At 40.2% G+C, this 144,179-nt stretch overlaps 2 protein-coding genes across 2 annotated transcripts; both read left to right on the top strand.

The window, feature by feature from the left end:
• Nucleotides 1–57,200: 57,200 nt before the first annotated feature.
• plch2a (phospholipase C, eta 2a) lies at nucleotides 57,201–123,282 on the top strand. The gene is made up of 22 exons (XM_084367073.1): nucleotides 57,201–57,497; nucleotides 71,184–71,330; nucleotides 75,896–76,141; nucleotides 76,655–76,782; nucleotides 82,841–83,011; nucleotides 85,435–85,528; nucleotides 87,190–87,393; nucleotides 87,717–87,837; nucleotides 92,361–92,532; nucleotides 95,827–95,934; nucleotides 98,605–98,760; nucleotides 99,400–99,498; nucleotides 100,871–100,971; nucleotides 101,325–101,413; nucleotides 101,882–102,064; nucleotides 102,148–102,255; nucleotides 104,894–105,018; nucleotides 106,194–106,278; nucleotides 107,959–108,105; nucleotides 110,503–110,582; nucleotides 115,099–115,474; nucleotides 120,474–123,282. The coding sequence occupies exons 1-22, from the start codon at nucleotides 57,305–57,307 to the stop codon at nucleotides 122,114–122,116; spliced, it is 4,776 nt and encodes a 1,591-aa protein (XP_084223199.1). The 5' UTR covers nucleotides 57,201–57,304; the 3' UTR covers nucleotides 122,117–123,282.
• Nucleotides 123,283–125,729: 2,447 nt separating this feature from the next.
• Nucleotides 125,730–139,453, top strand: LOC311265375 (putative glutamate receptor). The gene is made up of 10 exons (XM_084366978.1): nucleotides 125,730–125,848; nucleotides 126,003–126,078; nucleotides 129,845–129,876; nucleotides 131,889–132,068; nucleotides 133,373–133,596; nucleotides 134,326–134,423; nucleotides 135,996–136,213; nucleotides 136,377–136,596; nucleotides 137,088–137,338; nucleotides 138,952–139,453. Exons 2-10 carry the CDS (start codon nucleotides 126,015–126,017, stop codon nucleotides 139,048–139,050), a joined length of 1,386 nt encoding a protein of 461 aa, XP_084223104.1. The 5' UTR covers nucleotides 125,730–125,848; nucleotides 126,003–126,014; the 3' UTR covers nucleotides 139,051–139,453.
• Nucleotides 139,454–144,179: the final 4,726 nt, after the last annotated feature.

The raw sequence follows: 144,179 nt of genomic DNA, 5'->3' as shown, positions 1-144,179 counted from the left end.
CCAATACCATGAATTTAGTAAGAATATGTTTCTCATATTTTCAAGCTGGACACTTTATTTACAATTCTATTAACTTCTGCTGCCGGAGTAGGGCTGAAATTAAAAGCACACATCAGAGTGACTGAGCAGAGCCTAAACCAAGGCCAGAATTTGAAAATGTATGCATATATTCACAATATGATAATGATAAATAAAGAGTTTCCTGGCCCTTGGTACACTGTCTCCTGTGGGGAGGCTGATTTTGTTGAATTTTAATATTGGTAACCTCAGACTCAGTTTGAATATCATCTTCTATGACCAGAGCAGCAGAAACAGTCCTGCGTGCTGCCATAAACAGAGCCAGGGATTAGCCTTTAATTTCATTAACATAGAATCATTTTCTGTTGGACAAGAAAGGCTCTGTGCCTTAATGTCATGTTCCTCTTTATAAAGATAAATAAATACCTTTTGCTGCTGCTTCATATTCCAGTGTTGTATAAAGTCATTCCAGGGGTTGGCCTGCTGAATATCTTTTACATGTCTCAGCTGAGACTCCAAAAGCAGCCTGAGCATCAATAATGAAGACAATCAGTGACATCTGCTGCTCTGGTTCTATGTTTGAAGTGGTCCTAGAACACAGCCCATGGATACAACCCATCAGCTAAAGGCCAATCACTCCCTCTGACTCTGTCTGTATCAAAGCTTCACTACAGTTTGTTTGCTTCTGTAATGTTTTTAAAGGATTATATATTTCAACTACAAATTGTATCCTTTATAACGACTTTTTTCCAGAGCATGCAGTACTGTCTAAGATCACTGAATTTATGTTTCCAGTCCTCTGGGCAGCCACTATTTCACAACAGTATGAAAATCAACCTTCAGACTCTCGACACTTGGAAATTCACAGAGAAAATTCATTACAATGATCATGTCATTTTTTTTGTGCTGTGAGCTGGATATTGCATCTGTCATTCTGGTTATTGTTGAGTTATAGAATATGCTATTCAGTGTTGTTAGTCAATACATTTAAATAATAACATGCATCCTGCATAACAAGTTACTTTTTAATCGCAGTAATCTTGTAATGCTTCCCAACATTGGTCATAACATGTGAACTGTATTTCAGCCAGATGTTCTATCCAGAGGTTGCACATGTATTATTGCTAACTAGACTGCAGAGCCCTGCATGTGCAATACTGGCACTAGAGGGAAAGGGAAAGTGTCATAGTTTGAAGCTGAAGGCCACTGACAAAGCTGCTGAGCTGACAGTGAGAATGTGTTGGGTTGAGAGTGGTGATCATTCCTTAAAAGAGTACTTCACTTTCATCATTGCACTCCATTAACACTGTCAGAGTCACGGTGCACAATCTAAACAAATAAATCAAAATCGATGCAGCAGAGCCAAAGTTATTTTCTTCTAACTCGACACATTCTTGTGTTTACTTAATTTACATTGCAGTGAGCCTCAGCAAATGTGAAAACCTAGAGAAAGGTCAGCAGTAATGGAAAATATAGGAATGCTGTGGTCTTTTTGGTTTCACTTTGGATTAAGGTTTAAATCTATAAGCTCTGCCGTCAGCTGGGTTGACAAGAAAGTCACATCAGTGTTTTGTGAGATATTGGTTGTGAAAGTGATGAAAATGATTTATGGGGGAAGGAAATTTCTGAATTCATGAGATCATTCAATAGTGCTGACATGTTGTCCCTCAGCTTATGATAGATGGGCCAACCGTTTAATCAAGACTCTCCTGTCAATCCACTTCATCACTGATTGATCCTCTGACCAGACTTTATTGAGTGACACCACCTTTCAAGTAATTCCTTCTGTTGCACAGGAGAATTGACATGCACAGCCCAAATCTATACTGTGCAAAGAGAGAATGATGCATTTGTCAATGTCACAGTTTGTAGAGAAACCACAACAGCAGCCAAAATCGAAATGAGGAGAGGCTTCTTATGTCGACTGTAAGCAATCTCATTTCAGCAGGTCTTTGATGCTGACACAGGTACTGTGCTGTTATTAGCAGGAACAGGAGAATCTATTTAACGGTCCAATTGAAAGTGACACACTGACAATCTCATTTTAGCTCTTCATATCAACACAGACTGCTATTTGTAATTAGCAGTAAGGCTAGCTTAATTCAAAGTCATGGGAGGACTTAATTGAGTTTTAACACAACGATATAAAAGGGATTCACAAATGACTACTTATTAAACCCACAGTGGTGCAGAAAGACTTGCTTACCTCAGTCAGAATGTACATCAATTAAATCCATAGTCACTGGCACATAAAGTGTGATGTTTAAAACGTCAGTGTTTTTATATTAACAACTATGCAACACAAGATTGGATTATTACATTTCTGTATCAACAGTCTTCTGTTCGTTGTTAACATTGAACATCAGAAAGGGGAAAGGAAATTTTCAAGGTGTATCAGTTAGCATTGTATTGTCAGGTGTTTTAGTTATTGTACATGTCGTCCATGTTTCAAGGGCAAGCTGAATCTGTTAGACAGAGTTTAATAAAGTTTTATAAAGCTAATACTTTAGGGAGAGCTGAAAGAGTAATAATACTTCAGGGAGAGCTGAAAGAGTAAATGTTGAAGACCACGTACTGAACAATTACTGATGGCAAGGACAAAGAATTCAAGGCTCTGAGTAAACCTGTAGAGAGTCCTCATTTTGAACACATCACACAGTTTGAATAGAATCAGCTCGTACATGAAGAATACATTCCAACAAGAGCCCTGGAAGCATATTTTCAACATTTGTCATGGCCATGGAGGTGTAACTGTGTTTTCATGGTTTATATCAAAGGGTTTATCTGAGGGGACTGACAACACAGAGGTTTTAGAACTCTTCAAACTCTGCATTCTGATGACATAACTAGAGAAAGATAAATCGTTATGTCTGAAGGTTAATGATATAATCGACTTTAATTTGAGCTTTTGAAATTGGAAGTTTTGACAGGTTAACGGTCAGCAACTTGTACAGAAATGAATGTGAGGGCCAAAGCATAATGTTGTTGTTCATTAGCGAAGAATCACAAAGGTCTCTTTGCTGGTTCACTATTTTCACTAATGGGGCCTGTCTCCGAGCTTCTGATGCTGCTATCAACTTATGCACACAGCAGCAGAGAGCCAATTAGCAGAGCCCCTGTGTGGCTGCTGGAACAGAGGGCTTACAGTAACAAATGTAAATGTGCTCTGGCTTGTGTAAGATAAAATGATTTTCAGCATCAGTGCCCCCCTCACTTTGCCAAGGTGTGATAGATTAGTCATTAAAACAAAATATCATATCCTGGTGTAATAATAAGTACAACGGGTCTACTTAGTCTGAGTATTAGGGCACATGGACAGTGCTGGAGCAAATTAAAGGTTGACAAATGTGATATTTCAAAAGATGTCCTGAAGTCCCTGTGATAGAGGCAGCAGGCTCACATTATACAGTTGGCAGTGAAAATGAAAATGAAACTTCAGTCATTCAGCTCTTCTCTCTGTAGTACTCCTGCTGTCCATGGCAAGAGTGAAGAGTGGAACAAATTAACTTTGAGCCTGCAGAGATTTGTTTAATCACTTCAAAGCCCGGGACAAAAAGGCAGCATTGGGAGACAAGCGTCCTTTGTCCCCAGGAGATTTGAACACAGAATAACACAAGATCAGCTGATGGCCTCTGTGATGCTCTAAATATGAACTGACCTCGGAGCCATTTGACACCTCAGTAACATGAATAATGTGTGTTATTACTGCAACAGTTTGCATATGTTTACTGCTGAATTCTTAAGATGAAATTCTTACAGTGAATGAAACTGTTGTTTCAGGCTAAAAGTAAAAAAACATTTTTAATCCAAAACACATGATATATAGATAGCTAGCATTTTGAGAGTGAGACATGGTATGTAGTCACATGATTACACCTGAGCCAGTATCACTGACTGAAAAAACTGAGATGCAATTTTGTGCTCAGAAAAGCTTGTGAGTGATGTTAGATTAGTCAGATTAGTTTGTCACACATACTGTTCAAGTTTACCTACACTTGTAAAGAACATGTATATCACGGCAGTCCTGAGTTCCAATGATTTCTACAGCTCTCATGTTTCTGTGATGAATGAGTGGAACACAAACTACTTTGTCACAGAAACATTCATGAAGTTTGGTTCAGTAATGAATTTATTATAGTCTTCTGAAAATGTGACCAAATCTGCTGGATCATAAATATACATACAGTAATTCTAATATTTGGTTAAATGTCTCTTGGCCATTTTCACCTCAGCTGCTTTTGATATCCATCCACAAGCTTCTGGTCGTCCTCTGGCTGAATTTTAACCACTCCTCTTGACAGAACAGATGAAGTTCAACTAAATGTGTTGGCTTCCTGGCACAGACTTGTTTCTTCAGCACAGTCCACATGTTCTGATGGGTTCAAGTCAGGACTGTTTTTTTTGTGACAAAGTAGTTTGTGTTCCACTCTTTCATTCACAGAAAAACTGAGAGCTGTAGAAATCATTGGATCTCTGGAGACTGCCATGATATACATGTTATTTACAAGTGTATGTAAACTTTGGACCACAGCTTTATGCCTGGCCATCTTAAAAAAGGGACCCAGCACTGTTGTGTTTTTGTGGTTTTGGCTATAAGTTGCTGTAAGGAGTTGTTTTTTTCTTACCTGACATAGTCAGTTTGGAAAGCATCAGTATATGACGACCTAAGAATGGGACTCAAAAATAAATAATCTTTTTCAGAATTTCTTTAAAGGAACATTATGTAGTACTTCGTACTTTGTGCAATTTGGCACCCCCACCATTTCAGAGTGCAACACAAGTGTCATAAAAACATGAACATGAAATTAATTTTCAATTAATTAGTTCACGTTCATGCTGCCCAGAGGATGAACCCTTAAGATTTTAGACTTAAAAACCAACAAAAGTTAGGGAGAAAATACAGCACAATGTGAAGTGTTGTTCAGCGCTTTGTTAAGCGAGTGCTCAGTAGACTGGACGAGCACCATTTAGCATTCTGTGGAAATTGACTCATTTCAGGTTGATTTGTTGCCAAGCTGACACAAAGTGACTACTGAGTGACATCAGATGAAAGAGTTAACAGAGACAGAATGACAGACACATCACTGCTCTTCATGTAAGTAGTGAAAGCATTCACCAATGTCTACACTATTAACCAAAGATGTATGCACTTTTTCACTGCACACATCTTTTACCTCACATTCTGGAACATTATGTAAATCCCTTATCTGTTTACTCCAAAACAAAAAAGAGCTTTTATTTTCGATGGCTAAACAAATGAAGACTTCAAAAATATTCTGCTAATCCCCTTTGATGTTCACTGCAGCAGAGTGCATCATTATGTTTTGTTCCCTCATTATTTCTGAACTATTTCTAAAAGCCACAGCCTGAAAAGACATCTACACCCTGTCTCTGAATACTTCAAGTTTTTCAAGGTTCTGAATCCCTTTTACCTGACAAATAGGGGACAAAAGGAGCTGCAGTGCACTGTTCAGGCATCTGTGATGTCTCCATCTGAGAGCCTTGAGTTCCAATCCACAGCAATGAATGAATAAATCATGTAACACTTCCAGGAATCATATTGTGCACAAATATCACAATAACAGCATCCAGACTTATAAAATGATAAACACAGCATTATCCCTCACTGAGCTAAGTGTACAGAAATGAAGTTGTTCCAATATTTAACAGCACAGGGACAGGACAGATTTACATAAAGTGTTTAGTGGAATATTACGGCAGGATGAGGCAGTCAGTGAAAAGAGCCTAATTCAGTGAATGCATCGTGTTGAAAGAGACAACGTATAAAAGCATCCTGCTCTCTGTTATAGGATTGACGACTGAGCGCTGACTGTTGTGTGCTGTATTTTATCTTTATTATGGCTGGAAAAATATCTGCTCTTTTGTTTTCTGCACAACGTGATGTTGGTGCCTAGGTTCTGGTGTTTGTGGCATTTGCAAATGCCAGAGCTGCCGTAGTCAATACAGTTGTTGTTCACAGATTGTGTGATCCTCATTCTGTCACTTGCTGTCATCATGCTTCAGCCAGAGACAGTTTGGCAACATATAGCAAACACTGGGCCTTGTGCAGGAACCTTTATCATATCCTTTCCTTATCCTAAAGAAGAGAAGCTAGCTGCCTAACTACAACAACTTGTTGTAAATGGCTTATTTCTACTTTATTGGAAGGTGTATGTTCTTGAGATCTGATCATGAACATAATCAGCATCCCCATGTGGTCTAACAGGCTGGCTACATTGTCAGTCACTAGAATAAATATTGGCAATGCACTTTTCTGGAAGTTTACTTTTCTTTATGTTGCCACAGAATGTTTCCTTAGGTTCATTTTTTTAGTTTACATTGTTATGGGTCCCAAGGCAGGTACCACAGCAACAAAATACAAATCCATAAAATACAGATAAAGTTCAGCAGCAACGAAGACACAGAGCGCTCAGTTCCTCATCCAGACTGCATCTCTATTTATTTCACAATAGGACGCTGAGTACAAAACATTTCTTTGAGTGTCAGTCTCTGTTTCAGTCCTTACTAACTGCAGTATAAGTGCAATACATCCTGTTAATCTATCACATCCTACAAAATGTATTCACAGTTCCATTTCTGGTGTAAAAGCTACTTCCTTACAGTGTTCTTGCTGAAAGCAACCTTCTAGTACACTTAATTATCAGTACACAGGTGAATCAGGGCTGCTATAATGTAAATATATATATATAGTGCAAATCACAGCAAACTTTGACTGTATTTAGAGCTGCATCATATCTGCGATGATTCTGGATGTTCACACTTAAAATTAAACGTATGCTTGTAGAGTTGTATAAAACACTTCATATGTGAAACATTTTGGTTTTAACTGAATTCCACAGTAACATTTTGACTGTATATTTACAAAAAATAACATTTTCCACAGGCTCATTTCATAGCATTGAATGTTATTTTTATATAAAGCACTTAACAGAATTAACGTTTTTCTGTTAGCTATTACATCAGTGGGAGCCCCAATAACACTCTGCAACATAAATTGACATCAGCAACCTGCCTGCAAATCCACATTCAGGGCAAAATAACCCAAACATCTGTGATGCAGTGTGTGTACCTGCCCCAGGCCTTGGAGGACACCGTTTAGCCTTGCTTCCAATCTGGCCTGGTGGCCACTCACGGTTTTGCCGTCACTGCGGCCCAAAAAGCATTTTCCCTCAGTTCATTCTAGAACAACTGCAGAAACTTGCAGACAAAAACAACATACATAAAGCACCTGCAGCTGTCTAAGGGCACACTTACACTTGGTCCAGTTGCTTTGTACCGTGCAGAAGCACGATTGTCCCTCCTCCCCAGTCCCCCGCTGGCCTGCACTCACATTGCTCCAGCCCCAACCGGGTCTGAGCACTGTTACCTCTTGTACATACGTCATCACAGTGCAGCGCGGTCGCAGCACAATGGAGAACAACGCAGACAACATGACTTTAATGCTTTTTGTAGCTTATTTTGTGTGGTGTTGGCCAAAGATGGCCCTCTCACATTCCAGGATTTCTTGATTGTGCAAGGCGGTGTATGATTATACTTCATGTCCACGTTGTGCACCCGTGCTTGTGCTCGTGAATGGGCAACTGCATAGCTGCCAACTCTCACGCTTTCGCCGTGTGACACACGGTTGAGTGCGTGTGAAAACAGGCAAAACCGTGTGTCACACGGCGAAAGCGTGAGAGTTGGCAGCTATGCAGCTGTAACTGAAGCACACCTCTTCCAACCATGCCAGGGCCAAGGAAGTGTACCGTGCTTGAACACAGTACGGAGCGCTCACACTAGTCAAACACACTGGACTGATGGGGTCAAACATGCTTGGGCAGGTGAAACTGCCTCTTACTTTTAGAGTAAGCTCTTCTTTTTTTCTTGAGAAGATATTAAAGATATTTCTGATTGGTTACAGCAAACAGGAGCAGTTAGATGACAGGTTTGGTCCCACTTGATTAAAAATGTGTTTTGCTTGTTGTCACTTCGCTTGGATGTTGGAAAAACAATGTATGTTCAGAGTTTGAAACTAGAGGGCTATTTTCACATGCATCTACTGGGGGCTGAACTTTTCTCTTTGCTAACCTTTAATCACAGAGTCATAGCAGTAGTGGTGTATGTGTCCCACCTCAGCTCCACCCAGGCTTCCTCTTGCGCTAAATTTAGGTTTTCTTGCTCCAGTAACTGAAGAGCATAGCAGAGGATTCTCTTGATAGTTGTCACAGTTTCTGCCTCCATATTTTCCACAGTCTTGTTTCTCCCTCAAGTGATTCCCTGTAGACCAGGCAATAGAAAAGATCTATTTTTTGGCCTATATTGTGAACAGCCCTTTCAGTGCCAGCGATGCTTCATCAAGACCAAGTCAGATGGATAAAGAAATAACGAATCTCATGGAGTTCAGCCTAGTGCTCAGTTTATATTGTTAGAATTAAAAAAGAATAAAAGCTCCATGCGTCTCTGAAACACAGCTTCATATCTCCATCCTTTATCTGAGCAGTGGAAGGCCGTGCTGCTGCCGTCCCTTTGGGTCCGTGTGATTGCTCAGTGGTTCAGTAGCCTTGAGTAAGATTGGAGAGTATTAACCCTTGTGATTCATACAGCTGCAAGGATCCAATAGTCTTTGGGTACAAGCTGTACATAGCCAATTACTCTTGTCAAACACACTCTGCCAGGCTGTGAACATACTCTTAACATACCAACTTAACCAGTTTCTGTGTGCTGTAATTTAGCCCTGTTCTCTCTTGAGATCAGCTATTATGGTAGTCAGAATGGGGCCACTGTAAGGCCCAAATATCCGTTTGTGGATAAAATCTAATGTGATAATTGTCATGAAATGTACTGAGCACGTTTATCCTAAAGGAAGAATTTCTTTAGATGAAAGAAGGAGTTTACTGCACCTCAGCCGCTTCACATGGAGCTGGAGGTCTGTCCGGTGCTCTCAGAGCAGGTCACTCTATACTATCAAAAGAGAAAAGAATTTCTTTTTGACCTTCAAAATCTTTCCTGTAGTGCTGCTCTATCTGATATTGCCGTGTTGGAGTTGTTCTTCATATAGTCTGTTGACATTTGGAATCAACATCCGTCCTGAGTGATCCGATCACAAGTGAAAACAGCTTGTGTACAGGTGTGAATGCACCCAGACCCAGTGAGGACGCTTTGAGATTATTCAGACCACATTCAGAGGTGGTCCTGGCTGCATGTGACCACATTATTTCAGCAGTGTGTGTACATGTGTCCTGGGCAACACTGAAGGACCCCCTACTTAACTGACTTCCTCTGTGAAACAAGAAGAATAAGCCACAACAGGCAGAATATATCACACGCTGTCTGATTTCAATGTGGTTCACTGTAATAAATAGATAAATAAATTAATTAATTACTTGGTTAACTTTTGGTCTCTCACTGTATAGACAGGTAAAATAAGTATTGTCATGCTCTCAGAGCGATGGGCCCTCTCCATTTTACTGACCTTATGACTTTTCTAATTAGGCCAGGAACGGCAAAATCTGTGACTTTTCATTACTATTTCAGTTTTGCGGAAGGTAATGGATATTTCAGCCACTATGGTGACTGTCTTCTATTTTTTTTTCATTGTTTTATTTATACAACAACATTTTTCAGTAACTTCTAGCAGGCTTTAGCTTCTTTCCTTTGAAAATAGTTCAGAACACTGACGGATGGTCTATCAGACCAGAACTGGAAATCATTCTCTCTAGTTTCATTACAATGAGCAACACTTCACATGACACGTGATAAATTGATCCATTGTTATAGAACATATAGATTAGTGCAGCGTGAAATAAATGATCTGCTATTGAAGTGTTTAAATATTCCAAACACTTGGTGAGATTTATTTTGTGATTTATGTAGCCAGCTAATTTTCACCTTCACTCCGAGGCAACCCAGATGACAATAAGCCGTGACTGTTTAGTAGAGCAAAAGACATCAGTAGCTGAGGGTCAGCCATGTCCTGTTCTAAGCCTGAAGTGGAGCCACAGTAATGATGTCAGGAGGAGACATCATCTCTGCGTGTCTAATAGATTGTTCCTCTTCAAGGCTGCTGTGAACTGTGTCTCACTGAGTTTTCAACAATGCTAGACAAAGACTTATAGATGCAGAGAAAGGCGTCACTTTTATCTGCTTGAATGAAGTCATGCAGGCAGAACACATTGCACAAGACACAAATACTGCTTCACACATACAGCATATTGTATGAAATGCACCTTCATACTCAGACACACAGAGTACATAAAAACCTACTCCCTCTGACCATGTCAAAGAAATTCATGCCTTGATCCCTTTACAAAGCAGGTATCAATAGAGCAGTGTGTGGGCCTCAAGGACAGATTGGATTCTGAAGCTGGAGAACCTGAAGAGAATGCAGTCTGAATATTTTTCTCAGCTTTGAGTGACCTTTAGCTTTCCATGAACCATTAGCATTCAGCAGTGGGGACGCTGGTGGAGTGTGAAAGAAACTGAGTTCACTAAAACTCTTCAGCACGCTCCTCATCTATGCTGCAAATTAACTGCTTGAGGCAACATTAGGCATAACACACCTGAATCTCCATCCCAAATATGGACAAAAGTTGTGGAGTAGTTTGGATGAGGTATTCCAGTTTCTGGATCAATGCCTGAAGTGGAAAACATAAGTGCTGGGAGTCCTCTTATTCACAAGATGGCAAGTAGGTGGTCTGATCAATCTGCTCTTTTCTAATTAGGCAAGCACATAGAGCTGATCTTTATTATAACCTGGTGAATTTATGACAAATAGTATTTATGTGTTCCTGGATAAGCAGGACAGTGGTTCTTCTTCTTTGGTTCTTCGTCAACAATGAAGTTAAATCAAATCAAATCAAATAAAATTTTATTTGTATAGCCCAAATTCACAAATCACAGTTTGCCTCAGAGGGCTTTACAATCTGTACAGAGACGACACCCTCTGTCCTTCGACCCGCGTGCGTGTGCATGTGTCTTCTCATCCCTGAGGAATAAAATACATAAATACTCAACTACAAACAGCAGTGACACCATTTCCCATTTCTAATAGATTACCTGTTTCCTTTCTTGCAGATTCTTGCTGACAATAGAACAGGGGCGCAGTGCACTCTGTCCAGTTGGTTATTATGGAGGACTGAACCTGCCAAAATCAGAGATATCTAAATACAGTATATAAATGGCACAACAAATACAATTTACATTTAATGCACCAAAAATAAAATGGAAATAAATGTGACATTATTTTACATTTCAGCTTAAATTTGCCTCTCAACTTTCAACTACTCATTTACTTCCCATTAAATTTGACATTTTATTCAGAAAAAAAACTTTAATAAGAACTTTATTTATTCAGCCTGGATCTTCCCACTACTGTGAGTGGGGGAAAAGAAGAAAAGCGCAAGAGTGCTCTGTTTTCCCCTTTGTCTTATTCCTCAGTCTGGACAGTTGTGCTTATATGATGTATAAAGTTGTTTTGCAGGTTGGGCTGGGTCTGGGTTGTTGATTAGCACAGTTTTTAACAGGTTCGCCGGGACGGGTTGTGCTCTCATTATGGATCAGGTGGGTGCAGGTCATAAAAAACCTTGACCTGCACATCACCAGTAGCCAGTATTTAGCCAGTGTTTGACCATAATACAGTTGGGCTGCCATTCATAATTTTCACCTGGCTTCCCATTCATTATTATCAAACTCACATTTGAAACCAATGCTCCACAAACCATTAATCTTTGTAAGCAAAACAAGTTAGCAAGAACGCCGACTTTAGCAGATGAACCAAACATGCTACTCAATTTAACGCTGATCAATAAGATAGGAAGAAAGCAAAGTTGATGTATAAACCTCATAAAACTACCACAGTTACCAGCTAGCAGTAACATATATTCACATTTGAGGCATAATGTAACTTACATTATTTGGAGTTTCGATCACTTAAATTGTAATGTTATGTTATTGTGCTACAATATGTGATGTGTCTTCACCGTGTGCAGCCAATTAAAAATACTCTTGTCCATAAACTATTGTTAGCATTTGAATGTTTTTAGTGGAAAATTGGTCAACTGTTTTCCAGGTTTTCCAGGACACTTGGGAACCCTGTCTTTACTCATACACTCTTTTTCTCATAATACAACGTGATGTACACCATGTCACGTTTTTTCGCCCTAAGTTCAGGCATTTATTTTCTGGAGATACCATATACCCTTTGCCCTTCAGTATGAGTTTTAACACACTTGAATATTTTACAGTTAGTTGGGATACATTTGTTATGCAGGCAGCTGCAGTGAAGCTGGAATGTGACTGTGGAATCTGACACAAGTACCTGACATGGCCTTGCCGTTACAGGCTACAATTACTGAGCTGTTATTACTGAACAAAGCTCCACACTACCCTAAGGGCTGCTCCTTTTGTCCCCCTCCTTCTCTCTAATTGAATTTCCTGCAACATTGAGGATGCACTGCACAAACACTCTTCTACTGCTGTTACTGTCTTTCTTCCCACCTTCCTCGCAGACACACACACACACACACACACACACACACACACACACACACACACACACACACACACACACACACACACATCCATAAACACACTAATGGTGTCTACCATAATTAATAATTAGCAAGTGTCTGAAGCCCGTAGTGGAATCAGTGGCTAATCTGTTCCCATTGACTGCGCTGAGAAAGCAAATTAAGCAGCTAATGAGCACCATGACATCGTTCAAATGACTGTGATCAATCTCCACAGTACAGCAGGAGTCAGCACGCTGTCCACACACACACAGCTCTATGAAATGTCTCACAAACAGTTTTATATAGTATTTCTTCAAATAGCTGGTCACTGTAGTTTTCAGCGAACCTTACTCGGACAGGATGAAAAAAGTGTACTGCAGAAGGAAAGCTTTAGAAAGCCATAGAGAGGAACATTTAGAGAGTGTTTGTAGTACTGACAGGCCCAGTGCTGAACCACTCAAATGCATCACTTAGTATGTGACTCCAGGCTGAGCTATTATCATTAATAAGGGTGTGTGTGTGTGTGTGTGTGTGTGTGTGTGTGTGTAAGCTCAGAGGAGCAGTCCACCTCTTAAAGCAGCTAGGACAGCAGTAACTCATTCTGCTGACACACAGTGACTCCAACAAATATGAAAAAACACGTTAGGTTCCATAACAATAACTGCCAGTTCCTGTAAATGAGGATGTAGTACATCTGTGGGCAAGTTTGCTATTGATTGACAGTGCATGATTTAAACAGAGTCCTTATTTTCCCACTCAGCACAAGTTAAATCAATTTGAGATGCAATAGGAGTGAATTACCTGTGGCAGATATCAGCATTTAGAAGGCAGCTATCTGTGATATGCTCTCATTCTTGCTGTTGGAGCTCTATTATGACCTCCATTACAGTATTGAATGTTGGCACTGAAAAAGCAATCTAAGAAATCTTACATTATGAGCACATTGTAATAGTGTTAACTCGAAGCCCATGGCTTGCACTTGTCAGGCACACATCATGAATCTGATGTTTTAACAGGCTTGACAGGATCAAAAAAGGCTTGCAACCCAACTTTGACTTCAACACCAATGACACATGACTTCACTTGGACATTTTGACTCGGAGTTCTTAAATTCTCACCAAAGATTTAAAACACGGTTATAAAAAAGGGGGCAGCGAATCATGTACCTCAGCATGGGTAAATGATGTTGTTGGGACCCACAGATGAAGTCGTTCATTGTGGATTTCAAAATGGACTCTGAACTGAACTCAGTTCCCCAGAATTCCCCAGTCCTCACACCTAGGTGCAAAGACTGCCAAGAGACCCAGCTTTGAGCTCCTATTGGTCAGGGTGACAGTGCCTCCGGTGGCCGCTAAAAATACGCGCACACACACACACACACACACACACACACACACACACACACACACACACACACACACACACACACACACACACAAATTAATAGACTTGTTATGTCAGCTGGCAGTATCTGACATTTCATAGACCAGAAAATACAAACAAAACAAAGAGAAGAAGTCAGTTTTGGAGGTTGATCCTGCGTGTTTCAGGAGGTCAAGTCAGGTGTTTTTCAGAGCCTCACCAGGCTATTTTGATTATAAAAAAATGTAACATCTTTTCCCTGCATATACACTTGAATGTGAATTAGTAGTACCATGTCATTCTGAGTGTGCAGCTGAGAGCTAATGCCTGGGTATTACAAATCTCTAGCGTTTGGGCTAATGCTATAATTACATAGCAGGGACTGGAGCCTGTGAAAGTGGGTCTCTGGGCCATGTGAGCTTAATGACTTCAGAGAGCTTCCATCAGCCCACTGTAAGGCTTAGCACTCATGACATTTCCATGTCAAAGCTGACTGGCCTCGAGTTCTCAAATATCCATTCTTTCATCCAGATGCTCTCTCCAGGAGAGGAGTCTTTTCATTTTTAACTGTTTAGCTGCATCAGTTTTCCTAGTGGCTTTTACTAATTAAACCGGTAAATTATGTTTGACATGACTGACTGATTTTAGAATAAATCATTTCACCAGCTGCAGTACAGTGATCTGATCTATGCCATAGTTTTGGTTTTCTTATGCCCTCATCATGTGTGTCGCTGCACATCTAAACACACTTACAATTAATGTTAAAGACAGCAGTTGGCAATTGACCTTTTCATGTAAAGTCTATAAATAGCCGACATTACGGTGGCCCTGAGGGTCACCATTTCAGAAAACACATTTTCTGAAATGGTGCTGTGTTTTGTAAAATGTCTATTATGAATATTTCGAGGTCATGAATCAAACACATACCTGATGTCCTTGCTCCCTCCTATTTTCCTTCTGCCCATCCAAGACTCATCTCCATTCAACTGAGAGAAAATCAAAGTGACTTTCCAGTGTGCGCCTGCAGCTACATGAATATGCCTTTTTTACACACGGTAGGTGTATTATGAGAAAAATCACCTGCATTAGCATAATGTGTCAACAAGAATCTGTGTACAGAGGAAAAGATTAAATCAATGGTGTGTCTGAATTGTTCGACATATTGGTTATTCCTGTCTTCCTCTACGTGGAGGTCAGAGTCAGCTATGGGAGCACTAACGGACTGGAGCATAATCAGAGACTAAACACAGAACAGACTAAAGGTGTGCTCATTTAAAGTGCATTTAGTCTTTTCAGGTACACTTCATGGTGCAAACGCTGTAAGATGCCATTGTAAGTCCTAAAAGTAGGAAACATGAAGAAAATCCAAAACATCCTCCATTTTGTAAGAAAAGACGTGCAGCAACACTCTCCACTCCCCTGTGGCTGGTTGCTGGTCTTTGTCTTGCTCAAGGACACTTCAGGGGCTTTCATTAGAGTGTAAGAGTTATTTTTAGCAAAAAACTAAATAAATGAAAATAATAAGTTCATTTTGTACATAGATTATGTTAGAAGACAGAACGTTGGACCACTTCAAAGGCTTGGACATGAAAGGCTCCTGTATGAATTATCTATGCGACTATAAGAAAATATAAGCTATTTTCTATAAAAGTTAATGGTACAAGACTGCTAATTTAAAACAGAGAGATAGACCTCAACTCCCAAGGTGCATTGTAGTTACAAGCTGCCAATCACAGAGCTTAACATTTGCAGCTGGGAGTGAGCAAAAGCTATTTGCTAAATAAAACCTGACAGCCCCCGGCCTGATGAGGTGTATAATCCCTCCAGCAGTCTGGATCTGCCCTCGGGTCTGTCCAGTTTACACAGCCGAGGCCCCAAGAAACCATGGCATCGGCCAGGAGAGCCTACAGGATGCTCCAGTATCTGTATTCCTAAACCTGGGACCAATGTCTTTAGTAATGAACCCTACTGGGAGCTTTTGCCCCCCACCATGACAGCTCGCAGGATTGTTGACAAACCCCTCAACCACCATAAGGTTGTGATTCTCAGAGTGGAGAAACAAAGTTGAAATAATTCAAACGTATGGCTGTAGACTTTTTAAATTATTATTATTAATAATTTAATCCCACTTCCCAACTCAAATCCTGTCTTTTTGGCTCATGAGCTCAATGGTCTGACCACGTACTGTTCCACTGTAGGCTACGCTAGCTTGGGATTTGCACGTCATTGCATAACTTTGTTTTTGTTTTTTCAGGGTAAGCTCTTTGTTTAAACTATGTGATTATGTTTCTGTGTCTTATCTTACATTATCAAGCAAGTAGGACTTAGTTTTTCTTCAGTATCATTTGGTATGTCAGAACTGTGTCTGCTCTAGATACTAAATTATACTAGAGTGTATATATGCCTCTCTCACTGTGTGGTGCTTTCATTTTTATTCTGTACTTAACTCCCAAGATACTTTTTCATCCAAACAAACGCACACATTAGCATAACAGTGCCGAGCTATGCTCCAGTTTTAGAAGCTGCTACACACTGATGGCCTGGGATTTGAGCGCTGTTTGAGTTTCCAGTCTAGAGTCAGATGTCAGACAAACAGGAGACATCAGCTTGTGAGTCACCAGGCCTTTCTGGGACAGCGTCAGATCTGTCCCAGCAGAGAATACTATTTCATTATTTCCTGCAGAATTACCTTAACATAAAATCACATGCCTGATCAAGGTTAACTGCCACGCTCTGTTTGTGAGTGTAGTTGTGTATGTGTGACCAGGCTTACAGTTTCTGTCATGTAATGCAATGTTCCATATCAAGGCAGTGAGGCGAGATGCAAGTTTATACCAGAGGATGGACTCATTCATTCACTGAATATGTAGATTTTTAAAAGACAATTTGACATAAACATGTTTTATACATTATTTAGTCATGCTGGTAGCATGGCTCTGTCTGTCTGTCTGTCTGTCTGACTTTAGTCCAGACAGAAATGTCTCAACAACTGTTGGCTGATTGTCGAGGATTTTGGGACATTCAGGGCTAAAAAGCTGAGTGGAACTTAAAGAGGAGTTAATGATAATGATAAGATACGTCTGTCACTATGAGCGCCATCTCTCACCTCATACATTATCAGTTGATTGATAATGATTAGTGTAGCCTTGACGTTTATGGACAATTGTGTATTGTTGTTAATGTTAGAAAGCTGTGAGGCAGTCTGGCAGTAACTGTACAGTTTCAGGAGCTTTCCTTTAATTTCACTACTGTAGTTTTCTGACAGCCTCCAATGAGCCACAGACTTGATGGAAGCAGACTGTCCGTAGGAAAGATGGATAACGTGGCATTGAAGCAGTATGAAGGAAAGCACAGGCTGCTTTATGGCAGAATGTGTCAGCAGCTGCCTCATAGTGCTGCACGGATGTGTGCTTTGTCGACATATGAGTCTTTTCCGCATGGAGAACTATTGGATTAAAGAACGGCTCTTTAAGCAGGTTTCCTCTAGAGAAAATGGGTTAGAGAAGCAAGGCTGTTAGGCGGCTCTCCAAGGCGAGCCCAAAGCATGATGGGAGATAAAAAACTATCTACAATATTGAGTGAGGAAGAGGTATAGAGATAATACATACACATAGTGCTTTAAATACTCAACATATGAACTTCACCTTCACTGTAGTTGAATTTGAAATGTATCCAACTGAAAAATCCCACTTCCTCCCTTCAGACCTCACTTCAGAGCCACTCCTCCAAAACACATGAATGTGCACTGCCTGCCTACACCGACACACACTGCTCACTGGCCAGCTGGGAGATGTGTGTTAGCAGCTAGTTCATTTCGTTCAACAAGCTCTCTTAGCCTTTAGTGTAATAGATACATCAATAAACAACTCTGTTAAATGTTAAATCATATAAACACAAGTAAAATAGCCATCATGAACGTAACTCAGTCTGAAGAGGCTACCTGGTGCACAGTCACTCCACATTGCTGTAGGTATGTGCTTTGTGCTAACTGGGTTAGCCGCCGAATGAGTCTGTTGCTGTCGCAGCTGCTCTGTTCTGTGGCTCAGAATGAGCCCAGTGCATCAAACTACCTCATGTCTCACTCACAGGTCAGAAAACATAATCATAAAGAACGTACGCAGCGAACATGGCTATTGTTAATCCCACGACTCTTGGAGTTTGATACCCAACCGAGACCAGGCCGTTGTTCAGACAAATATTTAGAAAGGAAGTTCAGCTCAGGTCAGGCTCAGTCACGTCCAGAACAATGCCTTTTCACTGTAAACTACACTGTAGGTCTGTAATCAGGATACACATGCACACTGTAACCATGGTAGTAACTGCTTGACCTTAAACTTCCAATTTACTGCTAAACTGACAGCCTCACTGCTTTAATCTGCTGCTGTTGCATTCACCTTCACTCTCTGTCACTCGCTACACACACACCTTTTGTTATTGCCTCTTCATCAGGCTGCAAGAAATGCAACAATACTAACTCACAATATCACTGTGATCATTCATATTTAAAGACGCTACACTGATCACTGTCTCCTCTAGTCTCACTGGTGTTAACTGGCAGGTTTTTAGAACTTTGCAGACTGGAACTGAGTTGGGTTCAATTGAAACTGAACATCAGTCGAGTTCAGTGGGGCTCAGTCACTACTCTCTCTGGTAAGAAGAAAACTTTAGTGCTCACAGCTGTCAAGCTAGCATGTAAGTTTTGGGTGATTTTGGCTGCACTTTCTTTGCCTTCTTGTGCAACTAGCTTGTAAAAGCTTTAGCATTATGTCTGCCTAGCCTTGTGGAAGGGTCCAGTCATGCTCAGTGAGTGCAAATCAGAGTAAGTGCAGACAGGTCATAGACAAACTGGTAGCCTGTAAAATTATTGCATATGGGCTGGATTAAACAATTGGATGGGCTTATTAGAGGCCTGTGACCGCCACAGATACTGGATTTATTTTCTTTTTTGTGTCAGAGCATTTGATTTATTGATTGCTGTCTGGCTGTGACGACATTTTCAACAAATCAAACCAAAAATGCTTCTAGAATAACTCACCCTAGTTTTAACTCCCAATTAACATTTCATGCTTTCATAATAACTGAATCTAAGAATTAATAATACACATCAACATATTAAAGGTTTAACTCAGATGCCTTTTTAAGTGATGTCAACCCCTTTACATGAAACATCAGGGTTAATCAGCTTTGGACGTTGTGTTTTCAATTTTGACTTAAAAAAGCAAACAAATATATATATATATATATATATATATATATATATACACACACACACATACATATATATTGTTTTTAAAAAGTGAATTAAAAAATAGCTTGATCTACTTTTTTACCATGTTGATGCCTATGTAACTTTGATTTCTTTATTATTTATTATTATTATTTATTATTATTATATAATGGGTTTGAGCTTGTGCACAAAACACAGATGCTTGTAAAGAATAAATGCTTGAGATATTAAGATATTAAGTCTCAATTACAAAAAGTTTATCATGCAGTTAGGCATGGAACGTAAGGATATCACCCTTTCTATTAACAGTTGGAGGGAGATTTGCATTCACTAGAGGGTGCTGTGTCATGTTGAGAGAAGCTCTTGAGTTCAGAAGGCTGCCAAACACACTCACTTTCCATCAATTATCACCTATGATTTTAAATTTTAAAACTCATTTAGAGCAGTTTCCTTATTTTCTTGGCTCAGTGTTGTTCATCTGTGCAGTTTGAGTGATATCAGTAATCACTGTTGTAAAAAATACCCAAAAGTCAAACTTGATCAAAAGTAAAGATAGCATGTTAAATATTACCTTGATAAAAGTTACATTTTTGAGTATCTGATATTAAATGTACTTAAGTATGAGATTTTTTTTCTGACATTGAATGTACTTAAGTTTCAAATGTACAAATGAGAGCAGTTTAACATGTATTTATTTACATGTAAATGTAGTAAATGGAGTACAAAGCACTATATCTGTGTCCAAACTATAGTGGAGTGAAAGTATACAGTAGCAGAAAATGACACACTAAAAGCAGTCGGCTCTTGCATTTTTGCCAACAGTAATCGTGACCCTCTGCTAACTGAAGGTCATCGTGTCAAAATCTTTATTACCTTTTAGAACTGAAATAATTGGTTGATTAATCAGTTAGTCAATCCACAGAAGATGTTGGTTGGTTGGTTGGTCATCGCTTTGTCGCTGTGTGCATGTGAATCCTCTCAGCAACGTAATCTGCATTCTTCATCCACAGTAAGTTTTTCTATAAAGTCACTCAAAAAGCACAGCTCACGTTCAGGATCTTTTCACCTGAGATTCCATTGACATGATACAAGGTGAGCCGTGGAACAAGTGTCTGTTTGTCGGTGGTTTGTTGGTTGGTCGGTTTGTCAGCAGAATAACACAGAAAATGCTGAACGGATTTCCACAAAACTTGGATAAAGGAAGGATCACATCCCACAATAGACCCAATAACTTTCTTGGGCAGATCTTGATAAAGGAACGGATCCAGGAATTGAGCCATTTTTCAACATTTTCGTTAATTTCTCAGCGAATAATGCATGGAATTTATATTCTATATATTCTATTCTATATATTTATATTATATGTATTTAGGTGGCTGGTATCTATGAGTGAGTGCAATTGTATGCATATTCTAATAAAAATCCACTAATCCTCCAGAATATAATGGAGATAATGATTCCATCTGCATTATTTTGTTGTCCTAGTGGTTGACTGTTACAGATCTGGTGATCTTAAATTATGGTTCACCTGTTATAGGTGGTTTAAAATTTAATGTGAGTTTTAAAAGCGAGTTTGATATTGGATTCAGCTTGATTGAATTAAAAGGGACTGTTGGGCCTTGGTGGAGGTATGCACACACTGAGTGCCATTCTACTTCAACATAGACCAAATGATTCGTCGATCAAGCAGGCGATCTGCAGATTGATCGATAATGAAATTAAGGGCTAGCTGCAGCCTTGATTTCTTTAAAATTTCAGGTCATGTTATGCTTACATAGTGCATTTTCTTCAATGAACATGATGTACTCAAAATATAAGCAAAGTAATTCTTTGGTTTTGTGGAGGACCAAATGAAGGTCCAACTTCCCATGCTTTCCCTAAGGCCGTCTCACAGGATTACCCTGCTGTGGTAGTGCTCTTTATGGGTTCTTATTAAAATGAAATATACTGCATATTGTACCATAATTTGGCTGTTTTCATGGTTGCAGCAACACATCAGTTACCATCATTAATAAACAGTAAATTAATAGTTGATTAACTTTATTTAATAGTAATGTGACTGTTACCAAACAATGAAATGCCTTACTTCACTGTTTACTGTGAAATGCTTTATAAGCCATTTATTAAGCAATTGTTTAGTAAAGATCAGTCGTATCTTTACAATAAACAATTGTTTCACAAATGGTTTATAAAGCATTTCACAGTAAACAGTGAGATTATTATTAACTAAAGTTTAACTATAAATGTATCATTTATTAGTAATGGTTCTTATAAAGTGTTACCATGGTTGCTTGTCGTGATGTCATGTTGATTTGCATTCAAACTAAGGCTTGTCTCCACTTCCTTCACTGCCTGTTTCCACGCTGCTTGGAGCCTTCACTGCCCCCGTTTATTTCAAACTAACTGTTCTCATTGGCTACTGAATAAAGTCTGCATTGTCTACACACCACACATTAACTATGTACGTTGATTAATAGGCCATATCCACCCTGAGGATTTACCCATCCAGCCGGCTAACCATACAACTCTCTGCACTCTAATGAGTGATATTGCTCTAGTAATGACTTGACCAATTAGCTGTTGTGAGTCAGGTGGTGGCTATCACTGCTGATGATGCTGAGAAGAAAATAATGACCTCTCTCTCAGCAGAAGGTAAAACGAGATAATGGTTGTTCTCAAAACGGTCATCATTTGCTTTGCAAATTTTTATTTGCAAAGCATTGTGGTCCGGCTGTTTTACAACCTCCTGCTATTTACAGATGCTCCATTTGTCAACGTGTCAGTTCGCTCTGCTCGAGATGCATAACGCTGTAAATCACTGCTCAAATATCACCACCACCTTATGCCTACTTTACATTGCTAATACCGCTTCTTCAATGCAAAAGCGAAACAATGACTGCGTTAAGAGCTAAAAAGGGGCTGTGAATCAAATCTCTGTGATCACTGGGATGCCCCCTGTTTATCTCTGCCCAGCCAGGTTTAATCGAAGAGTGCCCCCATGTCCACAGACATGTACTTCTGGACAACTAAGGTGTGAATGTGTTTGTTTGTCTTCAACAATTGACTGGCAACCTGTCCTGTGTGTCTCCCGGTGAGCACTGCATCAGTGACTGTGTCCGGACATAGGACAGATGGGGCTAAAGAGAATGGTGTGTTAACAATACAAATGATTAATATCCACACACAAAATTTTAATGAAGTCTCTTTGAGCACCTTGTCCTGTTCATATTCTGCTTCAAAGACAGATGTCAGGACATTTTATATGTGGCAGCAAACACATTACACAATCAATCAGAAGCTTGCACTGAGTGAAACTGGGCTTCCAGGGTTTTAGGGTTGGCCAACCATACGAGAAACACCTTAAATAAATGTGTAGATATTAGCTAGCTTGGCAACATAAATCCATAATGCAACAATCTATTAAGATCAATTCTAAAGGGGCGTACACACCAAGAACAATAACTATAAATATGAATATAAATATCAAAATAGTGCTTTAAAAATTGTTCTAACTCACTTGGATGGCGGAGCCCACACCACAACAATAAAGAAGACAGTTGGGGACAATATTGTTGGGATCACTGTCAGAGCGATTTGATGAATGATAGAAACACTAACAGCCAATCAGAATACACCGGAAAATACAGGGCAATCAATCAGCTTGATTTTGGGGACATTTTCCTGTTACCAAATAATGTTGCAGGAGTGCTTAGAATATTGGCTGCCAACACTAGCCAACTTTATTCATGCACTGTAAGTTGGTTGATGGCATTTAGGACATACTTTTTTGATGGTCTATAGTAACTCAGTCTTGGTTATTAATACAACTTATCAAGCATTAGGCCGTAAATTAAAAACAAATTAGCGCTGATGTGGCCTCTGAAGTTTGTTTTGATTTCTTTAAAAACGATTCCCCTTACTCCTGTCATCTTTTCATTTAATTTTGTAAAATACATCCTACAGGGGGTTTACTTTTGTTTCTCTGTACAACATGCAGCACTAACAGGTCTTTAATATTCATTTTCCAAGCTGCTGTCACAGCTGGCGCATGTAGCGCATGCTTGGCGGAATGACAGAACGTTATCGTGGATGCTCACATCATTACAGTATCTTTATTGTTACACTGTAGCTATAGTGCTTGGTGTGGACACCCCTTGCCTCTACTACTTAATGTCTAGGGGTAATGTGTCCTGATTGTTGCTGGGATAGATGGGTAGGGTGAGGTCTTAGCGCTACATGTCCCTCCAAACAGAGGTTTTTCAGAGACTCTGTTGTCAAATGAAAGGGGATTTAGCCTTACGTTTTCTCTGTAGAAGCTGATCATTGCTTTAAGCAGATATCTACTGTTGTGACTTCTTACAGTACACATGTCTAGTCTTAACATGTGTCGTGACATGAACCCTTCTCTTTCCAAGTGATAATGAATGGCCTCTTTGATGGTCAATTTCATAATGACAGGATTCACCCTGGCAGAAATGCACCAATCAGTGGACACTGTTGAACTAGTTTCTGGTCACAGTTGTGACTGCCTAGTGTGCCTGTTTTCATCTGGCTGAATAATAGACAACAAACAGGAACACTGTGTAAAAACATAATCCCTTGGGCAATATGAGCAGTGAAAGCGCTGTACTGCACTTATCACTGCCACTTTCTAGACACTGACCAATCATGGTAGAGGAGGTGACAGCATCTCTCTCATCACTTCAAACTTTTGTTAACTACGAATAACAAAAATAAAAAAGATGTCTAACTCATGATGAAACAATGCATCAGACATCAGACACCTGCTCTCCCAGCTGTCACTTCCACAAACACTAACCTAAAGAGAGCAGTAGCCTACGGATTCATCATAAATAACCATTCAAGCTAATGTAAGCACCCAAATAGACATGCAGTTAGGGGCACAATGTGTTTAGCTAGCTGTCTAAACACATTAGAAAAAGCAAAATGCAGCTGTCAAATTTCTAGCACTGCATGCATGACATGCATTTGACAGTTTTGCTTATCAGCCAGTTATCAGGCCTCAATGGCCACACACACACACACACACACACACACACACACACACACACACACGCACACACGCAAACACTCACTCTAATGCTCACTTAAAGGGGGAGGAATGGTTTGTTCTCCAAAACCCTGAGGTCATTCTCTATCAAGACTGGTGACTGATGTTCCGGGCACTAACATGAGTGTGTGCTGACATGCACACATAAACAGATACATGTGGGTAGAAGCACAACTAATACATTGTACATTGTATTTTCAAACACTATCATCTTAGTATTTTAGTATAACATTTTTAAAAAAGGAAATTTTACATAAAATTGATCAGTAATAAACAAAGTAAATAAATAAATGACATATACCTGGGGTTCATTAAAGTTTCCATTAGGTCAAAATGAATGTACAAGTGTTTTAAAAACATATTTTATCTGACTACACCAATATCAGGCCCAACAATGGCACAACAAGTCAGTTTTTAATGGTACTTTAGAGTTTGTAGTTTCCTGGAAAACCATTAAAAGAAAGTGTTGTTGACTCATCCTGCCCAAGGGGGAACAGACTATACTAACTGTGCATCCAAAAAATACTCTTTAATTTTATAAAGCTGACATGGATGTGTAAAAAGAAGGAAGTCACCAGAATAGATTGTTTCTGGGTGCCAGACCTCAAGATTGCTGTACAATAACTATAACTTTGTTATTTCATTCACTGATTTGGTTGATAGTGGGTCATATTTTATGGAGAAAATATTGTCTGGTTTTCCCTCTGATGTCCTCTGATGTCCTCAACTGTGGACAGATAGCTTTACTTGTTGCTCAACTGCTAACTGCTGCTAACCAACTGCTTCCCAACAAATACCACAGATGACATCAAAGGCCAGTTACCTTAGCAAGATTTTTTATGGAGTTTCCTGATGGACAGATACCGGTAGCTTTGTTGGTAACTGCTAAATTACTTTTGTCCTTGTTGCTAACTGGACTATAAGTTCAGAGGCATATTTGTACCATGCACTGCCTTATCCAATGATGCCTCATCTCTTTTTGTGGAGCAGTTTATAGTCCTACAAGGGAGGAGTATAACAATGGATGGTGTAGTATATATACTGAATACTCCTGAATGAAAGTCCTGTACTTGTTTAACCAAACTGTTCATCCCTGCATCAGAAAAAACAACCATATAGGTCGACTGTAAAAGCAGCTCATTACAACTCAAGTAATTACACAGCACCAAATGAGGAAGTCGGGTGAAGTAGCATGAGTGCCAAAGTCGGTGTAGGGAGGAGGAAACCCTGAAAACTCAGCGGTTATTTAAACTGGCTAATGTAGTTAATTTTGAGTTAGTAATGTACATACAGTACATATATGACTTATGTTACATAAGTAGCAGAGTTATTTAAACTAAGATGACTAGTGTTTTCCTGAACCTAACCAAGTGACCAGAATGTGAGCAGAAGGTGTGATGAGGGTTTGGTTTGCATGTTGGTGGTAAACTGCATCGGCCATGTTGTTTTGGGAACAGTGGAATTTGTGGTTGTAGGAGTTAAAAGACGTATTCAGTCAGTTATGAGAATGTGTTGATTTTATCCTATCAGCCATTAAGGCAGAACGATTTTAGAATTGTTCTCTGATGGAATCTTTGGTTCTTGCATCAGAATTGCACAACATACTAATGCCACATGACACACAGCACCTCGGTTGTTGATGTGTGATGTCTCATTGCTCGTCAGTGCTTATATCTTTTACAGCACAAATTCAATCCCCTGACATCATTTCCTCAATGAAATAATTCATGTTTAAACCCTGTGACCCTCAATCCCACCCAGGATAGGCTGAAAAAATGCGCTTTTCCTTTTTCCATTTGCTTCAGCCACCTGCACACACACACACACACACACACACACACATACACACACACACACGTACAAATACGTTCACTAAGAAATAAAAGAGCGCAGCTGGCTCCTCCACTCATCCAGCTGAGGTTATTAACTTTCCCTCTGTCCTCCATCCACACTCATAGCATGTAAGAAACAGTTTGCTGAACATATCGAAGTCTTTTATAAAAAGATAGAGACATTTTCAGTCCTCGGAGCTGGGTCGCCATCCAAGAATATTTTTATGCAATTAATAAAGATTTAATGAAAATGGCAGATTTCACTGAAACATCCTCAGCATTGCCAAAATAATTTCACGCTTACTTAAGATGAATAAAGATAGAGGTTCAACACTGCTGAGAAAAACAAGAAAAGATTTCTTGGGCTGATCTAATTTAATATTTATAACATTAATATTTTTATGCCATTTCAAATCCACTTGATTTGAGTCTTAAAAGGAAACTTGGCCATTAGTGGTATTTTGAGTTTGTGTGGGGTTCACTGTTCAGTCAGTGAATATTCAGCTTGGTTTTATCTGTAAAACATGAACGGGTGAGCTTAAAAGGGATAGAAACAGACTCTCTGGTGTGGAGTGTTTGTGCTTTCAAAGGCTCTCTCAAATTTATAAGCAGGCTTCAAGGAATCACTGGCGGCAGCTTTTAGTTTTCCCACATCACTGGAAACCAGTGGCTGGCCACCAGGCTATTGATCGTTGTTCCTTCAGTCGTTGCAAGGCTTTTACAAGATCTCATGAGATAACCTGCTGCACTGCTAGATAATGGATTAGGTGGTACAGGCGACCTAGAAGTGATACAAAATGACATCAATGACAGCTCACAGGGTCACATTGACTGGTTCTCACCTTTCTTGTTCCTGCACATGAACATGTTTCCACAGCTTTCAAATAGCAGCGGTGGCCTGCTATTCAAACATGCTCTGTATTAAAGAAAAAAATAATCACCGAAGCTTTTGCACAAAATGTTACCTTCAGTTGATTTTCTTCATAAAGGAAATGTCTAGGTGGGCAGAGTGCAAAAACAAAACACTTACCAGTGCAGAAAATATACATAATTTACAAATATGCAAATGTCCATCAGCTGTGTGAATGTGCTGTTGCTCCATCCCTCATGAGCCTGCGAGGTAATAGAAAGATTTGATTTGATGGCGTGTTGCTCGTGTGTTCCAACCCTGTCTCCCTAACCCTATAAATTCATTAATATCCTTATAATATGCTTTGCTAAATATGTTTTTGGAGGAAATGTAACTTCTGCCCGAATTATGTCACTTTTATTCTCTAAATCAGGAATGAACTTTTATGATTTATCAAATCCGGAAGGGAATCTGACCTGGTGACAGGCATCAGGAATAACTACAAGGAGTGCCTTGTTTGCTTATGTATCTTAAATGGAGGCATCAGTATTAAAGACTGTGTAAAAACTGGTTTAATCATCCTTGTACATAAAAAAAACAAATTGTGACAGACATTCATGTTCCCCATAGGATGAGCCGCAATATTCCCTCATTTCTAATTTTGTACCATAATCATGTGACATTGCTGTTTGTCCAATTCTTTGGTTTATTATCCAATACAAAATAAAAAATGCCATTCTCAGCAGCCACAGTTCATTGTGGTTAGTGGTAATTAGCATATGTTAACACTGACATTACTTTCTACACATCAGCATATTACCATAGCTATTACTATATTAACATGCTGACATGCTAAGCCGCTAACGTGGTAGACTCTTAAACATGTTAAAGATTTATCGCACACCTTCGGTTGGAACCAATGGCCTTGCGGCTGAGAGCAACAGACAAGGTTGGATGGTGGACAGTGTTACATAATCACAAACTTACACATTGTTGTTCAGGTCTATGGGATCATTACAATAAAACTTGACTTAGATTTTAAAAGGTAACTCCACCAATTTTACACATTAACTGTTTTTATCAGTCTAGGACAGTACTACCCAAAGGAAATTGGTGTGTCAGAGATTGAAAGAAAAATTGTAAGATAACCTGCATAACACTCAGTAGATGTATTGTGTTCAGTTTGCACAGAGAACTCAAAACTGCATCTGAAGAAAACACACATGCTTTTAGTCCTTTTTAGAACATGGGTAGTGGTGCACTTCAACTTCTTTCTGTTAAAATGAGTGTTACAAAAAAAAAAAAAAAAACTTTTTTTCCTCTTGGTTTCAAGCATGAAATTACAACTCCCCTGGAACAAAAAAACAAAACATTTCACTTGGTTTCATAAATGTAAAAATAAATAAATAAATCATGTTTTCATAGATGGAAAAAAAAAATTAAGAAACTTTATCCCACCCAAACTTTTTTTCCCACCAGTTCTCAAGTCATAAACACAGGAGAGAAACAATTTCCATCGGACCTAAAAAATGAATCACCAGAAAAAAAGATTTCCTCACGTGCCCACTTTCCATATCAACACAATAATGCACATGCTATTAACTGGTAATAATTATAAAAAGTAGTATTACACATGATATTTAAAAAGTGATATTGCCCATAATATTGAGAAGTGATGTTGCACGTGTTGGAAAAAAAGTAATAGTGCACATAATATTGATATTAGTGTTGTCAGTGTCCTGTGTTTCAGCCGTCTTTCCTCCAGAAGGGGGCGGAGTTATACAGTTTGATGGCCACTGGTAGGTTCTGTAGTGGTCCTTGGTTGTCTCAGTCTACAGCTGAAGGTGCTCTGATACAACTCCAGGGTGGCATGCAGGGGGTGAGAGGCATTGTCCATAATACTGAGTAGTTTTCTCAGCATCCTGCTCACTGATACCTCTACTAAAGACTCCAGTTCCACTCCCAGAACAGAACCAGCTTTCCTGATGAGATTATGAGTCTGTTGGCATCAGCTACCTTCACTTGCTGCCCCAGCACACAATAGCCTAGAAGATGACTCTGGTCACCACCAAGAGATAAAACATCTGCAACATGGTTCTGCAAACATTGAAAGATATGAGTTGGCTCTGACCTTTCTAGTACACAGCATCAGTGTTTTTAATCCAGTCCAACTTATTGTCTATGTGGAAGCTCAGATACCAGTAATGATCAACAATGTGCACCTCAGTTCCCTTGATGCTGACCGGGTTCAGACGGGTCCTTTGCTTCTGAAAGTCCACCACCTCCACCTACTTCATCTTTGTGACATTGAGTTGCAGTTGGTTTTGGTTTTCCTCTTCTGATACAGTCCACAATGGCAGATTCATCTAAAAACTCCTGCAGCTGGCAGGACTGTGAGCAGCGTCTGAACTCTGAGGTGTAGAGTGTGAGCAGGAAGGGAGACCGAGCCGTCCCCGTGCCCCCATGCCCCGTGCTGGGGATGATATCTGACATCAATGGTCATGATTGTTCTGCAGCCTCACATACTGTACTGTGGCCAACATGTGAGGAAGTTGATAATCCAGGTCACTAGTGAAGCATCCACCTGCATGTCCAGTAGCTTAATGCTGACCATGGCAGGTTGTATTGTGTTAAATCCACTGGAAATGTAAAAAAAAAACAAAAAACACAACTCTCATAGTGCTGCCTGCCTCTTCATTCATTGATCAACACTAGACTTTGTGTACATTCAACATTCAATTCATATTTCTGTTAATTTCTGTTCGCCAGCCAATATGATATTTTATCTGTAGATTATATGATAAATGGTACAGTCTCCAGCCCCCAACTACAGCCCTTTAACATCCCTCAGGGCCCTAATGCCCAACCCCCACTACCATCACAAATACATGCATACACACTTAAAAGACCATTACAAAAGCCCTCAGAGGCTGCTCACATGCTCTTAGCTAACTTCTAGCTGTAGCAGAAAGCTAAGGCCCTGGTGCGAAACAGGTCCTGCTGCTATACTATACTGTGACTCATCGGACAGCTACTGTAGCATGCCCAAAGCTCATTGAAGCAGCAGGAGGTGTTGCACGCTAATGTACAAAGAAGACCCGGAAAGATAAATGAAGCTTGACTCGTAGAAGCACAGGTTCGGGTGCAGCTCCACCGGGTGCCGGATTATAAATTTGTTGAAGATGAAGAACAGCGTAGGGCCTTTGAAAAAACGTGTGCAAAAGAGTGAAGGTTTGTTGTTCCTGCCTCATGAAACATGCATGAGGTGAGACAATTCACAATGTGTATTATTCATGCAGTAGCTGAAAGTTGCTGAACATACTGTAAATTATGTTGTTTATTTGAGGGTAATGTACTGTGACTTTGAATAGCTTCAGTTCCTCTCTAGCAACCCCAGCAAAGATTACAAGGTGCACTCATACATGCGCTCACAATCTTTGGCATTAATGATCCCTGCCATCACATCTCCACTTCATTAGGCATCCACTGTATGTGCTGCCACCCATCTACTATATGGTTCAGCCATTATCGGTCTATGAAGATCAATACCAACAGAATTAGACTGAAGCTGCTGACAGCAGATATTGTGTACAAATACTTGCCTGAGTTTCCATCAGAAATGCTGTCTTGTTAAGACAGAAAAGCCTTTGAAATGAATGAAAATACTCTATTATAGATATCTTTGCTATTTTTATCTGTTCTTCCTAGCACTTAACCGAAGCTATATGATCCATTAATCTTTTAAAGTCAAGACACCACGATTTCACACAGGATGGAAATATACTGTACATCTGGCTCGAAATGTTCAACATAAATAACATTGTAACCATAAATAACCAATTAAATATCATTGTATGCATATTTTCATAAAATTCCATCTGGTATATTTCTAAATCTTAAAATGTGATCTTGAATAAGATTTAAGCTTAAAATACAGTATGTAATGATGTAACCAGTGGTGGTTCTTGGTCTGTGCTTTATGCTAACTGGGTTGCCTTCAAAAGAGTCCATCACTGCTCCTGTAGGTAGGTAGGTCTTTAGCTCAGTGCTAAATGCTGAATGATGAATGATGGGCTCAGTGACTTTTGTACTGTTGGGCATTGTTGTCATGGCTAACCATATCCAACTACCTCACTCGCATGTAGAAAACACAGAACATTATTATAATGAATGTAGACAGCAAACACGGCTATTGCCAGTAGTCATCGCTGTCAAGCTAGTTTGTTAGTATTTTGACATTTTAGCTGTACTTTCTATTCCTGTGTGACTAGCTCGCTAATAGCTTTAGCAATATATGATAGCCTGTCCAGTCTTTCCAGACGATTGGATGGGCTTTTTAGAGGCCTGCGACAGCAAACAGATACACAATATTTTTCTTTCATTTGTCAGTCCACAAAATATCCCTTGGAGGAGCTGCGCACTTAACCGAGCTGCGCACTTAACCGAAAAATTACCAAAACTGACAATATTGTATGTACCTGAAGAAAAACTGTGAATGCAAACTTCCCCATAAACCACTTTTTTGGGTGTAAAGAACCAGTTTCTCCTGCCTCTACAGCCTTCCAGTCCAGCTTAGGTAGGCTAACGATATCTTGACTCCAACTCTGTAGTTAACATACAGACATAACCTAAAAACATATCTCCCAAAATGTTGATGCATGATTTTTAGAAAAGATTCCAGTTATTGTTATACCAAGGTAATTATTTTGGGTTAGTTTTCCGACGATATCTCCAATCCGAACCTGTCCTCATTAGAAAAACGATCATGAAGGTCGAAAACGAAAGCAGCTTATTTCAACCCATATTTGTGTGACCTCTAGTGGCCGTAGTGATTATTACATCTGCAAAGGAGGAAGTGTGGTGAAGTAGTATAGAGTTAAAAGTTGGAAAATGGAGGAGGTTGGGGATGGAGGGCTGGCTTAAACAAGCACGTTCATTATGGAGAGCGCTGTTCGTGTCCAGTGTGAAACCGAAAGTCAATGGTGATTTCATCAATTTTCTGTGTTTATGGTCTGGTTAGGTTTTGGCACAAAAAACACTTGATTAGGGAATTATCATGTTTCTTTTAAACACAGTCTTGAACTGTGGTCACTGGTTTGGCGGCTTTCTCGTAAGTAACTCCACCATCATCCTGTCCACTGAAAGGAGATATGACATGTATCAAATGTTAGTATGGAACATATGACATATACAAATGTGAACGTATCAGTGGTTTGCAGAAACTGCCAACATTTTAAGCTGGTGACTGGATTCCTACAGTCAGACTCTCCTTGAAGTTTATAGAGCGTGAATGCCAGTCGAGTGCTACTTCACAAATGCAGGTATTAAAAAAAACAGAAAGATCAATATCCAGAAGAGCAGAAGAAGAAGTTCTATCAGCAGCTTAAGGCTGCTTTCTCTCCTGCTGGCCTCAGAGCCAAATCATTGTGAAGTTCCTCTCATTCCTTTCGTCTTTCTGTTATTTTATCCCCATCTGTCCCTCCCTACTTCTACCGACTGCTGGGACAAACCCATCCATGCCTGGCCGGTTCTCTCTCTCAGCAGCTCCATGTTGAATAAAACATGCGCGCCACACGCTGCTGCTCTTTGCTACTTGCAAATCACAGCCACCTTGCCTCTTTCGCGCCTCTCGCATCCCTCTATGGTCTCTGTCTCTTCACTCTCCTCCCTTTTATCTCAGCAGATGCATTTCAGGCCATTTCCTTTCTCTGCTTTCTCCTCCTGCTCCACCTCCTTTTCAGTTTTCCCTCCCCCATTTTTCTCTCTCTTCCTCCCATTTCTCCCTCCCTCCCTTCTCCATCTAATAGCGCTTATTCTCCCAGGTGATCGGCTTTGAACCAAGCGCTTCCCCCTCTCGTACGAGAGCCATGAGTGGTTGACTGCACTGAGCGCGCTCCCAAAGCTCTCCAGGCAACATCCCCCCTCCCACCAGTCTGTACAGTAGAGGCAGAAGAAGTATGCAAGACTACACTATTGTCTTTGCTGCTACCCGCCACACAAGCTCATAGACACAGAGAGGATGGGCTTCCTTGAATACAGAAAGCGAGGAGAGAGGGAAGACTGTACAACAGTGGTAGAGTAGAAAGAGGAAAGGATAGGTAAGTTCTCCCAGAAGCATTTTCTGTCACACCTCTGGTGATGACACCCACGGGGCGAGGCATCCCTGTGACAGTCGCAGCCCTCCAGATGGTAGTTTGGGTGAAGCCAGCCCCTCCATCTCTGTTTTAGCAGCACATGGAGCTCTGTCTCTTTTGGGAATACACCAATGGACGATTCCAGCAATATTCGCAGCCTGAGCCCAGAGAAAGGTAAGATAAGCAAGCAGTCCAGAATACACATTTTACTTGCATGCAGCTTTGAAGAAGTAGGCCAGCTCAAGATGAGGAGCTCCTCGTGCTCATCAGAGGTGAAAGAAGAGGAGTGATGGCAGACTATTTACTTGCCTCAGCCTACCAACTCCTCATCTCTCATGAAAACAAATGCAGCCTGTTAGTTTGACATCAGCTCTGTCTTTTGCTTATTTTCACTTGATCTCAGATTTTTGTCCGACCTCCATCACTGGCTACACATGCTCATATCCTGCAGATATTTGCAGGTGGCTAATGTGTGGACAGAAGCTTAAAGTTGTGGACTGCATGTCAGTCTTTGAATTAAATGACCCTTTGTTTTTGCATCTCGGGGCTTGATCTGTTAATTATCTCTCACTTTCCAAGCCATCACCAGCCCAACCCTGTTTGAAAGGTGGTCACCAGGGAGGCAGAGCGCTCCTGCCAAAGTACAGTTGCCAAAGTCCCGTTGTCTTATCGTCAGCCTCAACGACAGAGACGGAATCAGAGAGATGATTAGCAGAGATGGCGAGGAGGGAGGGAAAATAAAAGGAAAAGCAGACAAAATGAAGTCATCAGCCCATCAGGGCTTACCCCCCCCCCCCTTCTTTCCTGCATTCCCCCAAGCCCCAGTAACCATAGAGCAAGTCATTAGTGTAGGATCGCCCTGGCTCACAGGAGCAGCGCAGCCGGAGAAGCAGTGTGAAGCGTTATAATCAGTCCTTAACAAAACCTTACAATAGAGCTCTAATGCCTACACTATAGCACCACACTAGTTTTCATGTTCATGTTTTCTTCGGGAAACCCTGAACAGGAACTCTGAATTCATTTTTTATGGTTACTTTTGCAAGTTATAAAACCGCAGTTTTCTAAAGGATTGTTTTTCTTAATTGCCTCTCTTTGTAGTAGGTTTCATCGTCGCTGGTGGGGCCCTTAAAGGATAAGTTCACCCAAAAATTTAAATTCAGTCATTGTACTCACCCTCATGCTGATGGAACGTCAGGTGAAGTTTCGTGGCCCACAAAACATTTCTGGAGCTTCACAGTAAAACAGTGCTGCTGTTATTTTCAGTGTGTCAGTTATTTTCCCCCTTCTCATACTGATGCATAAATACTTTTGTCTTTTTATAGTAAGTGTTGCTGTTAATGATCAGTGGAGTAACTGAGACAGTATTTTTACATTAAGGAGCAGTTAGTGTGACCCTTTAACCCCGCCTGCCAGATTTTATGGGTCATTGACCAGCTCACCAGCTATTGATCACCTTCCTGCGAAAATTCACTTCTCAACTTCCCCCCATATCCTTAATAGACCCATCAGCTGATGCGAAACCCCCTTAGCAGAGTATGGTGCAATCTGTAAACTGTGTTACAGATCATAAAGAAGTCATTAAGTGTTATGTCGTACTGTCAGACCACATGAGAACGTGTGTTTGATGCATATGCTTTCACGCCATTCGTCATCAGGAGCTGTTCCCCCTGGTATGAATGTAATTTGACAGTCTCTTTAATAAGGCTCAGGTTGAAGGTTGAGGCTTCTTGACAGGGTTGATATGGACTTTTTTAGATGCATCAGAGGGTTGTAGCCAAACAGCCCTGGGGGCAGGAGTTGAATCACCTGCCACTGTTGAGGAAATCTGTTGCTGTTTGATATTAATGCTGCAGGTGAGTGAGTAAGAAAGTGTGTCAAGTGGGATATCAGTGGGAGCTAGCTGCATAATATTCTGAGTCATGTTTCAATAATCTGAGTGAGAGGCTGAGGGATGTTTGTTTCTCAAGGCCAACACCTGGCCTTGGTTGATATATAACTTTGATGCATGCTTTGCTGTCATTTGTCAAAAATTTGATTAAAGGTCTGTCTGTAAATCTTGTATCCAAAATGTAATTTTTATCTGAGGGCGGAGTTTAAACAAAGCTCAACTGACTGTATGAAATAAATTCAACTGATGCCTACAGTATATATTTTTTCATACTTTAAATTCTGGTGAACTGTAGATCAAAGGGTCTCAAGGAAAATCAATAGGTAAGATTCATTCCCTTCATAGTGAATTTCCACAGCATAAGTCATGAAAACCAACAGGTTTTTAGACACCTTTCACAAACCAAAGCATTCAGGGCAGAACCCAGATTCTGGGGAACATGAGTGGAAAGATTTTCATCTTTCATCTTACCATACATGTAGATTTTGGTACTGTATGGATACTAGGGATGTGTCCTATTTAATAGAATAGTTGTTAAATACTAAAAAAAAATGAATGACTCAAGGTGGTGTGTGTGCACATGTGAGCATAAGTGTGCATATTACCTGTCTGACAAAAAATGTCCCTCCCATTATTTTAAACCAGGCCCCTATATTTACATGTTTTGGTGTAAATGATTCACACTTACCAAACATTTTGGAGTCTGTCCAGAAGGTCGCCTGTGACACAGCTGCAATGGCTGCAATGTATTCCTTTTGGGCAACTTTGACTGTCAAAGTTACATCCACTAGAAGATGGGGAGAGGAAGAATTACCAGAAATAATTAATTTCCAAAGTCATGGCTGAATATTAGCTGAATTTACTATTTACTACATTTACTACCCAAAACTTGTACAGGGCCCAGGTTTACAGCAATTTCCATTTCAAACCAAAGCCCAATGCCCTTTGACAAGACTGTCCTCCCACAAAAAAATTAAAGAAAAGAAAAGAAAAAAAAAGGAGGAAAGAGCAAGATGTTGTCATGTATTCCATTTTAATAAGCAATTAAGTGTTTCTTCTTTTACAAATAATGACAATAGTTCCCAAACCTTAACAAAGTTCCTTCATAAGCCAAACCACAATCTTCACAAATGGCATAACCAGCTGCTTTCTGTGACTAGACCTAATCAAACTTTAACTATAATGATAGAAGGTCAGTAGTCACTGGAATTATTTTGTAATTTAATTTATTAATTTTTTTAGAAGGCACTGAAAAATGATGCTGTCATGCAACAACAACATTCAAAATAAACATTAAAAATGGCAGATATGAGTAGCTGAAGCATTGACATAAGGTATCTTGTTGCCTATATTGAAAGGACATAGATGGACATAAAGATCAATTATTGTCAATACTGAGAAAATAGTACAAAAAAAAAAAAAAAAGGCGTTATCCCAATCCCACACAGTCTGTCACTGTGCCCAGGGGTCGAGTTAAGTGGGAACCAATGTGAGCTGAGCTGCCATGAAAGAGGTAAAATCATACAACTATGGGGGTATCTACTACATCACCAACAACCACTTTTAATCACAAATAATGAATTTCTTAATGTTATGTTACATTAATGATATAAACACAAAAGCACAACTATGCACCATATTGTTCTGTGAATGACGGTGACAATGACCACGTTAGTCACCTCTGTCTGAGGTGTGGGCTGTCATACCTTTTATATTGAAACTAAATGAGGGTTGTTGTGGATCTACTTGATACAGTTGCTGTTTGTAAAAGTCATGGACTTGGACCACGTAATGAAGTGAAGTCACTAGTAATGGCAATATCCCAGGCTCCATTACAAATCGCAGGATTTTAAGAGTTGTCACATGAGGAGAAACTTAACAAACTTTGTGAAACGTCTGCAGCAAATTCTAAATCGTTGGTGCCTTATTGTAAATTTCTGCATTCAGTACGATACATTAAGATGTTTCTTTCCATGTAAAGCGTGTCAATTTGTCGTGGCATCACTGTAAAAGCCTGTTTTTCCTGTTTTAAGTGCTTCCTGTCTGCGTTCGTATCTAAAGTGCGTCTTACCTCCCAGCAGCTGTTTGAACACACTGTTTCCACTGATTACAACATTTACACCAGATTTATTAAAGAATAAAGTATACTGGCGGTTAACATGTCAAATTTTACAAATCCAGTAAACAGTAACTAATATAGGCTACTTCTTTGGAGAAAGTCACCAGACCCCTTTAAACAGGCTCAGTTTTGAGACTTGTTGTGTCAGGAGAAACTACATGAACTCTGTGAAACGCTGTTTACAACACATTCTTTACTATGTGTTCATTCTGCAAATGTTATACATGAAGATATTTCTTCCTTTGTGTATCAAACGTATCAGTTTCTTCCAGTGATGTAGGTGTGTATGGATCTTAAGGAGTCACAGGACACATGTCGAGACACATTTAAGGTCAGCTGTGAATTCACGGGCTTGAAGCTGTCCACTTATGATTGAATCACTCAGGACGGATGGTAAAACCAAACATGAACAGTCTCTCTCTCTCAGAACACACCTGTTCGGCTATTAGCCTGTTCATCTATCTCCTCCCTGGACATTAGTTAGGGTTAGGGCTAGTTATTTGAGAGACCCCCACAAAGCTCAGATTATAACTTGCACCCTGACTACACCAGTACAGTGTATCTCTGTCTCTGCAGTCATGCCTCACTTTAGCACTATGTGAGAAACAGAGAGTACAAATGGACCCAATTATATCTAACTCAAACATCTCCATTATCCCATGTTTTTATATAGAGGATAAAAGTATGTGCCCAGCACTGTCTGAGTCCTCTGTCCTTTCTCAGCAGATGACAGTAGGCTTTTAGTTTGGGTCACAATGAAAGCTCCAAATCATTGAAAAGAAAACTTTGTGCATCAGTCTAAATGCACCTTGATGAAATGTGAACTGGACAGCAGGGATACACAGTGTAGGATAGAAATCAGGTTTTACCTTCAGAAGATGTTTAAGTGGGCAGAAGTGATGAGTTGAATAAAAATGATCAAACCTAATAATGGTATTTGTATTCTTAATGCTACAGTATGTGGCAGTGTTATCTCCTCTGGGAGCCACAGTCTAGGAGCTTGTCTTGTTTGACAACAGACTTTTCAAATGACAACGATAAGTGACAGCTTCTTTTGTGATCACAAATAAATAGTAGTTATCATCTTTGCTGACTGTCATATCACAGGCACATCGTGCAGCATGTTATACCAAGGACAAAAGCCAACATGTATGTGGCATTGGGAATTGTTGGTGTTTCTTCATTCCAACCTGGGGCAGTTGTTTAGTTTTTTCTTCGCCGTTCTGTGGCAGAGATGCTTCTTAGCAGTAAACTATTGTTTTTCATGACACTCGAAAACTAGCTGTAAGAAAATGATGTCCCCATTCTTAAAGCTGCCTCCGAACCTGAATGGTTTTGTCTTTCTCCAACCAACAGAAACAATTGTCAATAAGCCCAATATTTAAATTGCTGAAACAATCTGATATATGGTCATGATTCACAGGTGTGGAACCAGGTTACTTAACTCTAGTACCACACTCATGACTTAGCATTTATGGCCATATTGTGGTTAGGCTGTATCGCGATACATCATGTTGTTTGTTTCCCCCCTTTTTCCCATTTTTTTTGAGTGGTTCCGATGGGAACTTCCGGGTCCATCAGTGTCACACTGCTCAACTGTAACCACTAACACGAGAGTTATAATAAATATTCATTAATAAATGTGCTTTGAGCTTCACAATGGCCTTCCAAAGTAAGGTCCATTGAAAAATGTTGTGTGTGAACTATTGGAAGATCCCTGTATGCATTTATTGATATTGTCCTTTCATTAAGAAAGGAAAGTGGTACAGGTCGTGTGGTTCATCTTGGGCAGGATCAATACCAGCAAATTACATTTTTACAGGATACGTAACAGTGGTTGTCAACGGGAAACCTTTGGCCTGAACTGATTCTAATTAAAAATGTTAATCAGAATGTAATTATGATGTTCTAATATTGTTAACATTGTTTTTTTTTTTTTCAAAGAAATTTCTGAACATAAAATGACAAAGATGAATTATGGAACAAAGTATTAGCCATCAACAGCTTCCATTAAGCACGACTGACACTGACATTCAAAATTCCATATTGGTTAATTGTAATGCGACCTGTTTGTGTGTGTAGTCATGCGTGTGTCATTGTATGTGCATCTATGTGTATACAGCATATTGCCTTTGTGAAAATGTCACATTGGATCTTGTGTCAGAAAGCAGAAGAGCCAGCGGGCAGCTCCCAACCAGAAGCAATGCAGTGTTGTATTGACCAACTTGTCTGTCAGTGTTACCTCTTGTTTTGCTCACTATAACATCTGAAAATGCAGCAATGCAATCCACACACCGGCTCTCTGCACTAAACATCAACCCAATGGGTTCTTAAAGACTGAAATTGATATTAAGGGATTTTTATGTCTCTGCACAAGTAATAGTCATGGCCGGAGGCATTACTTTTTGGGGTCTGTCCCATTCTTGTGATTCCAACATTGCATGAATGCCTGGAGGGAATTTAATTTAATTGAGTACAAGGATGGACTGAATAGATTTTGCTGGTCAAAGGTCAAAGGTCACTGAATTTTACAATGGTCAAACACTTGATGGAACTTAACAACAGTGGTCACAGTTGGACCATGGACTGGCAAAAAAAAATTTGCACAGCACAATTCTGCCAACCACCAATAGTTGAAACTTTACATTTTTTATGTTGCAATTTTTATGTTGCTTCATTTTTGCAATTTTGTGATAATGCTGTGCTTACTGTATGATGTGGTTAGGTTGAAGCAGAAAATGAAGTTGAAGTTGTCCTAATGGTGCAGCGGTGTAAATATTCTTGTCAATGTGCAATAGTGTCAATATTTTTTCGAGTTTTGTTTCTTATTTATATTGTTTCTACTACATTTTTACTCATATTTTCTATATTTTTGACTTATGTATTAGTGCTGTTTAAATTGATGCTCACGATTTTTGCTATCCGCTTTGCTGCTGTAATATTGCAAATTTCCCTGTTGTGCGACTAATAAAGGATTATCTTATCTTATCTTATCTTAAGGACTTCTTATAAATACCCAGTGGTTCCCCTCTTACAAATGTTGCTGCAGTCACTGGCTTGGCAGCCTTTTCGACACCTTCCCCTCGCCCTACTGATATGAAAGTCAGGACACAAACATGTTATGTGAACTTGATATGATATGTTTATGACATGTTTGTACAAATGTCAATATTGTACGAAGAACACATTTAAATGTGAGCGTATCAGTTGTTTGCAGAACGTTCACTGCCAACATTTCATCCTGGCTAACACAAAAATTCACGGAACAATGTGTTCTCTTTGTCATTCGAGTGACAGTTTCTTGTCACCTCCTACTTGCTTTGTCCTGTTAATCCGTCATCAGCTGAAATCAAGAGGGTTTGCACCCACAACTCGAAACTCATAACTTCACTAGCATGAATACAGGTGATTCCAGTGTGACATAGCTGAATAAGCTAGCAGACTGGTGTTTCATTAACAGCTATGTGAGAAGAATGTCCCAACAGAATATGAGGCATCTTTGCTGGCTCTGGGCACAACCCCACTGAAAGGGACGGTAACAAAGGCACGGCACAGAGCCATTATTAGAACTTGACCTTTCAGCGGGGACTTGTGACATGTCAGAATTAACATCAAGACAGTGTTCAGAGGCCTTGCTTCTCTTCAGTCTTTGATCAGAGATGTTGACCCAGAAAGGATCAGAGGAAAATCATCTACGAAGGAACAAGGATAGCTGAGGATTAGACAAGAGCTGCTGTTAATGTGTGGAAACACTGGAAGGATTACAGAATGGCAAACAGCCCTCGTTCAGGTGCCAGTTAAGTGCTTATTGGAGTGTTTGTGAACAGCATTTATTTTGAAAGAGAAAAAAGATAAGCGACCTAATCAGTGGTTTGTTCAAAGGCCTAAAATAAATTGAATTGCTTTTTGTAAACTGTGGATTCTGACTCCTGTCTGTCAGGAGCAAAGGTGAAACTGGTGTTATGCTGAACGTACTTACAGTGTTCTGCTCCCTCATGAGCTCCATCTCACTCTCAGTTAAGTGTTCAATGGGGATGATCGGAAGCAAACTGTTTTTATGGTTTGTCTAATGATATCATGATTGTGAAAGAACTACTGAACTTGTATCTGCTGCTCAGCAGCTTGCTACTGACTGCTGATCAACAGAGTATAGTAGTATAGAGTGATTAAAGTTCATACTTGTGACTTGACTGACAAGAGAAAGATTTAAAACATATTTAAAGCAGGATATTGTGAATTCAGATGCATTAAATAGAGCTCGTGTGAAAACCTGCAGCACACCTCTGACTGTTTCTGTTGCTACTGGGACATAACTGCTGTATTTTAAAACATAAAAGAGACCTGACTTTATCAACAGTGTGAGGAAATAACAGTGATGCAGAGATGTCTACTGAAGTTTACTGCTAACCTCTCCTGTCCCCGCCTGCTGTGTCTCCTCATCCCCAGTGTCATAGTCCCAGTCAGAGCTGCTGTAAATCACCTCCATACTGTATCCCCTGTCTTCAAGCTGACATCTGTCAGTCTCAGAGGCTGTGTTCAGTCAAAAATTGACCCAGCTTGTAAAGAGGAGGAGCAACACATGACACGTGAGCCATGATGTAGCCTGAAAATGATGCAGCTAGATCCTACGTACTGACAGTTAACAGAAACAAAACATTACATAGGTGCTCAGGTTAACACAACCAGTGATGGTTTCTGCTGACTTTGACCTCAAGCATTAGTTTAAACTTAAATTAAACAATTTCAGTGTCTTTAAGCCTTTTCTCCGCACACTGCCTCTGACGATGTTTGTAACATGTGATACCAGCAATTGCACCTTAACGCAGGGATTGGTCAGCTGTGTATGGAAATCCTCTCTTCTCTCTTCACACAACCATTTCCTTTACTTTGTATGCATGTGACTACGTTCTTTTGAAGAGACTGCTCGAATGTGTGGGCAGTTATAGCTATTTCTTAGAAAAGAACTACAGTACTTTGTTTCAAGTATACAGCCACAAGCTTGACCAAGTAGTTTAAAATGTTTTTGATAACCATGCAGGGTTTTCCACAACAGTGTTAACCTTTGAAAGAAAAGATGCACATTTCTGTTTTGTGTGAAGACACAAAGACATGTGTTGTCCAAACTATTATCAGGGGAAACCCTGTCATGACAACAAAGGTTCTTAAGGCCTTCACAATCTTTATCCTATTTTTAAAAATCCATGATCTTTCTCTAAACCCTGCCAAGTAGGTTTTTGCCTAACTAGACCTTATCCGTATATGGAGAAAACCTTCATATAAATCATCTTGTATCAGTGATTTGTTGAAGTTTTGGGAGGCACTGTGAGACCAGAAGATGCTTTTAAGGGTCGTTTTGGAATTCTATGCTAATTGTATATTAAATCCTGTAGTTTGGAAGACTTGTCCATTGAGGCATCTTTGTGAAATGTGGCTCCAGCTGACATGTGTTTCACCAGTCTTGCCACATACTACATAGACACGAAGGAGCATAACCACTCAAACAAGTGGAATCCAGTGCTTCTGATGAGATTAAATCTTTTTCTCAGATGAGAAATTTCCTCAAAATCCCTGAGGATTTTGAGGAAATTAGTTTTGAACCGCAGTCTTCTGTAATTTCTACTTAACCCTGTAGCTTTGCTCAGCTTTACAGCTGCTCCACTGCATGAAGCCTGTAAATGCTGATCAGCCACGCAGCAGGCACCAAAGGGAATGAGTAGAGTTCATTTTGAACGGGCAGCATATGGATGATGTAATTTGGAATGGAACTCTTCATCTGGAACATGTGACTTGAGTCTCTGCACCCTTCGGCTCTACATGTTATTGCAATATTGTGAGTTGATTATTTCCCCTGTGTTGTTCCATGCTGCAGGTGAATACATGTACAAAAAGCTAAAAATAAAATTTTCACTCATCCAGAAACACGTGTCGCGGTGTCAAAGCCTGGATGAACTGCTGCTGAACAGCTGTGAGTCTGATCATGTGATGAGGCTCTGCACAGGGGAGTTATCACCACTGGCTATTGGTTGTTATGCTAATAGATTTAATGAGCGTTGCACGGATGATGTGGGGGAGAGCACCTTACCTCTCTGATAAGGAGGCTTCATAAACGCAGCCCACACTCTCTTAATCTGGAGCACCGCTTCAGCACAAGAGGAATGAGAGATTCTTCATGGTTGACAGTCATGCGTGTGGGAAATGCTGTCTTGTGTTTCAAGGATGTCTGCAATTGTTCAAAATGTGTGTTTGTGTGTGAAGAGGGAGAGCACTGTAGTGTGCACACACAGTGTGAGTGAGTGTTTGCGGCTGAGAAAAGCAGTGGGCTTCAAGATTTAATCACTCTTCACAGAGCGATTCTCCAAATCAACTTCATGGGTTTTCTTTGTTTAGCTTTGGAGTCAATACAAGTTGTCGAGCACTAGTGGGAGTTCCTAACAATACCCATGATGCAAGATGCTGCATGCATTAGGGAAATGTGTGTATGCAGGACATCACTGTGATTGGAAAAAAAGGTGATTTTGTTTTTCAGTGTCTTTTAATAGATGCAGCTGCATCAGAGACAAAGAAGTGTCAACTAGTGGGTGTTATCATTTTTGATTTCTTCAGAATAAACACTTCCCGCCTCCACTTTTAAACATCACGAGGCTCCTATGAAAGATAATGTCAAAACATGTATTGCTGGTAAAGAAGTGCAAATTGATTGATGCATTGTAAACTGAAATTGCCAAGGCACGTCATTAGCCCTGTGATGAAAACTATCAGACCACAGGGACACTTCTCAGATGACTGACTGTTCCCAGCTCCTCAGGCACTCTTGTTCACTTTCCTAAAGTCATGACATTTCTCTCTGTAGGGGATGTGAATATGTAACAAGTGAAGCGAATAACATTAATCATCTCTTTAAAATTCAACGTCCTGCCGGGAAATCTTGGGTTATGACATTTGGGTTGATCTTTTTTCACATGTCGCACTCATCTAAACACCACAGCCGATGTATTTACATCCCCATGGCTACGGCTTTGCCTGATGGTAGTGGTCCCCTCAGCAGAAATCCAAGGAGGCCTCCCCTTACAACCCACAGGACTCAAAACAGCCACAATAACGTTTAATGTTGTGGCTGATTTGGGTCCTGTGGGTTGCGAGCGGGGGCATCCATGGATCTGACTTGTTCCAGAATGTTCAACCCAACCACCAGAATGATTGTTCCCAATGTACCCATCTGCAAAACACAAATATGTTGAAATTTCACATTTATTTATGTTGTAGCTTTACACTTTTTATTTACTTAGTTATTTTCAGTTTTATGTTGTAACATACTGTGCCTATAGTCTGGTTAGGTCTCTGCACGAACACACTTGGTTTCGGAAAAGATCATGTTTTTGTATTGAATACCTCCTTTGCTTGGCACAAACACAGCTGGAGATGTACTGAGGTAGCCTCCGTTATCACGCTTACAAATGTTGAAACACTGTGATCCCAATTGTCAAACAGTATCCAGTGGTTTCACATTTACAGATGTTGAACTGCAGTCTCGAACTGGCTTGGCTCCTTTGATGCCTAACTCCACCAGCAACCCACCTCCTGGTATGAAAGTCAGGTCATATACAAGCAATGTGATTTGACACATATTGTAGAAATGTCACCATGGTTTGTATGACGAGTACAAATGTGAACGCATCAATGGACAGCAGAAACATTTCCTGTCAACATTTTATTCTGGTGACTGAGCTGGGCATGTAACATGGATCCTTAATCTTGTATGGATCTGTAGAATTTGGAGGTCAGGTCAGAACCTCAAGCTCTTTGGCATGCTCCTGAATGGTCTTTGTTGTCTGTCAGGGCGCATTGTCCAGCTGGGGGAGCCATGGGGGGGCATACTTGGTCTGCAACAGAGTTTAGATGGATGCTACGCCTCAAATAACATCCACATGAATGCTAACCTCAGGTTTTCCAGAAGAACATTGCATTTTAGGAGATGATCAACGTTATTCACTTTACCTGTCAGTGGTTTTAATGTTTTGGCTGATCGGTGTATGCTGGGCTGCCCCTTGTTTCAGAACAAGCTGAAATAAACCTTTTAGACTGCGAAGGCTCTCTTGATTTTTAGAAGTTGTACTTTGTAGTATCTAAATGAGTGCCACATCCTGTCTCTTGATATCTGTAGACCTCTGTAGAACTATAGACTGTTAATTTGATGTTGGGACTGAGCCTAAAGCTAAAGCTAAAGGTGAGATACAAAGGTAAATTAAAAAGTTGACGAATATTATATGAATTCTGTAGACCCTTGTATCAGTATCTTCCTGGTTGAGCAGCAATACAAATCAGTTTTCAGCAGGATTCTACCAACGTGCTACAGCTGTAAGAGGAGACTGCTCCACTATGAAGGAAGTGTGTTTTGCTTTGTATTGTCTGCAGACATTGGAGGTTGTGTCAGCCGCTGAGGTTGTTTTGGCTCCCTGTTACTCTCTGACAGACGAATTACTCTTCAGTCCCTAGGTTTTACTGTTTGACAATGACAAATGTTGCTTCAACAAACCATCTCTTCAAGCTTCAATCTTGTTTTGCTCTTTTTACAAAAGAAAATATTAATAAGACAAACTTTATTGTGTCATTGCCTTCAGGCCAAATTCACCTGCATCACAGAAAATATTATCATCCAAACTCAGTCAGCGTTTTCTCTACTCAGTTTTTATGTGACAGCTATCCGTAGCTCTTAGTGAGTCAGGTGCTAATGGACCCATTATTAGTTCCAGCAGTTTAGCTTAACTCACAGCACAAAAATAGAGAAAGGCTTGCTGATCCCCTGCACTGAGGCTGACGTTTCCTCTGGCTTGCAATTGCAGTCCAAAGTCATGAACTAGTTATCATGGCATTTAGTTTTAACACTGGTTAACCTCAGTGTTAACCATGTGATATCATTATGATCATTATTATGTCCAAACATCAGAATTTAGACTCTAAGATGAGGTGTTATAACTGAGGTTGGCTTCTTGTTTCCCTTTGTACCACACCTGGCATACGTATGTTTGCCTTTATGGAACAAGCATACATTTTAGTTACATATACAGAAAAATATCATGAAATATATTAAAAATACATTTAAATATATGGAAGTAGTCCACATATATTTAACAATACACACCAATGTACTACAAAATATAATGAATGTACTTTTTGATGATACATCCATAATAATCATAATAATAGCCTGATGTATTGAAAAATCTAGTACTTCAAATATATTGTGTATATGTTACAATGTAATATGTTTTCGAAAATTAAGTCATATTTCTGACGATACAGAATATGTAAAACATCAATAATTGGTATATATTATTTATTTATTTTTGTTCAATTACACATTTTTTGCCATTGCAATATATTATATCTACATATATGGGAAATACATTTACGATGAGGGTGGTGGATAAACTACCAGCAAGATTCAGAAATTTGGTGACCTTTCAAACTTCCATTTTTTAAAAGAATGCAGTCAGGCTATACCATCGCTGTAATGTGGTCCGGCCAGTGTGATGCGTTCTGAATGCATTTACTTCTGGGATGAACATGCTGTACATTACTACCTAATAGGATATCCAGATACAGAGAGCATATTAAAGCAAGGTCTTTAGGTCTTTAGATCTTTAGATTGTGTGTGAAGGCCTTTGGATTATTATAGACCAAAAGAATCCTAATATGATCTTTTGATGGTGTCTTTAGGTTCTGAGATGACAGCCTAAGACCTGAGACATCAGTAGACCTACAGTTTAATCATTTGCTTCTTCATGCCTGGAAACACCCATAGCTCTTAAGGTGGTGTCTGTAGATGGTGATGATGATGATGGCTTAGTCATTTGTTGGCCTAAAGATGTCATATCTAGGTTTCCATGTCACATATTTTGCACTTGGACCATTGTTGCATGCCATCAGCTGTCTCTATATCTACTGTATACTAATTTAAATGCAAAAATGCAGAGAATTCAACCTATTCTCCTTCAATCCTTTATTTGTATCCAAAGATTGCATTTTTGTACTCAGAGATGACATGTTTTGGTCTTTAGATGATGTCTTTTGGGTCACTCCATGCCCACCCTTGATATCTACATATCAGTATTTATTGTGTAAACCTTAGATGATCATCAAATCGGCCCAGTGGATGTCATGCATTCAGGGAGCTAAACCCTGAGTGGCACACAGATGACATTTTTATCATCATGTTGCCTATGTGGTTTGTGGCAGTAACAATGATGCAAACTCCCTGGGTTCAATTTGGAGTCACAGTTTAGGTGAGTGAAAATTGGAAGCTGGTATGCAGGCCTTACAAAAAAACCCACTCTTGCTCTGCAAATTGTAGCCAAGACGCCATTTGTCAGGCTAAAAATATAAATGGAACTGTTATTTAGTCAATTTCTCCTTGGTGTGTCATTGTAATGCTAGTAATGAGACAGTGAACAGTAGAAGTGAACTGCCTCTGGGCATTAAGAGTGTTTTTTGTTTGAATTAAAGGATGAATGGAGCCTGAAGACACCAGAAAATGAACAATCTCTCCTTCTCTTTGAGAGCAACTTGGTGATTTATTCAGTGCATACGGACTACAGCTATAATTGGCCACTGGAACGAGTGCCGCTGAGTTCTCAGGGTAGATTTGATTTAAATACAGTGGTGACAGCTTTTGCAGTTGTGAGCTGGGAGGGAAAGCTCTGAAAATAAACGTCAGAGGGAGTCAAAACAAAAAGTGGATTGAAACTTCAAGGGGAAATCTGTGGAATTGCAGAGCTGTTTATGCCATTTCTACACTCTCTTCTTCTTCCTTGCCTGCTTGCTTCTTTCTCAGCTCTGTCCAGGAGCCTCTCTTTCTGAGAATGTGATCTCTGGTTTTACAGTCCCTCCCCCAGGGAATCTGATGGATCTTTTAAATCCTCTCCTCTTTGATAACCCTGCTGCTTTTAGGTTTACCACCTGCTGGATGCAGCTCTATTTTTTTTCACCTGTACAGGCACAATGCTCTTTTATTCCTCACAAATTCCTATGTGAAGCATTTTTATTGCTAAAATATTTAGTTGAAAAGCACCTGATAGATCCAGTTTCATTTGAAGTAGGTTCTCAAGAGTAGGGCTGCAACTGGTGATTATTATTTTCATGATTAAATGATAAAATGGATAAAGCAGTAAACAAGAATCATTTCAGCACTAATTAGGAGCCATAGTGCTGCTTACAGAAGATTCATGGAACTCGGACCGTTCACTCACCTTTTCTTCCATGCAAACTGTGTAGCATACTTACCATTTGTGTTAAATTAAGAGATACTTCTCAACATATCTTTTCAGGGGTCTTTACTGGTCCAATCCAGTCTCAATGAGATGATGTCATTCAAGCAACATTGTGTCAAAATTTGTATTTTGTGTGATTTCGCAGTTTCTAAGTGCAACAAAACTACTGAAAAAATACAAATTGCAGGTTTCCATGACAATTTTTCAGATGTAATGTAACATTACACGCTACAAACAAACTTAACTTAACTTAACAAAACTTATAAAACTTATATAACAACCTTATGGCTTGAAGTAAACATGCATGCTCAGGCATTTTTTGACATGCAGCAGTCAAAGTTTAGTTTTGCACACAACTTAGAACAGTAACAGCACACCAAGCTAACATAACCTGAAACAGAGACAGTAACACCTACACTGTAGCTATAACATGCTACCTGCTAAACCTGTAGAAATGGACTGACTTGTCTTATGATCAAAAACTAGCAACTTTGCTAACACAGCAATACATCATTTGCAGTATAGAGATGGTTGTGAACAACAGAACAGAAGCCATGAGGATTAAATGTCAATTGTAGGCATACACTCAGCAGCAACAGCATTTACCAAAAGGTTACCAGATTTCTGAAATAAAACTCGGGGGACATTACCACTTCGGCGGTCAATATATCATTAAAATAGTCAATGTTATTATCTATGAAACGAAAAACGAGAACAATTTTGGTTTCATGTATGACTTTTATTTTTTTTTCTCACTCTCCTCGCCTTCCTTTCCAGTACATAACAAGAAATAGTACAGTATATAGATAAATACTTTGGCAGATAGCCATGCTTGCCTCAGTTTTGTATTTTAGCTCAAAAACATTGTTTGAAATAATTAAATTGCAGGCTCTGTAATCAGATCTTTACCTTTAATCAACTTTCTCCTTCAGTCTTCTTCTCATCCAGTCTTCCTCCTTCTTCTCAGCTCTAAGATGTCTCTGGTGATGTTGTGGATGCATTTCTGGCAGTTTTCCCATAAAATGTTTTTTTCATAAGATAGCACAAGCAAATAGTAAGAATGACTGATAGTGATATGACTGTGCTGTAGTAAGCAACCCCCTTTGTTGGCCAAAACAAGCATAACGTCATTGAGATTTTAACCATAGGCTCTGCTACTTTTTTTCTGCCACACAAAATATTATTTAACTTTGCGGGACAGGACACCAAAAACGAGGACTGTCCACAGAAAACGCTCGTCCTAATTTACCAGATTGAGAAATCATTCATGCAGATGAGGTTACTGTGTGTTTATGTGAACATGAAAAGGTTTCAAGGGATACTGCTGAAGATAATCTTCCGAATCAACTCCACACTAACACTCACATTCACACACATGCTGCGATGGTTGTGGTGTTCCTGCAGAGCTAAGCAGCAGGGCTCAGCCTTCTCTGTGCCACCATGCCATCTGGCAGCTTCAGATGATTCGGTAACTCCACACCAGGGTCCTGCTTTTTCATCCAGCAGGGCCACGTTGTCACTGGGACACAGAAAGTGGCAACAGGCGAAGGACCCAAATGTAGACCATAGAGACAGCAGGATGATTTCTTTGGTTTAACAATAGAAAAGAGCTCACAGGCAGGTACAGGTAACAGGTGGGCAGGGAACCAAAGCAAATCCACAAAAGATCAAAGCAACAACAAACAAACACAGCACCTTGGATGAACTGACAGAGTATGAGTGAGAATGGACCGTTTAAGTAGGTCTGCAGTGACGAGGAAATGAACGGACAGAGAAAGACTGTGACACAAGTCAAACCAAATATATTACAATGACATGACTGGATAGTTAGCTAGCTTTGTCGTTAAACATATCATCAAAATATATTTGTCAACCGTATGCAAAGGTATTGACTATGAATCTTGCTAGCATGATGATTCCATGCTAATAGCTGAGCCAAAGTGTTCAATGAGCTGAGCGAACTGTATCTCCCGTTACAATGTCGTAGTCTTCACTTCACATTGTAGTGTGACGTATATCCTCTTTACTGAGCGCACATACTTTTACTTTCTAGTGCCAACTCTATGTTACAGTATATGTCTATAGTTATCTCAGTGTTTTTTCATTCATTACTTAACCAAAATACTTTTACACAGTTTACTTTGTATATATTGTTACTGTTCATTTTTATAATAGTGTTTTTAGCAATTTTGATCATTTTGGTAATAACATAGGTGTTTTTAACCAGGTTAGTCTTTCAGCTAGCCTAGCTGGCTTTCCAAAAAGTTCTGCATATACACATAATAGCAGAGAAAATCACCCTTCTCTATGATTTGTGATTTCAATCTTTCACTGCTTGCTTTCACAAGACAGTCTGGCAGCTCTTCCAAGCACCAAGTGTAAAAAGAGGCATTTTGACCTAACATTTGCATTGCGGCTAGCTTACATTGCTAACAGCTATCTATCCGACCTAAAGAATCAAAAATGTAAAAAAACAAAAAAAAAACAAAATGAACTGTGAAAATGAAGTATTATAAAACAACATTATGCAACATATTTTTTTTTACTAAAATAACAGCTTCAAAATCATTTTGATGATACTGTGTGTTGTAATAGGTTGAATGGTGTCCATGGTGACAATGGGATCCATAATACAAGTTTTCGATACATAACATTGTAATGATGTAATGAGTTTGTTTAAAGTTAGCACCTACGTTACGTCTCGGAACAAAGTTTCCATTACATAAGAACCTTGTGGGATTTTAGTGATTGTTCCAGGTATTAGTCAAACTCTGAGGTGCTGCCAGGCAAGTCATTGCTTTTGAAATACTGTTTATTTTCATCATCATGGTATAAGCAGGATAATATCATTCAAGGTGTCCGTTAATTAATGGACTCCATGTTGTCCATTAATTCCTGATAAAGGACACATAGTTGGGCATATCTGTTTTGTTTTTTTTCACTTAAATTAAACTAACCATGGCATACAGTCATCCGTAGCCATATGTTCAACATAAAAATATGTATTGACATATGTGATTTTAAAATGTTAATTCTTTATAATGACAATATTTATATGCATTACTTAACTTAGTCATGAACATTTTAAAGGAACTTGGGGCAGGATCAAGAAATAAGACTCAATAGTGACACGACGGCCGTTGTGGCTGTTAGGGTAACTGCAGCCATCAGCCAAGCGGGAGCGCATGAACTCTTCACAGCAGTGCAGCTGATGCCTTATCCCCTACACACACGAAGCAGCCGGGAAGCCGGCTCGCTGTGTGTAGCGACACACAAGCGCAGCGATTTACCGTTACGGTCTGAAAAGCACAGGCGAAAGCAAAGACGGCATATTGGGGGACAGAAATATCGTCTCTGATACGGGATTGCTGTGTGTAAGCGGCTAATGTTGCTACACAGACACAAACAAACCGTTAGCCTGTGGCTACAGCCAGCTGCTAACGTCACCTCCCGGATAACAGGTTGGGCTTTCGGTCCCATATATAAAGGGACGTATTTCTAACTATTCGGTTTCAGACTAAAGGACCGTGGAAAATGCGCAGTCTGTAACTATTCAGTGTTACACAGCGGTGGACTAATTTACATGTTTGCAGCTTACGCTACTTTGCACGTTAGTTCACTCTGAGTCCTTGATGATCTCATATGATTTTCAAATCAAGCTCTACACATGACCTGTAATGTTTTCTTACCTGGTTACTAGGAAATGAGCCATGTCAGCATCTGTTTTCAGTCCCAATTCCAGTTGAAGCTGCCTCCATGAGTCGAACGCGTATCCGATGTTTATTCGGGTGGCAGCCCGACTTTGGTCGTAATTTCGTTTCGACTCACGACATGCCGCTGATAAAACCTTTGTTTTCTTCTTAGTATGACTTTTTGGTGGACTTTGTGTGGTGGTGGGTCGTTTGCTGGCCGTCGCAGAATCCATTACTACCCAAACATTAGCTTGGGTCCACCGCGCTTGTCTTCTTCGCGTATCCAAGTCGAAAGCCATCGAGGACGCGCATTCAGCGTCATCTGACGTCACGTCCGCAGGACTGCGCGGGAAATTCGGACACCGAATTGCAGTACATTATGCAGCACACAGCCTGTTCAAGGCAATGGAGAGATACGTGGGGGGGCTCATTCTTTTTGGTTTTGACGCTTCATCACTCATTAGCATTAAAAACTTAAAATGCATGTTTATTTTTTCACAGATCCTGCCCCAAGTTCCTTTAAGAAACAATTATGATTATTAGAAAATGAAATTATATATTGGACAAATATGCACAAATGTAACACACATACTGTACGTATATACTGTATGTACATGGCTTAATTACCTTTGTTTTGACATAGACATACTGTATATACTACACTATATATGTAAATTATATATCAGCATATCACCATATATACACAATATATTAGATTGTTGTACAATAACATCCAGATAATAGTTTCTATTTTAAAACCTGCTTCTATTTTGAGCTTTTATAATTCCAAAAAGCTAGTGCCACCGACAGCAAAGCGAGGAATAAAATGAAGAGCCCTTTTGCTTTGTGGTGTTTGCTTGGCCGTCTCTTTTCTCACTCTTTCTCTCTCTATAAATAGATGGTAAATATGTTCGTTCCTTATTTGAATCTGGCAAAGAGGAGAAGAAATAAAGGTGGAGGCAGAGCTTCTCTCTTTTCTTGTTAAAGTGTGGGCAGCAGAAGAAGTGAAGAAGTGTCCCCTCTTGTTTTTGTATAATGCATGTTGGTTGGAAGAAGTCCCAATCCACAAAGAGGGAATGTGGGTGGAGTGTATACACACACACACACACACACACACACACACACACACACACACACACACACACACACACACACACACACACACACACACACACACAAACGCAAACACAAACACACACACACACTACAACTGTGTGAAATGCTGTGATGAACCAATGGAACTGCTGATCATTTGTAGTCCAAGTGAATATGATAGCTGGGACATTCTGGAGTGTGAATGTATGTGTGTGTTTTTAATTAACATGAAATGTGTCACTCTGAACTGTGAGGAAGTGTGGATGAAATGATGTGTTTTTATTTGTATTTTCAATGAAATAGTGCATCGATAACAACCTGGTGTCTTCAGTCTGAATGTTACACATAGTGTACAGACATGCAGACATATGGAACACTGAAAGTAAAAGCTAGCAAAACATTGCATCAGTTAGGTTGATTGAGATCAGCTTCAGTGCTCCTTGACATTGATGTATAAAGGGCAAAGAATTCTATTGGATGGAAAAACAGCATTTTTCTAAAACATATCTAACATAGGTGAGTTAGTTGGCTTTGTTGGTTGCGTTTTGATATTCTTTATTTTGTATGTTTTTCATTTTTGGTATTTTTCTCATAGGACGATCTCAGTTTGTTGGTTGGTTCAGCTGACCACCACACATTTTCATCTAGAGAGATATTTTAAAATCTACCAGCTATATTGGCATGAAATTGGTTCTGGTTCCCAGAGGATGAGTCATGATGACTCTGATCCCCCCCCAACCTCTCCTCTCACAGTCTTCTGCTGTTTATTACTGTCATAACTTTCATACTTGAGGGTGTAAAAAGTAGCCTCTTGGTGCTGCTAGCAGGGAAGAAGAGATTTATCACTATTAAAACTGCAGGATCGACCTCAAAACAGTATATTTACACTATCATTAAATCCAAAAGGAGAACACTTGCAAACGTTATTTGGCAAATTGTACTTTTTATTGTTGGATTGACTTGTCACCATTATAAGATGGTAAATGGTGGACAGTGTGCATGCCGTTTGAAGCAGATCCACACTCTGACTGCAGAAACCTTTCATGCAATGAACAGTAATAATGCTAAGTGCACAAGGGCATTATAAACTTAACAGACAGAGCAGTCTGGCCTTAATATGTCCTGTGCAGGGGTTGATGTAATATCCTGTTCCTGTTATTTATAAATGACAAGAGGGAGTTGATTGCTCTGTCTCTCTCTCTCTGTCTGTGTCACACACACTGTCTCTCTGTCTGTCTTCCTCTTTTTGCTCCAGGAACATTTGAGACTGACAATGTATTTGTTTTTTTCTTAGAGCTAAATCTCATCTGACTATTGGGTGCATCTTTCTCTGGGCAGGCTTTCACCTTGAAATGGCATCTCAGTACGAAAAGAGATTCTCACCTGGCTCCATCCTCATTATATCTATACAGTATTTTCTGAAGTTATCCCTCACAGCAACTGTCAAAAAAATGTGGATGTATGTCTGTGCCGTACCACTTAGGAATCAAAGTAGGGGTTCTGTGCCTCCCGCAAATGCTTTTCCACACTACATTTCATTATTTCTTCTCCCTGCTGGGTTTTATATGCAACTTTCCAGTCCACCAGGAGGGATTTCTTGAGTTATTTAGCCACCTGGATCACAAAATTAGACCAAATGAAAGAACAAAGCAGGTGAAAGCAGAGGTTTAATGTGAAGCACCATTAAGTGGATATACTGTACAGTACTCTCATATTTTAGTCCCTGGGGCTAGTTCATGAAAGCAGCATTTCCATCACTTGCAGAAAACAAACCATATTTTTCTCATCATAATATCATTTATAGTCTTGTCGCCTGTTAAAACTCCTATTTTGCTGCCCTGCACAGACATTTACATAAACCCAGTGTCTTAGTTATATGATAAGATAAGATGTTCCTTTATTCCTTGGGAGAAATTCACAGGTAACACCGCAGTGCAGAGGGAAATAAGTAGCAGCACAAGAGTAAGTCTCAAAAATAGATACATAGAGACAATAATAAGGAGATATTGGAAAGAATAAAATAAGAATTTGAATAAAAAATATAAGTTAAAAATAATAAGTTTTTTCAAAACCTAAAGAAGAATATAAGACAGACTGTGTCTTTCATATGTTTTTAAGTTGATACAAACAGAATTACACTTGGCACTGGAGACTCTGCTTTTCCACAGTGGCCCACCTCAATAATTTGCTCATGGCTCAAGGGGCTTTCACAAACCAAGCGGTTGCACTATATAGAACTGAAAGCAGCTTGTGGGGCAGAGTCTGGCAGCAAACAGGCTTGCTGGAGCATTTCAGTACCATGGCCAGTGCACCTCCACTAAGCCTTGAGCAGAAGCTCAAGCACAGCAGCGAGCAGGTTGCTTTCTGTAAGGGAATAGTAATAAAGCGACAAAATGCTGAGATCCCAGAATTCCTCACGGAGCATTCCCACTGCTTGTACAGTAATCAGACTTGTAGGTCACCCGTGTGTCCACTTTAATGGCCAAGTGCTTGGGCCCTCTCACCGACCACCTGACTCCAGAGGCAGTTATTACTATCACAAACAGACAACACAATGTGAGGAGACATTCACACTCTAAGATTAGCCACCAGGGCTTTGACCTACTTTCCACTGACCTGCTGTCATGAACGTTTTTATTGTCTCGAGGTCCAACACCAGTTCAACAGTTGTATCTTATATTATATGTATGTATTGTGCAGGTTCAAATAGTGTTGTGTAATAAATGTAATAAAAAAACAAAAAACAAATAAACTAAATAGCATTAGTGACAGTGTTAACTGTAAAAAAGAGAAGTCCTTGGAATGTTGAGATTATAGGTTGTAAATATTTCCATTTTAAAAATAAGGAAAAAGATCAAACACAGCAAAAGTGCCCTCTTGGATGCCCCTGGCAGGAAAAACGTGATAAAGTGTCTTCTAGGACCTCCATCCAGTGGACAAAATGTAATGGCCTCTTTAACTTTTTCCACCCTGCCCCTCAAACATGCTCAGTCTGCCACTGTTCTGAGGCCAGGGCTAAAAGCTGGCCTTTGGATCTCTTCAGCCACAAATTCATAACCAGGTTTAACTAAGCCCATACGATTCACACCACATTTCTGCTAGCTCTGGGTTAAATGCCTGTTGGTACAGGCAGCAAATGTTTATATTCTATAATGTGGTGTTACTACTCTGTTTACTTTAGCCGGTTTCAAACTTGCAACTTTTAACCCTGTGTTAAATCCATTTTCGGGGGATACCCCACAAACTCAGAGCTAACCCTGCTCCAGAGCAGAACCAGCAGCCCCCAGGCTAAAGTCAGGGTCGGCCCACTTTGTAATGTGCCAGGATTATGACAGTGTGCACCCTGTATTAGCCTGGGGCTACGAGGGTTCGCAGAATGCTTTTAGCCCTGGGATAAGTGCAGTATAAAAAGCCCTTTTGTGTGAGCTGTTAGATATACAGGGTGCATTACCAGAATTACATGACACGTCTGCTATGACAATTGAAGACACTGAGGTCTTTCTGGACAAAAGTAGCTTAAGCTCCAAAGCTCCTCCCAGAAAAACATGATAGGTATTTTAAAATGTACCAATGATATACAGTTCTTAAAGAACATATTTGTACAGTTATCTTAATAAATAAAATAATCCAAATCCAAATAAATGAACATTTTAATGCTTTTATGTTTTATCTGGAAGGGTAGGGCCGCATATCTTAAATCTTGACACTGGCCCTGGGACATGAACCTTAAGTGGGAATTTGTTTGAAAAATCGAACATGACAACATATCCCATGAGTCATAGCCACAGGTGTGCTGTCAATGTCTCCTGAGAGCTGTAGATCACGATTGTGAACAAAAAACGAAATGAAATGACAGGATTTTCAACTTTTTTACTAATATAGTATATCTGTTCGTCTATGTTTTAACAGCTGATCTTAGATGTGTTTGATAGTAGTGGTATTCAACATTTGAGTACGGCTTAATTTCGTAGTTGGCACATTTCCTATTTTCCAGTGTGTGCCCGAATGCAACACAGGTGTGTGCGCCTGCGTGAGCTACCTGAACAATGAGATGCGCAAACTGTTCCCTGTGAAGCGACTTACCTCCTGATTTATGGATATTTCTGAGCGAATTAGAACTCCAGTGTTGGAAGTGTTGTCTTGAATGCTGCCCTAACAGTCAATAGGAACATTCCCCCCTGAGGCGGACTTTCACCTGCTTTTCACTGTTTTTAATGAGACCCCTGAGAGTTGAGTTGTCATGCCGCAGGTTGCGGGTTTCCATGACTCAGCTCATCTTTGGTATCTCAGTGACAAGTCGTCGAAAATTCACATTTATGCCACCTGGTCAAAGGTGCTGAAACGACACAGTAAACCCAACGTACTGTTTGAAAACAGCGTTTCAAGATGTCTGCTTGGCAAACATGGGAAGAAGGCCAAGCCCCTGGGTCATGGTGAGTTGGCAACAGCTCATTGCTCTCTGTTCATCAAACTGTGTGTCCTGGTTCTGAATGATGTGCACATGCTGCTGCAAAGGTCCAAACACGTTTACGCCCGGTGTGTCCTGTCCTCTGCCTCTGTTCTACCAAACTCCTGTCAGGTGTGTGTTCCCCTGCTTACCTGCATGTTACATTACTCAGCTAACCCAGGGGTACTGACAGGGCAGCCAAGAAATTCGGCTCTGAAATTATCAGCCAAGCATTAGTTTCTTTTGAACGTTAGATTTTTGGAAGTGCTCCAAGCCAGCTGCTGCTGATCACTTGTAACTGTGGTGATGTGAGAGGAAGTTCAACTTAAAGGGGATAATATATGTGAGAGGATGAAAGACGTGGGGTTACTGTTGTATGTGCTGGCTCATATGGGGCAACCTCTGGTGCACTGAATGGAAATCAATGGCCACCACAGTTAGAGGGGAAATAAATGAATGAAGTTTGAATATGTGTGAGATGTAGAACAAAATGTGGATTACACATATTATGGAATGCAATTGCAGCTAAATTTAAAAAGCTCCACTGACAAATATTTTGCTCCCAAGGATACACTCCTTCATAGAGATATGGCCGACATAACGAAGCACGTCGTGACTTGTGGACAGGTGGGGTGAATTGAAAAGGGAAACTTTTATGGAGTCATCATTCAAACTAGTTCTAAATTTACCGTGGAGGCAAACTCCACACTGCTCCGCTCCGCTCCCCATCGCAGGACATGGTGGGCTGAGTGTGACTCTAGGACATCATTTCTAACTAACACCCAGTCACATTCCCTGCACTTTATCAGGAGAAATATTAGTGTTAACACCTGCGTCTACACCGTCAACACTTTTCTGATTTAATTATAATTATTCTCAGATAGGTTATGATTGGCCGATTAAATCGACTGGCAGATTAATCGGTTGGGTCCTAGAAACAACGACAACTCTCAGAACTGCGGGGGCTCCATATAGATGAAAATGAAAGTAATTGTCTTTTTGTCATAGATCATGCCTGCGTAAATGGAAAATGAGCATTCAAGTTGATTAATTGATCCATTTTATTGGCAGCCGGTAGCTTCCATTATAGGGTGAGTTATAGACTGCTGCAGGTGTATTGTTGTAGGCTAAGCTGTAAATTAGCATTCGCTTGGTTCCCTGGACAAAAAGTTCATGGTATTTTTCAGGTGCAGATTATTGCAGGAAATAAACTCTGTGGCAAACACACACTTAAGCATTGAACGTAAATGCAATAGCCACAAGTAAAAGGCTAACGTTAGGCACTACACCATACACACTATACTGTACACACTTTACTATGATGATAATATATCAAAACTTAAAGTTCTCTCAGGCTTGATCAATGTGTAAAAATTCTAACTCATTTCAGGGTTTTAGGACACTCTATAGTGTTTGATGAAAAAGTTACATGTTTTAGTCAGTGGGTAAAAAAAATCATAAAGAATCTGGATTCCTTTCTCCCACGATTCAGAATCGATCTATAATTCAAAATCATTTTTCTAAGTCTTAACAGCGAGGGCAATTTACAGCGCTCACACACTAGAGATATTTAGAAGTTCATTTTCAGATGAGGCAGCAGTTGGAAGCATTTCTTTTATTTAATGACTGGATGTGATTTGTGATTACTTATTATGCCGTCACAAGATGTTATGATGTAATGTTAATGGAGCGGAGCAGCGGTCAACAGTAACAAGCAGATCGTTTATCCTACTTTTCCAGTTGTGTTTCATATTTTGAATTTTGAATTGAGAGATTGCTTTGAATCCAATCGGACACGCAAGAATTGGAATTAAATTGAATCCTGAGATATCCAAAGATTGGCACCCCTACAGTGCTGTCCTACATTGGATTGGTCACACTCACTACAAGCAAATGCCTGTGATCTGAATGAAATGTAATGACATGTGTTGACCAGGTCACGTACAAGTTTGAACAAATATTTTGTACTCATTTTTCTGTCCAGTGGTGCGAATCTTATATAAGAGGCTTTCTCTATAAGCTCAGGAGGTGCTGAATATAGTTTGATGACATGAAAAAGGTAGAATTTTTAAACATTTCAGCTTATAGTTGGCTTCAGCTGTTCCTGTCCAACAATGTTAGTATTCTACCCGCCTCCTAAAACTCACTCAAGATTCAGTTTCTCTCTCCACCTGGCGTGAAGTTGGCTCACGTCTTCTTCAGGCTGCAGTCTCATTTCCCAGAGATGATACAGTTTCAGTAGAGCAGAAATCTCACTGATTGTGATCGTGCATGTGTTCGACTTTGCCTTTCTTTTTACATTTTAGTACTTCAGTGACTCATCTCTCTATCTCTCTCTTTGATACCTTAAACACACGCACGCACACATGCACGCACACACAGTAGTAAGATTTTTGAGTACTTATCTGGTGATACTGTTTAATACCTATCATGTGAATAAGCTGGGTTAAATCTGTCTGTGTTAAAGGTGTCCTGCTGAAGATAAGTTGCACTTCCCTACATATAGAGCATAAATCTACTTTATACTCAGTTTGTTGAGATGTTAAACCCTGAGAAGTACTTGCGCTGAAGGTTTGTAGTATTTAAGAATTTTACAGCCAGCCATAGTCATGAAGTGAAATACTTCAAATATGACGTATTCTTGTGTTTAACAAGCCCACAATGAAAATTACAGGTTTTCATTTTAAATGAAACACTGCTGTGCCACTTCTGAGCAGGGCTTTTGTGTCGGCTCATTGTCAGATTTTACCAGCTCTGTAAAACTGTTTTATTTTTAGTACCTAGCACCTGCTTGTCAAGCAGTGTGGCTGGTCAGAGATCCAGGTCCAGAGGTCTGACACAGCTCAACATGCTCAGACAGCTGCATTCCATTCTCAGGAGTCAGCCTGATATCTGTGTACTTCAGTCTATAGTCCTACATTGTTTTCTAGGTGGCATTGTGATGGATGTTTAACCATGCAGGGTAAATTCTTATGGAAGTATCAAAGGCTTATGAAAACTGGCATAGTTTAATATGGACATGCAGACACACATTAAATTACTGAGAACTGCTGTACACTGAAAGATAAAATGTAATTTCTAATCTACATTGATGAAAGTGCAGAGCCTCAGTAAGGCAACCATGCAGATGTAGTGAGTGCAGGGTAATTGATAAAAGGATTGTTTCATGTGGAGCTGGGCTGGGGCTGTGGAACGTGTGCACACAGGTGTGGGAATATCAGAACATAGTCTGTCCAGAGCCCCCAGAGGAAACACCTTCTGACCTCAAACAGTAATAATTCACTAATAATTCACATGAACTTCTTAATTGGTCCTGACACTTAAAAAGTAGCTAGATATTTTTTTAGACGTCTATTATGTTCTCCACTCCTTCCTCTGTCTTTTTCTGTGGGTCAATGTGTTTCACTCCACACATTTAGCAAATCTCCTAGACCAGGATTACTGCTTCCTAGGGATTTAGGATTTCTACCCGCCCAACACATGTTGCACAGTTACCGCTTGTGTGTTGTGCTTCCACGTCTTTTCTGCCTTCCATCGTTGCAGCCACAGCCGCTCTTTCATAAGAAGCCAGCCTTTTTTAGCGCTGCTGATGAATGGTAGCTGAGAGAAGAAATAAGGAAATGATGGCACAGCATGAAGACAAATTGAAGCTTTGAAGAAATACTACTGCATCTTTTTGGTCTTTGAGATGGAAGAATATTGAAGAGATGGCGGTGCAATAAGCAGTTTTGCTGGAGCAATAACATCCCAAGATTATTGACCAACTGTTGATATCATTCGGATATTGAGAGAATTTTTTCTGCTGGCTTTTTTTCTTCGGATTCTGCCCGAACCTCGGAAGGAATCTACCAGCAATTGATACCATTGATGATAGTTTTTAAAGAGGTGGACTAACAGAGGATACAGGACATTACCCAAAAGAAACATTTACTCAAAACTACTTGAGGTAAATGTTGTGTACCTAATTTACCCAAAGCTGTAATTGTAATTATTCTCAAATGACATTTTCATGGGAACATCCCCTGTGATTTTAGACAGCAACTTGTATCTATAATCTTAGATATTCACAATGAACACATCCAAGAAGAACAGCTTTTTCCCCATCGGCCCAGTGTCTTCAGCCCTGATGCGTTCCACTACTGCGGCTGCCACCGGAGACATGCCTGGACCTCCAGCTAAAGGGGCTTTCGCCTCAGAGGGGGAGAAGGAGAAACAGAAGGAGGTGGCTCTGTATAAGAGCCATCAGCTGGCCCCTGTGTCCGGTGTGCTGGAGGATTTCTTCTGGATAGGCAACAGCATAGTGGCCTTTTCCAAGTGGAGGCTTGGCTACATGGGTGAGCTTCGTCAGATACACTGAGTTCATTTAGCCTGGCTGAGTATCAAGATGTCAGCCTTTTGTAGATGTCTAAAAAAAACAATACCACATGTGGAATCAGTGTTAGTTGAAGCCATTGCATGCTGTGTCCAAACCTGTAATCCTTGCAGTCACAATACACACCAAATACGAGAATAAACCACACTTATTTGTGGGGTACTTTGTTGTCTTTTTGTGCAACTGGTCAGCAATGGAGACTTAGTTTACCTGACTGTCACTGTGTTTAAAGTGAGAAAAAAAAAAAAAAATTGTATTTAATTTTTTTGAAGGGACATGTAATCATCTTGATGGCTGTGTTCTTAATCTACAGTAGTTGTTTGATATTATTGATATAACATCAAATAGTTTTCACAATACTTAACACTTAGAAAAAAAAAAAGACACACAATTCTAAATTGAGGTTAATGTACCTTTTAATTGCCTGTGCTGATGACTCATTGATGACCATTCACTAATAGAACTTCTTCTGCCTTGATTTTTAATCTTTTAAAAGTCACAGATTTTTATTGGCCAAATGGTCATTTCTGACCACAAGTTGAAGAATCTGCACAGATCAAAAACTTTTTTTTTTTTCCATTCCACAAATGTCCCTGTTGCACAAGAAGCAACAGACAACAAAGCATTGAATTACCTGCTTGCTTTTGTGCAGATTTGTTGCACTCAATTCAGCCTAACATGAAACCAGATTTTGCTATTCTGAAGCAGTATATCTATGAAAGCTTACAGATGTAAGGCTGTAGCTGGATAGCAATGAAGGCAACCATCCCTGTGTGCATCTGTGTAGCAATCCAGACTCTCATCTCAGAACTGACCAGGAACTCCAGTTTCCCATGTATTTCCCTTCAGCGTCCTTTTTTTTCTTTTTGTTTAAACTGTAAGTGGAAATTATTGTTAAACAACTTCACCTCAATTCATGCTAGCCACAGTAAATTCTTATCTTTGAATTGTACCTCTAAAGATTGTTTTGTTTACTCTGAACACATCTTTATAGCCTGAATCAGGTAAAGTATCTAAGTAGTTTTCCTACGAGGTCACTTGTCTAAATCCAGTTAACACAGTGTTGCTCCACAATGGCTGTGTTGATGTGTTAATTGGCAACAGATGGTAGACTACAAGAGTTGGGTCAACCAATCAGTGTGCTTGATACACAGGTTTGTTGCTCGGTCTGCTCCTGTGCAACCAACAGTTACCCCTGACAACCTTCTTTGTATAGACATACAAAGATATGTAACTTTATCCTCAGAACACCATAATTATGTCTCAAAGTGTATAGCACTGAACTGTAAAAGAGAACTGGCCGGAATGTTACCCCTGTTGTTTTCAGTAAAACTCTAAATTATGGTGGGCATTGCAGGTCACAAGATGGATGACAACTTTAAATGGTAAATTAATAGTATATTAAACTTAAGTTGATAGCTATTCAACTGTTAACAAACAATGAAGCTTCATAAACCATTTATTTAGCAGTTGTAAAGGTTTATAAACAGTATTTGCATCTTCATAATGGCCATCCACATTGTGTATAAATGAACTACACTGGATTTATTAACCATTTACAAAGTGTTGTAAACATCAGCTGCAACTTTATGATTGCTTTTTAAATGGTTTGTAAAGCATTTTATTTGTTAGACAACAGTCAGATAACTATTAACCAAAGTTTAATTATCCATTACTTTTCCATTTATTCATGATATTCACCCAAACTTTATTTAGGAGTGCAGCCTGATCTTCATGTTGTGCCCCGACATTCCTGTCCTGCACTCAGTATGGGCTCACTTGAGCAGTCAGAGGTTCATGATCTTACTTTAGGGCATCTCAGCAGTACCTGTTGTGCGTGTTTAACCTTTACACTAACACCACGTCAGTCTTTGTTAGGTTTGTAGATCAGTGTCAGCAAAATTACCATCTGCACCATGGGATCACCTTTGTGTGTGTTTGCGTGCACATTCGTGTACATGTGCGTGTGTGGCTGCAACATATGGCACCCTCACAATCCCTTGGGGCTTAACCTGGTGTTCTGACTGTGGCTGACTCTGCCTGCTTGGCCCATATTGTGACTGTGGCAGCAGGACAGCAGCCACCAGGTCAGTCTGCCACCTCTCTGAGGTGACACCCTTAGATCAGACCTGGCTTCAGCCACAGCTGTGTTTGGGTGGAAAAGAGCTACCTTGCCTGTCCACTGTTTTCTGATCCATGCTTTAAGCCCATTACAGACCACGCAGTATATGGTATTACCACCAGCTGATTACACATCATTTTTTAAGGCTTTGAGGGACTGCAACAGCCAAAGATGGTGGTGCGTTCATTGGGGAAACCACAGATCTCTTTTTTCACCGACTATTCGAAGATGTTAATTAAACGTTAAGACTATATTTCACTGGGATTCGCAATACTGGCTTTGAACTGAGATATTTTAATGTGGTTACTTTTAGTTTGGCTCCAAGATGACAATACAGTCTTATTTGCGCATTATAAATGATAAAAGTTGTTTTAAAAGCAATAATTAATATAATGACATGGACAGGACATGTATGTGTTATCATTGTGTTATGTTTGTGATCATTGGGAAGCACCATCTGACGTGCAAGTATGAGCGCTTCTAAAAATAGTTGTAGCTTTTTTGACAGGTTCTTTAGTTGACAAATAACACTATTTGCCTGACACACCCTTAAGGCATTTATTATATACTGTACATGCACACATTGCACAGCAGAATTCATGACTGTAATGAAAAGGACACTGTTGCTATGTTTAGATAGAACTGGACACTGCATTACAGCCCAACGCTACCTGGGAGTGCTGATGTAGGTCACCCTTTTACACGTCAGGTTGGTCAGGAGATGGAGAAGCCTGAAATTTGCCAGTGTTGACTATAATTGATGTGGTTGAAAACAACTATATTCCTACTGAAACAGTGCAGTATTGACTCGTTTGTTGCAATAATATAAAATGGATTAAAACTTGGACTGAACAGGATCTTATCTTGCCACATTGGAAAAACTTTTCTCAAAGTGCCATAATATTTATTTGGTGAGACTTTTTAAAAAATTACTTCCAGCTAACATTTGAAGAGTAATTTTATCTAACTGAATTTTGTTGGAAGTGGACAAACCTTAACAAAACCTCAGTTGCCATGTACAGTAAATATAGAAAGCCAACATTTAAAAAAAATATATTTATTGAATGTAATCAGGGTTTTTAATAGGGATGTTTTTGTAGTAATAACTCCTGAGCAACTGAATGTTATTGTAGTTCTAAATTTCAAACATTTATAATTAACACTCAACATCTAATTAAAAAAACGTTTTAGTGTTCCTTTAGACTTTTTCTGAGGTTCCTTGTACACAATACAACATTTACAGGTGGAGAAAACAGGGTGGTGAGCACCATTGTTCAGTCTTGCTGAGGCTTTTTATGCGCTCTCATCGATCAAGCCTGCTGATAAGATTTGAGCTTTCAGCCGTTTGAACATGCGGTTAACATCCAGTGTTTCCTCCACAATGGGTGTCCTCTCCACATTGACACACACTTTAAATCTGATGTTGTAATCATGGCAAAGGGCCTTGGTTCCACTAGTAAAGAGTGTTCTGCCTTTCTGTGTGTGTTGTGCTCCACTTGTGTGTCTCTCTCCACCTCTACAAGGTGTTGTACGTCTTTCCTGCTCTTTTATCTTTGCTCTCTCAAAGACTGTCTGTTCACAAAAACTGCTGCACTTATTTCCATGAAACTTGGATGGAGGACGGGTCCCAGCCCAGAATAGATGCCATTAACTTTCAGATCTGGATAACAGGACAGATCCAGCAATTTTTTTCTCACTTTCTCAACATTGTGAGATTGTGAGGCAATTTTAGCATTTTCATTAATTTTCTTAGGGAATAATGCATGGACATTGATGGAAATATCTGACATATTTAGGTGCCTGGTATCTAAAAGGAAGAACAAAAAGGGACTGTTGGGCCTTGGCGGAGGTATGCACTCTACTGAGTGCCACTCTAGTTATTTGATATTATTGATGTAACATCAAATAGTTTTCACTGTACTTCACACACAGACATAAAAGACACAACATTCTAAATTGAGGTTAATGTACCTTATTGCTGTGTAGGTAATACAGGAAGAGTGTACTTCCTCTTGGAGCCTGAACACCAACTGTAAATACAAAGCCCCAAACCACTCAACTGTTGTTTAATTGATTTTGCCAGCCTTTATTATCCAACCTTAATCAGCCTTCCACAGGCTATGACTAACCTTTCCAATGGGCAGAAATAGGTTGCATGCAGTTCTTCCACAGCTCACTGCTTAATGGGTGCTGATTTGTGTATTTTGTTCTATATGTGGAGACTCTGGTACTGACATTTTTTTAAAATACTTTTCTTTTTTTACATTGATGTCATTGATTGGGTGATTGGCACCTACAGCCTCACATGACAGGTTGGACTTCAGCTTTGGCTTAAACCCACAAACCATGCTGCTCTTATGCGAGTACTCCTTCGTAACATACAGTAGGAAGACATTTCAAAGATTTAGTTGACTTCCCAAGGGCTGTCCCACACATAGCCAGCTACATCTCAAGAGCAAACACATTCTCCTTTTAGCCAACTGGCAGGAGAGTGTGAGCACAGCGTGGCCTCCTTCACTGCCTCCTCATCCATGAGTAGAATCTGTTCAAGACAACCACAAAACGATGTGTGCTCCATGCTGACCTAGTCTCTTTGGTTGCAGTTTGATTAGATTTGTCTCTCAGTGCAGTCTCTCAGATGAAATTAAATGTATATGTGCAACGTGACAACAGAGCAAAAAGGGATGTGTAACTACCTGGCTGTTTTCTTCTCAACTTATCCCCACTCAGTCTACAGAACCCACTATCACAACGTTCTAAATGTTATTTCACAGGTTTCTTGAAGACGTTTCACCTCTCATCCAAGAGGCTTCCCGAGTTCAGAACGATACAGCACTTAGAATTACCATGACCTGGATGACTGAGAACCTTCATCAACAATATCACAACAGTTTCCTTTTAATGTCAGGAAAGCAAACACACATAATTGGGTGACATCAGGGCACTGGATGCAGACAGTGATATCATCAGATGTAAATGATGGCCAAGAGACTGTGATGGCTGTTAGAGAGAGTGCAGCTTGACAGGAAGAGGAGGATGAGCCACTTAGATCGGTGTCAGGAGAAATATTTTAGCTGTGTGCCATCCTGATCCGGGAGCCTGCAGTCAGGATGCTCTCATTCCAACCAAGCTTTGACAGCAGCTCATTTCATGGATTACTGTCCGCTCTCCAGCTGAGAGAGTGCAGATCCTTAGCTCTGTTACAGCCACTGGGCATCAGGGACTGCAGTCAGCCAGCAGCTATACGGAAATAACTCTTCCCTTAAAATCAATAAAAAGCTGTTCCGCAGCCATGCTGCATTTATGTTGCATGAAAAGTCCGAGCTGTAAAATCATTAAGGGTCAATTGGTAATTGATAATATGTTCCTTTGTTCTTCAACAGTACACAAAATACCACTCACTAATAGCATTGGTAATTGGTTTGGTCAACTGTATGTTGTGTACAAAATTCAGTAAGTTATTATGCGACACATATTCAATATACAGTAATTAATGATGTTTTAGATTTGGTACATCAATATTATTTGCCCTACATGCCTAATGAGTGCTGGTTACATGTAGTGCTGGGTATTTTTTAAAATAACACAGTATTAGTGCTGACCCCATACCTGCAGTTTAAAAACTAAAGTTATAACTTTTTTGACAATTTATATAAAGCAATATAAACAAATGTTTTAACAGAAATGTTTATCTTTCCTAAATTAATTTTAGGGTTGGTAAGATTGGAGAAACCAACAAGATGCACCTACATTTTAGTATCCAAGGGAAAAAATCCCTCCTCCTTCCTCCAGGCCTCCTTCCAGAGCCACTCCTCTAGAGCACATGAACGTGACCGCTTGATTCGGCACACACCGACTGCCCTGTAGTTTCCGTTGGTCACCTGGGGGATATGTATTAGCGGCTAGTTTGCTACAGTCCACAAGCTCTCTTAGCTGTTTTAGATGAGTACATAAATAAACAATTCCGTTAAATGCCACAATCATATGAACACAACGAACATACCTCAGTCTGAAAAGGCTCACGGCGCAGCAGCTACTGCTCGCTGCTTTAGGTACGTGCTTTAACTGGGTTAGCTGTTGAATGAGTCTGTAGCTGCCACCGCTGCTCTGTTCTGTGGCTCAGTGTACTGTTAGCCAGGCGCAATGTAGTCATTGCTAACCATATCCAACTACCTTATGTCTCACACAGATGTAAGAAAACACCTAACATTACTGATGCATGTAAATGAACATGGCTTTTGTTAGTACTCACTGCTGTCAAACTAACATATGAGTAGCCTTGTGGAAGACTGTCCAGTCTTTTCATACGAGCCGAATGAAACGTTTACAGGCTTGTTAGAGGCCTGGATCAGCCATAGATACTGGATTTGTTCTTTTGGATTTTATTAGATCTTTTGATTGCTGTCAGAAAGTTTTTCTTCAAAACTTACCCCTAGTACAACCAACGATAGCTTCAGTGTTATTTAATGTTACAATTAAAGTTGTCTTAAGTTAAGCAGCTAGACAAGAACCTTGTCTGAATAAAATGATTTCTAAAATTGTCAATAGTACGTGATGTTCAGATTTTGTCTGAGGGGCCAGCCCCAGTTTCTGACTTTGACAACCCTTGTTTTAGGCAAATTCTGCAGAAATAATATGGTCCACAATGCGCACTGTGGGATCAATAGGCACCCTGTGATAAGAGGTGATCTGCGCTGTGGTGGCTGCAGTATTGATTCTTCCAAACAGCATGATTGTCCTTTGTGTGTGTGCTGGACCAGGAGAGTCAAAGGTCACGTCAGTTCCAGTCTACAACACAGGACTGTTCACTGGTTCAGCCACTTTGGTTTCCAGCTTATTCACTACATGAGTTTACATGTAAACACAAGACACTATTAGGACTCTTGAGATCATAAGATAATCAAACACTTACCAGATAGCCTTCTTAAAAATAAGTCATGCACCAATTTGCAGGCTTAATTGCCTTTGACTGTAACTTTAGCACTCATCATTATCTACTTTGCAGTTGCATCAATTACCTATTTAGTATTTATTGACCACATTATATCTTTAATTTATTTAGAAGTGATGTAGGCTGTGTTTCCTATTTTTTTTTCTGCATAACACTTTTGAAATGCCTTTTACAATTTTTCTCTACAAATGAACATGCCTTGCCAGGCAAAACTTTTACAGTAGTTGTGTAGTCATTTAGTAGTAATGCCTTAAACACAATGGTTGTTTTTACCAAAAATTCAAAGATGCTCTGATTATTCTTGTGAAAAAAATACTTTTCAGCCTAACGTTGTACTTGCAGTGGTGCACTCTGCTATCAAATTCCTGCTCTGGACCAAATGAGTAGAGGTTAGGAGCACAGGACTGAACTACATTAACAAGCCCCTGGGGGTAGACTCTCTGCAGTAAGACCACAAATCAATGCTCAATTAGAGCAATCCATCACTGCTGGTTAGCATTTTTTACTTGCACAGCAGATATTTTGGATGTCTGTTGCATTCAGGTCAAATGGGTCAAAATGTGATCCTGTAATCTGAAACTGTCGAGATTGGATGGCTGATGATATCTGTGTATTGTGAATTTTGTTGCTAATCAAACTCATCCAACATTAGTTGGCATGTACTCATTTTGTGCTGATATGTTGAGTCGGGTCACAAATAACACAATAACGGTGGATCTGTGAACACCAAAATTGCTTGCAACCCTCACTTTGGTTATTAATACTGTGTGATGTAGTTTTAATGACTCTACTTATAATTATTGTTACATTGGTCAGTGTGCAGAGATGAAAATGCAGAGTAAACATCACATTAAGTAAATGTGTTTGACATTGCATTTAATTTTTGTCAGTTTTTAATACCTCTTAACTTAACCTCTATTGACTGCTAGAGATTCTAGGGATTCTGCAGCAGGGTGAACAGACTGTGGCTGGGTGGGTGTTGTCTTTTAGTATCTCTGGGCTCTGTGCAGACATCTCACTTCACTGATGTCACTGATGCTCTGTAGATGGTACCAGTGATGTTCTGGTGGTTTTAATCACCCGCTGTAGAGCCGTCCTGTTCTGGGCCGTGATGAACCATGACAGTTTGTGATGTAACCAGTCAGGATGCTTTCTATTGCTCCTCTGTAAAAGTTGAATAGGCTCTGGAATTTAACCATCTTACAGTTTCTCAATTGATTTTCCTCCAAAAAAAGATAGGATGGGTACATGTGGTAGAATTTTGTTTTATCTTATCTTATCTTATCTTATCTTATCTTCTGACTATCTTTGACTGGCCGTCATTTGTTTGTGCTGCTTTATATGAAACACAATTAATTAAAAAGTTTCCATTAAGAACTGTTTTGAGGCTAAGTTGAACCACTTATCTGGTGAAAGTGTTGAGCAGCAGACTCATGCTGAATATTATGTCTGGCAGTGATCTGCTAACCTTATTCAAAAGCGTGAGCAGACTGAGTTGAGCTAATTTCCTGCTTGTTGCGGGGAAAAGTTTGATAGGATGTGGCAGACAACTGATAATTGATAATATGGCCACATAGGGTGTAACTGCAGCCCAGGGGCACATAATCTATAAAAAACAAATAATAGGAAGGTCACATAGAGGCTTTGCTGTTCTTTCACTGCCACCATTCAGAATTTTTGCTACCTCATTAGAGTCAGTCTTATTCTCTGAGTGTCATTCATTCCTAGAAGGTGAAGAATGATTTCCCCTTAAATTCAGGCCACAATACAAATCCTTATATCTTGCAAGGGCTTCTGGTTTTATTGATTATTCCTGATGTCGTTCTGGTTTAGTCTACAGTGTAGGTAGAGATCTTATTAAAGACTATTTGTGGAGAAATTGCCTCTTGCTGTCGTCTATCTTCTCTCATTTTCTCTTCCTCCCACAAGACAAGCAAAGCCCTGTCGTCAGTGACAGGCGTATCCAATGTGTTTACTTTGCATTGCTGTGTGTTGATGGGAATGAATTGGTAAATAACAGTTTTTTTGCGTGAGAGCCCAGATGGGATTTTGTAAAAATGCACAGATGCACGCGTGCATGCACGCTTTATAATCTCTTGACTAAAATTGTTTATGCACATTTTTGTCTGTCACACACTTATCTCAGTTGCAGTGCACACTCACTTTCTCTTTTGACAATGTTCCAACCTTGTTTTTTCTTCTGTCTGCCTTGTTTTCTTTCCTCCAGTGGAGAAATGTATGAGCTCCATGCAGATGGGGACCCAGATGGTGAAGCTCCGCGGTGGCTCCAAGGGTCTGGTGCGGTTCTTCTATCTGGATGAACACAAGTCCTGCATCCGCTGGAGGCCCTCGCGCAAGAATGAAAAGGCCAAGAGTGAGTCTCTCCTTCCTTCTTACAGTCACAAGGGAACAGCATCTCAGAGCTCAGAGCTCAATGTGTGCCATATTTTATGTGACAGGAAAGGGCTTTCACTCTGAATCTCCATATATCATCCTTCCAAGAAGCTCAGCCTAGTGGACCTTTAGTAATTCAGTTTGCTAGAAAGACACTGTTCTACAGGACTAGTGCATTTCATGTTAATGACCCTAACCAATACATCCACAATATGCAAATAATAGCTACTGCTGCTATATGAGGATGCTGTGGTTGGACATTACGAGGGGAGGCACTGTCCAAAACCAAGATGAATGCAAACACAACAGATGTTCCAGGGTTCCTGGCTCTCAGGTTCCACTACATTTTTTAAAATCATTTTGCTACCATGATGTGCCAGTGTCTACCTCCCAGCTGTCCTGTCCATTTGTTTACATTTGACAGGCTTTAAGCTCTGCTAGATTAAAATTTCCCTTATACATTCCCTCTGGGCTGGAAGTGTTTTTGTCAATTAGAAGAGGACATTTATTTTCACTGCACAGCAGCTACAACAAGCAAACAAAAGCGTTTCCTGCAGTGTTTTAGATTAAAAGAAGGCAGAGGGACTTCTTAGCAGTAGCTTCCAGTAAGGCTGGGCATCTCATGGGGGCTTAGGGGCTCAGTTTCCTGTTGCTCTCCCTCCTCTGTAGCCCGGGATTTAATAAGCTTCTTAAGTTGACTTAATTATTCATCAGCTTTAATCTGCCCAAACAGTGTCTTACACACACGTGCCACTGAATGAAAACGACACACACACTCCATCAGCAGATCAGTACAGTTAGAGCTTTGTTTTGAATTTACATTAGTTAATTTATGTTGGTCCAAAACACAGAAGTTATCCTAAATCTTAAACCTTTTACAGTTGGATGAGTGAAACAGACTACAAGCTAATGTCACACATCAGAGTGGGGGCAGTGCACACAGAGCACGGCTTCATTTTTCTTAATGCACCCTCCACACACATCTGATAGACTGAATGTAACAGACCACGTGATACACTGTCTTCTCCTAACTGTACACCGGTAACAGTTAGTCAGGACTGACAGTCATGCCTTCTATTTACTTTATAAATGCGTGTTGCCAGCTTTTAGTCACACTTCAACTCACAGTCTCACCTTGTGTGTGTCCCTGCACCCCCTTATTTAAAAGCTTGATAGTAGAGTCCCACTGATACTTGATTTTTGAGACTGATGCCGATATCAGGGTGAAAAAATCTGCTATCCATATATTGGCTGATATACAAACATTTTTTGTAATGATCTTTCAAATTACAGCGGCAGGATATTTTACAGTTTAACAATAAACTTTATTGTCTTAGATGACATCAGTGCCCTGAAAGTAGACTTCACTGGGGATTTACTAATTATAAATCATCCCAAGTGTCTTTTTCTGCATTAGTGTATGTTCCGTAGGTGTAAAATGCAACATGATTGTTGCATGGAGGCATACGACTGTGAGGCAGTAATTCCAGTTTTCTTCTATTTTCATCCCACTTCAAAAGTCTGCCTCAGATTCACTGAACAAATAGACAAATAGGAAACACGGTGACTGTAGTCTGATCTGGCAGCAGATTCAGTGACACTGTGTGGTGTTCCAAAGCTGAGCACCCACTGGGTCAGACTGATCCACAGGAAACACTGCAAGCTTGTGGTCTGCTCACACACTGACCGCTTGTCCTGTATATCTGGCAGCAGATTTGCCCTCTCTGGCAAGAGATATGTGTATTTTCGACCAATACAACCAGCCAAAGGCTGTTTAAAAACATAGTCCGGGTACTTATTTTTAAATTTAAAAAATTATTTTGTGGTCATATTTAGTCAACTTCATCCTTTCAGTCAATTTTGCTAGATGAAAAATAAAATCCAGCTGGTTTAAGTATAGAATAACTAAACTAAATTGACCTCAAAATATTAGTGTTTCTGATATGAAACAAAGAAGATATTCCATCCAGACATGAAACATATTTCATATTTCATAATACTATCATATAAATAGATAAATCAAACTCAAAAATTTGGCTATCAAGAGACAGCCAACATTCCACCCCAACTGCCTCACTTCGTGGACTTTGTCTCTTTACCAAGGCACTTGAATTCCTCCTTCGGTGTCATAATAATTACTACAGACACTAGAGGACACTGCCCAACAACAAACATAAATATGGGTTGTATTAAGCTGGCTTCACCGTCGACTAAGATGGCCAGTATTCTTATGAGGATGAGCTCCATAATACATGCCAGGTCTGGAAACCCTTTGAACAGCAGTTTGCTCCTGCTGATCACTAACAGCACCAAGAAATCAACCGATTTTCATCACAATTGGCTCAAAAGCTCATCAAAGGATGTGTTCAGATCCTTAAGTAAAACTTGAAAAAATGTAAGAAGACTCTATTACAATATCAAAGTCCTGCTTTCAAAAATACATTTGTATTGTAAGCAAAATGTATTTTAAGTACCAAAAGTTATAGTACTGCTTGTAATATGGTGTTGCTGTAATTACATGGAGGTCATGTCCTCTCTATCTTCTCTGGGATTTGAGGTTGTAAGCACCCTGGGGGGAGTTTATTTTCTACAATTAGAAATGTCAGCATGATGTGTATGTACTAGGCCGATTCCAGTTGTCGTATGTTCCGTATATGTACAATTGACTAGTTTGAGATCAGTTAACATGACAAATCCTGAATCGGACTTTTCCAGTGTTGGAAATGAAAGTTACAGAAATACTGAACTCAGAAGTTTAGTATCAGCGAAAAAGATTTCTAAGTGGAAATTTTGACATTGAAGGTCAGAAGGTCAACAAAACCACCAACAGGCATCAGTCCCTGAGGAAGGACCAACTCAGTCTCAACTGTGGCTGCAAGCAACTCATCAAATATTCCAGACAGCCGTAGTAGTGGTGATCCTTATCTATCACATAACAGGTGTATACTTTTGCATAATTTACAAGTGCTGCAGTCAGGAACAGCACATGTGCCCATACATGATCTCCAGCTGCAGGGTTTGTGAAGAAGAGTGACAGCCACCTGGGAGCACACACAATGCAGCAGCAGCATGTCAGTGTCATGTTGAGGGGATCTTTGACATCCAGGAGTGTATATATAAACAACTGCCACAATACAACAGGCTCTATACTGTAAAGCCTGGGGGAGTATTGGTTTGTGTGGTCGTGAGTGTACAGCTATATCACTGCATTATGAATGAGTTTGTATGTAAATAATGTTCTGTCCATGTAGCAAGACAGAGAGATATGGAGACAGAGAAAGATTTGTGTTGTGCTCGTCTCCTCTAGATATGGACGTTTTTGGGTTAATAAATGCGGTTCTGAACACACAGTGATCATGTGCTCTCTGTCATGGGGAAACCTAATGAATGACTCGAGGCAGTTTCTTCCTGTAAAATGTCATTACCATCTCATAAATGTTGCATCTTAATAAACAGAGCTGTCTGAGCACTGCTCATTGCCTTGAGTATCTTAATCGTCCCGATCATAAAAGTCTGAAATCAGATGGAGGAATGTCTCCATAAACGACCCTTATGCCCACAACAATTAATTCATGATTTTGTCAGAGGTGGAAATTCTCCAAACCAGTAGAAGACTCAAAGAAAATGATGGAATGGGATTAACAAACAGAGTTTTGCGCTGTTTTATATAAGAAATGTTTTATTTTCATCTTCTAACGGTCCACGAAGCTCCCAACATGAAGATCTATTTAATCCACTGGTGTGAGAAGTATTGAGAAATCAAGTAACTGGCGCAAAAGAAGCAACAACATTTAAAAGCGTTCTATTACATCATAAAGTATCAGTTCAACCGAAAACAAAAACTCAGTCATTATCTTCTCTCCCCCATCTTGATGTCAAGTTGTGTGAAGTTTTGTTGTCAACAAAACAGTGTTGCAGCTAAAGTGTTAGCACGCACCCCATTAGAAGTGGATGAACAAACCTGACTGTGCTTCAAGAGTTCAAATAAGATATTTTCAAATGGATTTGGGATCTAAGGGCTTCCGAAGACTGGGATTATGCCGGGCCAGCTGTATGGAGCTGTTTTTTCATTTTTTCAGTTGTTTTATTCACATTTTAATACAAGTCATCTACTTCAGTGGTTTAGGCGAATGCTTCATAGCTGTTTTTACTGTTACTGTTTTACTGTTTACTGTGTTAATGGATGAACTTATCTTTTAAACGCCTGCAGTCAAAGTTTTGCTTACAAAGTACAAATGTCTTACTGTTTAGGCCGCATTTGACTGTCTTAATTGATTCTACAACAGTGTATTATATTTCATAACTTGATCAAATGTTTTGTATTTCAAATCTTAATCTGCAGTGTACCTACTTACTGTGACTGTCATATAAATGCAGTGCTGTAAAAAGTACTGTATGTCCCTCTAAAATGTAGTGCAATAGAAGTATAAAATATCATAACATTAAAAAACTCACAAAAAGCAAACTTACCTCCAAACTGTATTTAAGTAAATGTACTTTGTTATTTCCAACCACTGACTTGCTGGCTTCTCGTTTGCTTCACAGTCTCTATCGACTCGATCCGTGAGGTGTGCGAGGGTAAGCAGTCTGAGATCTTCCAACGCTACTCAGAGGGCAGCTTCAACCCCAACTGCTGCTTCAGTCTGTACTATGGAGAGCACATGGAGTCCCTGGACCTGGTGTCCAGCACTGGAGAAGAGGCGCGGACCTGGATCACAGGCCTCAAATATCTGATGGCTGGCATCAGTGATGAGGACAGCCTGGCCAAGAGGCAGCGTACCCGAGACCAATATCCTTTACTTGTATATCAACAGGGACCTTGTTTGATTGGGCGGGTGATCTGAAGAATGGTAACAACTGCCTGTAAAAAATGTCTATCATGTGATGTAGTTTCATCCTCAACGACTCAATCGACACAGATCAGCCACAACATTAAAAGCTCTGACAGGCGAAGTGAATAACATTGATCGTCTCTTTACAATGCAATGTCCTGCTGGGAGACCTTGGGTCCTGGCATTAATGTGAATGCCTCTTGACACATACCGACCAAGTACACACCCTCATGGCAGTTGCACCCCCCAGCAGGAAAATGCGCGCTGCCATGCAACGAAATTTTGGTTTTGGTTTTAATGTTGTGGCTGAAATCTATGGAGAGTTTCAGTTATTTTAAAGCATGACCGGCTTTGTCTCATACATTGACACTTTGTGCCTTAAATGACTGTTTATCAACAGCAGCAACAACAATAAAGAGTAAATGTCCCAAATCTTCATGCCAACGTTCCTTAATACACTGTGTCATCACATGGCTGAAGCAGACCTTCACTGAGGCTGATAAGAATGGTGATGGCAGCTTAAGCATCAGTGAGGTCCTCCAGCTCCTGCACAAGCTCAATGTGAACCTGCCCCGACAGAAGGTCAAACAGATGTTCAAGGTACAGTAACAACAGTGAGCACTCTTTGGTCTGAAGCAGTATTTAAAATCCCAACTATTATCGTGCAGTGTTTTAATGTCTTTATTTAAAGCCAGTGATTTATCAGTATATTATGAGTCTACTTTGTCCTATGTTTCCTGTAGCAAAGGTAAAAATATTGTCTTACAATCATGTGTACTGAGTACACTCAGTAGACAAAATAAGTTAAATTCTTATTGGAAGTCAACTCTGGTGAACCTCCTTGGCGGTGGTAAAGATGTCATAAAACTGTAGTAATGACCAGTAATGACAGTGCAGGCCAGCTCATTAACACAATAAATGGGCTCGTCAGGTCACCTGAAACTTCAGTAGGCTTGTGTAATTATTTCCTGGCGGACTGTGAATGAGCAGTAAAGACAGTCTGACTGACTGCAGATGTTGGCTAACACACGGCTCAGCCACTAACTCTCCTCCTCATTAGAGGATTAGCGTGCTGCCATGTTAAGCGTGTTGTTTTAGCCTTCCTCCTACAGAGCAGCTAGCTAGCTTCCTATCTCTGTGACCAGTGGCCTGTTGGCAGTCACCCATATGGTGCTGCTGGGACACAGATGGCCTCCGGTGTAATGCAGGGTAAACACACCAGGGACCGATCTGGCCCTGAATGTGTCTGTGTGTGTGTGTGTGTGTGTGTCTGTGTGTGTGTGTGTATGTGTGTGTGTGTCAGTGGACATTCATGAAGATTTGTGTGTTGACAATCTCTTAGCTAGTTTCTTGGCTTAACCTACTTAGAGTGGAGAGGGAAAACCTGTTAGCTTGACCTGTTTCCCAGCTTGAAGATGTTAACTGATGAGTTTGTACCAGCACCGTAAAATACCCTGAGGACCGTAGAGCCACTGCAGGAGGGATTCTGATGATCAGGGAACAATATGGATTCAAGCAAAGTTGAATGAATATGATTTATGTAGGGAAATAAACCAATATGAGTTTGCTGATGCTATTGTGCTGATCTTTATTTCACTAATGTACCTAATTTTTTTTTTTAAAGAGGACAGTGCACATTAATGAACATAACTGTAAAAGTGCCAGTGTTAGCCAGAGGCTAATTTCCGACTGTAGTCCTCTGGCAAGATGTTAAAGGCCATTTAAATATACAAGGTCACAAGGGACCTAGAAACACTACTAAGAACAAAGACAACAGATAGACAGTAATGGACACAAAGAAACAAATCGAACAACAACAACAACAAAAAAACAAAAAACAAAAAAAAACGAGAAACACAACGACACCAAAGACATACAATATAATAGTTCAATTCACTATTCAACTGGCATTGTTTTTTGTCAGTTGTGTCCCCTGCCATCGTTAATGACAGTCAGAAGTTGTGTGGAAGTCTTCTGAAGAAAGGGCATGCCAGCAAATGTTTGAGAAGCACTGAGCGAGGTGGACCTAATAACCAAACAGCTGATTATATGTGACAACACTTAATATGTATAATGAATAACCTATAATTGCTGTACAATTACAATGAGTGAGTCAAATAGGTATTAGACGCTAACTTCAAGTGTAACTACTATACACTTCATAAAGTTGAAAAAGGTGCTGAAGATGAAGGATGCTCCATGCTGCCTCTGTAGAAACTATAGCTTTAAGCATTCTTTTGTTTACAGTGTAGAATGCAAAAAATATATAGTTGTTTCATCTTTATCTCATATTTTTTTAATCATGAAGAAAATGAATAAATTAATTGTTTTACAAGTTGATCAGTCAGTAACTAACCACACTCAAGAATACAGCAGCAAGATTTCAGTTAAGATTTCTTAGATAGGACAAGAAAGATAATGAGCAGAACATGGTAAGAGATGAGCATCATAGCGTACATAGACAGAAAGATGGAGTAGTTTATTAATCCCGAAGGGAAATTGCAGTGTCACAGCAGCCAAAGTCACATAAATCATAAAAACAAACCAGGTAGGAGAGAGAAACAAGTATTGAGAACTAGAGTTTAAAGTAGGACCATAACCCTTTAACTATAAAATACATATGTATATATGTATGTATTTCTGCAGAGACAGCATGGAGCATACTTCTTCCCTTTTGATGTGTTTTATCATTCATCTTCTGCACCTTTTTCAACTTTTGAAGGTGTAGTAGGTACTGCAATAGTAGTGGTAGTTACCCTAGAGGTTAGCAGTAAAGAACCTATTTTTTTACTTACTCATTATTCTACAGTAATTATATGTAATATACATTAGGCAAATATAAACATACCGTGAACCTGACAAACAATTATCAGTTCAATTCCACCAAAACCCAAATAAACCAAATAAAAGCACCTACTGCAAGAAATGAGCCACACTGAGGGACCAGCTGTCCTTCCAGAACCTATACTGTTAAATACTGTACATCATATCCAGTTTATAGACACCATTCAACAGCAGCCGCTGCCAAGTCTGGGATTTTTGTTGATAACCCTGCAGTGCCTCCACCCTCAATAACTTGATCATCAGATCCGGTCAAAGATGCAGGTGCACTGATTTTAAATGCTGTTCGTTGTGGCAGTTAACCTGACTGTGTACCTTCTCTCTTTCATTTTTTCAACTCATTTTTCCATAATGAAGCATGAGCACTGCACCGTTCCTTTGTAGTTATAAACATGTAACATTAAGCTCTACATGCCAGTGCTATTGTTTTGTGTGTAATTTAGTCCAAATCATTTACGTCTTGAGTAAGTAATCATCAATCATAAGGTCTCCCTTCACGCAAGGATGACTAAATGGTGGTAACCTCATCTCCCTGGAGTTTTCTAGTTTGGAATCTGGAGTATTTACACACATCCGATTTAACTGGTTGTTGTGGGGCGTATAATGATGATCCTGTTAATAAATATTAACCAGGATCAACTTATTGTGAGTGTTTTTATGTTGATTTACAGTAAAATCTTTTATTATCCCATCCCCATCAGACTAAATCAGAGAAATGTGTTTCCACCAGTTTATTACCACACAGCTGTGGAGTTTTGTATTAAATCCATAATGCGGTCTGAAGTTATTTCCTAGTTTTGTGTTAACTGAACAGAAGCATGGTGTGTTGTTATTGCACATGAGTCACAAGAAGCTGGTTGGATGACAGTTGGAGCTGTAAACGAGTTGAAAGAAGGCGTCTCTAACAGAGGCTCTGCTCAATGATTTATCACAGTAGAGACTTGCAGATGTACTTGTGGAGGGAAAGCTTGGTCAGAAGAGGAACATGTAATTCTAACTGATGAATTAATCTATATTAGCTGTCGAGCTACAACCCAGAGCACAAGTCTGCTAACAACTTAAGTGCATGGGTTCATGCATATTGAATGGGAATGAATAAGGCTAGATTGATGTTTTCTGTTCAATAAAAAGACTGTTCTCATGCGGTGCTTCCACTACTTTGTTATCCTCCTGGGGCGAAGATGTGTCCTGAATAAGAGGAGTCTTCTGAGCAGAATGTCTTCACCTTACAGAATGAGTCACTATGCAGGTTAACTGCTGCTATCTTTTGTTTTTATCTTATCATTGTTGGTCACCTCGGATTCTTGTAGATACAAGATAACAGCAAAATGAATGTGTATCACTGCAGCCTTGCCACAACACAGTGCAGTCTGCTCAGAGCAGAGATCTCTATGTGATCGCTCTTGATGTATGAGTCATACAGTCTGTATATATCACTCATGTGTCAGTTGGTTCCGACTAAGTGACAACTAAGTGACATGTATGCAAAACCAACAACTGAGTCTAGTGATATGAAGTGTTTGTCTTGTGTCTCTGAGTCATTTGGCTTCCGGTGTGTCAGCTGTGTCAGGCAGAGAACATGGTGACAGCTGGAAGACTGAGCGTTTTAGTGTCGCAGGTTTTAGGGGATTAGGGTTCAGAAGACTGGTAACATCACTTTTGCTTGATTACTGGAAGGGACTAATGGCTTCAGTATGGTCTGCGTGCCGGACTGCACATCTTCTGTTCTGATGCAACTAATGATTTGTACATTCTGCTACAATCTCATTCTTAGGTGTTCTAATACTGAAGTATGAACTGTGGACACATCTATTCTATTGTGCCCAATAGTTTTGGAGTTCTGGCATTATTTCCTGCAAATGACACCTTTAGGTGTATTGGATATCTGATCCACATTTATTATAGTTTATACATAGAAATATTACCCAAGTATATATAACATATAATTACTGTAGAATAGCAGTATGGCCAAGTCCAATGCCAATTAGTAGAAGCTGCAATTTTTTGATAAAGGTAAAATGTTTCACAACGTAACATTATAAATGAAGCGTTGTGGTGGATCATTTTAGATCCCTGTATCACTCTGCTATACTGTTCTAAGCCCAGTGTGTTTAGTATACTGAGCTGTTCAGAGGCCAAGCTCCAACTAGCAAAGACATCATCGCCCTCCAGTGATTGGTTGCCTCCAGTGTTGCTTGGCATACGGTGCCGGTCACAGACTGCCTCAGTAAACTTGGGAAAGGATTACACGGGTCACGGTGTGACCCACTGCAGTGCTCGTTGACCTGGTTCTAGTTCACGAACACAGCCGCAGCCTTTTCTAGGCTGACTCAGTACCTGTTCAGCTTGGTACAGCTGTAAAACCCAATCTGTAATACAATTTGTAATACAAGCTGAAAATATTTCAGTGAGTACATACTGTATGTAGAGATGATAATAACTTAAATTATAACTTAAAACTAGTATTACATTGGTTAATGACATTTTCACACAATGTATTCATTAATGAACTCTTTATGAAAAGGATAGTTAAAAAACACTACATTGAGCAAAAAACTACATTTTCTATGTTTTTTGTCTTTAGAAAAAATGACGTGTGGTTTTTCTTCATCTGTTTTGTTTTGAACCATTCATCCAGACTTTTTAAACTGCTGTGGTTCAGGTTTGAGACTGTTTCAGCCAGTTTTCAGTACCAGGTGGATTTTAACCTAGCTTGTTTACTGAGGTTTGAACACTTGGTCTTGTCAAAACTAATTAGCTCTCAAAGTTAATGACTAAAACAAGACTAGGTAAACCTCAATAATAGTCCTTGTAATGAACATTAGTTAATAGGCAATAGAGCCCTTATAAGATGCGTATTAACTATAAGACTTTATATGTGTAAGTAATGGCATCATAAACACGTTTATTGTTAAGATTATAAGACATTTATAAGTACCCATTGACAGTTTATAGACTGCTTAAGAATGTTAATTAATGCTAATTATGTTATTTGATAAAAAACATATACATTTTCTTATATATATTATAATTGTTTATCATAGCATTACAAAGCCATTTATTGAGTTTAACTAACTTGCCTATTAAATCATTGTTAGACCTGAAACCTTTACTACCTTGTTGTTGGTGCTTTATTAGGCTTAATACATATTTTACTTGGAGTTCTGCTTTCAAGAATAGCTGACAAAATAAACACTTCAAAAAACAACAACAGTTATAGTGCAAGTGTGGGGGGAAAAAAACAAAAACTCGACTGTCCAGCTTGGAAGACTTAAATTGCATATTTTTAGCTAGCCCCGTTCACACTGCCCTTTCAGTGCTGGGGACAGTTCAGCTGTGGCTCTGATCCGCCTGTGGAGGTAGTATCAGAGCTGCAGCAGAGGCAAGCTGCCGTCTGTGTGAATGGAAAAGCCAGAGGCACGGATCAGGGGTGTGTCAGTCTGATGGTGTTCACAGTCTGACAACTAAACAGATCCTTCACTCATCAAATAAAAGAGAAATGTCCCACATTAAAACCCACAAAGCAACGTTACAGGACCAAACAACAGTAATGTGGTAACTGGTAGTGTCTTTGGCAACTTATATGAGGAAAAAAATACTGCATCCATACGTGGAAAAGCCTCTGTCATCCTGTCTGTCCTGCTGACTCTTCATCACATTTCATCAGTGTGAACAAACAAAGGAGGAGAAAAGGCGAGCCTTCATTGCGGCGGAGTCTCTGTGTGAAAAGAGCTATTGTTGAGAAACTTTAGAATTTTAAATCAAGGCGATGTTGTGAAAAAAACTGAACTTAAATCATTCCTTGTACCTTGTGTAGGAGGCGGATACAGATGACAACCAGGGGACGCTGGGCTTTGAGGAGTTCTGTTCCTTCTATAAGATGATGTCGACCCGCAGGGACCTGTATCTCCTGATGCTCACCTACAGCAACCTCAAAGATCACCTGGACACAGACAACCTAGCCCGCTTCCTGGAGACTGAGCAAAAGGTACACACTGTGTGTGCTTTGTAGCTGTTCAAGTTCTGACTGACAGACTGACAGTGAAAAGACTGATTTAGTGTCGCACTCCTGTAACATTGTCACACTCACGATGGACATTTTCAGTAAAAACCAGAGATGTCGTCTTTTTATATACTTTTTTTTCTTCCTTGTCAAAACCTGGTTCCTACATTACCCACAATCCATCTTAACCACTGACCGTTCAGTCATAGATTTGTGTGCTATGCTAGTAGTGGCTAATGGAGCCTGCAGCAGAGATTAGGAGCAGCTACAGAGGACTGGTAAACTCCATTATTTTTAACTCTACACCGCCAGATGGTTATTATTTTCAAACTTGTACTTTATATGATAAGATCCTCCACCTCCCCCTTCAAGCAGTACCTCATAGGTTGCTACAGAACCTTTTCTTTCCTTTTCTTTATTTCTTTTTTTACAGTTTTGTAGACTAAATACCCGTAAGCAAGAGAGGTCAAAAGCTTAACCGACTAGCCACTGGGCTGCTGAAGTGGTGCTTAATGTAGGGAAATGTAGACAGCAAGGGGCCTCCAGTGATATTACCATTAGTGTTATCGCAGCACTCGGGATGAAGTACATCTACTTGCAAATGATTCCATCGCCTGAAAGGAAATAAAAAGCTAATTAGCGTAACAGCTCATTTTTCTTAACACAACCAGTGTCTGCTCCTTCAGCTCATTTGCACTCTGGCTGGCTCTTTAAATGTTTCCAAACAGTCATTTTTACAGCATAAGGCTCTGTTTGGATAGCTTCACGTCACCTCCACTCAGGCCTACTGTATTTTTCGCCAATTATACTCAGCATTTAGTTCTGGCGCTGTGAATAAGATGGCTCTCCTTCTCCTGTTATTGGAGAGTGGTGGAAGCAGTATTGTGAGACAGTTTGTTTGAAGTGGTGCCAGAATTGTCTCTGCTGGTATCATTTACTACAGACTTTGCTTGTATCTGTTTCTTTGTGCTTTAAATAAGTAATAGTAGTATGTGAAACACTTGAATTTGTGTTTTCAAGTGTGCAAGTGTTTTGTGTTTCTTACTGTATTCCTCTGGATCTGAGACAGACTGATATGTGTTAGTGGCAAACAATAGCCACTGTCTGTTCCCATGCAGTCCAGACTAATTGATGTCCCCAAGGGCTCCCTGGAAGCTCACCTGGTAGAGTGCATACCATGTATCAAGACTCAGTCCTTGCTGCAGCTGCCTGGGCCCTTAGCTTCATTTCATCCCCTCTCTTTTTTCCTGCCTTTACTGTCTCTCTCCACCCCTTACCATCTAATGAAGCAGAAAGAAGGACATCATCCTGCAGTACATTATACTTCAGCTTTCTATATTAGGTTCAACGTTAATTTATTGATCATTTTACAAATTAGGTTGCAAAATGAAATGTACAGCAGTTGAAGCTCCTTCACGCTACATAAGAGAATCAATTCAAAACAAAACAATTTTATGGAGTGGAGTGGGATGTGGAAGGATGAACTGATTAATTTATAATTCTTAAATTACTATTAATTGAATTTCTGGCAAGACATACATAAGTATCTGCTGCCGTATCACCAGACTAAAGCGCAGCTTCTTTTCCTCAGGCTGGGACTCCTGGGCTCATCCTCAACACTCATACATGAATAGTTTATTTTTCTGACATGTTTATTATTTATGAATTAGTCTGTATAGTGTTTGTTTTTTTGAGCATGTATGTCGCTTGTGGAATTTCAACAGAAATTTCATTTTACAATCTTGTATTGCACAATGACACTTACATTAATCGTAAATGTAAAAAAGTTTTGATATATGATGTCTATGACTGTCAGAAAGGCTCTGAGAGCTCTGTGTGTGTAATTGTGACAGTGTGGAGAGAGCTGACAGCTGCCTGTGAGCCCACAAAGCTGCTTTTCGGTGCCAGTCCACCGTAACAATAAATAAATGTGTGCTCCTCTCTAAACAGTACTCTCTCATCTGGATTATGATGAGATGAGTGTTCCCCATTTAACACAATTTTAGACATTCACCCCGCTTAATACTTTTGATGTGGGATGAAAAACATTTTAGAAACAAACCTGTGGAAATAATGTCTCACCAGGAGAGCTTGCTAAAGCCTTCTTCTCCCACATGCTTTAGACTGTCATAAACACGCTGACACAGTATGAGAGAGACCTGGTACTGCCCCACCCCCTGATTGATTAACAGAGATGGAAACTGATTGACCAATCTGGAGGCTTTAAAGAGCAGTAACCATACAGGCAGTTGGGTTCTGCAGCCAGGATGGATAGAAAAATGACATGTAGGGAGCTCTCTTTTATTCTTTACTTGTCCTCATAAATGATGCATGTTGTTTCCCAAGGGTTTTTTTTATGAGGTATATACAATTTATTATTGTTTGACATGCATTTCTGTAATTCATAGATGACCAAGGTGACCAAGGACCACTGCCTGGAGATAATCAACAAATTTGAGCCATGCTCTGAGAACCAGAAGCAAGGAGTTCTGGGAATTGATGGTAAGTCCACTGTAATTTCAAACATTGATCTCTCTTGTGTTTGAAACTAAACTGAATGCTATTAGTTCTTCTAGATAAGTGGTTTGTTGTGAAAATGTTTGCCTGTAAGGTTAGAATGTTGTGCTGTGGCAGTGCTTGGTCTGCTGTGTGTTTGACCAAAGATTCAGTTGGATTGAATCAGTTCTGCTTTTTATCAGTCTCTAATTTCATTGTTATACTATTTCATTATAGTTCATTCTTTTGGCTGATGCTTTGTCCAAAGAGACTCACAGTAATGGCATGTTCGAGGCTGCAGTGTGACTCAAATGTTGTGAACTGATACAGACTGTAATCTGTAGATTCAGTATGTGCAATGTCAATGGAGTCTAGTCTCTGATTGATTGTTTGTAGATGGGCAACAGAAACTTCAGTGCATGCGTCCCCATTTAAAAAGGTTGATATTATTAGAATAAAGTTGTAATTTTATGAGGGTATGGGTGGAATTGAAATAGTACCTTTAGGATGTGCCATTTTAAGAATAAAGTCATGATTTATCAAAATTATGACTATGTATGACTTACAAGATTCTGAAAAATGTTGCCTAGGAATACTCTACAGCCCTAAGCAAGGCGTATTTTCCATCTCGTCTTACTCACGGATTAGCTTAATACACCTGATCTAGGTTATCAGGTGTGACTGGAGCAGAGTAAGAAAAGAAAATATGCTGGAACAAGGAAGCTAGAAAAGAAGGAAGGGACATCATTACATTTAGCACTGGTGCCAGACTTTGCTGCCATTTCTACTGTAGTCTAGGAGATTCATGGACAGGTAGACTAAAACCCAATACATCTATACGTTTGTATGACCTCGATGAAGAAAATAATAGAACACACTTCAGAGAATAGTCTACTGATTGATTTTTCAAAATTGGCTCTTTAGCTTATTAGTCTCCGAGTAGTATCTAAATATCTAAGTAACTTCAGAGCAGTGATTGTAGTGGGGAATATACAGACCACCTCTTCATCTGTCGCTCTCAGTTTCACAGGTTAGCTCTCTGGGTGACGGAGGCACTGTCTTTTTATTGTGTGTATTTAGCGAATGTTTCATGTGTTTTCAAGGCACATTTAATTTGAGTTGTATGTTAATTTAATAATTTATTTTCATGCATGCATGCAAGTATAAGTCAGATAAACCGTGATAATACTCTAAATAAACTAACTGTTAGCTAAGTAACTTAGCATTAAGTATTTGCAACATGTTGATTTGATCAGGACAGAGATGGATTCATTCATAGGTAAGATGCATTATTTTCAGATGATGAAGTTTAGGATTTCTACAGTTTCCTGATAGCCATAATGTGATGTAATGAAGAACACAGCTTTTGTAATATTTTTTCATGAAGAAATGTTTTTAAATGAAATTGGTGTGGTTAGCATTTTAATTTGACTCGCCTTGAGTCCTGTAATGTTTCCCTTTAATCGTCTCTGGATGCTGTTTGGAGACAGCAAATTAACTAATTCACCTATTTGGAAAAATCAATCGTTATTCTCTGTTCTTTCATTTTGTAGAGTTATTTATTCATCAAAGGTCATACTAAGTAGATATGTTGGGTAAAGTAAAAAAGAAAAACAAAGTTGTATAAGCCCTTTTGTACAAAGCCATTTATCTGAACCTTCTTCCAGGTTTTACAAATTACATGCGCAGCCCGGCGGGGGACATTTTCAACCCAGAACACTACAACGTGCACCACGAAATGAACCAGCCACTGTGCAACTACTTCATCGCCTCCTCACACAACACCTACCTGATGGGTGACCAGCTGATGTCACAGTCCAGGGTGGACATGTACGCCTGGGTGCTGCAGGCCGGCTGTCGCTGTGTTGAAGGTCAGAATGGAAATATGGAACATAAACTTCCCCACCCTGCCTGTGGCTCTCAGCTCCAAGCACATTCGTTCTTAATAAAGATTAAAAAATGTTTTGCTTTAGTTTACTTAAACATTTGTTTGGAATGATTTCTAATGATAAATTTGACACACACAATAGTAGAGTGCATACATTCATTGATGGTTTGGGTTGGCACATGGGATTGTTTTAAGTCTGTTTTAACAACACTTATTTAAGCTGTTTAAATCATATTTGCATTTTTAGTTGTCCTCCTAATGGCTGTCCTGCTCAGAAAATCCCCTCTTTTTCTTTCCCATCCACAGTGGACTGTTGGGACGGTCAGGACGGTGAGCCCATCGTTCACCACGGCTACACCCTCACCTCCAAGATCCTCTTTAAAGATGTCATCGAGACCATCAACAAGTACGCCTTCGTCAAGAATGAGTATGTTTTTACGCTCGCATACACACTCACACACACATTGTCACATATTTTTACACGTTTCTATTATGCATTGTACCCACTGGCGGCCACGCACACGCACGCACACACACACACACACACACACACACACACACACACACACACACACACACACACACACACACACACACACACACACACACACACACACTCAGTCAGTCAGTCACTCAGTCAGTCAGAATGCTCTTATAGACCATGCTCCTGTGTCATCTGCTTTTCTGTTGATGGTAACTGACAAACCATAAAGATTGCGAGTACAGCTTGAGTAGGCATGTGGAAAACAATTCCTGCAGTATGTCGACATGTATGCTGTCAGTGCACATTACAGTGTTGCATTACACAGGCTGTTGGATCCATATAACAATGGAGAAAAATGGGGGAAATGAGGCTTGGAATACAATTGCAGGCTCGGATGAGTTTAATACCTTTGGAAGCTTCTTTACATTTGAAACATTATATGGTGCACTGGGTCTGGTTGTAGACAAATAGTCAGTGTTGGGTGATGATGGGTGAGGTGATGAGTACATTGTTTTCATTTGATCATTCACTATCTAGAATAACTACAGATATATATGACACATAACCACAGAAAGGGGATATCTTATAGTGTCTGGGTGCAGTCTGCTTTTTTATATTTATGATTCATTCATCATTCATTTATTTTTTTTATTCAATAAAGATAGCATATATGTAGACAGGAATGCAAGGAAAGAAAACCAGGGATGTTGAGTTTATGTTGCATGAGCCTTAAAGACAGTGAAATAGAAAATACAAAATGGAGCAGCTGTGGCTCAAGAGGTAGAGAGGGTTGTCCACTGATGACAGTGTTGGTCGATCCACATCTTCTCCTTTCCACAAGCTGAGGTTTCCTGGGCACGACAATGAAACCAAAATTGCGATCAGGCCAGCACCCTGCTTGGTATCCCGCTGTCATTAACGTGTTAGTGTATGGTTGAATGGGTGAATGAGCGCCAAAAACCGTGTAAAGCATTTTGGGTGAGAGTGCTATATAAACGTTATTCTATTACTTTGTCAGCTGTTCATTTATCTCTCGTCAAGTAATTTAAATCTCAATTTATTCATTATTTAGAAATCCACTGATCCACTGGCACTATAAATGGACATACAATCAATGAGAGGAAAAAGTCAAAAATAATAATAAGTAAACTTATTGTCTAACAGAAATATAGTCTCTCAGCCTCATTTGATCCATAGTCTACTTCTTTTCATTTTCAAGGGAAACCTTTGTAGAAAGAGACATCCCTGTTTACATCTACAGAGGAATGGTTAGGGACAAAATCAGGTCTCCGAGGTTTGACACACTGCACCCATTTTTCCCCGGTGTTGTGTGAAGCTGTCAATCTTAAAGTTCAGCAGGTAAATCTGTGCAGTGTCCGTACTACACACTAGGTAGTAGTTAATTTCCTGTCACACAGTTTGTTTCCCAAGTACAGACTGGCTTGTTGGGAGAGGTTTTATTTTAACGTGGCACATGTTGATGGAACTGTTGTAATACAACAGTCACGCCCAGACCGGTGAGACTGATCCTGCATACCTGCAGTCATGTATTTGTGCTGGAGGAGATCTGTGGTGAGAGAAGGAAACACCTCTGTCCTTCTGCTCTCCTGGGCACTGAAACAAGCCTGTTTGGCACTCACCTGGCTGTCATTTGCATTTTGTCCGAATGCATTTGCATAAAGTTAAACTCTTCTCAGCTTTCACCTGTAGAGCTGCTGTGCTGCCTCTAAGTCTCTGGGGCTCAGCAGGTGGTGCCAGGCTGCAACACCAGATCCCATTCACAATAAATAACAAGCTATGTCCCAGCTTGTGAGAATGGCCTGTAACAAGCTGCTCCAAATCTCCTGTTGTAGATCTGGTGAATGTTGAGGCCATGCACTAGCATTCATACATAATTTTCATCCTCTTCAAACCACTCAATGAGCCCTTCTGCCTGGTATGGAAGCTACATTCATTGTTTAGTTATGCTTTTCCCTTTAATTTATCACCCACCTGTGTGAACGTGTCACACACCTACAAACCAAAATAAAACATAACATTCTACTAACACCGTAGCAACACGTTAACAGAGAAATTAAAGCATACACAAAGACCTCCTCCTCACAGAATCTGCATCAGAAGGTGATAATCCAGTCGACATGCACACAGTCTGGAGGCAGCACAGAGAAGCTCTATTTTTAGATCCCGTCTCTTCAAGTAAAATGAAGGAGAAACACTGGCTTTCTGTGCATATTAACCCTCACTGTGTTTTTGAAAACATAATTGTGGACGCCAGACTGTACTCCAGATAATTCAGTAAAACAGGATCAGGACAAGTCAACATCAAAGAGCAATCAGATTTCCTAGGATACTAAATTAAACCAGGCTTGGCAGAGGGCTGCCAGTGGCACTAATGAAAGAATCCATATAACTTGGACTGAGAATCGTCACAGCCAATATGTTGCTAATGAGGAGTTTGCCTTTAAATGTAGCTCCTTGTAGACTTGCTTTAAATGCTGGACCACAGCTCCTTCACCCGAAAATGTTGATGTTTTTCCAGACTATCCAGCAATTATGAAATTTTCATCTGCAGATAAAAGAGCGTTCATATTGGAGTTGTTCAATGTCAATGTCTTGCGGAGGGTATATGAGGTGTTGTTGTGGTAGCTCTAAACTTGTTAGTCTTTCAGAAACCTTTAGAAATGTTTAAATCTGCTAGTATAAGAGCTTTGAAGTGTGGTGTGCAGCACATAGAACTGTGAAAGCTTTAGTGTCAGTGCAACAATTATACAACACATTTTCTCTTACTATAAAATATGTTGTAAATGAAATTTTAAGGAGGATTTGGAGGAGTCACTTTGAGGATGACGTATGACTCCAGACTCCACTATAGTGGACACATTGTTCCATTTTAGAGCCAGCTTGAATTTTTTTGCTTTTAGCACAACGTTGTCAAAGGTTATTTGTCAAAAAGTATGTGTTGAACACTGTGGCTCATCAACATTGTCAGGAAAGGACTTGGAAAAATATGGTATATAATAAAAATGCCAAAAAAACACTGGAGTGGGATTCAAGTTATGTAAATGACATTACATAAGCAACGTGACTGAACTTACGTGAGCAACATAGTTATTTTAACTCAAAGCATGTTCTTTTCCTAAATCTAACCCCAAGTACCCTAAACTTCACCACAACGTGATGGTACCTTAACCTAACCAAGTACATTTTGATTTCATATGTATTATTGCTAACTTAACCACCGGGCCCTTCAAGTGCAAAACGGACAGTAGAGGGGCAGGTAGAGTATCATAGTTTGAAGCTTAAGGCCTCTGACCAAATTGGCATATTTGAGTATGAACCTGCTGGCATATGTGTTGGTTTTGCAGGTATATGGTCATGAGATTAGATGGGGGCACTTGATAAAACGACACGCGATCAAAGTTATTTAAAATCATCCTTTGGGGGGCATGAGCGTCTGTACCAGTTTTCACAGATAATCATGCTGTAAGCCTAACTGTCAAGACAGTTCAATAAAGAATTTTAAATTGAATCTCGTGGTGACGCTAGATGAAAGCCTGGGGATCCATCAAGTCATCAGAATTTATTCTCTAGTGATCTTGAATATCTGTTGTAAATTTTGTAGCAGTGCATGTAATAGTTTACTATAAAGAGTCAAAAGTGTCAGCCTCATGCTGGCACCTTAGATAAGTTCAGGAAGGTCAACAAAGTCAGGAAGATCCATCCTTTGAGGGCCAAGAATATCTGTAGGCTACAAAAGTTCATGTCAGTCTATCCAGTGGTTGTTGAGATATTTCATTCTGAACTAAAATGGTTGGAATGCTGATCAATACATCAACACTGCCTCAAGCCATGGCATGGCGAAACATAGGAGATGTGTGAGTGCTAAGTCACGAGCTGTCAGTCATTGGTTAATAGGTTAAATATCGGCTGATAGTATCTAATTACAGTAACTCACTAACAAACCCAAACAATCCAATCAAACCAGATAAGAGACATATATAAATTCAGTTTGAAGTTCTGATGAACATTGAGTATCTTGGCCGTCTATCAGATTTATTCATCAAATTAAAAACATGCTCTTCAGACACCAATTTGTTTGACGGTTAAGTGTACATTAAATAATCACCAACTGCAATGAATAAATACATGGAGCTGATTTTCATCACCATCGCTGGCATACATGGTAACAATACCTCATCAAAAGGTTTTAAATGTGTTGCGCTAACCGGAATAAAATATAGCAGCCAATTAATGGCAGATACAATATACTCAACAACATCTGCACCCACCCGGAAGATTAGCATACTATTTGGTTTAAATGTAAATTGCTTAGCGAATTACAGGAAAACTGCCAAACTACAATTTAAAATGTCCAAGTTAAAGTTTATCTTTCACACTTTGTCTTCTTGTCCTCGTCAACCTTTCAGCCCTCTAACTCCAATTTATTGTGTGTGATTATCTCTCAGCTACCCAGTCATCCTGTCAATAGAGAACCACTGCAGTGTTCCTCAGCAAAAGAAAATGGCCCAGTACCTGATTGAGATCCTGGGGGACAAACTGGACCTGTCCAACATAAAGGCTGACGAGTCTGGATGGCTACCATCACCAGAAACACTCAAGGGCAAGATCCTCGTCAAGGTAATGTCAGTTTAAAATGTGACTGATTCTCTTTGGTGAGAGGAGTCAGTCCTCAGGCAATTATCTCCGCTCACAATTTTATGATCTAGAGTTTGAACCTGATTTCAAAGGCAGTTGGCTGATTGAAGTGATGTGTTTGGAAAAAGTCATGTTTGGAGGAAGCGTATGAAAAACAAAACCTAACTAGAGGAAGGAATAAAAAGCTGCAGTTGTTTATGGACTGTGTGTAGTAGACTCATTATCTGGGCACGCTCGCTGTGTTATTTTTGAAAAACAATATATTGAGTCCAGCTTACCACGAATAATTGTTTTCTAGCTGCGGGGTAGGAGCATTTCTGGGTAGTCTGCTTGACTTCACAGCTCAGAGTAGTCCAATGTTGATAAAAATGTTGCTACACTCATCTTTGTTGCCCTTAGTTAATACCATATGTTTACAGCTAGCTTTGTGAACTGAAATGAGTCTGCAGGTTGCTCTGGGCTTTGTCTTTCAAGTAATTAAAGGATAAGTTCACCCAAAAAGGAAAAAACATAAAATGACTAACCCTAACCGTAACCCAAGCAGCTCTTCCAGCATAATCGAAGTCTTCAGAAGCCTTGAGATCCCAAACTGATTTGAAAAGCCATTATTTACACCCTTAAAGTGCAGTCAAGCTTGTGCACCCTCTTCAGGCGGTGTGCATGCTTACACTTTTAGCTCAGCAGCTAAGGGTGTCAATAACGTGTAAATAGCTGAAATGGGGGCACAAGGGGCTTTCTCTATACTTTTCTGTTTCTCTTCTTGTGCACAGATTTACTTGAGCTGAACAGCCAATCATAGTAATGTATCTCACCAATGGGCTCCTCCATCCGATTATATCTGCTTAGTCAGCCAACTAGCCGCCAGCAAGGGCCGACCAGTGCCAACGTTGCGGGACACACCACAAAAACTAGGGCCACAGACGCTCAACGACGGCCCCAGCATCTGCAAAAAGCCAACCATCAGCCTCGTGTGTCAGGGCCATGAGGCAGCACCTGACAGTTTTAATAAGACAATAATTGATGACCTAAACTATATTTATTTTCTATTGGTTATTATTAACTTTATAGAGGAACTCCGCACTAAACCAGTCATTTTGAAAGCTCAAAGCTGATGTAAACCATCTGTCCAGGGTGGCACTTCGGCTGCGTTTGTAATATAAACCAATAAATCAAAGTTAGTTTCACAAATAACCAACAGAGGCAGGGACATGATGAGCCGCAGCAGCCCTCTGTTAACAAGGGAGAGAAACATAGTGAGGCTAATGAGTCTTTATTCACACCAGATGCTTTCGCTAAAGAGAAGGGATCTTGCCAGTACCTGGCACGCAAAGGACTGCTCTGCCAGCTGTTACAGCAGCACTACTACCTGTGTGTACAGCGAGCAGTGAGTGTTAGTGATGGCACCAATATGTAAAGCACTGTGAGGAACACTGATTTATAACACTTGGGCTTTCCAGCTGACCTGAAACACTCGTGCTGTGTCTCACTGTGGGTACCAGGGTCAGACAGCATCAGCCACATAGTGCTGCTGCAGGCCGCCACCTCCATGAAACTTTGATTGAGATTGATATCTAACCACGGCACAAACAACCTCACTTGAAGAGAAATTCGAGGCTCAGGCAGTGAGAGTGGGCCTATCTGTTATATTTTACTCATAAATTTTACTCATAATTCATAAATCCTTTTCTCTCGAGTCTCGTCCTCCTTCTAATAGAAAGTGCAACAGGTACACAAGGGCTGGTTACATGAAACAATGATAACACTGGACGTGTCTTAAACATTTCTGGATACTGGGTCCTTTTAGGTTAATTCTTCATTAGGTAATTGTGCTGTGGCTTAGATCTGGAGTTGGTCTCTGAGCGCCATATGTTGGCTGCCCACTCCTTCTCAGGGTTGGTTTAATGCAGAGAATACATTTCACAACATTGTACATTGTAATAATGTATGCAATAAATAAAGTTTCTTCTTCTTGACAATGTACGTACAACCAGTCACATCCAGGAAACAAAGCAGCATCCAACTAATCATATGGTGGCTTTCTGGAACACAGTGCCCATTGTTCACAATAGGCAAAGTAAGATAGACAAGACAGATGATGACTCCTGCAGAGCAATGGAAACAACAGCTCAACAGTCTTGTTGGATAACAGTCCAGGTTAAAATGCAATACAAGTTACAGTCATGAAGTCTAAATCAGTATAACACCTTTCACATATGTACTCTGGAAAATCTGGATATTGTCCACATTTTCTTGTTCACACATGCAACACACAGCAGGAGATAGTCCATGACAGACGTGTTCACAAATGTTGGAAATACTCTGTATGGTGGCGAGGGGTGGAGCCTGGGTAGGAAGCTACAGACAGTATTTGGACGTATCCACAATATCAACAAAAAAATGGAAAGTAATATACAGGCAAGCAAAGAAGAGTTCGTAGCGGTCACACTGCATGCACAAAGATTTTTTTACATTTTCTTAATTTGTGCAAAAAAAAAAAAATGTGCTGTCACTCCAGGAAAAAGACACAGTGAAAATAGGAAGAAAACAAACAAACAGACACCCATCCCCACCCGCCTTTATGTTATATTTGTCAGTATAATGGCAGACAAACTGCCTATCAGACAGATTATTCAGTGCTGATAGGCTATTACGTGTGATATGAGATCAGACAGTGTTGTTAGGCGGGACCATTGATTGAGACCACAGAGTGGTGACTACAGACAGAGAGGCTGCTGCAGCAGAGCCAAAGTAAACACTGATACTGATAATCAGAAAAAGGCTGAATATCAGCTCCGATAATAGTCCAGGCTGTTAAATGCTCTATCCCTTAAAGTTATATTGTGATATAAAGTAAAGAGATATCAAAAAAATGTTGATAGAATTTTGTTCCATGTCATTCAGGCCTGGTGCAACATGTGCTGCACACTTTGATACATCGTGGGCCTTCAAAAAAACACAAGGAAGTTCTTATTTTCTGCTCTCTCCAGATGTGTGGCTCTTTGGATCAGGCTGTTGGTCCTCACTAGACAAATTTAGACCAAAAGACAAATCTCACCTAATTGTTTGGGAGTATATCATTATGTATGGCGCAGCAGAGAGATAACTGAAAAGGAAAAAAAAGCGACAGAGATTGTGAGGATGGTCCCTGGCCGCACTATAAATGAGGATGTTTGGAATTCATACACAGTTGGTGTCTTAACCATAAATCGGTTAAATGAATGTTGCAGATGTTTGTTTTTCTAAAACAGCGCTCCACTCTCAATTTCTCTCCACCAGGGGAAGAAACTACCTCCCAACATTGATGAGAACGCAGAAGAGGGAGACGTGTCGGACGAAGACAGCGCTGATGAAATGGAGGATGACTGCAAGCTGATGAACGGAGATGTATGTACTCCCTCCACTTCCCTATGTTTATCCGTACTATTTTCCAGAGACAGACTTTACTTTACTTTACTTTTCTAGCAGATGACATGTGAATTGTGCATGTATTATCTGTTCTTGATGGTTCATGTTAAAATGAAGCAGTTGTGACTTTGTGTTCTCCTCTGCTGTCTTGCCTTTGTTCCTATAGTGCTATCTCTGCTGTGTGCATCTGTGTCTTTCTTTCTGTGTGGCTATTTGTTCTCATTTCCTACTCTTCTCTCTTCCTGTTTGTCCCCTCTTCTTCTCCTCAACTGTTGCTTGCTTCAAAGTGGAAGGTATTGTATAATATGCTCATTCCCATCCACTTCCCAAATCATCCAGTCACGTGCTGTACTTTCTCATCCTGACAGTGAAAGTTGAAAGTGCTATGCCCTGAAACACTTTTCAATATTGCATCTCTAAGATGCTTCATCAAAAGTCCTGTGTTAGGATTCTTTATCTGGAACCAATTAAGTGTCTTGTAGGCCTTAAGGGTCATTCCATGCCAACTGAACCAGAAGACAGAATTCAAGGCATGGACCCAGTGGATTCTTTGGGTCTTGTGGGTTGGGGGTGGGACCTCCATGGATAGGATGCAGTCTGGCATGTCCCACCGATGCTCGCTCAGATTGGGATCAGGGGAATTTACTGGCCAGGTCAACGGTTGTTTGTGGTGTGGCAGGGCACATTGTCCTGTTCGGGGGAGTGCCATTGCAAGGAGGTCTGCTAGGTGTTTGGGTGGGTGGTACGTGTCAAGCAATAATTACATGACTGCAAGGACCCAAGGATTCCCAGTAAAACGTTGCATTGCATGTGCGCTACTGCGGTAATTTCATTCATGTCACATATAGACCAATGTGGCACTGTAGACTAATACACAGACAGTTGAAATAGAGTAGCAGCGCTGTGTCTCCCTCAGTGTTGCAGGACAACTTGTGAGTGAGTGAGACAGGAGAACAGCACACTAGCATGGCTTTACAAAGCAGTTATGCTGTGCAACTTCACCTTGTAAGATGTAATTGTATTGTCTAGAACCTCGCTTGGAAATATCTCAATATATACTTTAAATAGTCGAGGTTTATAAATTTCCCACGAACAGCTGTAGAGGTGGAGCAGCCAGGAGGTTCACTTCTGGGTGAAACTGGGCCACAGTATTTGGTGCTGATGACAGAGAAAACTAGAGAGAATTCAGACCTGGTGTTACCATCCATCCTGTGTGATCAGATCATACGTGGACAGCTCTAAATCCTTCAGTTCACAGCTACCATCAGCATGCGTCCTGTTTATTGTCAACAAAAACCGTTGTCTTCTTCCATAAATTTGAGTGTAAATGTAAATCGTCTTCTTCAGCAACTTCTTCGTTTCCTTCACTGTGGCCCAGGACATGTGCATACTCACTGCTAAAAGAATGTGGTCACATGCAGCCCAGACCACCTCTGAATTTGGTTTTGAGTGACTGGATCTCAAATGTGTCCTCAATGTGTCTTGAATGCATTCACACCTGTACTTAGAGCTGTTCACTTTGATCCGATCACTCAGGATGCTTTTTTATACCAGGTCTGAACAGGGCCTTAGAATGGACCAGTGGTTATCACATCAGGACCGACATTACAAGGACAGGCTGAAATTGTTGCAGTGCCTTTTGTACTGTATAACCTATTGTCAATAATGATGTTTCGATGTTTATCAAGTCCAAATGAATATGATGTGTTCATTGCAGCCTGTGTTGGAATTTTTTCACATTACTGAACAAACCCGATTTCTCATTACAAAGACCAAAATGAGAATTATACCACCCAGTGTTCATGTGCAATGTGATCAGAATAATGCACAAAGCTTTGTTCAGGTCAAAGGTAATACTTCTTAATTGTACACAGCACTGACTGGACTTTATGAGTCATTATTAAAGCTCAATATTGTCCAATATAATCAATCATGACTCGCCTGCCCTGTGCACTTAGGAACAAAACTCTTTCTCTCTATGCAGCATGTTGTCTGCCTGTTCTCTACTTATAGACTGAGGTGGTTTATGGATGCATTCTGCCACCATGTGGCTGAACTGAGCATGTTCATATTATTCTGAGTAATGTACTGAGCTGTGATATGACATCTGTCATTGATTCCACTTCATCTGTATACAGGATGTCACACTATCATTCCCTGTTATGCTCTCATGTATGCATGTGGAAATGCTTGCATTCATAAAAGGTCCATTCACCAACCAGTGTGGGAGGTTAGGGTTAATACATAATGTATTGCTTCATCTTTGCTCCTCATGAAATGTGAGCTCATGTTGCATCTTGTGCAAAGTCTCTTTCTTCTTAGTCTGCACAGACCAGCCTAAAAGATCATTTTCCAAGGGTTCTAGTTTAAAGGGCCCGTACATCTAGATTATAAAAACATATTTCTTTGGTGGTATCCGCGATCAGGGTGTTTTTTTATGTTCACATGAATTATTTATTTTTGTTTTTCTTTGTTTCGTTAGTTAGATGATCACATTAAATATTGAACAAGTACGATATTTTCAGTACGATTATTTCTGTTATTAATAATATTTTAGAAACGTACAATTTCATACATATGTGCATACTTGTAACATCCACTGTGTATCAGCATCATCATCCTCTGTTCAACTGTTCCTTTCTTCTCTAGACATCAGCCAACAGGAAGCAGGTGGAGAACATGGCCAAGAAAAAGCTGGACAACCTGATGAAGGAGTCTAAGATCAGAGACAGAGAAGACCCAGACAGCTTCACCATCGCAGCCCTCCCACCTGCTGGGAAGCCCACAGACAAGACTGGCTCTAAGGTAGACGCAGCCCTGTCAGGACTCCCTGTAGTCCTGAACTTACATTTTCATTTCAAACAGCTTTTTATATATACAATGGGGTCAAAAAGTCTGAGATTGCTAGTCAAGATACGTCTAGGTTACATGTGTTTCAATTGTAATCCTATTTTTTTTTTTGTTTTTGTAGTTTGAGTAAAAACTTGAATCTTGACCCTCTGATGGTGTGCTCACTTTGGGTCTGCCTGATTGTGCTTAAGATCCAACTGATCCAGTTTCTGCAAAGTGTGTTAGAGTTCCTTGTACTGCCTCCTTAGAAACCTTTAGTGTAGCCATGATTTGATGCAGAGAAAGCCCCTCTTTGCTTAGAATAACAGTTATGCTTCACTTTCATTTGCTCTAAATTGTCAAACTTTCTGATTATTTTCAGGTTAACGTGACACTATTATTTTCAATGTGGTCTCAAACTTTTGGATCCCACTGTCTGTGTTTAATATAGAATTTAAATGTTTGTTTTTTAAATTGACTCACAACAAAATTGTGGCATGAGCATGAGATGTCAAGTTGACAGCTTATCAGTAAATTATTTTTCTCATTTTCAGTTCTAAATCTCTAAAATGTTTCCTAACAAAAAATGCTAACATTCTCCTCCTCTGCTGTCAGGGTAAAAGTGAGGATGGGACGGACACAGCGGATGAGGCTAATCCCAGCAGCAACAAGCGTACAGGCCGCTCCTTTATTGGGAGCTTTTCTAAACGCAAGGTTAGCCTTTTTAGTTCTCCTTTCTTTGCTTTGCTCTCAGTTTTAAAAGACACTTTTCTCTATTTTCTTCAGTCTGCACACCTACTCCATACCTCTGCCCTATGATGAGTAAATATAACAATCAGCAACAACATTAAAACCACTGATAGTTGAAGTGAATTACATTGATTATCTTGTTACAATGGCACCTGTCAGAGGGTGGGATATATTAGACAGCAAGTGAACATTTTGTCCTCAAAGTTGATGTGTTGTAAGTGGGAAAAATGGGCAAGTGTAAGGATCCGAGCGACTTTGACAAGGGCCAAATAGCGATGGCTAGATGACTGGGTCAGAGTATCTCTAAAAGCGCAGCACTTGTTGGGTGTTCCTGGTCTGCTGTGGTTAGTACCTCCCAAAAGTGGTCTAAGTAAAGACAACCGGTGAACCGGTTGTCAGGGTCATGGGTGCCCAAGGCTCATTGATGCATATGTGTAGTGAGCTACTGTAGCACAAATTGCGAAAAAGTTCATACTAGTTCTGATATAAAGGTGTCAGGACATGGTGATTCGCACTTTGCTGTGAATGAGGCTGCATAGCCACTGACCGTCAGAGTGCCCATACTGACCCCTGTCCAATGCCGAAAGCGGCTACAATGGGCACAGTTCAACAACAACTTAAAGGTGTTGACTTGGCCTCCAAATTCCCCAGATCTCAATCCAATTGAGCATCTGTGGGATGTGCTGAACAAACACTCCATGGAGGCCTCACCTTGCAGCTTCTCAAGGACTTAAAGGATCTGCTGCTAATGTCTTGGTGCCGGACACCACAGCACACATTCAGAGGTCTTGTGTAGCCTCGACGGTTCTAGGCTATTTTGACAGCAAATGCCGGACCTACACAATATTAGGCAGGTGGTTATAATGTTATGGCTGATTGGTGTAAATGGTTTGCCATTTAGATGTTTAAGCATGAGGTGATTGGTCAGAAAAGAGCAATGATAACTCTTGATGATGTGTTGATATGTGATACTGGGTTGTTGTATCACCATTGCATAAAAAATGCAAATCTTAAATGTGTTATTAGATTCAACAAACTAACAGAAATAGCTTCAGTTCATTAACACATCCATATTGCAAAGAAATAAAAATAACAACTTGATTATTTATTTTGGAAGCCTGTCTTCAAATATGCTGCTTATTAGCTGCAGTTTTTGTCATAGATCCTTGTCATATACAATGAAGCACTGCAGGTTATACAGCTTTTCAGAAGCATCCACAATATTTTGACATTTTTAAACTGGATTTTAACATCAATAATCATCTCTTGAAGCCTGTTACACATGAGGTAAATCTCACTTATATTGGTTGTCCCATAATTACTCTTTCTTCTGCAGAAAAAGACAACCAAGCTGAAGAAGTCGTCGAGCTTTGAAGACACAGATACAGACCAAGAGAGTACAAGTAGCGCCTCCCGTGCCCCCTTGCACCACAGCAAGTATGCTAAATACACAAAACACACACACACACACACACACACACACACATATATATATATAATGTATACAGAAAACACTGTCATTATCACTATTATCATGGTACCAATTAAGCATCACTATACTGTTGTACAGCCCAGTAAACACACCCTCATCACCTTAACCATTGTATTCATAATCAACATTATCAGTCACCATTGTACCATTTTTCATCAGTGCCTTCCTCATAATCTTAAACTTAATTACCATAGTCATCATCACTGTGGTGGATGATCATTCACTGACGAATGGAGAAATGTGTGCGCATGCGTGTGTGTGTACATGTGTAACCTTTAACTTTTTATTAACCTTACAGAAAGAAGAAGACCATGAAGTTATCCAGAGCTCTGTCCGATCTGGTCAAATACACTCGCTCTGTGGGCCTCTATGATATTGAGGCACAAGGTAAGCAGTTCAGTTCACTCTGTACATGAAATAGCTTTACTCACTCAAACAAGTGTGCACTGCTAACCTGATGCCAATTGCATAATAGGGACAGAGCAATATCTGGGTTTGCCGGTAACTTTATTGAGAGGGTTTCTTCGATGTTATACTGCATATTAAATACAAATACTCAAATCTCTTCAGTAATCAAGTTTTGAAAGTTAGCATCAAAGCTAGGTCTGATTCCTGGTCTTGATTACATATTCCTTTGTTCAAATACTGTATTTCTGTAGCACCTTTGAACAGATTACTGCAACACACCAAAAGGAACTGCTTTTGAAATATAAGAAAATAATGATTATTACATTTACACACAAAATATTTATCGTGTTAATCTTGAACCATTCTTTATAATGTTTAAATAAAATATAAGTAAACAAGTGTAATAAAGAAAAGAAAACAAAGACGTCTTTGTGTTGTCCCTGGCAGCTAACTGCAGCTGGCAGGTGTCGTCGCTCAGTGAGACCAAAGCCCACCAGGTGATGCAGCAGAAAGCTTCATCCTTCATTCACTTCAACCAGCAACAGCTCTCCCGCATCTACCCTTCATCTTACCGTGTGGATTCCTCCAACTTCAACCCCCAGCCCTTCTGGAACTCCGGCTGCCAGCTCGGTATGTGCCTAACTCAACACACCATGTAAAGTAGAAACATCCAGCCTGCTGAAAATAACTAAATGAAATTGGTTTGATTTCAGTTGCGCTCAACTACCAGTCAGAGGGCCGTGTCCTCCAGCTCAACAGAGCCAAGTTCTACAGCAACGGCAACTGTGGCTACATTCTCAAGCCCACCTGCATGTGTGAAGGTCAGCACATAAAAAAGATTCATTAGTATTATTTTAATGGGAAATACTGTTTGTGGTTGATTTTTAACATTGACCTCATGCTCTGACAAATTGCAGTTAGCACTCCCCTCCCTCCTCTCTACATCACCACATGATGCACAGCGCTAATCGCCAGACACAGCAGCAAACAGGAGGATCCTGTTCTGTGTGTGCACGAGCATACAGGACTGCCTCTTTGTGGAGTTAAAGGGATAAAGTGAGCAGGGATACCAGAACATGTCTTTTCTCTTTGACTACGTTAGCAGAGACATTCTACTGACCAAGATCTCTATAAGAGTACAACTGTACAACAGTTACTGTTGAATATAGAGACATTTGACACTTAATTTGATACAAATATTTCACTTACTGCAGCTTTAGCACAGTGTGTTAAGTTGTCCTGCCTATTTTGTTTATGTGTCAGCATTCAATACTGATATCAGTGTCAATGTTGTAAATCATTAATGTTGTAATATTGATTTCAGCCATAGTGCTAGAAGGTCATAGGGGTGGATGATTTGCCCTAAAATTTAGGTCATGGTGTTTTGTTTTTTGTGGTGATGTTATTTTAATCACGCTATAACAAAAATGAAAGGGTTACATGATTCTGCCTCTTTTCACTCTATTGCCAATGTAATGAAACATATCTTAAGAAAAAAAAATATGTTTTTTATTGCCGTGAAATGGTAAATCAAATCCGGTACAGGCCTACGGGTGTTTTGGAATGAGTAGTCTTCTGAAAATGTAGATATCAGTAAATGTAATGTGATTCGTTCTCAGATTTCTACAGCTCTCATGTTTCTGTGATGAATGAGAGGAACACAAACTACTTTGTCACAAAAACATTCATGAAGTTTGGTTCAGTAATGAATTTATTATAGTCTTCTGAACATTCCAAAACCTCCCGCCACATGAACAGTTTCTTCCCCTTTGCAGTTGGGATCCTTAACAAGTCCCCGGACCCCCACCCACTGACACTGACACTGACACTGACTCTTGCACTCTGGCACTCAAACCCATCACCGCCCTTGAAATCTTTGCATTACATTAATGCAGAATTTGTACATCTTTTATCTTTCATATTTTTTTAATATATATATATTTTTATATTTATTATAGTCACTGTTTGTTTGTTGGTGTAAAATCCTTCTTGGCAATAAATCTGTTTCTGTTTCTGATTCTGATGTGACCAAATGTGCTGGATCATAAATATACATACAGTAATTCTAATATTTGGTTAAATGTTTCTCGGCCATTTTCACCTCAGTTAGCTGCTTTTGATATCCATCCACAAGCTTCTGGTCGTCCTCAGCTGAATTTTAACCACTCCTCTTGACAGAACTGGTGAAGTTCAACTAAATTTGTTGGCTTCCTGGCACAGACTTGTTTCTTCAGCACAGTCCACATGTTCTGATGGGTTCAAGTCAGGACTTTGGGAAGAACCCTCAAAACCTCAATTCTCACCTGATTTAAACATTCCTTTACCACTTCTGATGTGCGTTTGGGATCATTGTCCTGTTGGAACACCCAACTGCACCCAAGAGCCAGTCTTCTGCTGATGGTTTGAGGTTTTCCTGAAGAATTTGGAGATAATCCTCCTTCTTCATTATTCCATTTACTTTCTTTAGAGCAGCAGATCCACTGGCAGCAAAACAGCCCACAGCATAAAACTACCAGCACCATGCTTGACAGTAGGTCTGGTGTTGTTGGGGTTAAAGGCCTCACCTTCTCTCCTCCAGACATATTGCTGCTCATTGTGCTCAAACAACTCAGTTTTTGTTTCATGTGACCACAGAGTTTTCCTCCAGGTTTTTTCTTTGTCCATGTGATCAGCAGCAAACTTCAGTCCAGCTTTAAGGTGCTGCGTCTGGATCAAGAGCTTCTTTCTAACATGGCAGCCTCTCAGCTCATGTTGGTGTAAAACACACTTGACTGTGGACACTGACACCTGTCTTCCAGCAGTTTCTAATTCATTGCAGACTTCCTTTTTGGTGGTTTTTGGTTGACTCTTGACCATCCTGACCAGTTTTCTGTCAGCAGCAGGTGATAGTTCGTGTCTTCTTCCTGATGTGGCAGTGACACAACTGTGTCATGCACTTTATACATGCAAACTGTTTGTACAGTTGATCTTGGGACCTGTAACTGCTTTGAAAAGGCTCCAAGTGACTTAACTGACTTGTTCAAATCAATAATGAGCTCTTTCAGATCAATGCTGAGCTCTTTAGACTTTCCCATTGTAGTGTTTGTGGCTGAGTCTAATGGGTGCATCAAACAGCCCTATTAAAATGGGCCCAGAAAGCTGTTCACTCAGAAGAAGTTAAGAGGCCATGCTACAAAGAACATTTGATTCACACAACTTTATATAATCACCAAAACTGATCATTCAAATGACTGTATATTTTAAAGAGCTATCTAACTGTATTCAATGGCTCTCTTTGTGTGAAGAGATCAGTATGAGATTTATTGTGCTTTTAATGTTGTTTCAAACATGGCAGACTTGTGCTGTTGGTTGCCTTTTCAAAATGATTACCATGATCAGCAAATTTAAATGAAAATTCAAAATATTTTTGTGAGTGAACGTTCAAAAATAAACATTATACCTCCTTTCTTTCCATTGCAGGAGACTTTAACCCCAACCTGGAGGACCCACTGCCGGGTCGGATGAAGAAACAGCTGGTACTGAAGGTCATCAGTGGACAACAGCTGCCCAAACCCAAAGACTCAATGCTCGGAGACAGAGGAGAGGTAGGACACGTGTTTTTATCACTGGGAGAAACATCGTAATATATTACAAAGGACTGTCGAGCAATAAAAAAATGAATCTGATTAATTACAAGCTTTGTGATTAATTAATCAAAATGAATCACACACACCAGTGTTTGTTGTAAGCATTTAAAAATATTTCAAGTGGTAGATGAGTGAATCACTGAAAATTACACGAAACGGTGCTCATAACAGTTCAATCTGGGTGTATTTTGCAGCCCCACTCCAGTGTGTTTTGGTATTTTTATGATCTTTCCTGACAATGTTTTATTATTTTGACAAATAACTTAATTTTGTGCTTAATCTTAAAAAAAAAAAAAATGCTGCGGCTAAAATGGAATGGACTACAGTAGAATCAAGGCTTTTATCTCATCCACCGAGCTTGTTATAGGAGTACTAAGAATAGGACAGTTTGTAGTGAGGTAGTGGAGAGCGACCGTTGGTTGCTGTGCTCAGAGCAGACATCTGTCAGCCACTGGAGCAGACGGAAAGTTTAGCGGTGAAGTTGTCTCGTGGCAGTAAATGTCAGTACAGGTTACAGCTTGACCATGAATAAACTCTGCAGCTCCTTAATTCACAAGAAGACCTTCTGTTTGAGTGACAGCTATTGCTATATTTGGAAAACAGTTGTTGAAAGCCTTTTGCGTCTCCAGAGGAAGCTGAGTGAAATGAGTTTATCTCAGCTCATGGCTAGAGGTTCCAGGCTACATTAGCTGCTAGTAAGCATAATACTCACCTGAATCTCTGACCAAACTGTCAATTGTACAGTTGCATTATGGGAAATTTCTTCCCCCCACGTTATGACATGAATCAGTGGAATAAAAGAGACAACACATCTGGTTCTGCTGCAGTGGTTTTATGTATGTGTTACAGAAGTACAATGATAAATCAGCGGAGTATGCTCAGTGATGGAATGTAACTAAGTACATTTACTCTGGTACTTTTCGTATGGGAGACTTTCACTTTTAACAAAGAATGTTTTAACACAACATCTTTACTTTTACTCAAATATGACTTTTGGGTACTTTTTACAGCACTGAGTACACTTTTAATAAATTCCCCTAAGCAAAGCGATACCTGGGAGTTTTACAAAGGTTTTTTGGTTGGGTGGTTGGTATGAAGCATTACCTTAATGCTGTAAAATGTCTCTCTGTCAGATCATTGATCCCTTCGTGGAGGTGGAGATTATCGGCCTTCCAGTGGACTGCTGCAAGGAGCAGACCAGAGTGGTGGATGATAATGGTGAGTTGATGGAGAGGTGACTTATTCAGCTTGTTTTGTCTCCATAAACAAGACACAATGTAATTAAAATCTGCTAGTTGCTATATAAATACCTGTGCTGATCCAGTAATAGTGACTTAATACTAATGCAGAAACAATAAATGATCTGATTGAGATGCTGGTGACAAATATCACATTTTACTAGCAAGTCTATATTTATCTAGAGTTAACAAAAGCCTGGTGTGCTTGAATGCTGCTTTCATCACACCAGCACCACTGCCATCTCTGCATGATATATGACAACCAAAAGTGAGCCTTAATCAGGCTATAATCCAGTCAAGATGATTACATTATCCACCTAGAATGAAACTATTTATGGAACTGAACAATTGTCATGTGGTTGGAATGTGCAAGAGTTACAGTCAGCAGGAGAAGCTTATTCCATCAGTACATTCATGGTCATTTCCTGTCAGCCCTGCATTGTTTTAAGCATGACATGTAATTCCTTTTGGCTGTAGTTTTGGAATCATAGTAGAAACCTAATTTGTTGCAGAGTTGGTGAAAGGTTCATGTTTTAGTGGACAGTTCACCTAAAAATGAAAATTCTGTCATTATCTCCTCACCATCTTGCCAATGGAAAGTCATGTGAAGTCTTCTAGTCCACAAAACATTTCTGGAGCTTCACAGTAAAACAGCAATGGAGCGTTCTCCTAAACAATTGAGGTAGCTGGAGACTTGTTTTAAAGAAGGAAAAAAATAGAATGGCTCATACAGCTCATTGGGCGTAATTCTCCGGAAGCAATCCCAAAATTATTGGAAAATATGTTATTTACACCGTTTTTTAAGCTGAAATCTACACTGTAGCTGTGAAGCTGAAGGCATTAGTGAGCCCCAGCGTAAATAATGTCTTACAGCTCTACAAAAAAGGCATTGTTTTCAGTCAGTAATGAAACGGCAGTCAACCAAAATTAGCAAGCTAGCGAGCTGAGACTGACAGACATACTTTCGGGTTGGGAACATGCTAGCTAGAGTATTAGCAGCTACCTCACCAGCTATAGCTGTTTGTCAACTAGCCCTGTAAGCAGTCCTGTCTTCACCATGATAGTCCTGTTCCGTGTGGACACACTGATGAATTTCTCTGAAGCTCTGTAGTCTGAACTACTGGCCACTTTGTCAGTTTGCTGTGGATACTTATGGGCCCTGACCACTCACCACCTCCTCCAGAGCTTTTGTCTGTAAACTGACCCATACATGCTGTCCTGGTATTTGCATGAGGAGAGCTGTGGTGTGTTTATGGTTTGCCTTTGACTGTGCATGTATGACTGATTAGAGCAAAGCATTAGATGAATGTGGCTCTCTGCTTCTGCGTGTGTGTGTGCGAGTGTGTGTGCGTTTGAGCTGTCTGTATGGGTTCTGATCTATAATTGATGAGCTCAGCATGAGCAGACTTGCACAAGCAGCACCTCTCAGTCTGCTCACACACCCTGAATAATTGATGAGTGCTGAGCTCACTCTCCGAATCTCTCCTGGACCGTCCACTCTCTCTGTCCCCCGTCTCTACCACTCTTTCCCTCCTCCCTGTGAATCTGCCTAACTTCTTCTCTCTTCTTATTTGTCACACTCTTTCTTCTGCTGTCTCACTCAATTTTTCATCTGTCTTTACTCTTGTCCTCTCTCCGACCTATCGGGACGGTCCTATAGGGTTCAACCCGATGTGGGAGGAGACTCTGGTGTTCACGGTCCACATGCCGGAGCTGGCCCTTGTGCGTTTCCTTGTGTGGGATCATGACCCCATCGGCCAGGACTTCATCGGCCAGCGCACCATCGCCTTCAACAGCATGATGCCAGGTAAGACCTGGTGAAGCACCTGCTTTAGATGGAAGTGATAGGTACCCCCCTCCTCACCTGCATCTCCCACAGATGGTGGCGTCTAAAAGCTTTGCTTTTACTTTTTGTTTTCCATGTTCCATGATATAATTTCCATAGACAAGGAAATACAGGCTGCTAAAACTAAGACAAACAGGGTAAGGTGAATGTTTGTTAAACCTCAGGAAGAAAGCATTGTTGCCTTTCTCTAAAATGATATATATATATATCAATCATCTTAATTTTAAATGTGGTCAATGTGACACTGGTTGAATATTTGGAATGAGTTTATTATTTATATAATTATTCATATTTTTTGAAAATATGCTCATTAGAGTCTGATGAAGTAAAAAAATGCATCTACCACTAATGCTCATTGATTAACATGCTGTATCATGATTGTTTAATCCTTACTAGAGATATCCTGAGCTGCATCAGAGGGTCATTGGACAGGTTACGTTAACTTGATTGTGCTCTGGCAGCTGTGTTATTAGTTCATATAAGTATTGGATTGAGTGGTCAGAAGTTTAAACAAAATCTGATGAAGGTGCTCTTTGGTAGGGATGACAGAAGTTTAAAAAAGAAGGATCCAAGGCACTCTATTGGTAAAATGATTCAAAAGCCTTTATTCAGATTGCTATTTCATAGTAACATTGAATTCCATAATACAAACACAAACAGATGAATGCTAAAATAATGATGTGTGGATTTAGGTATAGTACCTAGAACCGTTGTGAAGATCAACAATGTATCCATCTGCTCAGTACTTTGCAGATTCTCCAGTTGTAGCGGAGGTTGCCAGATACATGAACTTCTTGTTGAGGAAAAACAAAAACCCAGGTTCACAGACCGAGCCTACTTCTATGTATTTGCCTGAACTAAGAGCATGAATCCAAACCATATAGACTTACACAACAAAAACACAACTGATTTTCTAAGTAAATCACGTTTATCTGTAGTCCAATGAGATATTGGCATTTGATTTTTATTTACATTCAAGAGAATGATGTTCATAATACATATTTTCACAGCTAGGAGACAAGATTTAGTTGGAGATCACACCAAGATTAAGGTAAACAGAGCTGAATGTCATCTGTGTAGAAGTGGAAATGTATGCCAATGCAGCACATTTTATCACCCAGCAGAAGTATATAGCCAGAATAGTACTGGGCTAAGTATCGAGCCTTGAGGAACCCCATGCTTCACATTTGAACCGATGCTGGTTCCTATACAGGGTCCTGGAATTCGATACCGGCACCCAACGGTACCTGTCGGTACTTTAATCTCTCTAAACAAATACAAATAAAGAAAAGTAATCTCAGTTCTAACCAGTTCAATAATTCACTTCTAAAGACAGTATTATCATGAGTCATATTTCTAGTAACAATGCACATGACATGTCAATCAGTCTTTTCTAAGGCTTATTTCAGTAGCATCTTGCTATAGTGCATATAAATCTGGAAAATGAAATACATTCTAAAGTAAACTGCTACATTTAGCTGTTCCTGTTCATCAACCTAGTGCTGTAAGAATAAATATAATGGAAAACATCAAGATGTACCTGTGCTGCCCTCTCCTGGCACACAACATCTCTACTAGTGGTGGCTGTACTTTCAATGTGTTAGGAATTTTGACTTTACGTTTTGATCCCTTTGCTGTAGCAGCTCAATGTTACAGTGCTACAGAAGCAGATTGAGTTAATAATGTCAAGTCAGCAGTTATAATTTTGTTTCAAGAGCATATTAGATACTGTATTTGCCCGATAATATAAGTGCACATCATTTATGTTATGTTAATTTATGTGTATTAGAATGGATTGTTTGTAAATACACTTTTATTACGTTAGCGATGCTAACCTCTTCTAGCGTGTGAATGGTAATTCCAATCATGTGTTAGCATCGAGCTAGTGGGCTGAGCTATATAAAATTGATTCGGGAATCAAAGAATTCATACTGTATTATTTAATGTGATCGGTAGACAGTATGCAGTTAGATTGATATCATGTTAATCGTTACTCTGTAGTTCTGTTGTAATTCGGTGGGTACACTTTAAAGTACTGAGTTTAGCACCTAGCCCTAGTTATCTAGTGACCTATTTGTGAGATACGATCTATACCACGACAGTACTACATTATGGACTCCCTAAATAGTTTTGATTTTAATTTATCCAGTCAAATGACCTGATTGACGGTGCAGTTGAGGAGCCAGAGTTTGTGTCTAGCAGTACAACATCAAGCAGAGAAAAAGTCTGAAACTCTGCTGATTGGTACAGCAGGCATTTAGCCATTTGTATCTGCCCTGTTGTGTATGACTCACTCATATTATGGCTGTCTGTGATGTGCGTGTGTGTGTGTGTGTGTGTGTATGTGTGTGCGCGCAGGTTATCGCCATGTGTACTTGGAAGGTATGGAGGAGGCTTCTGTCTTTGTTCATGTAGCTGTGAATGACATCACTGGTAAGGTAGGTACTCCTGAGGAAACCAGCTGAAAAATGCATGAAAAATCTCTTACCTTTTCTCTACTATTGAAATTTCCTCTAAAATATGAACAAAAATTATGACAATAAAACATGCATACAAGCTAGAAAAAAATATCAAAATGCATTTTAATGCAGACACTTCTATCTTAAATATAGCATTTTCCACTGAGAATGAAAGTAATATTTCTTGTTTTGTTTTTTGTTTCACAGACAGAAACTTGACAGTCACATGACATGGACCTAGGGCAATACCAAAGAATAGGCAGAAAAAAGCATCTTACAGTTTTAGAGCTGTTGTTGTCAATCTAATACTTCTAGATCAACATAGCTATTTCACATTTTGATGTGAGGCTGGGTTGTCAGATGAAACAATTGCTAAGCGAAATATACTGACTGTGTTTTTTAATTGCTGTTATTTCTGTTTAAAAATAATATTCTTAGGTCATAAATAATGCGAGCATTGCTCTCACCACAAAATCTTTGATTTCATTACATTTTAACCCTTTAGTTCGGGGCTCTGTTGTCTCCAGCCATATTGTAAATGACCACTCTGTTTGTCACATTGTCCTTACTTTGAACTTCCTCTTTCTCAGCTGCAGCTGTGTGCTTCCTGTTGTGATTTCTCTCTTATCCCCCAACCCATTTTTTCTCTCTTTCATCCTCCGCCTCTCTGATTTTCACTCTCTTCCTGTGTCTGTTTGTGATTTCAGTGGACCTCTCTTTTTCCAAATGCTCCATTTAGAGGCAGGAAATTTTTAGGAGCCCTGAAGCTGCCGTTCAAAACTCAGGTGTAGTGGGACCCAATCGGCCTCTTGCATGAGCCACATGCTCCACCCTCTTTGCCACCTAAGTGACATCCCCCCCTCCCTGCACACCCCCTTCTCGTCAGCCAACTGCAAGCATTAACAATTAGAAGGCCAACTCATGCCTTACATGAGTTATGAAGGCTTGACGTGCCTGCTTCCTCATTGACCCCCCAAGTAGATCCAACACACACAGTTAAAGAGCTGGATAGAGAAGAGGGAGTTGTAAGTCTGCCAGGCTGCAGTGACTTGTCCCTCATGTTTTTGCTGAGAGCATTTTTTCTTCTTTACTCAGGAGTTTTTTTCAGTGTACTGCACTGCAGGTATATTGAGTTTCAGTACCATTGAGGACGTTTATCTCCCTTTTCATCTCTGCCCTTGGTTTTTAATCATTTCGTCTGTTTTTTCTTGTCTCAGAACACTCTAGAGACACTTTCATGATAGTTGTTAATTGTCAGATTAGTGACATTTTGAATTTGTCCTCTATACTATAAGTCTTTTTCTTGGTTTTGTGATAATTGCATTCCAGCATATCAGGACAGTGTCCCATGAAAGTTCAAGAGAATAGTCTGACATTTTGGAAAATAGTTACTTGTAGTGTTGCCATAACGTACAGCCGCAGACGTGTGAGGCCCTGTTCATACCTGGCATTACCATCCGTCCTCAGCAATCACAAGTGAACAGTCCGTCAGTTCACACATCTGGGTGAACTACTTGTATTTGAATCTCACTTCCTTGTGTTATATGCAAATTAACACGTGGGACAAACAGACACAATGTTTTTTACACAAAGAAAGAACCTAATGTAAAAGATATTGCCAAATTTACAAGAAGGCCCAAATACTTCAGAATTTGTCATAGATAGCGTTAAGAGAGTCTAGGGACAGAGAGGTAGCTGATGATGGTTACTGTATAAAATTTGACATGTTTACTGTCAGTAAAATACTGTCATTCATAAATGTATTGCAATTGGTTAACAGTGTAAGCAGTGTGTTCACAGCTGCTAAATGTTGGCAGGGAAGACGCAGTTTAGTCACAGAAGCAGACAGGCTGGTACAGTGATGCTGTGACAAGCTGACACTTTTTACAAGGAAAGAAACAACTTCTTGTATTGCATTTAATGCTGAATTTACAGGAAGGAACAAATGATTTAGAACTTGCTGTAGGCATTGCAAAGTATTTTAAGTTTCTTCTCACTCAACAACTCTCAAAATTCTGAAGATTGTTAACTGAGTCTGGGAGTCAGTTGAGTAGGCGGTCCTTCAACTTGGCCCATCTAAAATGTGTCCTCAATACATCTTGCATTTACCCCTGTACTTGGATCTGTCCACTTGTGATCGGATCACTCAGAGCGGATGTTGATACCAGTCTGAACAGGGCCTTAGTCACTTTATTTTCCTGACCCAAACAACTTAAATTGTGATCTGGATCACCGAACCTACTAACTTTCAGTCTGGTCTATTTGTAATTTTTTACATTAAATCATCGCATAATGTTGTGTATCTAACATTTGCTGTATTTTTGTTATCAAATTATATTAGATGCTGTTTTCAGCTATTTTCTTAGTATATGTAGGAACATTCTCTGTAGCTGGAGATGTGGCACTGGCTGGATGATGGATATTGGCTAAGAAATGGAAAACTAGCAGTGGGGGAAAAAAATTGATTCACATAAGAATGTAAATGCTTATCTCCTACGATTAAGAATCGATTCACAAATGCCAAAAATCTGTATTCTAAATGTTAATTAATAATGTGATGAACTGAAAAGGCAGAAATGAACTGTAAGGGAAGTGCAGCACCCGGACATTTACAGCACACATGCTTGAGTTATCTCGGCACTAAACAACTTAGTTAAATCTTCATAGTTCAAATTCATTTATTTTTTAATCAATGCTGTTAACTTTTCAAAATGAAAAGGCTGCTGATCGTTAATCTTAATGTCTGGTTGTGTTTCATATTGTATTTCAGCAGATTAAGGACACCAGTAAATGATTTGGCACACAGTATACTGGAGCAAGAGGTTGAAAATAGTGCCCCCTTTTCACACCCCTATGGAAAACCACAATCGCTCATCTTTCCCCCTCTTCATCTCAAGCAGTATGGCTCTACACACAGTATAGAAAGATGTCAGTCTATCGATCCAACACATAAATCCAGAATCAATTAGTCATCGGAGGGTAGCTCAAAACTTAAGTAAAAGCATTCATTCAGCTCCAGGTTTTGACTAAAGGGATGACATGCCTGAATTTATCTCATTGCAAGATGAACAGGGGTATAACAATGATATCGAGCTTCTCATCTGCCTCTGGATGAGGCAAATCTATTTCCCAGAATGTTGGACTGTTTATAGGGCACCTCAGTCAAAAAAATGTAATATGTTGAGTCTAATGCACTGATAGTTTACTGTCATGTTCAGTTCAGCCTTCTTTTCCCCTTTTTCACTCAGCCTCACCTCTTTTCTATATCGTCTTGTCTTTTTGTCTGAACATATTGCTCCCTGCTTATACATGTTCAACAGACTGTTTGGATCTACTTATTTCACATTGTTTGATTATGATAACAAGTCTTTTAGGAAAATAAATCCAATGAAAAAATACAAAGCCTTTTCCCATGAAAGCTCCATGTGGTTTGCCATTACTATAAACTGGTCCAGTTCCATTTCCAAGCCTGTCAGTCAAAGTGAATTTCACAGTTTGACAGACAAGAGTCTCATGCTGTCATTGTCTGGATGTCCTCATCATTGTCGTCATTTCTGCCCCAGTCTTTGTGACCATTACAATGCAGCACCTTAGGGTACAGGAAACATCGGCACAGTATTGCATTCAGTCTGTGTAATCTGAATATAAAACGAGTGAAACAAACAGATCAACTGTTTTGAAGGCCAGCTTTACTGGTGATCATTTTCCAGTCTTTGTATTGGTTGTACACAAAAAATAATCTATATTCTGACAAAAATTGTGGATGTAAAAAGAAGAGTCGAGCTATATTAAAATTACAGTCTATATGGTATTTGTTACCCATTACTGCGGTGTTCTAATTGACCTAGTGGGGGCTTTCCCATACACTTGTGCTGGCTCGGCCCAACTTCACAGATGGTCCGTCTCGGGTGCAGCGTGGCTCAACTTGGTGTAGTAAAACTCGTAAAGGAAAAGCAAATAAGCGTGGCACAGTTTGACCCAGCGCAGCCAAAATTGCCAATGGAAAAACTCCAGAGGAAACGCTTGATTTGAACATTTTCCTAAATACAGTAGTTGCTGTACTGTATTTAGTTGTAGAGGCAATCTTCGTGTGTTTCACTGGTCGCCTCAAGCATGTTTTTGCCTAACTTATAATTTACCACCAGGACTATAGCAGATGTATACAGATGTGTATGTGCTCAAAATGTCTAACAGGCTAACACTTCACAAAACACGTGGAATTCAAAACTAATCCGCATGGATTACAGCTGAATGTTAAAGTCTGATGTATCATTCACATGTGTTATTACTGATTTTTTGGGGGGGGCAAATGTGATATTTATTGGATTAGTTTGTTACTTTTTAAGCATGCTCACTACAAAAACTGCCCAAGTGTTATTGCAATAATGCAGTGCCACTTGCATTATGGCAAATGTTGTTCACTTATGTCTCTCTGTGACCTTTTTCCTCATGGTCTGAGTGTTTGACAGTGATTTTTTTGTTGTGTTTTTGTCAGGCCAGAGCAGCCAGCGGCATAAAAGGGCTGTTTCACAGAAACCCAAAGCAGGCTTCCCTGGACAGCCATGCTGCTGCACAGCACAGTCGTAAGCACCCGTTCGGTGCCCACCTCCTGCGTCGCACTGCCAGTGCACCCACCAAAGGCCAGCCCAAAATCAAGAAGGGCTTCCCAGAGATTGCCATCGACACCAAAGACTACAGCTCAGAAGGCGCGAGTGAGGAGCCAGACTCTGAGGACAAGGCCTCTGCTGCCACCTCTCAGCAGCCCACATCACCGCTACACCACAACGGGGACTCACTGGCATCCCACCAAACCAAGGGGCCCTGGGACCGTCCTGACACCAATGGGGCTTTTCACCCTGAGAAGGGTAAAGGTAAGAGCCCACTTTTTGCTCAGCGACGACCCATGAGTGAGCCTCTGAAACGTGCCAGTCGGCTCCGCTTTAATGAGCCACCTGACATGAAGCCAGGGGTGTTTGCCCGCGTCGCACTTAACAGCTCGGGAAGGGTGGGGATGTCCTCAAACTGCATCACATGTGTGATGGGCTCCAAGGAGAGTCCAGAAGCTGAAAGAAAGGGTTCGGTTAAAGAAAGGCAGGGGTGCAAATCCAAAATGGCACAAGGGGAGAGACAGGAGAGAAGTAACCACACCAAGAGACAAGTTCAGCCAGAGCCCACAGCCAAGCCCCAGCCCCTCGCTGCTCAGACAGAGTCACAGCAGCCTCTTCCCCTTCCCGAGTCATGTGTGGAGGCCCAGTTTCAGTACTCACCCCAGGCTCTGTTCAGACCTATCCCCTTCGCAAGATCCAAAGCCAGGCAAACTCTGGCCGCCCAGCACATTCGACCTCAGCCTGATTCAGCACAGAGGAATGTGCGCTCCTGCAGTGTTCCCCGAAGACGCTCCCCCAACACTGTTACACCAGCACCGGGCCTCACAGCAGAGTGTAGGACCAACCTCCGTTGGCATCAGACAACACCCCCCAACTATGGCGCTGTTTGCGTCCCGTTCACAAACAGTAATGTAAATGAAGGTCTGTTGCTCAGTGACAGTAGCAGCTGTGACAGCTTTGGCAGTTTGAGCAGCTTCGAGTCGCCTCCTATGCTGCCTCCATGTTCTGTCCTTGACAGCCGCAAGAGGGCTGTGGGCACCCTACAGCGGGAGATGAACGCCCTGTTTGCCCAGAAAATGGAAGAGTTGCGCCATAAGTCCCCCATGTTCTTCGCTGGTAAGATGTATCTGAGGCAGTAGTGGCAGTAACCCAGTAGCTGCTGTGTAGTGGCTGTAGTGGGCCTTTTATGTACTGTAGACTGCAGACAGTTAGCCTCCATACATGCTAAGACTGTGTGTATTTGTATTTGTAGACTGAGTATTTGGTAGTGTAATGCTCTTAGTCATCCCTCTGCTGTGAACGTGATAAATACGTAACCCTACGTGTCCCTGATAATCAGAGGTCAAGACTAAAACCCCACACATTTCCTTCCATCATTACCAATAAGAAGCCAATTCAAACTTTTGTAGTTTTTACCTGTTATTAGCCATGCAATGTTTTCTACTTCAACTGACTGATTCCAATTTTCCTCTCAATGCCTTATAATACCATACCTGATACTACCTCCATGCTTGACAGATGAGAGAAGTGGTAAGTTTTAACAGAATAGAAGTAGTTAAGATACTTAGTTGTAAATAACTTAACATAGTTATTTGGATGCATTTAGTCCAAAGCAATGTCATTTCAACTAAAGACACACCTTAACACAACAGCGTGGTCTTACATGGCCATGTTGGTGTTGGTCCTGGAACATCATAATTAATGTTGCTCCAGGACCATCATTGCAACCGACCAATCACTTTGTGTCATAGCTTAGTGACTTGAGGAAAAAGACTGCAAAAATACACACGTAATCTTTTCAAACACCCAAAATATGCTTCCCTAAACCTAACCAACTATTTCTGTTGCCTTAACCTAAATAGTGACAGAAAACTGATAACAAATGGAAAATAATAAGTGAACTTAGTGTTAAAGGTGCACTCTAGTTTTGGGGGAAGAAATTTTAATGAGAAGAGAAAGATTTTCACTGGCTGATTTTTTTTCTGCCTAAACAAACTGAATAAACAAACTGACCTTAAAGGACAACACAATTTATACTGTTTATATGTGGCGGACCCTGCCACCTTTCTAGCTTCAAACAGTGTTCTGGGACCTTATTTTGCTCTGAGAACAGCTTGTTTATTCACTTATGGAAAAGATAAATATTTGTATGTTGTTGTTTGTATTATTACCTCATTAATATTGTAAATATTAAAATTCTGAGTTTGAATTTCTCCTCCAAAACTAAATAGTGCCCTTATAAAAAATAAGTGAATATTATAATGTGTTCCAAAGGGGACACAAACCCAGGTTTACTGATTGAGAGTGAGGGTTGGAGACCTCACTTGGAGAGTGACGTTGTTCCCAAGCTGGAACAGTGTCCCAAACAATTCACTACAGGCTGTTTAATTCAGTACAACACGTGAACCAAATAATAACAAAAAAATATCTTTATATTCAAATCGGAGCCGACAGATAATTGTTTTTCAGGGCCAATACCGATATGAGGGAGTAAATAAATTCTGATAGGGATAAACCAGCCAGTCGCCCTCGGTCGCCAGTCTTGACCTCGGAACAACTAGCGAGGGTCGGTTAGAGGATCTCAGGGTACATTTTGGAATATAAGGAGTCAATAGCTGTGTAATACAACTCCGAGCCAGACTTTCATTCTGTGACCCTGGTGTTGTAGAATGACCACATTTGATCCTTTTGAACCTTTTATGAAGGTTAATATTGGTTGGAACCTACACTTTATTATTGGGCTGCATTATACTAAAAAACATTATATTTTGTATCCTGTATGCAAAGAGAGAAGCAAACATAATACCTTTAAACATAATGCAGCCCAGTTCACCATCATGAACAACAGTCTCAAACAAGCTGAAGCACAGTGTTATCTTTAAGTGTAGACTTTTACAGTCAAGTCCTGGAATGTAGTATTTTGAGCACATAATGTACAACTAACTGAGCGCTGGAAGTCACAAGGGACTGACATCTGTGCTGCTTCCAGATGGAGTTACTGTCTTCTTCCTTCACATGACATTTTTCAGGGCAGTCCAGTTCCTGCTGAACACCAGCTGTTCTCCATTTCAGCCTCTCTCAGTAGATCATGTGTTTGGCAAAAGAGTTCATAGCATCGAACTGAATGTGGTGGGGAAAACCACCAATGTTTAGGGAGATGAATTCCAATGGTTTCTGGCCTCTTTACAATAGCTGATGTGTGCTGACATCTGATAAGTTACATGATGCTGGCAGGTACTGTGCTTGTCAGTGAGTCAGATGATGAACCTTTGTCTCAGCTGCTCTACCTCTCTTTCCTTTCAGTGTAAAACAAATAATGTGATGTTTGTTCTTTTGTCGATTAGCGGTTGTTATTAAGATACTTTCTCTGTCCTGAAAGCTATTTCCTTGCATCTCTTCTCCCTCTTCTTTCCAGTTTTGCTAAACTCCTTTTCCCTCTCTGTCCCTTTTGCACGCCTTCTCTGTTCCTAGTGCAGAATTGAGGGGATGACCAGAGCCAGGTAAACTGCTGAATGCATGCAACCTTTGAATATATCCTATACACCTTCACCTTCACTTCACCCATCAGTCTCTCTGTCTCACCAGGCTGCTTCTCTCATGGCCCATATGTCACACCTGTGGAGCTTGGCTGGGGTTTTTCCATATTCTTCTCCATTTTCATATATTCTTGAAAGTGAACTAACTCAAAATGACATTAGTGGAAGTAAAGGGGGCCCCATTCCAGTTTTGTCTTTTCACACCATTACAAAGTGGAGCAGGTCCAGACACAATTCATGAAGCTTAGTCTCTTTGTTGTTTTTCACTGTGTTACTGCCTGTTTACAGTGTTTTGAACACGGTGACATCACTAAAAATAAGTCATGACAAGAGAAAACAAAGGTTAATGGTAAAGAAGGTTTTTTGTAATTTATTAATTACATACCGTACATGCAGCATTAACAACAAGAAAATGCCTTCACAAATTGCTACAAAAGCAAGATTTAAATTGTTACAAAGAGGAATGATACCTTTCTTGACATTGGGAAACATACCTACATACACACTAGCTTTTTTTTGAGTTTTTCAAAGCGTCTCACAGCCTTCACCAGCAAATGGAGTCAGAGACATCTGAGCCATCTTGAGGTCAACTGAGCAATTTCCTTTTATTGATGAAATGATAGTTGAGAGCTCAGGTTATGGCCAGCAATTGGATGTTGAGTTAGCTGGATGTTGTTTCATCAATATAATCCCAACTCCAAAGTGTGTCAGCCTTGCTGTGTAGAGCTTCTTCTCCTATGTTGACAGTAACATCAGGCTGTACCTTCACATCTGGGTCATTCCATGCCAGCTCGCTCAGATTTCAGAAATTTTCCAAGTTCTCATCATGGATTTTCTTGGGAAAATTATTGGTCCATTAAAACTATTTCATACAAAAAACAATGTTCAGAAAATGTTGAAATTGTGAAATAATGTATCTCATCATCTAGCATGCTACAAGCCAAGACGTTACAAGCTGTAACTAGCAAATTTCCTCAATCTAATGAAAACAGGCTCCATAGCTATCAGACAAAGATAGAAAACAGAAAGTTCAACATAGGACATATATCTACATATGAAATAAAACCACTGAATGTAATATTACACTACACCTTCTTGGATCTTACAGTCAGAATTTGTTAAAAAGTGTGTTTTTCAGCTTGAAGCTGTATTTAACAAGATATCTGGCACTTATTTTTTATCTGGACCAAATTATTTCCATGTGTGTTATATATAAAATATAATATAAAATATAAAATAAATAATTTAAATACTACACAGAATCAACCTCTGCTTACAAAAAAAAATTATGAATTATGAAATTAGAGGCAATATGAATCTTTGAAAATGAAAGCCTTCCTTCAGGTAAAAAATGATTTGAATATATGCATGTTGTAAATTATCCTTGAGGTTGGATGTTCTAGGATGTTCAGGATAGATTTCAACCCAGTCCAGTCAAAAATAAGCAATTAGTGAATCTTAGAACACACAACCCAAACCTTTTAACTCAGCAAAGTTGCTAGAAGTTCGGTCCCCGTTTTTTTCGCCATTCTTCTTTTCATTATTATAATGAATGTATTGTTTCCATGCAGTATATCAAATCTACATTCTGGAAAAAAACAAAGTCACCACTTCAGGGTTTGGGCACTAGTTTCCCAGCATACAGGTATCACTTTTATAGCCAAAAGGCTTTTAGTGACCAGAGACTGTAATAATAAATTATGTCTTTGTTGTCTTTCTTTCCACAGACTATTCCACAGTGCAGAGACCAGCTCCCCCATTTCTAGCACTGAACTTTGAAGACCCCAGGAACACTCATGTCATCTGCTCGGTCTCCACTCCAGGAAAGAGCCTGTCTTTACATCAGTCCTCATCTGCACCACTGCACTCAGCATCCACAGCAATAAATGCAGACCCCCCACTGACCGTTCCTTCAAATGGGGTGGTACACAGTCCTATCAAGGTGAGCGGGGACCCTAAGAAACCCCCTACCCTTTCAAGAACCACGTCACCCACTCTGATGAATCCTGTCGAGAAAACTGGACCATCACAGAGTGCTCAAGACACCCAAACCAACAGAAGCACTCATTCATTCATGGAGCACACACAAAACCAGAGACAAAACCTAGAAACTCTGACACATAAGAAAAATGATCCAGCTGACTTAAAGTTTGATCGAAGAACTGCAGCAGGCGTGTCAACTGGAACCCCTACAGTCCCTGCAGCTGATATAGCCCAGGCCAGGCGAGCACTTTTTAGCAGCACACTAGTAAGAAGAACAAAAAGCGAGGGACATGTTCGAGTGGCTATATCCTCAGCTGTGCAGGCCCAGTCAGCAGTACCAGAAGTCTGCACAGATGCTACCATGAATGACCGCCTTTGGAGCAAGTTAGAGCCAGGCAGCCACCGTGACAGCATGTCCTCCTCTTCTAGCATTTCTTCCAGCGACACCGTCATTGACCTGTCCCTGCCTAACCTGGCCAGGAAGAGCCTCACCAGCCTGCCCACAGCTGGCAGCACCTGCGATCCTCCCTGGGTCAGTTGCCGTCGCTCAGCATTGGTCTCCTATGAAGCCCTGCGAGTCAGTAAGAGTAAATCAAACCCCAATCTTCAGCAACATGAGTGCCCCAAAGATGAGCTTAAGCCCCGTCCCTTACAGCCCCCCAAGGAAGCTACAGTGGACTCACCCAGCAGACTGACTCAAAGGAGGCACACATGGAGCCGGCTCTACATGGAAGGGCTCAAACAGTCATCAGCTAGTAGGCCGCCCACTGCAGCTACAACACCAACAACTACAGCTTCCTTGTCCAAAAGCCTTGGGGATCTGACCTCTGATGACATTTCCTGTAATTTTGACAGCAAGTATCGCAGCATCAGCCGGAGCTTCATTGTTAGGCCAACGAGGGAACAGATCCACAAGGGAAGCCCGCTGAAGTCTAGGTCATCCAGCAACCTGACTGAGCAACTGCGGAAGCTGACAAATGTGGAGCCCCTGACAGCTAGCGACTTCGCCCCGGAAAACAGGCCTAGAGAGTCACAGGAGGAGACTGAGGATGAGACCCTGGTGCGTAGGACCTCCTCAAGGAGCCAAAGCAGGGTGCGGTACATTGCAAACAGGGCGAAGAAGGCCCAGGAAAGGCAGAGGCTGCAGGGCCTGGTCCAGGGCAGAAGTGCAAGCTTCAGCCTCACTGGTTACATTGGCAGTGGGAGTAGTGCTAGCCCCATTGAGGAGCGAGGGAATCCTGAAGGGGCGTGTTGCGTGGCCCAGAGTCCTTGCACCAGTCTGGACCTGCTGAGTCAGCTTACCCCCCTAGGAACTCCCTCCCCTAGACAGTCCCAGTCCTCCCCAGACCCTGAAAACAGTGAAGTCTTTTTCATGCTCAAGCTCTAAGAACTGCCTGACTTGGAACCGAGTGTGAGAGACACAGCTAGAAACTTTGGAACACAGTCCAGTTTTTCTCAAGTAGAAATCTTTTTGAAAAGAAAGTTGCATATCTTTACTGATATCTCACAGAAAACTGGTTCACAATGCAGATTATTTCAATGTCTCACAAACTGTGTTCCACTGAATTAGTAATCCATGAACAATCAATTCTGTATCTTGTGCAAGATCCATTTTTTAACCTGTGCATTCAGAAAAACATAGTCTTGAACCTACTGGAGAGCATTTCTTCTAAGAGCAACTACTACAGCTCTGTCATCTGTTTGCACCAAATGTTAGATAATTGCCAGAATGTATTTAGTGAAAAATACCTGGAGTTTTTATATAGCTGTTTATGTTGAGTGTGACTACTCTCATGTTTGAGTATTTTTTTTTTAACTTGAGCATACAGTAGCAATAGATCGCGACTAGAGGACAGGAGTTGAAATGATCCATTCTTTTTATTTTACTTTAACTGTAATGGTATACTTTAACTGAGCTGAAATGTAGTTACATTCATCCATCCACTAGCAATATTCTGAAAATGATGGCATGGTACCATGTTGAATATAATGTACAGTTTGATGCTAAAACTGAGGCTTGTCTCATGTCTTTGCTAAAAAATGGAAGGAATTATTCCTACAATGCAGATCAAAAGGTCTTCATTTTTAGTATTTTTGTGTAGTGGTTCCATTGTAATTTGACTGAGCTGCCAATTTTTTGCTAACCTCCCTAATCTGTGGCATGTCAAAGCACTTTGATCCTGTACGTTAAAGCAGTGGTGGACTACTCCACACCAAGTTTAGCCCTTTTTTAGTTGACTGCATGTCTTTTATGCACTGTGATGTTTAAGGCTTTATTTTACAAAGACTTTTTATATCAAGATTTGTTAATACTCCAACTTCTATTTCATATAGTCTGACGTTGGACACAAGAGCATCATGCCTGAAACCCTGTGTTCTCATTGGTTCATGATAATAATACAAGATGGAACTGATCTGTATCGAAGCACGTTTTATCGTTGGCCTGCTGTATTGTTTGCACTGCCATGCCAGTTCTTTGTGCAAAATTTGAGGGACAATATTTAATTCAAACATTGTGTAATTATGACCTGAATAAATCTCAAATGAATATTATTGAAAGCTTCGCAGCTCATTTATTTCATTTGCACTCAATCTATCGACAGCTGCTTGGGCTCAGAGACAAAGAGGAGTTGTTAACTAACCAGTTAAACTCAGCCTTATCCAAGCTGACATGTAAAAGCCCTTGGCCTTGGTTTTGGCAGGGGCTGCTTGCTGCTCTAATTATGGACTCTGTTAGAGTCTGTGTTTACCAGCCATCACCTTTGTCAACCTCTCTGGCAACCGCCCCCAGACCTCCTGCAGGGCGGCAGAATGTTCCAGAACAAAGAGTTGAAGCTGCGAGAGAAAAACATCTTTTTTGTGCTGCTCAACAACCACGACTAGATTTCTTTTGGTCATTTTACTCCATAGTTTCCCCACTCCTGTTTCTGATTTCACAATTGTCCTGTATTTCTCCCGATTTATGACAAGTTATCACAACCCGTTTCTGGCACTGTACAGTGTGTTGTCTGTTGTTGCACCTGGTCCTCCTCAGTTATTGAGAAATGAGAGAAGAGAAAGACATGTGTCCTGTTTTTCTCTGCTACGTCAATTTTTCTGTTGTTCACGGGGGTCACACCGACGTCAGTCACCGACGGGAGGCAGTGGAGTGCACAGACTCTCTAAGAGGCCGAAAACATTTATTATAGAATTAAAAGTATTAAACATAAAAATGCTGTTGTGTTGTTCTTGTTATTTTTTTTTACATTTTGCAATAAAGCTGTGAGTTTTGTGTCATACAGTCACAGCTGTTAGTCATTAAAGTGATGAGCTTTGTAACAGTTTCTTAGATTGGCTGTTGAAGCAGGTGACGTGCATTACATTACAAGCTGGGTGCTCACTGTTTACTCAGCATAAACTGCACTACATTCAGACTTGACATAAACTAAGTCAAACTCATCAATACAGTCTTAATTTGTCTTTCCACAATCACAGCTTGGTCAATATAAAGTAAAAAATATTCCGGCTGTACGTAGGTTTCTCGCCAGTTGCTGATGTGTGACTCTTGCTCCTCTCCTGCTGCATACCTCTTGTGTGGCTCATCCAGCGGTTATGCTGCCCCCAATAGTTTTAGAGCAACCTTTCAAATCCTGGCTATTTCTTACAAATAACTCCTCAGAAAGTCGGCAGAATGCAGAAAACAATGTCTCTAAAACTCAAGTTTTTGGGGGAGGACCCCCAGACCTTTGCTTTGGTTTTGAAATCTTCCCTATTTTTGAGCTCTCAAGGTTTTACTCATGCTAATTCAGGTTTTGTAAATTCCCCCCAAAATGCTTAAGCATTCAGTGTTTCTTGGCAAAACTGTCATGCCTTTGTAACAGAATATGCACTTTGGGACACAACTCCAGGAAAAACATTTTAAACAATTAGTAAGACTTGCTTGTGGGCAGCGGGATGGTTGTGTGCAGGACAATGTAGTGGGGGATTGTATAGGGAGGGAGCAGACAGGAGCTCAGACCCAGAGTAAACTCTGATGATGACTATTTGGCAGAGGTTTTGGGGGATAAAGTTCAGGAGACCTAACTGTTGCTACACTTGTTCAATGGATAGCATTGAAACCTAATATATTGATAACAATAGGAGGACATCCATGCATACCTTTGAGAAAGCTAATGCAAATGTTTGTTGGATAACCTCTGGATCACTGATCAATTCCACAATACAAAAAATTAGACGTGCCAGGAACCCTGAAGTACTTGAAACCCTAACCCCCAGCGCAGCACCTCCCTGCTTTCTCAGGACACTGATTTGTCAGTCAAAGGTTTGTCTATTGTCAAGCCTGTGGTTTCCAAAGCTGACGGCCACCTCTGGTGAGCTGTCACACACTGCCAGGCCTCTTCCTCAGCTCTGTAAGACTTTGTGAAGCATGACATTCTCATTTTAGCACCACAGACTCCGTTCCAGCCGGCACACAAACACAAAAGGACAGCTTCATTAGGATTCCAAGAAAACCACAGAGTCCCTCTTAAAGCCGTATTTATCTAGACAGTTTGGCACGGCTTGGCCTCTCAACTGCAACCTCCAAGCTTTGTCTAGCACTTCAGCCCTGGGAGAATGTTTTCTGTCTCAAAGAGTGAATGAAGTCCTTCCTTTTAAGATGAAATCACTGCCTGTTTTCAAAAGGTTTGTGCAAATACATCAATTTGGTTTGTAGGTCTTTGGTAAAACCTGGAGGATTTTTTCCAAGTCAAAGAAACTTGGACCAATTTTTGTGCATACGTGCTTAAAAACAATCTAACCAACTGTAAAGTTACTTGTACCTCTCCCCCACCCACCTTCACCGCCCTCTTTCTAACATCCTGTAATATTATCTTATGAAAACAAGTGTAGCAACAGTTGGGTCATTACACTTCTCTCCTGAACTTTATCCCCCAAAACCTCTGCCAAATAATCATGAGTTTACTCTGTCTGAGCTCCTGTCTCCTCCCTCCCTGTGCTCCCCTATATAATCCCCCCCTACATTGTTCTGCACACAACCATCCCACTGCCCACGAGCAAGTCTGGTGAATTTCTTACGTGTTTTCCTGGAGTTGTTCCTCGCACATAAGTTTTCATTCCCAGTGCATCAAGCGTAACTGAGGTAAGGGAACTTCTATTTTACAACTAAGTGAGACAGTTTTTGCTTGTGATGAGGTTTCATCACTAAGTGTCACATGCTCTTGGTTGGATTGCATCTGAAATTGAGACAGATAATCGTGTTGACAGTAATGTATATTAATCAGTGCCATTTTCAGGGCTTTGGCAACATGAAAGGCTGCATGTCTTTGGTCGTCTGTCTGGCAGCCCTGACTGCTTGTAGCATCACTGCAGGTAAGAATAATGACAAAACCTCACAGCTGCAGCACATGTGGTTGAACGTGGTCCGTTTGGATAAATACTTCACATTCAGGGTTGTCACGATTCATGTTTTTGTTGCAGAACAAAGTCTTCATTTATATAAAGTCAACCATATACTCTTTATGTCATAACTTCATGTCTCCTTCTGCATGCATCCTTCTCTCCTATCATAATTCAATTAGAGCCCTACCAATACTCAATGTTAGAGACCGACATCAATAAATCAGTCGATATAAACACATTGTTTTCAATGATTGCTCAAAAATAGTTATTAAACACTTATTAAGTTTCTTAAGGGAGAAAGGATATTTTACACTTTAACAATAAACTTTAATGTCTAAAAAGACATCACTGCACTTTAACAGTGAACTTCAATGGGAAATTAATCATTTTAAATTACACCGTGCATCTTTTCTGCATATCATCTCTTATAAAAAGTTTTCATATCAGTGAATCTCAACATATACACCAAAACAATTTATCTGTGATAGGCCAATATCAGCCAACTGCCTCAGGTGTGCGACCATTGGGGGCAGCTGTTGCTCAGGAGGTCTGCATGTTGAAATGTCTTATGGCAAGATACTGAACCCCAGAATATGGTGGTATAGTGAAAGGATCTAAGTGGGCGGAGCCAAAGACTAATGGGTCTCATGTAGAAATACACTTTTAATGGCAGTCATCAATACATAATTCTGACGTAAGATCAAATGTCAGTGTCCTGGACCACACATAAGCCAGTTCACACAAAAGCTAATTTGCATTTTGTGCCGTGAAATCTGAATAATGCTGATGAAACAGCAATTTACTTCCTGAAAAATATTCTAAAATGATTGAATAATGGTAAACTTATTGAAGATGATCAGGTCTGGCTTACAGTAAATGACGACAGAATTGATTGCTTTGTGACTACATCTTTCATTTTCTGCCGTGTTTCATTTATGTCCGCCAACTTCAACCTCCAAATCAATGATTTTAGTCGGTATGGTGGCATTTTTAATGTTAAATACACAGCATTGTTGCCAGCTTGTGGTTTTTGATTTAAGACATACTGTTGATTATTATATCCTTTGAAATCTACATTGTTAGTTGTTAGTAGTTCTAAACTAACATTAGCTACTGTTGCTCTCTGTGAGCGGGTGGAGAGAGGCACTGAGACAGGTCACTCAACGTGCATAAAGTCGCATCCTTTGGACTGTCGCGGCAAATGAGACCCAAGTCCTTCACAAAGAAATCCACAGTCAAGCAGCATTTAACAACTTAAACAAATCATCCACAAGCTTGTACAGGCAACCAGGGAGACAGGGAAGGTCTAATTTTTACAGTCTGCTCACATATGGCCAATAAAAAAGTGATTCATACATGTAAATGGCTACACATTGTTACATAGAGCCCCTTTAACCATAGTTTATTAGCAGTAACCGCAATTATTCTCATACCATAGCCATGCTACCATAGCCACATGAAGACACTGTAGAAAGGAATCATTTTTAAAACATTTATATTAAACTTAAAAAAATTGCTGATGACCTTATACAGGGTTTCGCAGAATTGTTCAAAGTCAGCATTGTTGTCTGGCAATAGGGTTGGTTTACAATGGCTTATCGTGTATCCGCCGGCACCTCATTTGACCCAATAGGAGCGTCTATGTCCTGCCTGAAGCCTACAACAGCTAACGAGCATCCCTGTAGAGATTACAACCTTCTCTCTCTTCTCTCCTCTCTCTCTCCTGCAAGTCAGCCACTGGATGAAATCCTGTAGCCAATGAAATTTAAAAAATGACAATATATCATTTTAATCGGTTTTTGTAAGCCTACACTTGGAAACTATGCAAGTTTACATAGTTTTTCCAGGATGTTACTTGTTGTATTGCCTGTTTTTTCACCTAATGTCTCTGACTATTTTATATCCACAACGTTTGATTTAAGAGGGAAATATAGCACTTAAGTGTATGTATGCTTCTTTTACTCTCAAGCAAGGGTATTCTGGAGTTTTTTAAGAAAGAAAGAAAATAGTGTGCAATATAGAGCTGAAGTCACGCCCCTTCCGATGGACCCCAAAATATGTATGGTAGTGAATGGAGAGGGGTTTGTTTCTGGCGCCTCGTCACAGAAAAAGAATAAACAAGGCAATGTGACTGTTACTGTTGGCTGTGTAGTTTCTGTAATTACGCATTTTCATCGTGTTATATTTCATTAGTCTTTTGACACTACGGCTTTCTCAAGATAAAAATGAACTTTTTAAATTGACAAACATCATATGTGTGATTCCATTCACTACCAGAGTTTTTCTGAAATAATGTCCCATGGGGCAAACTGGAAGGGCCGTGCTTTTGGTTCTCTACTGGTTACAAATTTGAACTTACTGTAGACTAGATCAGACCAAATGCTGTGACCCCATTGTTTTGTTGTGTGTCCCAGCTCATAAGGCTCAATTATTAGTTATCTGCAGGCTTATCTCTGCTTAAAAAGAGTGTTCAAACTTCTATAACTCAATACCAGCAGCATTTAAACTTTTATGACAGTTGAGGAAGAAACTTACCTCTCATAAGAGACCAAAGCCATACCTGTACTCCAAATAGCTCAAAGCAGCTTTCACTTTACTCTTGGAATGCCTGGGATAGGCATTCTGGGATGATTTACATACATTTTCAGGAATATAAGGGGACAAGTAGTATATTTTTGGGAGTAAGGAAAGGTTTTACAAAACGATGACATCCATTCCTCCTCCAGAGCAGCGCTGCCTCTGCAAATTGCCTGCAGAGTTAAAGCCAAGCTCTGTGCCAGCGGGCCCTGGCTGACCTACTAGACGGGGTCACACTCCCAAATCATTCCTCTCATTTGACTCTGGCCCTGCTGGACTGCTGGAGTCCTATCAAAGCACAAAGGGTGTGCCATCCACTGTGGCAGAATCCCATTTCTCACCAGTGGAGGGGCTACCGCCTTGCTGTGGTCCAGAAAGCACTGTGATAAATCAATTAACCGTGTGGGGGGACGGCTCTGCAGGCAGGCAGTCAACTGACAGGCATCTCCGCAGATCGCAGGTCCTGCCATCTTCTCTAGAGGAGGCTGATGGATTGTCATGGGCTTTATATGACCCCACCGGGCCCACTTTTGTTATTGCATAAAATTATGAAGAATTTGCACCCCTGGCACCTCCGTTTATCCCCCCTCCTTTCTCTGACTGACCCTGGCAGGGCATGTTAGGGCCTGCTGGACACGCTGGGAATGCCATTGGTCACAGTCACAGCAAAAAGAAAACAACTCTTAGTGTCATGGGTAATATCAGGGGATGGGGCGGGGGGTTCACCCCCTGCTCTGGTTACATGGTGGACAAGGGTTTGAAAAACACCGGTAGAAAAACATCCTTGATCCCCCCCACAGGGATTCAGTCAACATCTCATTGGACCATGCAACCGTCCCCTCAGTATGGAGCCCTTTCTCCAGGTCTCCTGAAAAACAACCAGCAACAAAACTCTCATTGTCCCCCAGTTTCTGTTTAGCTTTTTTATTGCTGTGGCTGAGAGAAAAAGGCATGATGGGGGCTCAGAACAACAATATGCTTCATTAGGCTTTCAGAGGAGGCTGTGCACATAAGCTTGTAGACATGAAACCAAACTACTAATCAGCCAAAGAGCTGGCATAGACTAAATCCTCTCAGCTTTGTGCTAATATTCTTGCTTGTTGACATGCTTCATTACAAGAATCCAAAATTTATTGTGGTGCTTTTTTTTCTATTCCAGACGCCAAGGACTTATCCATCACGACTATAAAGGTATTCTTTCTTTTTGCCTTTTTCTCTACACCAGAATGCCAAAGTGGCAGTGGCCTATGTGCAGCTGAGTCATCTTGGCTCAGCAGAACAGTTTGAGTTTTTGTCATTTGGCCATCTTTTCCATCAGTAATAATAAAATTGTGCTGACCACGTTAAAATCACTAAAGATAAGTCTAAAGATACAAGAAACAGGAGCAGTCCGTCAGTCACCATGGTGACCACACACTGTCACACAGTTTAGTATGTGGACAAAAACACACAATTTCACGGTTTCTTGTCTGCACGATTGTCGGTAATGGATGATGTGATGTTGGCTTCCTGGTTTGGGCCCTTGATACACTTTTCAGACCAGGTGACACCAGGGATGCAAACAAGTTGGGGGTAAAAAAAGGTGAGAGCATTTGTGAATAAACAGAAACAGGTGCCTCTAGAGGGAACTCGAGGTATTAGAGAACATCTTGTCAATTTTAACCATTAAATGCATCTATCTGGCCAACTCTAAAGAGACAACAGAAAGATCTGTGTAACGTAAAGATCCATCATTTACACCTTCTGTACAAGACAAAACAATATGAAAAAAGTCTGTTGGAAAATCACTTTATTATCTGTTATCATTGCAGTCCTCCATCGCATTTTGACAGATGATGATCAATGTTCAGGCACAGCAAGCAGAAAAAACAGTGCAACATTTTCCCCTAATTATTTCACTGAAAACATGCAAGTGGCAACGCAAAACGTTACATGGTGAAATGTAGCATGACTGATACTGTAGCCTATACTGAAACACAGTTTAGGTTTTCAAATCAAAGCTGTAGGCTTATTTAAAAACAGAAGACTCATGCTGCTGTCGGCCCTGGCAACACCAAACACTACTACTAAGAGGTTTTCATAACAGCAATCCATAACATCAGAGATTAGATTTAAAGTAACAAAATACCCAATGCAACTGGTGCACTTCAGAAATGTAGTATGGTAGACTATTTATACTGATTGTATATTATAAAAGAAAGTGACCGAAATTGCTAGTTTTGAAGTTAAACTAACTTTCAAAAACATAAAGCAAGTCTAGAATACACAGATTGTGACTTGCAATCGTGTGCTCTCTGATGGCTCAATAAAGCTAGCCAGCTGCATTGCCACAAAACATGACATTTCAATTTTCTCCTCTAAGTTGTCTCCTCGGACTTGCATGAATCTCAAAACAGTGCAGTGGCCTACAGTTTGCGTTATATTTTTTTTATTATACTATTTTCATCCCACAAGGGGAAATTCTTTTTGTTATTTCATCACTCACATGCACACCCACACACAGTGTATAGAGGAGAATGAGTGAAAGAGCTGCCACATGCAACGGCGCCCAACGAGCAGTGTTAGGGGTCGGTGCCTTGCTCAAGGGCACCTTGGCAATGCCCAGGATGTGAACCAGTATTCTCCATTACTAGCCCACATCATACTTGTTTTGGTTCGAGGGGGGACTTGAACCAGCCACCTTTGAGTCCCCAAGCCAAGTCCCTACGGACTGAGCTATTGCCGCCCCAAATGCTTGTTAACTTCTGGATGAAGCCATTTCCCTAACGCTTAGCAGTTGTGCTGGATGAGGGATCACTTTAAGCCATGTAAAAGGTACACAGAGAAATCTTTAGATTGTTTCAGGATAATGATACTTTAAGGACTTACATTACAGACAAAATATGACTTGATAAGAATGTTTAAACAGTGAAAAAAGAAACAACTACACATAACCTGCTCGCTTATGACACTGCAATCTTTAAACAATCATTCACATCCAGAGATGTTCTCCCCCCTAACTCAAAGCCATGCTTAAAGTTAATCTCACCAGGGTTCGAGTCCAGATTTCCACCTAAAAGCATCAATTTGATTTTGCGATCAATTTAATATAGTTTCTCTTCATCTTCAAAGAATGAACTTGGCTGCTACTTTACTTCCCAGTTCTCCCAAAATGATCCCTCACATTCTCCATTAAAATGAGGTTGTTCATTCTGTTTCCTCAGGATGACCCATACACCATGAGCAGAGGCGCTGAGCTGGAGGGCTACTGTGTCGACCTGCTCGCTATGCTCTCCAAGAAGCTGGGATTCAAGTACAAACTGCACCTGGTGAAAGACAACCGCTACGGAGCTATGGACTCTAGCGGCAACTGGCAGGGCATGATTGGCGAGATCATCAGAGGGGTAAATCATTGACCTTGCAACTGTACTGGCTTTACTTAAAAGATAAGTTCACCATAAAATTAAAATTCAGTCGTTATCTTCCCACCCCAGGCCAAAGAAGTCTGGGGAAGTTTTGTAGTCAAGTAGATGGGAGATTTGTTTTAATGTAAAAAAAACCCCCCAAAAAAACCAGAAAAACAGTCACTGTAGACAGTCTACATGTGGTTGAGCTTGTGTACGCACTTCAGATGTGGTGTGTGCTAACACTTTTAGCTTAGCATCCTCAGTGAAGATTTCATCTTGGAAAAAGTGGTACAGAAATTGTCTTTTCAAATCAATTTGCTGTCTCTGTGTCACTGGCAACTTGGATTACACAGGATGAGCTGTTTGGAGCCAATTTATGTTTTTGTGGTTGTTTTCAGCTACTTCAGCTGTTAAGGAGAATGCACCAATGCTGTTTTGTAGGACTATGAAACTTCACCGTACGCATACGAGTGGGTAGAATAATGACTATTTGGGTGAACTTTTCCTTTAAAATGTGATACAGGGACTGAGCAGTGGATGTGTGTCATGTGATATACTGAATGTACTGTGTTTGTTATAGGTTTGTTAGCCTTTTCTCAAAGCTGAGCCTGTCTTGTGGTCCCAAAGGTGTCATGACCGAACAGTTTTAAAGCTGATGGTTGTCAATGCTAATTTGAATATGTGAATATTTGAATAGATTTCTCTTCTGATGAGCTTTAATCAGCTCTAAATTGGCTGAGTGGATTGTGTTATGTATCATAGCTGAAATGTATTTCTACTGTAAGTATAGTGACCCAAAAGTACAAAATGTATTTATTCATGAAACAAAGAATCACATTAACAAAAGCAGTGAATCTTATAATTAAAACTTAGACATTGAAAATTCAGCTTTTTTTATATAAAATTATCTAAAATTTAATAACAACAATAATAATAGTTATTATTTATTACTTATTTCAGCATTATATTGACATTTTAATAATGACCTATTTCAAAATGATTCATATATGACACAGACGGAGCCCTCTGTCTGTACTCTGTGGTCTTTTTATTTATATTTGTGCACTTTTTCTGGAAGCTTACAGATGTGGACAAAACAGAGCAGAACCACTAGAAAACATGGGGGGCAGTGTAGCCAGTGGTTCACGTGAGACAACCATAGCACACTACAGGGTGTTTGAACAATGACAGACATCTGAAAGTACTGGAAATGATGTGGTTGATAAATCGCAATGTATTTTAATGGCCTTGCATTACCTCTGTGTCTTGTGTATGATACGTGTGCTCATACCCTCCACCAGGAGGCTGACCTGGCCGTGGCCCCGCTGACCCTCACTGCAGTCAGAGAGCAGGTTGTGGATATGACCACCCCCTTCATGCAAACAGGAATTGGCTTCATCCTGCACAAAGATCTGGCCTCTGAGGAGAGCACCTTTAGTCTTATGTCACCCTTCTCCACTGACATGTGGATCGGTGTCCTCATCGCATTCCTGCTAACGGGTCTCTGTATGTTCCTCGTCGGTCGGTAAGTGCATGCTTCAAAATGTCCTTGCAGACAGAACCTGGTGGATTTAACTTGAACCTGAAGTGAAAAACCCTTAATTGGTGATATTTTGCTCTTTTTCTAGCCACCTTAGTCCCCCATAATATCTTGTGCAGATAGGATCTTTTCACATAACCACAACCAGCATTTTCCGTGGTAACAGAACACTCATCCTCTTTCTTAGAGCAATTGGTATAAAATTATATGATATTTTGTCTCTCTTGAAGTTTATCAATAAGATTAATTCATGTGATTGTGTCAGTAATAGATAGCTGCTAGCTAGCACAAGCTAAACTGCAATTGGTGGAAGTAAACTGCATACGCTTTTTTGTTGTGTTATTTTGAAGTGTTTATTAGGGTTACTCATGCAGTGTTCATCCGCCCCAAACAGCCAGATGACTTTACAGTTTATTAGCCTTAAGCTAAGCTAAGCACACCATTTCAGACACTTACCAGAAACTCTGTTTTGCTGCTGCAGTCAGGTTGATAAACAGGAGTGAAGATAAATCCACATTTTAATCCCAAAAGTAAAAAAGTAACCTCAGAGCTCCCCTCCTCTAAACAGCTCCAGATCAGAACAAAATCTGATGTGACTTGGGGTCTTTATTCTCCAGAGGGTTTGGCTTTCTGCACCCAATTTTCTCTGGTGTCAGAAGTTACATATTGTACGTTTAACAGTGCTGGCTTTGAAGCCCATTTATTTTTCTCTAGGGTCAGTCCCACTGAATGGGCTGAGCCGGACACAGAGGAGCACAACTTCACGTTGCTGCACAGCTTCTGGTACATCACAGGAGCTCTCACCCTTCAAGGTAACACAGCAGTACGCTAAACTGCACCACAGGAACAGAAACACACATGGCTGCTGACTGTCTCTGTTCATAGACTCTCATAAAAAGATATGTTGCACTGCAACCTTATGATCGTCCAGTATGTTACAAAGTCTTTGACGAATGTTTCAAAACACAACTTCAGTGCGCAAAACTCAAAAGCCAAAACTGCTCGACCCAAAACTGACCCAAAATGAAAATTCAGTCATTAACTACTCTCACCAATGCTGATGCAAAGTCAAGTTTTGTATTGCACAAAACATTTCTGGAGCTTCACAGCAAAGCAATATTTCCTAAACAACTGAAGTAGATGGGACTTGAACCAAAAACAATTAAAATGTCTCGCAACAACCCGTCTGATGTAATCCAGGTCTCTGAAAGCCCCAGGATCCCAAATCGATTCGAAATGTCGTTATATATACCCTCGACGCACAGTCAAATTTGTGCACCCTAACCCTTTTTAACTTAGCAGCTACAGGTAAGATTTCAGCTTAATAAAGGGTGTAAATCAAGTTGGGTCTGGTCAAAAATGTTTTGTCATATGCACAGTTGAAGAAACAAGTTTCCCTGTGCAATGAAATTCTTCCTTTGCCTCTCAAAATACAATGAAACACAAGGAAAAAGTTCAAATATAAAAATAATACAAAACATTTGGTACAATTTACAATATCCTAATATACAGCATCAGTACAGATATATATTATCAGTAAATGGATATAAACAGCATCTTTCAGTTGGGATCTCAGGCATTCCAGAAACTTGTTGGCCGAACTGTGTGGAGCTTTGTTTTATCCAGTTGTTTTTTTATATTTTTAAAAAGTCCCCATCTACCTCAGTCGTTAAGGAGAATGCTGCAACGTTGTTTTGCTGTGAAGCTCCAGAAATATTTTGTGGACTATGAAACTTCACCGAGTCAGGAGTGGATCAAACTCTCATTGGTTACAGTAGCAATGATGACTGCGCCTCGCGCATGGAATGACACAAAAAATCTAGTTCCATAATATTATTCTACCAATATCAAGTAAATTGTCACTATAAACAATAATAACTAGCTTAGTGTTGAAGTTTGCTAGCAGCTTTGTAAGGTGAGTATCTGCATGAAACGGCAACAAAGCATTTTTTTGTTTTTTGTGCCTAAGAATCGAGATCTGGACACACCGAGCGTGTTCACGCTGCCCACTGCATCCTCGGGATGGGTTAAATGCAGAGCACCGGTTTCACTGTGTTGTACATTGTATGATATGTGATCAAATAAAGACTCTTCCCTTCTTCCCATCCCTTTCCATTGTCATGGTGGTGTGTACAAAATGACTCTACTTTCATTTTTGGGTGAATTTATCCTTCAATGGTTCCCCAATTTGAATTGTGAAAGCTTAGTCAGAGCAATCATTAAATAATGTTAGACCTATCATTGACAACAACATCCAAGGTAGTGATCATCATCAACGATAAAACATCTTTGTTGTTTCAGATTGAGCATGAATTTATGTCATTCAGTGTGTGAGTGGGTGGACCTGTACTGCAGCCTCTTGACTTCTCTCACTGTCCTCTCAGGTGCTGGTCCTCACCCCAAGGCCCTGTCTGGACGGCTAATCAGCGCCATCTGGTGGCTGTTTGCTATACTGCTGCTGGCCTGCTACTTTGGCAACTTCAACTCCGCATTGCACTCCAACAACAAACACATCTCCATCATGAGTTTTGAAGACCTCGCCAACCAGGACCTGATTGATTATGGCACAGTGGAGTCTGGATCCACCATGATGTTCTTTAAGGCACATTCAGCAGCTCCTAACTAGAGTTTATAGTGATTACAGCTGGTTCATAACTTCTGAGAGCACTTCATATAACTGAGTGGGAGATGACATGCTCCAGATATCACTCAGAATACAGTGTTGGAGATTAAAATGTTTTATTTTACATTGTTTTCTTTCCCAGTATTCCAACAACCCTGTGTACCGCCGTATCTACCAGCACATGGAGCGTAAGAAGAGCTACGTGCAGAGCATGGAGGAGGGTGTTCGCCGCACCCAGGAGGGAAACTTTGCCTTCATTGGTGAAGCAGTGTCCTTGGACTTGGCAGTGGCTCGCTACTGTAAATTGACCCGTTCACAGGAAGTCATTGGTATGAGAGGCTACGCCATCGCAGCACCTCTGGGTGAGTGGTTTGGACCTGTCACAATGTTTTCTGTTGTCAGGGACGACATGGTGTTTTTGATCAAAAATCACTCACTTGTGAAATTGTTACATGTTTCGAGTAACCTTTCAATTCAGATTCCTGTGTTAAGAATTTTTAGGTAATCATTGCATCTTTCAAATAAGGTCATAATAAGTCCTGTTCAGACCTGTATGAAATTCTGTCTTCTCTGAGCCGATCACAAGTGGACCGCTCTAAGCACAGGTGTGAACGCCACATTGTCAGGATGAATGAATTACACGCTGATTGATTTTCATTTCCAGTGTTTGGCCTCTCTTAACCTGACAATGTTAGCATCAGAAAAACTTTTTAACTTATTGTGGCCATTTTGGAAAATCTGATGGAGAGCCTGAAACCAGAGAGTGGGGGCTGTTCCAGCAGCAGGACAATGCTCATAGGTTTGGAGTGAGACTTTCTTTCTTCCATCACACTGCCTCTCCTTGCTTCACCAGGTTCCCCACTGGTCAAAAACCTAACCATCGCCATCCTCCAGCTAAGTGAGTCCGGAGAGCTGACGTACCTGCGAGACAAGTGGTGGGCCAGCAGCTGTATGGGTGCTGACATGGCCCAAACCTCTGAGGCCCTGCAGCTCAATGACCTTCGGGGTCCCTTTGTCCTCCTGGGCCTGGGATTGGCTGTTGGGCTCCTGCTGGCCCTCATCGAGCTCCTATCAAGGGCTCGCAACCTAGCTAAGGATGGCAAGGTAGGGAAGAGTATCCCCACCGGTAACCAGTGTTGCTGTAGGGATGGGATGTCGGTCCACCACTTTGCGTTAGACTGAAATATCTTAACATTACCATGAAACTTTGTCATTCATGTTCCCGAGAGGATCAATCCAGATGACTTTGGTGAGCCCCTCTAATGCCACTGACAAGTTGACATTCATGGCTGTTACTGAAATATCTCAACAACTATTGAACAGGTAAAAAGAGCAAAAAACAGTGCTGCTTCATCAATGCAGATACAAAAAAACAGGTGCTCTTTGGAGCTTAGGACATATGAAACCAAAAAGAAAGAGTGAAATCCTATTCTTTGCTTTGTGATCAGTAAGTGATAAGCAAAAATATCACAGCACACTGCTTTGGCAAAACTGAAAAGCATCCATGAAACGTCTACGCGCCAAGTGCCATTTATTCATGCGCTTTAGTTTTTTGCACCGCAGTGTGCCTGGGTATTTTTGAGAGGTAACACTTCATTTTACAGGTCAGGAAAGTTCATGGTAAGTAGGTGGTAATTACCAAGAAACATATTTAATACTTCCTGGTAATTACCCCCTCAATACCACATGAATCACTTTAACATTAATTGAAAATGACCCCAATATTATTTAATGATAACATCCAGCTTTTTGCCAGTAAGCAGTTAATAAATAGCTGGTAATAGCTGATCATTCCATTTTAACTTCCAAATAGTTTCTGTCTAACTTCCCGTCAGCAAGCCACTAAACTGAACTGAGCTGCTGCAGCTTTACTTCCACACTTCAGTAAATTGAGATCATTTTTTCACCATTTACATTCTCGCCAATCAACAATCAGTCTCTCTCCCTCTTTCACACAGATGATGATTGATGATATAAATATTCACTTTTTCCCCCTATTAATTAGCTAAAAAACATTTCTGATTTACTGACCTGCAGAAGTTTGCAGGAAGTAGTTCAATAGTTCATCAGTTCAAATTCTGCAACAACTGAACTCGCTTCAGTTTAGTGGCCTGCTGAGGGGAAGTTGAGTGGAAGCCAGCTGAAATATTATAGAAATGATCAGCTATTTATGAACTGCTTATTGGAAAAAAAGCAAAATATTATTAGAAAATGATGTTGGGGTAACTTTCAATACATTCTGAGCTATGTATTGTGGTATTTGGGTGGTAAGTTCAAACATATTTCATATATATTACGTGGTAATTACTGCCTACTTACATAGAAATTTGTAGACCTGTAAAATAAAGTTAAACCTTTGTTGGCTTATTGAAATACAACCTCTCTCTTTTCTGGTTTCAGCTATTGTATGGACTTCAGTGAACTCTGGTACATGAATTGGATGATGAATTACATTAGCTTCAATGATCTCCTGCCAACATGAGGTCAACATTTTAATTTGTCCAACACTGGTTTATGACCAAAGTGTTGTTTTTAGTGCTTATTAGCATATGTTAGGATGCTAACGGGGCTAAACTAAGATGGTGAACATGTTAAACATAGTAAACATCTGATGTTAGTAATGTGTTCAAAGCACAGCTGTACAGCCTCACTGAGCTGCTGGCATGGCTGTAATGTAGACTCTGCTTTTCTTTACCATTTCTTCTTCTCTGTTACAGAAATCGTGCTGCTCGGTGTTGACATCAGAGCTGAACCGACGGTTTGGCAGCGGAGGGGAGAGCGCAGAGCAAGACAGCTTAGACAAAAACAAAGCCTAAAAGAAACGTTTGCATGTTAATAAGACAGCAACAGAGATGAGTATCAGCTGAGAGCCTCTGTCCTGTTCCCTTACACACTAGTTGTCTGTGTTTCTATAATAACAGCCAGGTGTTCTGTTCTGTGGTGGTTCTGTGTGTTTTGTACTCTTCCAGAAAAGCTTTGAGACCACAATGAATACATCAGCTAGCAGCCGCATCATAGTCAGCAACAATCCAAGGGACTTAGAGCTTCAAAGTGCAAATACTAATCACTCTGATTGTTGACTGTTCAGTGATGTTCTGTGTTATAAGATATGTACATTACATCCTCTATTAACTCACATGTATTTCTTTTTAAACTGTAATAGTTTCATAACAGTTTCTATTTGTTTGCTATTCCAAATAAATCCCCCAATGTCCTGCATGCTCTCTTGTTTCAGAGTATGCCACACAACTTTATTGTTCATGGTGAAAATGTGTTTTTGACTACATCTTAGCAGACCAAAACATGATCAAGACATGTCATATTAGAGACAACAACATTATACAGACAGAGAAAACAAGAGTTACAAGATCATCTTGTGATGGGATCAAACCAGCCGTGACACTCGCCAACAGGTTCACATTCTGACCCATGACTATTCAGTAGTCACTGCTACATTAGGGAATTTAAACGCTGATGGCTGAAGCGACATTTGGAGGGACTGGTACGGCGTTTGTGAAAAAAAAAAAAGCTCCACACGGCGCATGAGCGATTCTATCTCAACACTTCCTGATGTTGTAACCCAACAGACTACTACAGGAGAACGTCTGGTTTGCTGTACCAGAAGTACGTCAACAAGTGTTAGAAGGTAGTTATAGAAGCAGCCGCTGTAAGAGTTAAATGTTGCTTGGTGATATTCCTTTTCCACTACTAGGGCAACGTGTTGGAATGTTTGATGGATGCCGCATCTGTCCCTCTACTGTCACTGTCACAAGTCCCTATTATTACATTAGACCTCTACAGTAGGTGTCTCCAAGACCACAAAAATATGAGTCAGAATGAATTTTCTTTGAAAATTGATGTGTATGGATGGATATTTTTATGTGCATGAAATGGAAGGAGTCCAGACTAAAATACATTAGTTTGAAATGTCTATTAAATAGGTGAGGAGAGAAAGCTATTGACACAAGTCTGAAAAGCTCATGTATAGGTCACATGAGCTTTTCAGACTTGTGTCAGAATGCACTTTTGAGATGGTCCCTACGTTCAGCTCCTCCGGTTCCCTTCTACTGTCAAGTGATGCACAGCGTCAGGTTTCAACACTGACCATGAGGTTAATGGTCTGTTCTGCACTGTACAACTCATCTGGTGAAAAGAGATGACATGACACATCAGGTCCAAATTCAGATTACATGTACTGTATACGAGCTGACTTTCATCTCAGCAGGGGATGGCTGTGGTGTGACACCTCACATATGTGAGCACGAAACCACTGAATAGTCTTCGCAAGACATCAGGACAATTTCCAGCCATGTGCAGGGAATAATCCAAGTGTCCAGGAGATTGGTTCGAAAAGACTTTATTTACATCTGAAATCTTCACTGTAGCTGCTAAGCTGTTAGCGTGCACCCATCTGAAGCTCAACTGCACATTGCAAATAACATCTTTTCACAACAATTTGGGATCTCAGGACTTCCAGAGACTTGGATTAAATTAAAAAGATTAGTAGAGCGAAGTGCTTGCGCTGGGGCGTGTGGTCTGGCCAGTGTCTCTTGTGGGTAAGTAATGCCAGAAATACAGTGAGAATGATTTGATCAAAGCTGTGGATAGCTGTTAGTAGCTCTTTCAGCCAGTGATGAGATCTGTGTAAAGGAGATTGAATTGTGAAGAGAAAGCAAAGCCACACAGTGAAGCATTTCAAACTGATCAGTGTATGAGGTGAGTCAGTAGGGAAGAGGAAATGACCCTCTCTCTCCTATATCCTTTATTAACACACACCTGGTGTAAATCTTATATATTCCATTAATATCCTCACATATTCCAGGCTTACAGCTGGAACACGGTAGTGTTGATGATTAACCTTGTTTCCATGCAGTCAAGATAAAAACAGATTCACTCTTCATGCTGCGAACGCCTCTCCTTTCAACAGTTGGTTATGTACCTGGTTGACCACTTGGAGGTGCTATTGGATCTCTATTTGTATGAAGATCAGGGGGTTTCATTCATGACACTGTGACCAGTGATTATTCAGAAGTGCAGTAACACACACAGCCTCAGTCTGCATCAAGTAGAAACCCAGAAGTCTTCCTGCCTTTAATATTAGGTTTGGAAAACAAGTCTGCTGAACATTCAGACGCATTACATGAAGAAATACTGTTGCATATTAGATGTAGCTTTAAGTTGATATAGCTCTGAATCAGCAGCCAAGCAAAGTAAGGCCACTGCCCAGAGCTCTTTAGGGGCCCCAGTGGCCCCAGATTCATGTCAGTTCATTTGTAGTCATTTGATACATTTAAATCCATTTGGAAACATGCATGGCTAAAACACAATGCTAAATGGAATGATCAGAAAGTTAGGCAAAGTTTCACAGTCCAAAAACATTTCTGGAGCTTCACAGCAAAACAGCGTTGCAGCAGCATTCTCCTAAACAACTGAAGTAGATCCAGTGGGACTTTTAAAACCTAAAAAGTCATCGGTGAAAACAAAACAAAGTGGCTCCACTCAGCTTGTCCGGTGTAAACCAAGTGTCTGGAAACCCTGAAATCCCATACTGATTTGAATAGATGTTATTTATACCCTCCACACAGTGGAGCTTGCACACCCACTTCAGACTGGGTGCATGCTAATCCTTTTAGCTTATCAGCTACAGTAAAGATTTTGGTTTTGAAAGGGTCCAAATAACATCTTTCAAATAAATGTGGGATCTTGGGGATTCTGGAGACTTGGATTGTGTCAGACAAGCTGTATGGAGCCATTTTATGTTTACCTCTGCCAAGGAGGTTATGTTTTCACCCATGTCCATTTGTTGCTTGGTTGTCAGCAGGATTACACAAAAACTACTGGATGCATTTCCACGAAACTTGGATGGAGGATGGGTCTTAGCCCAGAATAGACCCCAATAATGGTGTGGTGTGGATCCAGATAAAGGGACAGATCCAGGACTTTTTTTCAGTCCTGGACATTGTAAGATAGAGTGTTTTTTCAACATCTTTGTTAATTTCTCAGGGAACAATGCATGAATTTTGATGATCAAATCAGGTGTATTTAGGTGGCTGGTGTCTATGAGTACTATCTACATCTACTTCAGTAGTTTAGGAGAATGCTACTGCAACTTTACCCAACTTTCCATCAGCATGTGGATAAGTAATGAATGATATAATGAATGACTTTTCATTTTGGGTGAACTGTTCCTTTAAGGCAGGTCCTGCATGGTTTCCTGTTTGGTCACCTATTAAATATTTTGCATTGTGAGTAACTTAGGTTTTCATCATGGTCATTGTCAGCAGTCAAAACTGTCCTTTTGGTCGAGGAAATGTGTTGCAATCTCGTGGAGGTCACGCTAGCAACTTAATCCATATATCAAGAAAAGACAATTGATCACCCAAGTCCTCACAGTTTATCCTGTCTTTGTATATAAACATGGTATACCAGGGTTTCAGTTATAATCTGAGCTTCTTTGGGGTCTCTAAAATAATTAACCCTAACTAACATTAGTGTTGCAGGTGGATGAAAAAATTGATAGCTGCACTCTGCGCTCTAAAAGAGAGAGAGTGAGATCCAAGACTTTCACAGACTTGCATGGTCATTGTCACTGTCATTCATGAAAAAATATGATGTGTTGTTCCTCTAGAAACACATTTCTATTCACCTATTTATATCATTAATGTTAAAAATATGCATTACATTGAAAAATGCATTATTTGCTATTAAAATACTAGTTGCTAATAATGTATACGTGACCCGTACAGACCTGTATGATTTTCCTACTTTCATGGGAGCTCAGCTCCTATTGGCTACAATGTAACTAAAACCCAGCTGTATACTATGGGTTGGCTTGGCCAATTAATGGAATCAGTGGGTTTTTTTTTCATTGCTGATAAATTAATTTAAAAATGCACTACATCGGCTCTGATGCAACATGCAATCAGCAAAGTAAGTAGTAACTAAAGTTACCAAATAAATGTAGTGGAGAAAAAAGTTAAATATTAGCCTCAAAAAGTGGAAGTTGTTACTTTATACTTAAAAAAGTACAAGTACCTCAAAATTGTACTTATTACAAATTGTACTTATTACTGTACATTACTTGAGGAAATGTACTTAATCACATTCCACTACTGCAATTTATAATATATAATAAATATATTGCTCAAACATGAGCAATCGTTCCCAAAATCTACTCAAACAAGGATATTTTTCTTCAGGCAGCTGTGCCCACAACATAACACATGTAAAACCACACAAAACACACATAATCCTAAAGAGTTGGTAAACCAAACTAATAGGTAACCAAAATGTGTTTGAATGTGAATATAGCTCTCACATCAACAACATTCCTGCACTGTGTGTCATATGGGATCTATGAGTATGTTCATTCGTAAAAATGTCCTCCGGCTGTGTGAAATGACCTGCACTTGAACCTGCTAATCAGCTTCAGGACTCATTGATTTAGCGCTGGCGGGAGAAGCTGACGGCTGAGGCTGAGAAGGCAGGGGGTAGAGGCATGAGGGAGACACGGGGAGGTAGAAAGAAGACCAGTATTGATTGGGTTGGCAGGCAGATCCTGACAGCTGCACTAAGCTAGCACGTACTTCCCTCAGCCACAGTCTGCAGCCCGGCCGACAGGGAAGTGCCTAAGAAGATTAAACTGTAAATCCCCCAGCAAACACACTGTCTCTCTTCCACAATTAAAAGCTTATTGATGGAAATGAATGCAGATATGAGGATGTGGATGAGAATTGTGAAGTTGACATCTAAGTCTCAACCTTCATGTCCTCAAGGCATGAAAAGTTGTTTTTTTAATCATGGTCTGGTTTAGGCACAAACAACACTTGCTTGGAGTGAGGAAAAGATCATGTTTTGGCTAAAAATACCTGTCTTTTTGTCCTGAGGTCTCCTTACAAATATCCAGTGGTGTGAAATTTACAAAAGTTGAAATGCCATGGTTCCC

Source organism: Pagrus pagrus, assembly GCF_965226575.1.
Source record: "Pagrus pagrus genome assembly, chromosome: 11".
NCBI classification, from domain to species: Eukaryota; Metazoa; Chordata; class Actinopteri; order Spariformes; family Sparidae; genus Pagrus; species Pagrus pagrus.
This window is presented reverse-complemented; position numbering and strand designations above follow the sequence as displayed.

Excerpts from the sequence above, each read along its gene's own strand:
- plch2a (XM_084367073.1), top strand. The coding sequence starts at position 57,305 with ATGCCGCAGGTTGCGGGTTTCCATGACTCAGCTCATCTTTGGTATCTC. Across the intron at positions 71,331-75,895 it reads CAAGAATGAAAAGGCCAAGA|TCTCTATCGACTCGATCCGT; the intron begins GTGAGTCTCTCC and ends TTTGCTTCACAG. Across the intron at positions 87,838-92,360 it reads TACGCCTTCGTCAAGAATGA|CTACCCAGTCATCCTGTCAA; the intron begins GTATGTTTTTAC and ends ATTATCTCTCAG.
- LOC311265375 (XM_084366978.1), top strand. The coding sequence starts at position 126,015 with ATGAAAGGCTGCATGTCTTTGGTCGTCTGTCTGGCAGCCCTGACTGCT. Across the intron at positions 133,597-134,325 it reads TGTATGTTCCTCGTCGGTCG|GGTCAGTCCCACTGAATGGG; the intron begins GTAAGTGCATGC and ends ATTTTTCTCTAG. Across the intron at positions 137,339-138,951 it reads ACCTAGCTAAGGATGGCAAG|AAATCGTGCTGCTCGGTGTT; the intron begins GTAGGGAAGAGT and ends TCTCTGTTACAG.